The sequence below is a fragment of the Mixophyes fleayi genome, chromosome 12, assembly GCF_038048845.1.
Source record: "Mixophyes fleayi isolate aMixFle1 chromosome 12, aMixFle1.hap1, whole genome shotgun sequence".
Classification (NCBI taxonomy): Eukaryota; Metazoa; Chordata; class Amphibia; order Anura; family Limnodynastidae; genus Mixophyes; species Mixophyes fleayi.
This window is the reverse complement of record NC_134413.1, coordinates 15,400,480-15,544,658: the sequence shown is the minus strand read 5'-3', so window position 1 is coordinate 15,544,658 and position 144,179 is coordinate 15,400,480. Positions and strand designations below refer to the sequence as shown.

Here is a 144,179-nt window from a genome sequence, read left to right as displayed (position 1 = left end):
TAGACTGTAAGCTCCAATGTGGCAGGGACTGATGTGAGTGAGCTCTATGTACAGCGCTGCGGAATCAGTGGCGATATATAAATAGTGATGATGATGATGATATGATTTTTGTGCAACTTCAAATCGTGTCAGCAGATTTGCACATGGCTTAACTTTACATTTTATGTGAAAACAAGCACACAGTCCCCAGTGAATGAATAGGCTACATTCTCATCAATAATTGGTTCAGATTACAAAATGTAACCCTCCCCTGTGTATAGGCAGCCGGCAAACATTAAATTATTACTTACCTGTTTTTTTATTCATACAAGGATGCTTTATATTTTTAAAGAAACAAGAGGGCCGACTAGAAATACATAAAAATACAGGGCCTATTCATTAAGGCACACATACTGAGCGCAATGTGCATTTGTTTTTAAAACGCACGTAAATCGGGTATACGTATGCCGAAATAAAAAAGGACCGGATGTGAAAATACCTGTGGTGATGAATACGGGTCTCCGACTGATCGGTTCTACTAGACAAGACACTACAGGATACGTCCAATATGTATGTGGGATATACAATCTCAAAAGAACGCACAGAAAATAAAAAACACTATTCAATTAATATCACCTGTTAATAATATAGAAATTAATGATAAGCCACTTAAAAAATTTTTTATTTTTTTTTCACCTGAAATACATTTATTACTATGTTATGGATGTCAACTGTATATAAAAAATTTTTTTTGCAGTTGCTCCTGTTTGCAAACACATGTTGTAGCATGCAGACCCAGCTGTCATCACTAGTAATCAGCAGTTAGACTAGATCTGTTGCTGGAACAAGAGATACGGCTGAAAATCCTGTGCCTGAGAGATGCCCAGAGCTTGAATCGCCCGTACTACAAAAAACCTTCAGTTTCTATAATGGTTTTAGGGGTAGATTAATCAAACCTGCTAAAAAGGCAAAGTGGAGGTGTTGCCCATAGCAACCGATCAGATTCTAGCTATCATTTATTTAGTACATTCTAGAAAAGGATAGCTAGAATCTGATTGGTTCATTTTAGAAAGTGTAATAAATCTACCCCTTCTACCTAATTCCTAGTAAGGATATGACAGAACCTGCAAGTTTTTTGCATATATATATATATATGATCCTCTCACATCGCTGCGTACTATGTTGGCGCTTCAAAAACAAAAGATAATAACAATAATAATATTTTTTCAGAATGTTGAAATCAATTTATCACAAGTCCTACTGTCTAAATATAATTCTGCATACCGTGACAGTCTTCCTGGAGGAATAAGCTGGAGGCTGGATGGGGCTCTTTTCCCTAGATGAACTCAATACCAGGTTCTCTTGGCAGACAGCAGGTGCTTTCCAATCAATTAGGAGCACCTGCAAGCCAGAACATTTATAAAGGACACGTCCAAGGCACCAGGTAGTCATTCTCCGGGAGAAAGCTTCAATTCTCTTCTCCGACAAATCATTCTGCTTCAATGTAATTTACAGCAGAAACCTTTCAGGGACATGTTCAACACTCTTCTCCCGGATGCATTTCCAGGTTATATGGAAGCATTGAAATCATTGATATTTACAGCAACTATTAGAAAAGCGGCAATTTGAGGTTTAGAATAGAAGGATTTAGGTCGCCGTTATAAGTCACATTTTATAAAAGAAACGAACCACGGGCAACATCTTGTTGATCTTTTTTTTTTATTATTGCTTTGTATTCGGTAAAAGATACGAAAAGGATACATAAAATCTATAGACCATTGCAGGTGTTACCGCTGAAATCTGGCCTAGATACTGCATAGCCTGCTATTTGGTGAGCTGAGAGCTGTCTGCAGTGTAATGATTGTGCTCTGGTGGGAGAATGTTGCCTGCAATTTGAATTGTCAGTTCAGCAGCCTCCTTTAATTCTCTTATCATGGCAGCCTGTACAAAATAATAGGTCTAATATATATTTAAAATATATTAGAATGTATTTGCGTTGTGATGATCAGTTTTATTAATGAATGAATGTTGAAGTGGCTAGAGGAAAATGGAAAGGCAATTGCACACTTTTTAAACTTTGTCTCGTGGGTTCTATCCCTCTGTGCAGTTGGAATCCCTGATAAAATAAAATGTCCACCATCAACTATTTATATACTTATATAGCGCCACTTATTCTGCAACGCTGTACAGACAACTCACTCACATCAGTCCCTGCGCCATTGGAGCTTACAATCTAAATTATCTAACATACACACAGACTGGTAGAGACTAAGGTCAAATTGTTATTAGCAGCCAATTAACCTACTAGTATATTTTTTGCAGTGTGGGAGGAAACTGGAGTTTAGCAAGAACTTGTTCGTGGGCGTTCCAAAGAAAACATAACATTAGCAAACCGGTCTGAGGGCTGGATTTACTAAACTGCGGGTTTAAAAAAGTGGAGATGTTGCCTATAGCAACCAATCAGATAATGATCATTTTAGTACATTCTACAAAATAACAGCTAGAATCTGATTGGTTGCTATAGGCAACATCTCCACTTTTTCAAACCCTCAGTTTAGTAAATATACCCCTGAATGTCACGCAGTTGAGCGGTATTCACAGCGGTCAGCTGACATCAATGTCTACAGAAGTTTATAAACATATTTCCACTAAACACTCATTAACCACTTATCTGAATGAGTCTTAGATGTAATGTGTGTATTTCTACATTATAATATAGTGAATGTGTATACCGGACCTCACGTTTCAGAGATGTCACTAGTTCGAAGCGACTGTCTCCCCTGTGTGCTGATAAGTACACATTAAAACATTTTATTTTTTATGTTTTTTACTCTTCACTGCAATTTAGGTTTATTTTTTTTCTTCCACCCGGTTGTAATACAAGATGGAAGATAAGCAGAGTCGCCACAGTTCAGGTCTGTTCCACAGTCCTTTTTTTTTCCTTTATTCCGATCCTCAATCAGCTTAGACAAGTTTCATGTGACTTCAATCTTTGTCCATTGTAGTGTGAAACTTGTAACAAGTCAGTATTCCATGCCACTTGTCATAGTGTTTGACAAAATCATATTACATCTAATAATTCTTCATCTTCACAATAACAGAGCAAGCAGTGATTCCTTTCTTGTTCTAGACAGATGTCAAGTGTATCTCAGCTCAAAATTCCCAAATATTGTTTGAGTCAAGGGCTTTATCTTGTTTCAAAAGTGGTTTTTTTTGTGTTTTTAATAGATTTCAGTTTATTAGATCAGCTTTTTTTTCCCTACAGGTTTTTAATACATTGGGGCCTAATCTGCAAACCTTGCATCACAACAAGGTTTGTGAACAATAAAGGGGGTATATTCAGGAATAATGTACATCCTTTAGCTGCATTTGTGTCTATTTCTAAATGAGGCTCGTTAAGTGCAAACCAGTCATCCATGTAAACTGTAGATGCAATAAAGACATTGGATGCACTAATTACATTAAAACTAAAATCTATGTGTTTTGTTTTTCAATTTAACAAGTTGCTCATACTTGGCCAATCTCCTCCCATTCTGCAGAGCTTCTCTAAGAAGCTCTGCTGGGGAAACACTGTTTTATATTGCTTCCCCATGCTGGTTGTTTTTGTACTTAAAATTATCAATGATTTCGATCACGATAAAACTCATAGGCAGTGGATTAAAATAATAATACTTTAAATAGGATGTGTTAAATTTACTTCGATTGAATTGAATATTTGCTTTTTTCAGTTATGATGCAACATGTATGATCAAGAAGGAACTTCCACCATTACAAATTTGTGGAGAGTAGCAGGAGAGACAATGGCGATTCAACAAAAGCTAGCTCGCTTTAGAATGGACCTGTCACCTACACAACGGAAAGATCCGTCTTGTGTACTGTCAATGAAAACACAGCGTTTGAACTCACTGAGAATGCAGCCTATCCATTCACTAGGGACCAGTGACATCACTGAGAAGGCAGCATATGCATCCCTTAAGAGTCAGTGACATCACTGAGACTGCAGCCTATCCACTAACTAGGAGCCAGTGACATCACTGAGAAGGCAACCTATCCATTAACTAGTCTAGGAACCAGTGACATCACTAAGAATGCAGCCTATCTATTCACTAGGAAGTAGGAACCAATGACATCACTGAGAATGTAGCCTATCCCTTCACTAGGAACCAGTGACATCACTAAGAATGCAGCCTATCTATTCACTAGGAACCAATGACATCACTGAGAATGCAGCCTGTCCATTTACTAGGGACCAGTGACATCACTGAGAATGCAGCCCATCCATTCACTAGGAACCAGTGACATCACTAAGAATGCAGCCTATCCATTCACTAGGAACCAGAGACATCACTAAGAATGCAGCCTGTCTATTCACTAGGATCCAATGACATCACTGAGAATGCAGCCTATCCATTCACTAGGAAGCAATGACATCACTGAGAATGCAGCCTATCCATTTACTAGGGACCAGTGACATCACTGAGAATGCAGCCTATCCATTCACTAGGAACCAGAGACATCACTAAGAATGCAGCCCATCCATTCACTAGGATCCAATGACATCACTGAGAATGCAGCCTATCCATTCACTAGGAACCAGTGACATCACTGAGAATGCAGCCTGTCCATTCACTAGGAACCAGTGACATCACTGAGAATGCAGCCTGTCCCTTCACTAGAAACCAGTGACATCACTAAGAATGCAGCCTATCCATTCACTAGAAACCAGAGACATCACTAAGAATGCAGCCTATCCATTCACTAGGAGCCAGTGACATCACTGAGAATGCAGCCTATCCATTCACTAGAAACCAGAGACATCACTAAGAATGCAGCCTGTCCATTCACTAGGATCCAATGACATCACTGAGAATGCAGCCTGTCTATTCACTAGGATCCAATGACATCACTGAGAATGCAGCCTATCCATTCACTAGGAACCAATGACATCACTGAGAATGCAGCCTATCCATTCACTAGGATCCAATGACATCACTGAGAATGCAGCCTATCCATTCACTAGGAACCAATGACATCACTGAGAATGCAGCCTATCCATTCACTAGGAGCCAGTGACATCACTGAGAATGCAGCCTGTCCCTTCACTAGAAACCAGTGACATCACTGAGAAGGCAGCCTATTCATTCATTAGGTACCAGTGACATCACTGAGAAGGTAGCCTATCCATTTACTTGGAACCAGTGTCATCACTGACAATGCAGCCTATCCCTTCCCTAGGAACCAGTGACATCACTGAGAATGCAGCCTATCCATTCACTAGCAGCCAGTGACATCACTGAGAATGTAGCCTATCCATTCACTAGAAACCAGTGACATCACTGAGAATGCAGCCTATCCATTCACTAGGAACCAATGACATCACTGAGAATGCAGCCTATCCATTCACTAGGAGCCAGTGACATCACTGAGAATGCAGCCTATCCATTCACTAGGAACCAATGACATCACTGAGAATGCAGCCTATCCATTCACTAGGAGCCAGTGACATCACTGAGAATGCAGCCTGTCCCTTCACTAGAAACCAGTGACATCACTGAGAATGCAGCCTATCCATTCACTAGCAGCCAGTGACATCACTGAGAATGTAGCCTATCCGTTCACTAGGAGCCAGTGACATCACTGAAAATGCAGCCTCTCCCTTCACTAGGAGCCAGTGGCATCACTGAGAGTGCAGCCTATCTATTCACTAGGAGCCAGTGACATCACTGAGAATGCAGCCTATCCATTCACTAGCAGCCAGTGGCATCACTGAGAATGCAGCCTATCCATTCACTAGCAGCCAGTGACATCACTGAGAATGCAGCCTATCCATTCACTAGGAGCCAGTGACATCACTGAGAATGCAGCTTATCCATTCACTAGGAGCCAGTGACATCACTGAGAATGCAGCCTATCCATTCACTAGCAGCCAGTGACATCACTGAGAATGCAGCCTCTCCCTTCACTAGGAACCAGTGGCATCACTGAGAGTGCAGCCTATCTATTCACTAGGAGCCAGTGGCATCACTGAGAATGCAGCCTATCCATTCACTAGCAGCCAGTGACATCACTGAGAATGCAGCCTCTCCCTTCACTAGGAGCCAGTGACATCACTGAGAATGCAGCTTATCCATTCACTAGGAGCCAGTGACATCACTGAGGATGTTGCCTATCCATTCGCTAGGAACCAGTGACATCACTGACAATGTTGCCTATCCATTCCCTAAGAGTCAGTGGCATGCCATGAATGGCATGTTACTAGTTCCTAGTGAATTGATAAGTTGCTTTCTCATAAATATTGGCTTAGCCCAAAAAATGACTGCCTCCACTCTGTATGAAGATAATGTCAATGAGTAGAGACAGACACTGCAATGCATTATGGTAGGTGTAGTTTTCTTCCACAATCATTCCACACAATGCTGCGATAATCACTGCTGGCTGCCTTACACCCACCATATTGCATTAAAAAGATATAGAAAAATGTTAATGGGATTCCTAGAAGCTCTTGCAGAATATATTTCTAATATAATAATAAAAAGCCAACATTTGTCAGACAAATAATATCTATATTACAGATATGTTTAAAGTTGGAATTATCCTTTAACTGACCATAATCACTATGCAACATCTGTTGACATCATCTCTATGTCTAACTCTAAATTTCTTGTTGCGCATTACAGAAAGTACTTTCCAGCATTCTAATGAGCATTCTAATGGGTTTTATCTACTTTCCAATATTTCAACAACATCTAGTGCAGTGGCCCAGTAACAACAATGCAAAGCAAAGTCTTAAAAGCCTTATCTAAAGATGAGTAAAATTATAATTTTGGCTGATTTGATTTTGCCAAAATCGGACTGAGGAACGTTTTTTTATAAATGGAAAAGCCATCTTTTTTTTGTATGCCAAAATTTAACTTAAAATATTTATATTATAAACAATATTTTTCTACCCTTAAAACATTTTTAAAAAGTTTATTTAAACCATTAATAAAAGATTTGTGAATTGATCAGCTGGAAATCAAACTGCTGAGACAAAATCTGTGATTTATCCCATAAACTAAACCGCGGGAGTTGAAAATATTCTAAACTAAACCACTTAGCCAAAAATATTCACTGTAAGAACTAAGACTTAATTCACTGCACTGCAACGTATCTAATATTTCTCAGTGTTCCGCCAGCATACTGTTGTAGCATTCATGCTTCCTGTTTGTAATTCTATAATTGTAATAGAGCTTGCCTCCTGGGATCCTGGTAAACAAATAATGCCCTTACCAGTAAATCTAGTTGGGTGATTTATGGGCACTATTTATCAAAGAACTCACTGCGCAGCAGATCGGTGATATATTAGTGTGATGTGTCACAGACAAACCTACTTTTATGACTTTGGCTAGAATATGGTTGTATTAGGGAAGAAATTTGCTCAAACTATTACACTGGAAAAATGCATGTCCAAAATAATCATTCATAGTATAAACACTGTAAGATCTGGCACCTCTCGCTGCATAACTGTTGCCAACGGTGCAACGTCCCTGCTGAAAAAATCATTTAGATAGGCAATAGGTAATAAGTATTAAAGCTAATAATAATAATTATAGCATCTAAAAATTAGAGTTGTTCCCTGACCCCTGTGTTTTGGTTTTAATTTTGGTTTTGGATCTGTATTTTTTATTTTTTATTTTTTAAAACAACAAAATTGCTACAAGGTGCTAAAATCACATAATTTGGCTCTTTTTTTGTTCCTACATTATTATTAACATCAATAATGTTCATTTCTAGTCAATTTTTGCAAGTGACAAGAACACTGCTACCCCTCCTGTTGCTGTGTGAGCAATGGAACTGAGCAATGTCACTGGAGAATGGAGAGTGAAAAGAACACTGCTACCCCTCCTGTTTCTGTGTGAGCAATGGCACTGAAAAATGGCACTGGAGACTGGAGAGTGATAAGAACACTGCTACCCCTGTTTCTGTGTGAGCATGGCTCTGGACTTCCTGGTGAGGGAGGTACTTATGGAATCCAAAGCCCGCGACATCCAATGACAAATCGATGAGGTTTTGCCTGGATTCAGATCAGAGGAAGCGGGAAAGTACCGAGCCGTCTCAGCGCAGTACTCAGATCTGCGATTTTCGGGTTGGCTGGGTTTTCCGAAAACCGAGCCCGAGCATCTCTACTAAAAATATAGCCCTAATAATTTCATGTTTCAGTATGTAATACTGTATGTTTCCCAAAAGCTTAGAAAAGAATGATTGATGTATTAAATATAGCATTCATGACAAGCTAAAGTATCAAATCACACTGCGTAGAATGATAACTTCGAGTTTGGAATTGTACAAATTAGATGCCTGTAAGTGTTACCCACTATTTGAGAGAATGCTAGTGAAAGCGTAGGTCAAACATGATCGCATTTGGCATGTGGTATGTAACCAGTGCTTACATCTGTAGAGGGGGTAGAAAGAGGGGCAGCAGAAGACACTTGCGATGAATACGTGTGAATAGGGCAGGAAGCATCTAAAAGTTGGTTCTGCACCACCACCGATTCAAGACACAAGTGGCAGTGGGTATGGGGTTACTAGAACCAGCAGATTTGACCACCATGGGAACTGCTAGTAAAAGCATTGTTTTTAATGTCAATGAGCAACTGGCCTATGACAGATTGGCTCAGCTTGATTTAATTCATGAAACGGTGGCTAAGCATTTATGAATATATAAATATATATATATATATATATATATATATATATATATATATATATATATATATACATATACACATACATTCTGTCCCCTGGATGGGAATAAGACCTTTATGGGTCACATGATGAAATAATATTGTTGTGTGGGGCTTCTGTTTGTTGTATTGTGCTACAATTAGAGTTTCCGTGGGTGTCAGATAATTAACGAAAAGCAGTCTGACCGAGTGGAAAGCCAGACAGGAAATGTTGATTACGTTTAAGGATCGGATATATATACACATATATATAAATATATATATATGTTTAGAATACACTTTAACACTTAGAATACTGCTTCCTATAACTGTAGCCCTCCCCCAACACTCAGCAGAGCATCACCCCTGTCTCCATGAGACCCATCTATCAATAGATTCTTCCTAATGGTCTTAAGCTATTGGTTTCATTAACACTTCAATCAATCTCTTTCAGTGAGAAATTGCAGAGGTTAGTGACTGAACCAGCCTAAATTAAATTATACATTCATTAACATCATGGCTGGGGGCTGAGGGCTACTGGTGATGCACAGATAGACGTTATGTATATGGTGCCTGCTCTTGCTTTTTAATGCAAGCTCTGGGATTTTAGCCAGTACTATTTGCTAGGCAAATGTTTTACGAGTGTTCTATGCGTTGTGGATGTTGGAAAAAAAATCCTCAATAAGTTAATCGCGCTTTAAAACAAATGTTTTTTGATAGATATATGATGTACCCTCAAAACAATATATATCATATCATATCATCGTTTATTATCATGGTTTTCAATTGTCCTGGATTTCCAGAAACAGTCCCTATTTTAAAAAATTAAAGGTTATATTGTGAGATCTTCCCTCATTCCAAGGAGTAGTCAAGTCACATAGCACGGTTAGAGTCTGCCTTGCAGGAACCAATCGTTGACTTGGTACCCAGAGGACACTAAGGGATAAATTTATCAAGCTGCGGGTTTGAAAAAGTGGAGATGTTGCCTATAGCAACCAATCAGATTCTAGTTAACATTTATTTGGAACATTCTAAAACTAGACAGCTAGAATCTGATTGGTTGCTATAGGCAACATCTCCACTTTTTCAAACCCACAGCTTGATAAATGTACCCCTAAGAGCGGCCGAGGTGATGAAGATGATTAAAGACGTGTGAATCTAAAGCTAATGGCAAGTACAGGTCTGGCTGCATTTTGTATTTTGTACTGGTCAGTGTGTTGTAAAAATATATCCCGGTTTATACCATAATGCATTGGCTGAGTAAGTGTAGACCTGCTATATAGCTAATGACAAGTGCAGAAGCAAATGTTTCTGATGGAACCAAAGAAAAGGGGGAGTTCAAAATATTACACGGTGTTAATAGAGACGACAATTACTGTGACAGTTTCTGCAGTACCACTGACAATGACTGTGTGTATACCAGACTAACAGACCCCTCTCTGCAGCTAATAGGACTAGGACAAAAATAAAAATGTAGAGTTTTCATCATCATCATCATCATTTATTTATATAGCGCCACTAATTCCGCAGCGCTGTGCAGAGAACTCATTCACATCAGTCCCTGCCCCATTGGAGCTTACAGTCTAAATTCACTAACATACACACACAGAAAGACTAGGATCAATTTGTTAGCAGCCAATTAACCTACTAGTATGGTTTTGAAGTGTGGGAGGAAACCGGAGCACCCGGAGGAAACCCACGCAAACACGAGAAGAACAAACAAACTCCACATAGATAAGGCCATGGTCGGGAATTGAACTCATGACCCCAGTGCTGTGAGGCAGATGTGCTAACCACTGAGCCACAGTGCTGCCCCCAGTTTTCAAATCAAGAGTACCCAATAAGTTTAACTTAGATGAACAGGAAGTGGAAAACTGCTGATGGATAGGGGCAAGAAATGTCCTTTACAAGGTTCTTAAGATACAATGTAATAAAGAAAGCAGCTGTTGAAATCCTGACAACATACTTAATCTAAGTCTAATTTTCCTGCTTCCCCAACATCAGTGCGCCCTAAGGGAGAGGCTATGAGTGAAACCGATGTCCTTTCACTCCTCACTTTAGCCAAGGGGGTTAGTGAAGCTCATGTTAGCAAACACAATAGAATTTGCTCACATTTTTACATTATCATGAAGACTGGAGATTATATGAGAAGTGACTAATACGTCAAAGAAGCCACTTGGTTTGTTGTCGCTTGGATGAGTCATTAGGCATCATCACTGTACATAAATGGAACAAGTTAAGAGTTCTTGTATAAGTGTAATTATCTCTTTTGTTCAGTTGATTTCATTTATTAATGGAATATAAAAGAGAAGTTGTATGTTAGTGATGTTATAAACGGAAAAATAAAATACCTACTGTATTGTAATAGGTTATAAACGTAGAGAAGAGTTAGATGATCATAGGAAGGTAGCACGGGGCTGTAGGCTGAGTGCTATAATTCTAGAAATCTAATGTCACTCACAACGCAATCTTACTGAACCATGAAGAACGAAAGGGACATATCACAACCATCACTTGATCATACAAAAGTAACAGTCTGCAACATTACACTGCGTGTCCTGTCCTGTGTACTACAATTAGCGCATGAATCATGAGGCTATGGGGCATATTCAATTGACGGCGGGATCGCCGAAAATCCCGCGCTCGAAAAATATTATCATTATTACGGTAATCCTGTGCGGGAAAACCGTTAATACGGTAATTTACTCGCTGGATTGCAGCTCGCAGCTGAAATCCAGCGAGATATTACCGTATTAACGGTAATATTTTTAGAGCGCGGAATTTTCGGCGATCCCGCCGTCAATTGAATATGCCCCTAAGGGTGTTATCCACTAACAATGCAAATATACAACAGCTAAGAGTGATCAGCGTGCATTGTATAACTTGCACCTGCAAAGCTAATGCTGATGGACTGCCAGACATGGTAGGCTGAGGCCTAGCTATCGCACATGTGCACTCTTGCATAATAATAAGACATTATAATAGAGCTGTTTCCCTTTAACATCAATATAAGTTACAGCTGATGGCAAGTCCAGAACAAGTTTTCCACACTCTTTTTAAAAACAAAAAACAAAAAAAAGATGTTACAACTGAATTTATTTACGCTTTAGCTACGGCCATACAACTGTTAGCGGCGGAGCAGACAGTGATAGTGGCCCTCAGATTAATGCACTGCTTTCCTCATTAGACAAGGCTGCCATCTGCTTTTTCTCACTGTGCGCCCTCAGCCTCCTACATAGGAAGGAAAAACTGCTGCCTACTCTGAGAAAGCAAGGTCAGGAAGCAGAATTACTTGCTGCTTATTTGTATTCAACGCGTGTTCACTTGAAACAAGTGAGAACATGTGTTTCAGTACAACATTAGAATCACAGAAATAAGGTTCTCCTCATGAAGCGAAATGATAAATATAATAAATAATAATGAGGCCGAAAATACATGCAAGGTTAGTGCTGACACTTGCTGCAGTGTCACCGGGATCTAATAGCACCATATCGAATAATGTTAATGTGAAGGGGATATCTATCAGACTTAATAATCCATTACCACTAGGAGATAATTAGCTCCTTCTGGCTTCTGATTGGTCTTCTGATTGGTCCTCAACCCTGGCTTCTAATTGATCTTCTGATCGGTCTTCAACCCTGGCTTCTAATTGGTCCTCAATAAGAAGCCCCACTCCAGCAGGCTAATAATATTTAGCTCCTTCTGGTTTCTGATTGGTCTTCTGATTGGTCCTCAACCCTGGCTTGTAATTGGTCTTCTGATTGGTCCTCAAACCTGGCTTCTAATTGGTCCTCAATAAGAAGCCCCACTCCAGCAGGCTAATAATAATTAGCTCCTTCTGGCTTCTGATTGGTCTTCTGATTGGTTCTCAACCCTGCCTTCTACACATCCCTGCAGGCCGACTGAAGACCTATCAGAAGCCATAATCAAGGACATTGCAGTTTTTGATTGGTCCTCAGTCCCTCTTTCTGCAGTGGTTTAAAGAAAATGTTCACCACTTTAGGTGGTAATGTATCTTTAAATAGGGCCTCAAAAAACTAAGACTAAGGGCTAGATTTACTAAGCTGCGGGTTTGAAAAAGTGGGGATGTTGCCTATAGCAACCAATCAGATTCTAGCTGTCATTTTGTAGAAGGTACTAAATAAATGAAAGCTAGAATTTGATTGGTTGCTATAGGCAACATCCCCACTTTTTCAAACCCGCAGCTTAGTAAATATACCCCTAAGGCTTAATAAGAAGTTAAATCAAGATTTCAAAAAGTTTTGTATTAAAGAAGCATCTCCTTCTCTGCCTAACCCACGCACAAGCAGAACGGGACTACGTTAACATTTTTTGCGACAAGCGGGGGGTAAATGTATCAAGCTGTGAGTTTTCCAGCGGGTTTGAAAAACCAATCAGATTTTAGCTTTTATTTATTTAGTACATTCTACAAAATGATAGCTAGAATCTGATTGGTTGCTATAGGTAACATCTCCACTTTTTCAAACCCGCCGGAAAACTCTCAGCTTGATACATTTACCCCCTGATCAGCCAACTTCTCCCAGCAGAAGATATAAAAGACACCTCAGCAAATTTTTGGGGGTGCAAAATTGAGACAGTTAGAGGTATAAACTGAAATTAATTTTAAGATATAATAGAATAGTTGTTCTCCAACGGAAAAAGAAAAAAATTAAAGAAAAATGTAGTAAGGTTTTAATCTTGACGTATTCCCATGGTAAAGGATGAATACAATGAGCAATCCTTGGGTGGGCGATTGAGAAAATGTTGTGTAGGAGAGTCAAGGATGGAGCGGGTGTAACAGCCCCACCCCCCCCCCCCCCACCCTCTCCACCTTCACCTCTAGTAGCACTCGTTCACATCTCCATTCTGCTATACAGTTTAATGAAAACGAAATGAGTGACGAAGATTGCCGTGAACCTTTTAAAAAGCCAAGCAGAGCTGAGTTTCAATAACACAGGGACATAAACATTGATGAAGAAGGGGGGGAGAGGAGCTGGATTATAAATAAAGGATGCGTACGATGTTACTTACAGTGTATTAGCCTGGCGTGGAAGCTAAGCGGGCACTATGAGCTTATTAGCCTAGGGGGCACAAACCCTAATCAGGCCACGAGTTTCAGTTCACTGACACAGCCCCCTTTGTAGATGACGGCAGATATTTCTCTAGCATGGTCACTTGTCCCCCTCACAAAGCTGTGAAAGGTACACTAGTCATTTATTTTTAATTTTTTGTGAAAAGTTTATGGTCTATAGATCTCATTATGTAGAGTAAATGTGGGCAAACTCACGTCTGAGTAATACAATATAATACAAGTGTGATTTTTCATGATAATTTGGCCACTAGCTGGCGCTGTTCCATTGCAGATAGATAGATAAATAGTTATATGAGATAGACAGATAGAGATAGATAGATAGATATGAGATAGATATGAGATAGATAGATAGATAGATAGATAGATAGATAGATATGAGATAGGTAAATAGATAGATAGATAGATATGAGAGAGATAGATAGATAGATAGATAGATAGATAGATAGATAGATAGATATGAGAGAGATAGATAGATATGAGAGAGGTAAATAGATAGATATGAGAGATAGATAGATAGATATTTATGAGATGGATAGATAGATAGATAGATATTTATGAGATGGATAGATAGATAGATAGATAGATAGATAGATAGATAGATATGAGAGAGGTAAACAAATAGATAGATAGATAGATATGAGAGAGGTAAACAAATAGATAGATAGATAGATATGAGATAGATAGATAGATAGATAGATAGATAGATAGATAGATATGAGAGAGATAAATAGATAGATAGATATGAGAGAGATAAATAGATAGATAGATATGAGAGAGATAAATAGATAGATAGATATATTAGATATGAGAGAGATAAATAGATAGATAGATATATTAGATATGAGAGAGATAAATAGATAGATAGATAGATATGAGAGAGATAAATAGATAGATAGATATATTAGATATGAGAGAGATAAATAGATAGATAGATATGAGAAAGATAAATAGATAGATAGATAGATAGATAGATAGATAGATAGATAGATAGAACTACCATTTAAGATTTAATGAAAATAAATCATTTAATAGGTGATGATGCTATCTGTCGGTGCCAAATCAAGTGGTGGGTATATATTTACTAAGGTCTCTTTTTCCCACCATCATTTCAAGAACATTTTTCCAGTCAGGAGACTAAATTAGCTCTTTGTATTGGTAGGTTGAATTACTATAATAATACCCAAAGTCATTAATGAGCAACAATTAATAGGTAGCAAAAACAAAATGCTTAGCAAAATAATAAAGTCTTTGCTCCTTTCATAAATATATTTTGCTACTATTTTTCCTCCTTGCAGTTTAGCATCACCCTGTCTGTGCACCTGTCTACTAGATGAACGGAGATCATGGGTCAGACAGGGACTAGGGGCAGTCAATCAGAATGTCTTTGTTCAGCAGTATGAGAGAGTCCTTCTCATTATATTCAGGCCAGGTACTCCCTACCCTCCCTGACCCACTATAGAGTCACCGGAGGATTTTTGTAACCATGCCTGTCACTTAGAATGCAAATACATCTAATTATTGCAAAACCTTTAACCTGGTGGATCCACCACTTGACAATCTATTTCCATTGATTTTCTGTTTTCATATTTATTGAAATATTCAACAGTTGTAGCATTAGTGGAGGCATTGTAGATGCATTGCTAATGCCAGAGAACCAAAAGCTGAAAATAAACATACAAAGGGAAAATATATTTAATTATTCAATAAGTCAAGTGTAGCATTTATTATCATTCTATTCTATCAATGTGCCTAAGATTATGTACAATGGGGGACAGTTATAGAAATCTGGCACAAAGGTACTTTAAAATATTTTCATTCTTTATTTTTTCATTTTTTTTATTGAAACTTAGATCAGAAAAGCATTACATGGAACGTACAGTGTTGTACAAAACAAAGAAATTTCTGCAAACTGGTATATCCACATATCAATAAGAAAAAGCCTTGACGTCCACATGACGTTCCATAAGTAGGGTAAACAAGAACATAGGGAACATGTAGATCCAAACATTCAAGAGGACTGGCCCTGCCCAATCTTAAAATTTATTATCTTGGTTCTCAGCTTACACATTTGATCTCCTGGTTAGGCGATACACAGAACACCACTTTTGGACACTTCTTGGGCGAGTGGACGGACCTTCCCCTTGGAGCTTTGCAGGTTTTGTTAACTAAGCACAGACCTAGTAATGTGGCCCCTATAAGACGACAGGCATCAATTATTTAGGCAATATCACATGCTCTTATGGGAGGTGAAGGGTTAGACCCAGATACTCCCTTATGGATCAATACTGGTTTTAGGAAACTGGTTAGGTTGGAGCGTTCAGAGCTGTGGAAGGATGCGGGAATCCACCCTATTGGTCAAATATATATAGACAATCAATAAGCTACATATGAACAATTGAGAGCGAACTTCCCATTACCCAACAATCAGTTCTTCCGGTATCTACAGCTGAGACATGCACTGAATGCCCAGTATCCTGAGGGTTTTTCTTCATATGTCAGATGCTACAATTAAAAATATATCAAGATCTGTAGCGTCATATCATACAAGACTATTTCTGTGCTTGATGCCTTGTTATTGCCTCAGGTGTTGCCGAGAGGATTAGATCTGCTCAGAATATAATGAGAAGCCGATCTAGGGGTTCTTTCTGATGAGGAGTGGAATATGGTGGTGGGATGTACTAGACATGACACATCTTGTCTTAGGTTTCAGCAAATCCATTTTTACATTGTAGACAGAGTGTACTTAACACCAACCAAGGTGCACGCAGTGGGACTGCGCACCTCTTCGGAGTGCCCCAGGTGCGGTATTACTGAGGGCACATTTTGGCATCTTTTATGGTCATGTCCAGTTGTCCAGTCCTTCTGGGGCCAAATATGGGACTGCATTTTCTCCATACTACCTATGACCCCCTTGTTATGCCCTAAGATCTGTCTGTTTCGCACTACATTAGAAGAAAATTTAAGTAAACCACACTTCAAATATATATTTACCTTTATCTATGAATATCTGGCTGACTATAAAGGGTTAGAAATGAGCATATGTAGTGACGCAATTGTACGAACATGAAAAATTTGGTATTGGGAATAGCACATTTTTCCCGAAGCTGTTGGAAGCTATACATATTGATATTTATTCTTTTTAAGGCATATTTGAGAAGTCTTTGAGAATTTTTTTGTGATCATTATTCATCTCCTGCTCGTCCGCATGTAGCCTGTAGGCAGATCAGATAATTGTACAGCAGCACAAGTTATTTCAGGAGACGAGCGTGCAGATCTTGTGACCTCTTCGCTTCTGCAATTATGTTCATGAGAAAGGTAAGAAGGAAGCAAGCAAACTCACGCCCTTCAAAGGAAGTCGCTGATAGTTTTCTTATGGTGAATCAGTATCTTAATTAGCGTTGATAACAAAGTATCAGGGATAAAAACAGTTGGAGGTCTAACTGAGGCACTGTTCCATTTGTACAGTTTTGGCATGTGAAGACTAAGGGGTAGATATGTTAAATCTTCTAAACAGGAAAAGTGGAGGTGTTGCCCATAGCAACACCTCCACATTAGAGGGTTTAATAAATCTACCTCTAATGGTGGCTTTCTTTGAATCATGTGAGAGCTGTTTTATCAGAAATTAAACAGCCAATTTATAGTTTTGCAAACAATTCCTTATAGGAGCTCTGCAAGCACCTTTACTCACTGTTTAACCTTCCTTCAATCACTGGTACATACAAAATATCACAGTGGCCTAATTCCTGTAGGATTTGGCAGAGGAGCTGCCCAGTAATTCATATATGATCCCAGGGGCCATGTCTAGCACAAAGGCCCCCACGATACTCTTTGCTTCACTGAAAACACCTCTGTATGGCCACACACACACTCGTTGCAGACTCACGTGGCACCTAATCACATCTGCCTAGAGGCGTACGACGCAGGTGAGTTGGATACACCCCCCTATATTCCGGCTTCCGGGACTAAAATGCTCACTGTCAGGATGGCAGGATGGTCCCCTGTCTAAACAGTTGGGAGGTATGGATTTGTCACTCATTGCCTGCGTCTGTACCAGTCATCATTCTCAGAGGATCAATTTGAGACACATATGAAATTCACCGTCTTCTTAGGACATTAAATTAATATTCATTTCAACCATTTCAAGGTAGAATAAATGTTTGCAATGAGTAACTATGATAAGACCTGTCCTGTAACTTAGCAACTGATATAATTTAGTTATATATTTCGCATCCAAGACATCCTCTGTAATAGATTAAAATTTAGATGTTATTTAGGCATCTCCAAAATGAAGGAAGGCATAAGCTTTACCCATATTGTGTGTATACAGTAGAAATCTAGCTTCTGCTTGACTTTTTTTGTTTGATTAGAGGGGCAGCTTCGTTTCTTTTCAACAAAGAAATTTTTGGGCCAAGAAAACCGGGCCTAGGAAATCAAGCTATGACTTAGGGGGGTTCCAGTTGCCTGGAAACCCCCCATCTGAATCCCCACCTGAGCAATGAATCCTTCCTGGTGTCTGGCCCCTCCTCCAGCCAGCCACCTTACTCAAACACTCTGCGGAACATACTGATCCGGTCTTCCTTTCCCCTGCTGACATCATGTGATGTGGTTCGCGCACCACATGGCGAGTGCGTTATCCCACGTTTACAGGCAGCATGAGAGGCAAACAGAAGAGTCTGCCTCTCCAACACCGCAATGGGCAAAGTAGGTAAGTGGGCATGGGGGATGTGTCTCTTAATGTAAGGTGGGTGGAAGTTAATCATTTAAAGGTGGGTTGGAACTCTTAATATATTGGTGGTGTGATGGTGAGGCTTTTTATTGTATATAATATAATAGTGCCACCTTACTTTTAATTGCTTTAATGAAATTGTTTGATTTTATTTAATACATTATGTACATTATTATTAAATAATATATTATACTATATAAAGTATATTATATTATGAAATGCATTAATAAACATATATGTTTTTATTGGATTTATCTCTGCCATTTTTGTCAGTTTCCTTTATACATTTTTGCATGTTTCATTTATTGAGGATAATATAGAACTGCTTTTATCCTACCCTCTTTTTACTGGTAGTGTTTATATAAAAGTCGCAGAGTCTCTTTCTAGCAGAAGCCGATTATACTTTTTAGCAATTTTTAGTGCCTGTAAGGTATATTCTTTTTACTTTATTGTGTTGTCATTTTGGTGCCTATTAATTTAAGATGTGGTGATGGGATTGTTAATGTAGTGCTGGGTGACTACTATTAAGTTAATATCAGGGACTATTTATTAATTTAATGTTGTGGAAATAGGTCAATTTATTAAATGTGAATACTATTAATTTAATGTTGGGGCATTCATAAAATGTAAATGCCATTAATCTAATACCAAGGCTGTTTGCAGGGAGAGAAGCCTAATTATTAAACAGGGGTGCTATCGATTTAACGCTGGTGCTGGTTGGGGTCAGGGAGGCCTACAGTGTTGACTCATTGCTAGCCTTTCATATTTCATATACCTGTCCTTTTCCCAAACAGGGCCCCAACATTCCAGGATCTAGATATGGGAACTACTAAAATTAAGACATGACCAGAAACAGGTAGTGAAGGCTGGAAGAACATTAGGAGGAGCACGACAGTCTGCCAACTGTCCTGATGCTAGTGGGGCAATCCCAATTTTGGGTGACTGTCCTGCTCAGTCTTGACTTTGTTCCAATTGCAAGGATAGGCGGGAGGTATATCTCGCTTCACATTGTCACACTCATTCACAGCTCCTGATGGGGAAGCTACGTGCACCTAATAATAGTGCAAACGGCATTGCCCGTGTATGTGAAGGTTAGGTAAGCACTGTCTAAAATAATAGCCATGCCCCTTACATGCTTGTCATGACCACTCTAGTGGCGTAACATGGAAACCCCCACACTAGAAATACTACATTTGCCACTGGAAATACACAATGGAGAAATAGATTTAGAGTTAGGCACAGCCTGTGTCTAGAGCTGGCAGAGACTGAGAGACAGCCTTTACCTACACAGTTTGAATCATTTTACGCTCAGAACGTATGGGCAAAGGTTCTATTACCAGAAAAAAGTTAAGTGTGTGTGTATGTTGAAATGCACATATATCAAGATACGTCCAATTCAAAAAAAGCTGTATTTCTGCTGCACCAGGCGTATGTCAGGTATATAAATGTATATCGCCTAACGATAGCGTAGAGATGTGGTTTGACAGTGATAATAGTAAATGTGGAAGTCGCATTACCCTATTTGTAAGCAATATAGTGTCTTTTACACAAGAGAGGACAATTTCATGGCAGTGTTATTAATACAGGTGAACGTGCTCTGCAGTACAACTAGTGGAATGTTCTGTGCCATTTTGGGGGAATTTCATGAGGATTTAGAATACAATTCATTAGGGTCCCTTTCCTATACCAACAGTTTCCCATGTCCTCAATCTAACATCACATCTCTGTAAAAGAATCTAATCAATATAATTATCAATGATCAGTATTTTGTATGTTGAAAAATGTGTTTGCCCTGATATAAATGCTTCCTTGTTTACACCATAAGTCCTAATACCAATTATTTTAATAAACATGAAAGAAAATTACAAAAGAGTCATTGAGTTACAAACTACCAGCGGGGACTAAATAAAATATAGCAAACAAGTTGAATGTACTTAGTCCTCCACAACTGTGTTAGAGGCCATAGTGTTCCTGTTCCAGTTTGACAGCAGCCTCACATCTGTCTGTTCTGTTGCTGTTTGTCTATCCTCTTCTACTTCACACTTGCCTTCATATAGACATACATGCAATAGCCTGAGCTATTGTTAAAATTCAGACGTTCTGATTGGCTACAGCTTGTTCTATCCCCTCCCACTTCATCTTCTGCTCATCTGTACATAGCCAGTTTTTAAGAATAATTGCAATGGATGTTCCCGACCCCAGTCAAAAGCACCTAAAAAATATTTGGTAAGATGGTAAACCTAGGGGAAATTGATGGCAATGCCATTCTGGCAGCCTTGGTGATTTCTATCATAAATAATAAATTGACAATTATATTTTTGCTGCTTGACAATAAAGGTTAATCCATGGTGACAAGTATTTTTTAAAACACAGCCAATTTATTGACATGTTGTGCCTGATCCATTAAGACACGCAAACTGAATGTAAATTGACACACATAAATTGGGCATATACATGTCCATATTCAACTAGGAGTGGATCTGAAGATACGTCTGTTGTTGTATACAGGTCTAGCTATGCAAATTACGATACGTATCGGCAATTACATTCCTTAATGAATCAGGTATATAAAGTTAAGTTGTTCCTAAATTCTATCCCCCTCAAAAAACAGATGAGAATTTACTATAGTCCCAGGGTTAGAATATGAAAGATCTGCAACAGAGTACTTGTTTTCTATCAACTGTGTGTATTTCACGTCATCCATTAAATAAGTGGTTGACTAAAGACTTGTTAAGCATTGAGAAGATCTTACAATCCCCTAGAAATATATAGCACAGACAATAATGTCGAGCAATCCCGTGTATGGTGATTGTGTCATCTTATGCTTGTTAAAAGACAGAAACGCAGCTTGACATAGCCAGCAACACAGCAGGACTCCGTTATTCTTCATTACAATCTGAGACTTCAGTGTTATCAAGAACGCGGGATTGTGTATGTCCACGAGACTGTGAACACACAAGCTCCCACCACAATGATGGTAATTATCTTTAATTTTTTTCTAACGCCGACTCGGTAAAAGACACTGATACGAGACATAAAAGGATGTTTGTGGCTGCTATAGGGAATGGATCGGTGACTCTGGCAGCCGAGTATGTGGAAGACTTGTCTGCTTTATGCAGAACACTTCATGTGAATCTGGATAAGTCACTTTATCTCTGTACGCCTTGGGTACCCGCAATAGATTAGAAACTCTACAGGCGCACAGATTTAGTACGCCTGAGTTGTTGCACCTTGCATTTTACAATAAAAGAAAAAAACAACAACAAAAAAAACAACAACAACAAAAACCCCAAAGCAATAAAACAACACATTTGGTTTCAAGGATCATGGTACCGAAACTCATTACTATGAAAATGAACAAATGTGATATTTGGAAAGATTAGTAATGTGTAATTATTTATGTAAGCAAGCAAGACAAATTCCTCTCCGGCCAATGTTTTTTTGAATTTTGGACAATTTCCTACACTTAACGATATGCAGCAAATGGTCAACTGAAACAATAACTTTGGCAATCTCTTTAACTTTACAAATAATCATATTGAATAGATAAGGACATATTAGGTGATATTTGGAACAAGAAGAAAGACAATTTGAAAATATAAAGCTTCCTTCTCTTCAGGGGACCAGTATAGTCGGCGCACACTGAAAATTCTCAAAGGATAATCTGTTGTACGGACTAGGCTCTGATTGGTTAAATAATCCATTTGTTCTTGTTATTTCCTATTTAAGACTGTGCACATTTTCATCCAACTATGATGCGTTGAACAGATCTGTGTTCGCCTGGCGTTGAATGAAGCATAAACGGCTTTTTCACTAGGCTACCTTGATCTCTGACAGTCGGTGAGTACTCATGAGTGTTCAATGCAACAGAATGTGGACAAATGCCTGAAAACAGTGTATTTTATATAGCACAGTATTAACTGATTCAACAGTGGTTCAAACCATGGAAGGGTACACTTTTTTTTATTCTGTTTTTATAGATTTTTTTTATATGCAACTTTATTTTATTTTGTATAATCATTTTTAAAACACTTTCGGCACCAGTTGTATCTGAAATATCCACGGTGACACCCTGCACCAATGTTGTGGCTGGAATATCAACTCGTTTTTCATTGAACCCTGTAGAGGTTCTTCTGTAATTGCCGGAAATCACGGTGATGTCAACGCGCCACATAGCTGACAGTTGAATCTCCCGCTCGGGAGTACATTTTTCAGATCTTTTAAAAAAAGAAAAATGGAAGTGTTGCCCATAACAACCAATTGGATTGCAGCTATAATTTTTCTAATATATTCTAGAAAATGATAGCTAGAATCTGAATGGTTGCTATGGGTAATACCTTCCGTTTTCCCTTTAAGAAGATTTGATAAAGCTACCCCATACGTTACCCTGTGGATGTCATATATGATAGTTAAATGTACTTTTTGTTTGTGAAAGATTAATCGGTGTCATTTCCACAAAATTTGTAATCTGGAACCTAAACATTATTGTATATTTATATATATTGAAGAATTTATCCCAAGGTAGACTATGGACGATTGAGTCAATGCAGTATTTTATTTAATGTACTATGTTTGTTACTGCTCATGTTCCGGCTAATTATAGTAGATGTGTGTAGTCGCACAAATGTGTTGATGCCATTATTGGTGATAACAGTGCCAGAAAACTTTCTTATACTTATTTTGAAGGATTACAAACTAACATATTTAAAATTAACTTAATTACGTAAATAAGTGCATTTAAAACACTTATTTTGTTGCTGTTTATATTGCATTTAATGTTCTCATTGGCTATATTTTGGTCTACCCCTGTAAAGGTTCTAAGGATCTGATTGGCTACAGATTGATCTACCCCTGTGAAGGGTTTAATGCTCTGATTGGTTACAGTTCAGTCCAGTCCTGTGAATGTTCTATTGCTCTGATGACTCCAGATTGATCTACCCATGTGAAGTTTCTAATTCTTTGATTGGCCACAGGTCAGTCTAACCCTGTGAATGTTCTATTGCTCTGATAACTACAGACTGATCAACCCCTGTGAAGGTTCTAATGCTCTGATTGGCTACAGATCAGTCTAGACCTGTGAACGTTTTATTGGTCTGATGGTTACAGATTGGTCTATACCTGTAAAGGTTCTAATGCTTTGATGGTTACAGATTGGTCTAGACCTGTAAAGGTTCTAATGTTCTGATTGGCTAAAGGTCAGTCTAGTCATGTGAACAATCTAATGCCCTGATTGGCTAAAGGTCAGTTTAGACCTGTGAACGTTCTATTGCTCTGATGGTTACAGATTGGTCTACACCTGTAAAGGTTCTAATGCTCTTATTGGCTACAGGTCAGTCTACACCTGTGAACATTCTATTGCTCTGATGGTTACAGATTGATTTACCCCTGTGAAGGTTCTAATGCTTTGATTGGCTCCAGTACAGTCTAGTTCTATGAAAATTCTATTGCTATAATTGGCTACAGGTTGGTGCAAAATAAAAAGATAGCGTTTGCCATAACAAACAGTCAGATTGTGTGTTCAGTTCTTCTAGTTCAGCTTAGATGAAAGCAGTATGCTAATTATGGCCAATATTTGTTTCAGCAGTTTTATATATAAATGTTCCCAAATAGGTCCTCACGACCCAGTAAAATGTTTCTAAAATTGACGTTACTTTAAATGAAACGCACTGTAATAGCTTAATATTCAAACAAATCAGACCTTTGTGCTATCTTACATTTCCAGACAGTCTGTTTCAACTGTCTTGTACAGCGGTTCATCCAAGGCAAAAAGAATGATTTAAAGCATATAAAATGTCCCCACGGCATAATAAAATCTTTACTATCAACAGGTCACAGGAATTAAATCAATATACTCACACAAATACCTATAAAGATCTCATCACTTTCCTGTTGTTTCTCTCATTTGTTTACTGCTGAATAATTCCATCTATCATTATAGATCTGCTGATCAAGACAATCAGGATTACCCTGAATCTGATTAATCAGGTACAAATGATAAAATATACTAATAACTAATGATAATTTTTATCTGTCTTCATAAAGCAGAAATTTGTAACGTGCAGAGTTCCAACAAAAAATCATAAGCAACGTGGAACAACTCAAGACTGATATACATTGTAAACTGTGCATGCTAATATAATACAGTGTATACGTCAGACCTATTGAGGGAAACGGTGCATTGTAAATTAAGTTTCAGATCACAGGAGGGGAAATGTGTAGGGCTTTTAGGATACATTGTATACTTAGTTTCGGCTCCAATTAGGGACGTTGTTCAGCACTGCTATTAAACATTATATATTCAGTTTCAAATCAAATGAGGCACAAATGCTGGTCTGTTAATATACAAAACGAATTGCCCATTTTCCAGTTGTACTATTTTATCAAATACACTGGTTGATATCAAAGTGACATTTCTACACCTTGATAAGTAATGGTACTAATGACTGTATATTTAATTTCAGGTCATATAAGGGGAAGACTGGTATGATACATTATAGGCATTTCTAAATCTATTTAGGAAAACTACCCTACCTTTAATACAAGGTTCACTGATCCCAAGTCCTCTTAAACTTGACAAATAAATTATACGCACTGGAGAATCGGGCCAATCACAATGCACGAAATGCAAAGAACCAATCAGCAAGCATCAACAAATGTCTACAGCCCTATAAAGGAAGGATACAGTCCATTGGACACTCATTCTAACTATTCATCCTAACTAAACCACACTGACAGCTGCAAAACGCAGTTATTTTCTGCCCTTGTCATTAGTACCATTACTTATCAAGGTGTAGAAATGTCACTGTGATATCAACATGTGTATTTGATAAAATGGTCCAACTGGAAAATGGGTAATTCATTTTGTTGTATCTGAAAGGAAGTCAATGGTTGCACATTGCCAAGAAATGCACAACGTCTTTAGCCATTCACACAGCAAGAAAGAGATATATGTCACAGGAACATGTGTCGGTGGCAATCAATGTAATAATGAAAGTGAGCACATTGTTTTCAAAACTTCCTCCCAGGGAAGAGAAAATCCATTATCAAACAAAATAAAAATCTAATGCAAATGAGGCAGGCATTTTTTGGAAAGAGAGGATGAATAGTCACCTAATTGTGCAACTTATGGAAGAAAAGGGTGTAAGGATGCATGAATTTCCTTATAGTACTTCCAACTCGCCGCAGTATTGCTATATTGACAATAAATGCATGGCCACTGGACAGAATTACAGTAACAAAATGTGCCATTATCTACTTTATCTACTGTCCATTTTCTAGTGTATTGACTGTAAGGGTGATTCATTAAGGAAAGTAAAGCAAAAAAATTAGTAACTTTTGCACCCTGGCAAAACCATGATGCATTGGAGGGGGGGTAAATTTAAAATGTGGGGACAGATTATTAGTTTTTTTCAACTTTTTAATTTCAGTGTAAAAATAAAGCTATCAAATATTTGTGTGCTACATAAAAAACTAGCCAGTATTTAACTTATGTGCAAAGTAATAAACTAATTTGCACCCCTTGCATTATAACATAATTTGTCCCAAAAAAAGTCACTCCTTTTTTGCCTTACTTTCCTTAATGAATCTGGCCCAATGTGTCTGAGCGGAGTCAGATGGTCCCAAAAATGTGATGTTATGGAAAAATGGAAAAATGGACTTTATTGTGATAGGTGTAACATTAGATTCTTTTAGAATTAAGGAATATTCCGTGACATTTAAAAGCTGGAATTCATAAGATATTAACCTGTGAATAGAACTTTGTTATCATAACTGTATACATTTTCAGCATAACCCTCTGGCGTTAGGTTGACTTGAACACATAAGAGATCACTCCCAACACACAAAACTGCCGAGTCACAGTACAAAATCCTTGTTGCCTATGTCACGTGCCGCTATTTGTATGAGTGCACATAATTTTACATGATAATTGGGACAGGTTGTTAGTGTTTGCTCCAAACAATGGGAGTTGGGATAGACGGGGGGGCGTATTTGTTTTTTCTGACCGGAGAAAAATAAAATGTTATTTTGCAGTTATATTGTTAAAGTGGCAAAAAGCGTCTGGTTGTGTACATATTTAGAGGAGTTCCTTGCATTTATTAAATCGCGAATCAAAGATCTGACCTACCAAATAGAAGCATATTGTAAAATTCTGGAGTTCCATACATTTCTATTAACAATAGGCGCTTTAGATGACAGTTACCTTTGTATAAGATCAGGAATATTGCCTCTAACAGATACATTTTACCTATGTTTCCTACCTGTCATCCAGGAAGAGTACTGTGAAAAGAGGTTGGCATGACGTGATGAGGCACTTTGCATCATCAAATGGGCAAGGCAACCTGTATCTGTATTTTATTTCAGTTTTTATTTCATCCTTTTTGTGGTTTAGCAAGTTTGCCTGTTTGATTTTTAACTCTTTATTATTTGCTTGTTTACTAGTGTCTGTAGGCGGTATTAATCCAGTGGGTTTGATTGATGGTTCTGGCTCCTGGCCTTTTAAAGACTTTCCAAGTTTGAGAGTTTGAGAAACAGAAGAAATGGAACTTCACAAATATGTCTTCTATATTAGACCAGTTCCATAGCAGATTTATAACAGATCATTCTGGGTTTTCATTCTGATTCAAGATTCCACATCATGGAGCACCTACCTCCATAGAACAGTTGCATGGAGACTGTATTAGACAATGATAACAAAATAATCCTGCATCTCAAACATTTCTTAAAGGGGTTGCACTACCCCCTGCCTGAAAAAAGTAAATTGCCTTGTATGAGGTAATTGGTCATTAGAGATTGCAAACTATCTGAAGCAAACGGATGTACCTGGCCAGAGGGTGTATTGTAAATATATATGAGGTGATCATGTGATGCTCATATCCAATCAAATTGACCTTCGTCCACCCTCTTCAACCTGTGGGTCTCCAGGTGTTGTGAAACTACAAGTCCCATCATACCTTGCCAGCTATCGGCTGGCTATCTGCTGGCAAAGCATGCTGGATCTTGTAGTTTCACAACACCTGGAGAGCCACAAGTTGGTCAGGCCTTGTATCTGAGATCTCCCACAGCTTTACACTTCCAAAAATGGAGGCCATGGTCATGTGATAAAGACTAACCAATCATAAAATCTGTATCCAGGCTGCTAATCTCTTCCAGAATCGTACGAGATCACTGAACTGTTTTGTGTGGTAGAAATACTTGTTACTCTATTTAAGGCAGAAATTCAACCTGCAATTGATGTAATGTTTTCAGAATTACCATGGGCTTCCTAAGTTCATTGTGTAAAACCAGTTGTACACTTTTCACTCGTTGTTTTTTTTAATATCATTGTATAGAAAACTCCCACAGTCCTTCAACGTCTCCCATTTTGTTTACTGACATAAAGACAAATAATTTGTACAGTCCCACGGCACCTTTTCACTTCTGCACAGCGTTGTCACCCATGCAGACAAGCAAACCAAACAACAGGAGAATGACATTGGAACTGGTGATAATTAGACATAAACAATGTCAAGTACATACCCTTTAAATCGAGGCCAGACATGTATATAGCGGTACGGTATTGTGTTTCCCCACAGAATGACTGCTTGATAACATTGTAGCTCTCTCTGAGCAGTGAGTTGTAGAACACAGACTGCACCAAACTGTGAATTTCAGCTGAAGAAAGGAGATAATGACCCTGAATTTCAATCCACGTATTATCAGAAGCAGTTACCATTCATATCTGAAAGAAGAACGCAGCAGAGGGATACAGCGTTTTGCCACTTTCCCCTTCCATGCTTTGAATATAGATGAGGAAAGCACACTGAAGGTTTTATTGATTTTGAGGTTTGAATTAAGTATATGTGCAGTTCTATAATGGCAATGTGATTACTTGTCTACAATCAAAAATGTTTTTTTGGGTTTTTTTTTAAAATCATAAATTAGGGGTCAAAACCCTGGATTGATCAGAGATAAATTGGATACTTTGCTGTTACTTTACTAGTCTTAGGTCTCAGTCACGGAAATTATTCTGCCTGGGGCGTTGAAATGTTCCGTATAGCGAGAGGGGAATGAATTATCCCCCGTTATCCCTATATGCAACTTGCATTAGGAAATCCTTATGACAAACACGTTCGTATCAATATTCCCCTGAAAGAAACGTGAGTTTATAAAGCCTCAACCTGTTTAACGTTACCGGCTTGCATCGCTATTGATACGCCGCGGGATACCGTTGTAGGGTTGTACGGAAATGATTCTGAATCCAATCCGTCAATGATAGACAGCACAAACAGATTCTTCTCGCATCAAACTCCTCATTTGTTTCATTTCCCGGTATTTACAATAACGTGTGCATTGATGTGCGCATCTCATTTTCTGCATGTCAGTCCCAGCGCTCTACGCGGAGATATCATCTATATCACATATGAACGTCAGTGTGAAAATAAACATTCGGTAATACAATCTTCCAGCTTATTGGAAGATCTTTAAAGCAGCAGCTATTGATTGTCAGATGTTAATTCACAGGATACAACGAAACATCAGCCAAAGATATTTTTCCTCTTTCTGCAAACGCAATGTCACATGGACTTGCTTGACGAGATAAATTGATCAATAAGAAAAATATTGGAATGTTGTATGTTTAGGCAGCAGTGATAAGGCAAGACACATGGGCCGTAACTAGGGCTGTGCTATAAGGGTTGACCGCCCAGGACGCAACGCTGAAAGGGGGCTCAGTTTATGAATATTTTAGGTTTATTTGGTTAAAATTGAGGCTAGAGAGGGCAGCAATTTTCTTTCTCGCCACAGGCACTAAATTTTTTAGCTGCGGCTCTGTGCCACCCCCATGTGCAGAATTTGGCTTGCATCACACTATAAGGAAACTATGAAATAATGACATAGGACCCCACAGAACTACCCAATCACATTAGAAGGAAACTCAGAGCTCTGTCTCTCACAATGCCTGGTTAGAATATGACTAAGATCTACTGCCCTATTGAGATACTATGGATTACTGCACTAGACAAGTTTGCACCTAAAGAATATTAGTAATTAACCCTGAGAATTTGTTTACATAGTTTATAGCAGAATTACTAGACCTCAGCTTGATTCTGCTTGCGCCTACTTCATCTTGTTGCTGGTGTAGGAGGTGACGTTTGTCAACAATATATTTTGTCTACAAAATCATTAATATCATGGTGGCGGAACTGATTTTGGATGCTCACATTTTTTTAATGCATGCACAAAAAATTAGGAGATGGACAACAAAATAAATTTTGTAGCACAAACATCATTATGTCAAGCAAACATGATACACATTGGTCATTCCAAATTGTAACCACAAGCTAATGTAATAGCAATATTACAAAACACAAAATTTATTTTGTAACATGAAATAATGCGTTGTTTCACATTTACTGAAATAGCAGCACATACAATCAATATTAATTACTACTTTCTGCTATGAGCCATCACTTCATTTTTGCTTATTAAATGATTAGGTATTTTTAGATGATGGATTTAAATGACAGAATAGATAGAACATTTCACAAAATACATTATGTGCAAAGTATCTGTCAATCCATCCAATAAGTCATTTAAAAACTAAGTTCAGTTAATTTAGAAAGTGTCCCTCCTCTAGCTTTCTATTGGTTTCTGTAATCTGTCGCTCAAATACTTCTCCAGTCTCTCTTAAATGACATTAAGGGGCATATTCAATTAGCTTTGTGGTCCACGATTACGTGCGGCTGCGCATGTAAAGTGACAATACGGTACCGGAACATCGCAGATTTCCCTTCGCAACCCTATGGGGTGCGCATGAAAATCTGCTGTGTTGCGGTAACGGGACTTGTGCAGCCACGTGTAATCTCGGACCGCAAAGACAATTGAATATGCCTCTAAGAATTCAACAATAACTGGCTTTTTTTACTATGCAAACACACCGCTTGCACGTTAAGTAGTTGCAGCGCAACCATGCAGCCTGTAGACCTCATTTACAAAGGGAGCTGTATATTCAGCACCGAAAGCTGTGGTTTTCCACTAGTTCGGCTAGAAACCAGGCGAGACCCAGACAATTCTCCCAGAAGGCTGCTTACTAGCCTCTGAAGTGGGCGAGGATGTTCCGTAATCCTGTAAAATGCATCCTCAAGCCCTGCCTACATTCGTGTACACTGAGCGAGCAGGGTTGTGGTGACGTGATTTACGACATCATACGTCTTGCCCAGCCCAGTTATTGATGCAAATTATGTCCTCAAGCCTCACTCACTCATTCCTTTTATACCTTCTCCCAGAAGCTAGGTATGAAAATTAAGCATTATGCTTTATCTCATTTCAATAATCTTGCTCTGCAAAATTAAATGTTGTTTTTGAACTGCTTTGCACTCTGCAAAGAATATGGGTATAGTAACAAAATACACTATGAATTCAATCACTGCAAGATCCCTACATGGTGTCCTCTAATGGGTTTCTCCAAATGTCATTAGACTGCTCTTTGCTATTTCAAATGGCTCAGTGTACAAAAATCATATTTTGCATGTAAATAAATGACAGCGTAAACAGTTCTTATAAACTTGACACATCTGTTTATGCACTGTGCACTGTATCTCCCCCCTCTTGGCTCCCATAGACGTCCCCAGATTTTTCATTACCCACGCACACAGAGGACCCATTTAGCAGAATATCTTGGTATTTCAGCTGTAAGACATATGGGTACACACAGCACTTCATAGTACCAGCGTCAGTCGATGTTTCAGACGTTTAATCGTACAACCTATTTGCTACAGATGTGATTGAGCATTAAAATCTACGCAAGACAAGGAAGCTGTTTATATGTTAATTTCTTGAATACATTTTAATACTGCTGTAGTACGAAATAAAACTGCTCTGCACGGCCCCTTGGGGAGTTGGCTGCACTTTTAAATTGTATGCATAGATGCTGCATTTTATAAACCTTCAGTAAACTTTTTGTTGCTGTTCAGTGACTCATAATCCCAGAACATACAGTTATTAATCTTCGTTTAGAGAAAGCTTTTACAGTACAGGGTAAGGTCATTAATGTTAAATTGTTGTCAAAATATATTTTTCCATATTATTCCACATTATTCCTTATTATTATTATTATTATTATTACAAAGGCAATATATGCCTAGATTGGTAGTTGAAAGGAGACTACATATCCGATCATCCCCTGGATTGCAAAGTAGCTAAAGCAATAAACATACATGCAGGGCACAGACACATTACCAGGTATAGACACAGCAGGTGATGGCAAGATATGCCACACGGCAAATCCAACGTTCCCGATACCCTTCATCTGAGCCCCTGCCAGTCCTTAAAGGGATATCAATGTGAAGGGTAAACTGCAAAGAAGAGGCTCTTATGTGACTCAACAAGGTCTTGTCCTACAATTTACCGCTATATGAAGCGGGGAGGAGAGAACCAGGCCCCACAGCTCACTAGTTCTCCATGTAGCGGGCACCATTATGTCCAGGGGCCCCCGGTGCACGTCACCTGCTGCACCAGTGGTAGTTCCGCCACTGTATTGAACTAAGTGTAATATTATTACTATAGTCTAATCGGGTTATGTAAGTTCATCACCCAGCCAGTACTGTTGATAATAAGAATAATAAGGACCTGAAAGAACTGTAATTGGCCGACAATAAAACAGGACTGTTGTAGTAAATCCTATGGGCACCACCACAGCTGCAACGCTACCTTATTGACTGTGGGATGGAATTAGCGAGTAATTCAGAGTGGCAGTATATGGATGGTGTCATACTGCTGCCATCCATACAGTTTTCCATGGTGAGCTGTTATCAAAGGTCTTTATAGGGCAGAGGAGGGGTATTGCCAGCAGTCTAGAGCTGCAGAAGTGCTAGGCATGCCTGTGTTCTGATTGGACCTAGGCCAATGTTAATAAATACAATGTTCTAGTTTTCCCCATATAACCTGTGTTGTTACTTTGTGCCATGGATGAGACAGGCAGGAGTTCTCCCAGGTCGACCCTTGATGGACAAAGTGGGGTGGGCACTTTCACCCTCCCATATAATCATAAATCAGCCAGGATGTCACATTCCCGGGACACCAGAGTCTCCCTTCAGGAGAAAATGCAGAATTTCTGGAGCGGTGTTTCCAAGTGCTGGGTTTCAGAAAAACAAATAACAAAACACTGCTGCAATAATAATAAAAATAGAATGTATAGTATATATATATATATATATATTAATGTATGTTAAATTAAAAAAAATGAGGCATGAGGAAGCTGTACATTAAAAAACCCACATTAATTTTTATATCTTTAAGACAACTTATTATTAACCAACACAATGAATACTAAGCTCCCCTCACATACAATTATATTTAAACACAAATATTATAATTAGTGTAAGAGTTAAGTAACTAGTGCTTCACATCGCACCCAGTAGACAGAAAATCACAAGTTACTTCATTTTACTTTTCTCTAAAGTCACAGAAACACTAGAGCCAGAAGTGAGAACAATAAGGGCAGCCATTTTGTTGAAGCTAAAGTTCATTAAAAAAACTTAGGCAGATCCCAACAAAATGGGTCTTGCACTGTGGACTGTTATAGTTTTCTTTAATGCAGACATGAGGTGGGGGCTCTTAGAAGCCATTTCCTACTTCTAAGCCACAGAACTGTCCTGATTCAAGTGTAGGGGAGTTTCTTGGAAACTGGAATCCCCCCTGCTTATATCCATAATACTATGAAAACGGTGCTCTCAGGTCTTATGTGCCAGGTGAAAAACTCCAAGAGAAATATATATCAAGCTGCGAGTTTGAAAAAGTAGAGTTGTTGCTTATGGCAACCAATCAGATTCTAGCTGTCATTTTGGAATGTACTAAATGAATGATAACTAGAATCTGATTGGTTGCTATAGGCAACTTTTCCAAGTGTTTTATTAATTCATTGATGTTTCGGTCCTGTGTTGGACCTTTAGTTAAGAGTGAAATGTTGTACCCTAGTAGAGATACTAATTAGCAATGTTAACATCATTAGACCATTTAATTAAAACCAATCAGAATTATCATTAACACCACCGGTGCCTCCAGTCACATGGTTACTGCAGAACCAATAGAGCAGCACCTACTGCATGTGTTATAATAGCTGAAAACAAGATATACTATTATGAATTGATTGCAATGAATCATCCCTTCATAAATATAAAACCACCAAAATGAGGAAAGATGCATAAAATGTTGGTTAATTACCAAAACCTTATGGCGTAATAACCTCACAAAGTCTCTGATCATGTAGCTTTCTCTTAATAGAAAGCCAATGAAGTAACAATCAATATTCTCTTAAATTAAATGTATATTTGGGGGATTGCTCATCCCATTTCATTAGGGTGAGCACCCAGCATTTACCCATCAATCATTAACCCCTCATCTCCCATCATTAACTATTTTTTTTTTCTGTTTTTTTAAAAGGCTATTGAGAATGTTGAATATATTGTTACTGATTCAAATACATTGATAAAATAAATACAGAGAATGATGAACGTTTGGAACATTTATGAACATGATGAAGAGAGACGGAGAAGAGGAAAGTGAGGGGGTGGTGGGGGGGTTACATCGCTGGCGGCAGCGACTAAACAGCTCTCACCAGTCTGAAGCTGGTTCTGTCACTCACCTTCCTGGTTCCTTCTAGCACCACTGAACATCACGACATACAAGTAAATAATAACGGGAAGGCAAGGTCAAAGCTGCGTCAGCAAACTGTCCTTCAATATCAAAAAATAAACTTTGAATTATTAATGATCATGAATAAAGCTGCACAATAGCCTGGAACATAGGTTATTCTCCTAGTATACTCTCTTAAATTAAATGTATAGCATAAGACTGCTCGTCACATTTCATTAGGGTGTGCACATTTTTTTTAAAGACAAATATTCAACAATCAATCATTAACCATTAATCCTCCATCACTGATAATTCACCCTTAACCCCTCATCTTCCATCATTAACCCCTCATCTTCTATCATTAACCCCTCATCTTCCATCATTTACCCTTCATTCTCCATCATTAAGCCTCGTTTGTCACTATGCTCTATTAACCCCTCAGCCTTCATCAATCATTAACTCTTCATCATTACAGCCCATCACTCATCATTATACCCTTATTGTCAATCATTAACCCCTCATCCTCCGTAATTATCCAGCAACACGGTGGCTTAGTGGTTAACAATTCTGCCTCACAGCGCTGGGGTCATGAGTTCAATTCCCGACCATGTCCTTATCTGTGTGGAGTTTTTATGTTCTCCCCGTGTTTGCGTGGGTTTCCTCCAGGTGCTCCGGTTTCCTCCCACACTCCAACAACATACTAGTGGGTTAATTGGCTGCTATCAAATCGACTCTAGTCTCTTTCTGTGTGTGTGTTAGGAAGTTTAGACTGTAAGCTCCAATGGGGCAGGGACTGATGTGAGTTCTCTGTACAGCACTGCAGAATTAGTGGTGCTATATAAATAGCTGATTATGATGATTAACCCCTTTCATTAACCCTTCATCCTCCATCATCACCCCTTTTTCATCGTTGGCCTTCATTAACACTCACTCCTAATTATTTTTCATTAACCCTTCATACTTCATCAATCATTAACCCCTCATCTACTATTATTAACCCCATTTCAACATCATCCTTCTCTGTTAGCCCCAATTTTATCATCATCATCATTCTAAATCAGTGTTGGCTAACCTGTGACACTCCAGGTGTTGTGAAACTACAAGTCCCAGCATGCTTTGCCAATATATAGCAGCTTATTGCTGGAAGAGTATACTAGGACTTGTTTCACAACACCTGGAGTGTCAGAGATTAGCCAACACTGTTCTAAATTAACTCTTTCTCCAGAGCCCCTGCCCAGCTCCAGAGGTGAACTGATCACACATCATCCCCACTAAGTACAGTCCGCGTTGAGTATCTGCAGAGAGAACTGATCAGATTCTCTATGAGCAAGTTCAAATTTAGCTCCTGAGTAAGACGTGCTGTGCGCACAGCATTACGGGTGGCAATTAGCTGCTGGTGTCGGAGCAAAGAGCACATTATAACCCAGTTTAAATAAAAAATAAAAAATAAAAGTTAGGAGAAAGGTGCTGGGCCCGACATTGGGGTGTGTGTGTGAGCACACCTGGCATACCCTGTGTATATGCCTATTATGTGTATCTGTCCATTGTATGACTAAATAGATATAAATGCCCACAGGTTTCCTTAATAATATGTACAAAGATGACACACAACTGGAATTACAGGCACATGATAATGTTAACATTTTCTCTTATCCATTAACCATGGAGGCAGCCATTTTGTGCCCTAAACCAGTATTCATTAGAATGCAGCATGTAAATTCCATAGGAATATTGGTCCAGCCCATACAATGGCTGAATGACTGTAAATATGTGATTTGGGCTCAGTGGTTCGCACTTCTGCCTTACAGCACTGGAGGTCATGAGTTCAATTCCCGACCATGACCTTATCTGTGTGGAGTTTGTATGTTCTCCCCGTGTTTGCGTGGGTTTCCTCCGGGTGCTCCGGTTTCCTCCCACACTCCAAAAACATACTAGTAGGTTAATTGGCTGCATTCAAAATTGACCCTAGTCTGTCTCGGTCTGTGAGTGTATGTTAGAGAATTTAGACTGTAAGCTCCAATGGGGCAGGGACTGATGTGAGTGAGTTCTCTGTACAGCGCTGCGGAATAAGTGGCGCTATATAAATAAATGGTGATGATGATGATGATTAGTGCACCAAATGTTTGTTTTTAGTATCTTAAACTTGCTCTTTGCTGTTTACAGAGGTGATTAGTTGTTTTTTTCGGTTCATATACTGGGGCTATATGTACCATGTTATTGAGTGAGCTTTTTTATGTTTAAATATCACTATATATGAATTGTACTCAATGATACTCAATGATGCAACAAGTTGTATACAGCATCCCTGCTCGGAAATGCTAATATACAAAATGACAGAAATCTTGCAAACTATAATATTAAATTTCAAAAGAAATAAATCATTTTGCTCGTCCATAATCAGAATTTACCCAAGAACAAGCTATTTGTCAGGATCTTCCAACTGATCTATTAAATCAACATTCAACAAGTAGGGAAAATATGTAATTAATGGTGACAGACATTTAACTTGCTGGATATCGCCATCAAAAGGTCACATTTTAAGAAAGAACAAGTGATTTTCCGCAGACATTGCATCCTGATATTTATCATAACTTTTGGATTAAAAAATAAAATGGCAAAAACATCAGTCAGAATCAATTTTAACCTTGTGGTTATATAACCATTAAACTCTCATTCTGCGCCATTATAGGCCTTGTATTCACTGGCGCTATTACAAAGTGTTTAACATGAATTCTCAAAGCCTATTAAACGCTCATTGACAGTAATAGTCCAAAAAAATAACGTTAGCGAGTAGACCTGCCCACACACCCATGCGCTTTCTGACAAGTGTTCACTTGGATTGGCGTCAAATTTGACTGAGCCTGTGGGCTTCAGAAGAGTTAACACTAGGTTAAAAATAATGGCGTTCTATGGGTAAACTAATTATGTGCATAGTACACTAGGCTTCAGATACGAGATGTGTTAATGAACGTGCTTTGAACAATCTGTTAAAAGCCAGGACAGAGTACAAATTTTTTTTTTTTACCATTCGTTAATTAGCACTGTTTTTCAACAACGTTATGAAGGAGGCTCTCAGGGATATCCTCAGATCACTAGAGATGAGGCCTAGCCAGATGTGGCCCGCCAAAGCTTTTTTCGCTGCCCACCTTCCTGTGACTTCCTCATAAGCGCCACTATATGACATCATTTTTTCAATTGTCTTTGGCCCATGAATATGGCATTCCAACCTTTATGAGGTCCTCTCAATGGCAACAGAAATTATATAGAAACTCCAGCAATATTTATACTTAAACGTCACCTAACCTTGGAAAACATTTAATTAGTCAAAGCAGAAAGCAACCCCTCTCAACCTTTATCTTTGGGAAACTGCACCGTAATTGTGCAAAATCCAAGTCCGGTAACCAAAGAAATATAGTCGTTTTCAACAGTACGATTGTGATATATGTACGATCATTCATAAAGCATCATTAATTCACTTTAGGCGTGTAAGTGGATATCGTTTCTAAAGTACATTTGTCCAGGGTCTGGGCAACTTATTGTATTTGCTCTTCAACTTCTACTGGTCTGAGAAGTCCTTGGTTTTCAAGTGGGCGGAGATAGAACAACCTGTAACCAATCAGAGCATCAGAATGGTCACAGCGGCAGGAGATGAGTGCGCTGATAATGATGGAGACAATGGCCTGTCCATCTGTGTGATTGTGTTAGTGAGGACAGGGCTTCCTGTGACAGTGGTAGTGTCATGATGTGAGGAGGGGAACAGAGGCAATCAATAAGCCACAGACTGAGAGTTAGATAATGAAAGGACCAAAGTACCCAACAGCAGAGATTTGTGATATTTGTTGAATTTGGCGATCCAGTCATACAGTACATAAACAATGTTGGTCTGCATCCTGGACACTAAAGACCACGGCCCCTCCTGAGTTACATACATGCTAATAAAGATAATTTGTGTTTGAATTTGGTCTTGTCCGGAAATAATTATTAAATACGAGTACGTTTTGAGATACAAAAAAAAATGTTATAGGGATTTACATAATTTAATATTTAGTATTAGCACAGAATTGTGCCAACTTAGTATAAAGTCTTGGCTTCACTGTTGTCCCTAATATTACACTACTATAATATTATACAGCTATATTTTAAATATGTATATATTAATACGACTGAAATGGTGCTATATGCAATGTACTCACTTACTGATAGTAGTATCTCCTAAAATATTAATTAGTCACTGCTAGCAATGTAAATGCCAATTTTTATAACAAACAGAAGGGAATATCCTAAGGGGAAGGAAGGGGGAATTCCAATATTGCAGATCCCTTTTGTTCAAGCTGTTTGCATTACAGTATTTATACACATTAGGAACATTTTTAAGAAATAATTCTGAAACCATCCACATTTTGATAGGTTTCTAACTTAAGAAGAGTCTGGTGAAAACTTTGCTGAGACAAAGATTTTAATACATATATATATATATATATATATATATATATATATATATATATATATATATATATATATATATATAAATATATTGTTTTTGGATTTTTTAGAAAAAATCCTAAAATATGCTAAATTTTGCTCTTCAGTCTCAGAGAGACAGCTATCACTGCTGGAAGTATTGAATGGAACGGGGGAAAGTACAGCAGGATGCATCCTAGAGCACTCACCCTAAACCCATACTTGGCAAAAATGATAGCTTTAAAAATGGTTCCTGTTAAAGTTTGTTGTGTCTGCAATGTTTTGGAAACTGATTGCTTGTGTAGTAGCAAGAGGCAAGGTCCTAGTTGTTATGATTTTCAAATAAAGGTGTACCTGCTTTATAGGCAGACACTAGACCCTCATCCTTAAATTGAACTTTTTGCTTTATCTTGCCGTGCTAAACTGCCGGCTGCTCCCACAGGGATTGCAGGTGGTTGGGTGAATCGGACCTGGCTTCCCACAAATCGATGCAAATAGTAATTTGCGAGCAAAATTAGAAAATTAAATTCCCCATAAATTTGCGAGTTTTAATCCAAACTTTATCCGAATCACGTCATATGGACTTCCTGGGGCTCCATTCATTCATATCTATCTGATGACAAATGTGGTATAATGGAATGGCATGATGTGTTGAAATGTCAAGTGTGTCTTCTTGTCAGTGTAACCAATATTCCACTAATCAATGGCAGAGGTTGTTGACAGAACAGCAATTGTACTCGTCTACAAGTTGTAACTAGATCAGACAGTTTTCTGGTTAAAGAACGCGTGCCCGGAATGTTATTAGCACTGTTTAGAGCTGAAACAATGTATAAGACTCTGGGCTGTAATATAAATGAGTAAAATTGTAGCTAAATAGTCTTTAATTATAGTAGTCATGATATCCTATTTAATATATTGTCATTTTCTTCTAGCTATGTCTATGAACTTTTTGCTTATCAATGTTATAGTATATGATACTATCCAAAGTTACACAATACTATCTCCGAAAATGTTAACTTGTGGGCACTGACCCAAATATTAGGTCCCTTTGCTATTTAAGGTGGATGCCCATAATTATGTTTGGAAAACTAGTTTTTAGTCAACAAATATGTTATTGACATTTAATACAGGTAAATTCACAAAATCACAAAAGTAAAAATTGATGCTTTTTAAAGTTGACCACCTACATTATTTTTTGTTTTACTATGGTGATAATATTTGGTAACGTTTTTTCTAAGGAGGCCCCTCCAAGGGTTATTGTGAGAGGAGGATGGGGGGGGGGGGAGTGTGAAGCGGAAAGACCAATCACAAGCCACAGAGAGATTGAGGGTTGTGATTGATCCCTCCGTCCCAACTGTACAGTGCTGCTGTGCTCTCTGCTAAAAAGGTGGGCTTGACATCGTTGTTGCCAATGCCCCAATCTGTGAACCGTTTACATGGATGGAAAGTTCACAGAGGATTGGTACTGATAACCCAGCCGCCAGTTAGTGGATGAGCAATAGTAGGAGGGAGGAGAGTCTTCAGGGAGACTCACTGGATCTGAGGAACAGCTGATCCCAGTTAAATAGAACAGTTTATTTATCATAACTTAGAAACCTTAAACGAAATCCAAACTGAAATATTAAACAGGAATATTCCAGGGCTAATAGGATAAGTGGGCAACATGTGTCAATATGTATGGGCTCTATATGTTAACATACCTCTGTTGCTCTGGCTTAGGAGGGCAGCCATACCTCCCAACCGTCCAGCAGCAGGACAGTCCCGATTTTATGGATCTGTCCCGCTCTCCCGTCTAGGGACATGTTTGTCCCGCAGGTGGGGACATTGGGGGAAGAGAGATTTCTAATGGTCAGCCAAACACTTTAAAGCGCAGCCATCATGATGTGACCAGGCCCCCTGTACCTCTGCACTTTCATGTTGGGAGGTATGGGACAGCGGCTCTCTATGTAAGAGTTGTTTCTTGAATGCAATGCAGCACTGCTCTAAATTGTAGCAGAACTGACCTCCGCCACCTCCGATGTGACAGAAGATTTCGAGTGGAGGGAGCACTTTTTTTTGGAGAGGGGGTTGATTTTACATAACCACACCCCTTATACACTGATTGGCTAGTCCCGGTTGGCCCCACCCCTTTCCCCGATGATCGGACCTCTCCACCGCAATTTAATGGGATAAAGATTGCTGCTAGAGTGGGCGATAGCCCTGATCGGTCCCCTCTGGATCCGCCAGTGGCTCCACCAGACTTCACCTCTGGGCAGTCTCCCTACCAATGGCCGCCCAAAGCACCAGTGAGAAGGCAAATACTGTAGGGAGGAAAGAGGGTCAATGCCTTATTCCCTCCATATTTGCCTTAGTACATAGAGCCATGTGTGTTTATTCCAGGATGCAAAAAAATATTTTCAAGTTATTATTAACATTTATATATTAGGTCAACTCTAAAAGGCCATTAAAAAGTAAATTACGGTAAATTATTTTTTCCAGGCCTAGAAAAAACTAAACTGATGTACAGAATATTATATTAAACCATGAAATTACATGTTCAGACAGTTTACTTCTTTATGAATAAATATGTCCAAAATGAGCATGTACCCAGCCCAATACTTCATGTACCAATAATATAAAATTAATTCTACGTTGTTACCGCTACACAAGCAGTATCTTGCATGGTAGACACAGCTCTGGGACAGGTATACAAAAAACCCCTCTTAAATGATTTAACAATCAGATACACACATCCGTCATATTTGCATCAAACCCTGAGCTCGTTCCAAGTTAACTTTTGCCTGTTGACCCCAGTGGTTAAATGTATTAACTTGTTATTTTTGCAAGTCGCCGCTGTTCGGCGAGTTTGCAGTGAAAATTTAAGGCGGCAATGGCTTTAAAGGCAAAACCATTTAAGCCTTTAAATTTTTACTGCAAACTCGCCGAAGAGCGGCGACTTGCAAAAATTGGAAAGTAATACATTTACCCCCAGAACCAGGGCCACCTTAACTACATCATGGGCCCCACGGGCAATGCAGTGCCCCTAAACATATATATTATTTATATATATATATATATATATATATATATATATGAGCCCCCTTAAGTCCGATCCCCTTCTCTTCTTTTTTCTGCGCTGAGTCTCTTCTGCGCTCCTCCGTGCTGTGCTTGCAGTGAATGTTGGGGGTGACATCACACCCAACATTCACTGCGAGCACAGCACGGAAGAGGGGACCAGGGAGAGAGCCGGATCACCAGCTGACGTGACCACAGGGTTTTTTGTTTTTTTTGCAGGATTTTTTTCTCCAGAGCTGCCTCTGATAGGCCCCCTTGACCGCAGGGCCCCCGGGCACCTGCCCATTGTGCCCAATGGAAGAGACGGCCCTGCCCAGAACTGGCTATTATTCAGTCTGTGGATCATATTCACTGGCCAAGACATTCAGTTTATGACAAATGTTGTCAAGATGACAAATGGTTAATTTAAAGCATGACGTCATTCTTTATTCTTTCTGTCGTTCTTCAGTCATGTGAGTAGTTTGAATACTACACATAAGGACTCTGTCGGATCCTCAGTATTATGGAACAAGATTAAAAAACAAATGCAAACACTTATTTATTTGTGTCTTTTCTCAGTTATGAGAAGTCAGTACATATATAGAATTGCTGTATAAAACATTCACTGGAGGACGATAGCTGGAGATGGAGGGTTTAATAAACGTCACCTCAGGTCCACTAGTGTGCTGATAATGGAAGAATATCACAGCTTTATGTAGCGCTTTAGAGAGATGCATTATGGGATATCATATACTGTATTTAGCATTTGGTAATGCCAGACTGCTACGTTTGTGTGTCTCCTATAAACAGTCCTCTAAATGCAACAGACAAGACACAGCAAAAAAATACGCTCATGATAGCGATGATTTAATTTACAAAACGATTCTATTTCAGAACTTGCTTTGTTGCAGGATTATGTAAAAAATGGTTCAGACTGGTAAATAAAATGTAACGGGCTGGTAAAAAAAAATAATTTAAATCTGTCACCTGTATAGAGGCTTAAGCAAATTGTTGTCTCAAGCTGTTGTGGAACTACAAGTTCCAGCACATCTTGTCAGCCCAAAGCATGTACATCTAAATAATATCCTTTACAATTAAGATAAGGTAAAACACTAAAATCCGTCCAATGGATTTTGTCACAGATACAAGACAAGATTAGAAATACCCTATCAAATGTGACCTGGTTAATGCCTGAAACACAGTTACAGTTGTAAAAGTTTATACAAGTTTGTCTACCTCTGCCAACTAAACAATGCTCCTGATTGGTTGACTGTTATTACAGCTAATCACAGTAGAGCAATTGAAATGCTGGATTAATACATTTTTACTTAAAGGGATTGCCTACATTTTGGGTTCTCCAGTGCCCAGAGCCATAGTGAGAGCAGGGGGTTTATTTACTAAACTGCGGGTTTGAAAAAGTGGAGATTTTGCCTATAGCAACCAATCAGATTCTAGCTGTCATTTTGTAGAATGTACTAAATAAATGATAACTATAATCTGATTGGTTGCTATAGGCAACATCTCCACTTCAAACCCGCAGTTTAGTAAGTATACCCCCAGGTATCTTTATATTGGGGAAGTAGGACCGATCAAGGAAGAGTTATCCAATGTGCCAACCTTCCAACATTCTCAAATGCAAAATTGGGATTGGTCATCATTGAAAGCTACCCCAACCTCATTTATTGTTCCATTTTCCTATTTTTGAAGCACAAAACAGCCACCATGGTTTTTAATTCTCACTAAGTAAAATTGATCTTCATTTATGAAGAAATGTTCTGGGTTATATAATTGTCATTTTATAGTTCAGAATGAGAGGGCATAAGAAATGCATTTAGATTATAGAACCTTTCGCTGTTCTGATTTTCCCTGGATGTCTCTAGACTGTAAATTACATTTGGGCTGATAAGTGTATTACATAAGCAGTTTCCATCTTGTAGCTTGGCAGGCAACGTCGCTGGGCTGCCTCTGTCGAACAAAAATATTGTATTTCAATTAAGTTATAATTAGACCATGAGGCAAGTTCTACCTGTGGTGAATATAACAAGCGTGATCAAAACGTTATTTGATCATCTAATGATAAATATAAATATATACAGTTATCCGTATTTGCCATAAATACCAGAAAGAGCTATAGCAGTTTTTCAAACACGCAAGGAGAATCTCCAACCACCTCTATGGCCACATGGCAGTATAGACAACTGCATCACTTCATAGAGAACATTTATTCAGCAACAAAATCCCCCCAGCTAATCTATTTGGTGCAGAACATGATTCAGGGATCAAATCAATCCCAGCTTCCAGCTTTCACTAAGATGTGGGAAGGAGAACTAGGTAGGGATCTATCAGAGAAACATCATCATCATCATCACCATTTATTTATATAGCGCCACTAATTCCGCAGCACTGTACAGAGAACTCACTCACATCAGTCCCTGCCCCATTGGAGCTTACAGCCTAAATTCCCTAACACACACACATACACACACACACACACACACACACACACACAGACAGAGAGACAGACTAGGGTCAATTTGTTAGCAGCCAATTAACCTGCCAGTATGTTTTTGGAGTGTGGGAGGAAACCGGAGCACCCGGAGGAAACCCACGCAAACACGGGGAGAACATACAAACTCCTCACAGACAAGGCCATGGTTGGGAATCGAACTCATGACCCCAGTGCTGTAAGGCAGAAGTGCTAACCATGCAGCTCTTTAACATGTAAATAAAAAAACAAAACAAATTACAAGCTCCTCACTACACACCTTATAATTTATGATGGATAAATCCAGCTACCCAGCATAGTGTTTGCAAAATGGAGAACTGCCCCTTAATTTGCCTATGTTGGTCATGCTTGACAATTAAACTATTTTGGTCTGAGGTACAGAAATATTTAACTAAGCTTGCAAACTTTGAAAAAGCTCACTTACCCGTCTTCTATGGTTTGCTATGTACCAGTCTCTACTTAAAAATTTGGTTAACTTTGCTATTGTTGTGAAACCAAATGGCTTCTATAGTGGTAGGTTGGTTTCAATGCATAGACAATCTAGAAGGCTGAAAGAGAATGACCACTTGTGGTCATGCACAGGTGATACAATTTGCTTGATATGTCATAAACGGATACTTTCATCAGCCTCGTACAGAGAGAAATCCTGCTACAATACCTCCCCTACCCCCATCCCTTTCCCTTCTCTATTGTCTTGTACTGTATGTCCCCAGAAGTGTTTAAGGTATTTTAATGGCATTAACAGCATGAAATCTGAGTAAGGACAAAAGACTGAAGATGGTATAATAAAACATAGTTCTATTGATTGGAACGTTATTGGAATATGGCTCGGTAAAATCAATTTCTATGTTCTTATTGATGTCACTCTTGTTAAATGCCTGTTATATCTATGTGGCGCCAGTTTCTGTACGTTTAACTCAAATAAAAATAGGACGTAAATGAAGAGTTCCATGGCCATGTAAAGGAATGAGGATACCAGCAGAGTGGTTTTATACCAGTAACGAAAGCTAAATGTGAGTTTAAATGACCATCATCATCATCATCAGCTATTTATATAGCGCCACTAATTCCGCAGCGCTGTACAGAGAACTCACTCACATCAGTCCCTGCCCCATTGGAGCTTACAGTCTAAATTCCTTAATACATACAGAGAGAGAGACTAGGGTCAATTTGATAGCAGCCAATTAACCTACTAGTATGTATTTCAAGTGTGGAAGGAAATTGGAGCACCCAGCGGAATCCCATGCAAACAAGGGAAGAACATACAAACTACACACAGATAAGGCCATGAGTGGGAATCAAACTCAGGACCCCAGTGCTGTGAAGCAGAAGTGCTAACCACTGAGCCACCATCACTGCATTATAATAACTGTTAATTCTTAAACTGTTACTAATAACTACACTATGAATGCTACAACAACAATACTGCCATTACCAATATTATATTTAATTATCCCTGTTCTTTCAAGACTATGTTATATAGATCAAAGAAGGATTACAAGGAAGCTGCAACTACACCAAAAACCTATCAATAAGATAAATAGCATGCTACAATACGAGGAGAGCGGTAATACAATAGAAAAAGGAAAGGAGCATACAGTACGTAGAAGTTCAATGGAAACCATTATTTGACAAATGATGGATAAACACATTGGTGTCCAGGATTGTTAGCTAGATAAGATGTGTAAAAGTGTAAAAGTTGCTTAAATGTTTAGATAAAGTAAGGACATCAAAACTGTTTTGATTTCCCTCTGCTGCCAGCCTAGGTCTAAAGAAGTCTGAATTTACCAGCAGTGGTATTTCAAGCATTGTTTCACTCTTAATGGACCACTCATTCATACTATCATAGACAATGTGAACACACACCGGTGTTACGAGCAGCGGCGGCACTCACAACCGCCGCGACTCGCTTCCAGGCTCCTCCAGCGTCCCGGCCGCCAAGGCAACGGTCGACGCTAGAATACCTTCAGCGCCGCGTCCCGGCAAGGCAGGAAGCCGGGCGCGCGCGCAATACATATACCAACCTGTGGGCTAATTAATCTATATTCTGGAGGGTAATCACCAGGGGCGGTGACTGCTCCAGAGCAGGAGCTGATTGGCTGTCCCTTGTATTTAAGGCAGGGAGGGCTTAGCCTCCCTGCCGGTTATAGCGTCTGAGTTGTGCACTTGTGCTGACCTGCTCTCATTTTCTGTTGGATTGCGGTTGTGACCTTTTTGCCTGCTTACTGGATTTTGCCTTCTTGCCTGTGACCCTGATCTTTTGTCCTGTACCTTGGATTCTGCTGACCTGCTCATGAGCCTGACCCTTTGGCGCGTTTCTGACTATTCTACTCTGCAAGTGACCCCTGACCTCGGCTTGTTCTCTGGATACGTTGTCTACTGCCGGCCCTCGACCCTTGCCTGGACTTCACTCTGCTGTCTGCTATAACTCTCTATTCCTGGGTTCTCCCCAGCTGGTACACATCTCACGACCCTCCGTTTGTCTGCAGCCAAGTCTGTCCCCACCACTAGGGGCAACAGTGAACACCAGACTTTCGGAGCAGACTCCCGGGTTTTGTTGTACCGGCTGGAGGGGTTCCTAACAACCGGTCATGAGCTTTTGTACAACTCAACCATTTCTTATTTTATTGTTAGTTTTAGTGTAAAAATCAATTCAATATAAAATGAATTGGATGAAAATTAAAACTTAGTCAATTAACTTGGAAAGCCTATATAAAATTCAGCGTGAAATATATGCTGTTGTTGATATGTAAATCGCCGCTATTGTATTTAAATTCCATATTTTTCATTTGGATAATGTTTTGAGCCACAGGATAAAATTACTGATTCAACAAGTGTGGCTACATAGTTACTGGGTCTATCAGCAGACAAGCTATTTGTTGGCCTCTCTCCTAATTCTAATGTATCAAGCAGCACTATAAGGGATCGTATTAAGTATGGGTATCCTTGTTATGCCAAACACATTACTCTATACATTCTTGTGTATTAGTGTTTAAAGCACGAAATCTAACAACTATACATACTGCTTTGTAAAACTAGCTGTCCACCTTGCACTTTTGTAGGCATTTAGATGGTGGCCCCATTGTGTCAGATCAAAATCCAATCCAGTTGCGTCAGCAGTCATTTATCAAGTCTAGTTACTTGGCACCCAAACAATCACATTGTACGATTTAGCAGCAAACATGTGCTCAAACTACCTACAGATCCGGCAGTTCGGGGATTGGGTCTGGATAGCACCGTGTCTGACCAACGTAAGAGATAACCACAGAATATCCGGTCAGAGAAAAGATTACAATGTAATATCTAACAAAATGACTTTGTTAGTCAGGGGAAATTTCAAGAAGGAGCTGATCTGGTCATCAGATGGCTGTTAACTGTCATCACAAAGAGAAAGGATTAACCTAGGTGTTCTACGTGACGCTTTGGAGTAAAAAAATGATGGTTCTTTGGAGTTTACAGGTATGGGAATAAATATAAACAACAACTAATAAACTAGACTCCCTTTGTATTAGTCCGAGTGCACAGGAAATTAAAACGATTAATAAACGACAATCAAAACTACTCTTAAATGGTTAGTAAATATCACATCCTACAACACTCTCCCTTACTTACAGGGGATGGAAACCCTGCCCGCATAGCAATATTTATTGTGATTGGCCGGAGGACTCGTAATCACTATAAATATTTTGAACTGAATGTGGGGTTCCACCACCCCTTTAACCAATGTATTATTAGTCAGTTGCTCAGGATTAGTTTGATGGAACTCTGGCTAATTGTAAATTGGAGTGATGCATAATTTAATGAATATTAGCCGTTTAGAAGTAGTTTTGATAACATACAACAGTTTACCATACTAAAGGTGCCAAAACAATTCATTTTAATGTCTACTACTAGGTCATGGTTGTAGGACAAGGGGCCTGATTCATTAAGGATCTTAACTTGAGAAACTTCGTATTTCAGTCTCCTGGACAAAACCATGTTACAATGCAAGGGGTGCAAATTAATATTCTGTTTTGCACATAAGTTAAATACTGACTGTTTTTTCATGTAGCACACAAATACTTGATAGCTTATTTGTACACTGAAATTTAAAGTTGATATTTGTGTGCTACATTAAAAAACAGTCAGTATTTAACTTATGTGCAAAACAGAATACTAATTTGCACCCCTTGCATTGGAACATGGTTTTGTCCAGGAGACTGAAATAAGAAGTTTCTCAAGTTAAGATCCTTAATGAATCAGGCCCAAAGTTCTTATTGTTTTTCCTCTGTGCTATAAAAATATATTAATCTGAATGTTTATCTATGAAATGGGATGGATATATGTAACTAATAGTATAAAGGAAGGTGAACAATCTTTCAGCTTTCAACTATGCGGCGATGAAAGTATGTGAATATAAGAACATGCAAATATCTCCATCTAATCTACTAATCAGGGCTTCCTTAAAGTGGTATTTTGAACCCATTTGAACAGCGGTGGCTTTTTCTGAGCTAAAGGTTAAATACATTATTCCATGTGAGGCTGCTCACTCAGACATTTGTTCTCATGTATCACAAATGCCAATGCACAAAAACATTTCCTAAAGCACTCAATTGCTTGACAGTCAAAAGGAAACAACAATGAAAGCAGAGGCCGTAGTTGTACAGTGTATACAAAGGGTTCACAGGCTGCACAACAATTTTATGGCGTCTTTCATAAGTTTGTCCTGATTAGAAAACAACGCGACACTTTGGCTTGGGTGCATATTCATAAATTGCCTCTTTTGTCTAAAAGAATAGACTACATACAGAAAAAAAGTATTAGGAGCGGTTCAAGAAATTTAACGAGCACTTATGAGTGTGGCAAGTCATTACAAATGAATTAAAAAAACAAACAAAACCTCTCCATCACTTTGCATTTTGCAGAAAGAAAGTTAAAAGCTTAAACCTGCAATTTAAAAAATAATAAAAGCAGGCAGCAGAGGTGTGTTTGAACTATTTCTATGACTTTACGGATACCATGATTACATAACATGAAGCGATCCAGTATCATTTTGGTATCTACAGATAATGTGGAATTCTTAATATGTAGTGTTCCGTAATTACATTGAATCAGATTTAAGGAACAATGTAAATTATTAGGTTGCTAATATTGTGTACACACTACAGTATTTTCAGCAGATTATTGACCAATCAGACAAAAAAACGACTGATTGGCCCGATATCATGGTAATGTGTACCCTGCAACAAGGAATGATGATCGTTCCAAAACATATAACATCGCTAAACAAGATTGTTAAACTGAACTAAAATCTTGTTCAATGATGGAACAATGTCGTTCCAGTACTGCAGGGTGTATGTACTCTGCAGAATTGGAATGACAATTTAGTATGTATCATCCCCAGCTTCTTCTGCTCCCTGCCCACTGCCTCCTACTCTCCATTAATTGTACTGCAAAATTAGATACATTATTATCTGTTTATCCGATGCTCTTGGATCTGGTGAAGAGCACAGATCTGAAGGCAAATCGTGTATAGTCTGCACACATGAATCAGCATGCTAATCAGGATTTTTTTTTTACCCCTGTCATTGATAAAATTACTTCAATTATCGTATCATTAGAATTTTCCAGTAGGCTGCACCCAGCCTTAATGTAGGCCCAATTTGCCTGAACAACACCAAACTGGTTGACCAAATTGGCACAAGTCAATCATACAGGTTCTGTAACAACTTAGTAAACTATTGTCTTAATTTATGTCTTTGTCCAGATAATTTCTTAGTATAAGTAGAATCTGAGATAGCCCTAAATCCAATACTTGGATTTCCGAGTAGGAATTCATTGTAGATTATTGAGAATCAGTACTGAGCTGAGAAAATCGTTGCCGTTATGTCTCTGAAGAAGTTAATGGTCATTTGGAGCTAATGTAAAAACCCTAATCCAGTATTGTATAAATAACAATAGTATGGTACATTCAGGAAAATAATTCCATATGTGACATTTCATATATTAACTCATTCAGATTATTTTTTTCTGGTACAGTTAGGAAAATGAAAACAATCATCTTATTGCCTTGATCAGCACTGAAATAATTGATGGCGATGTACCATTTCAATGAGTTAATTCAGAAGAGGTCATTGCGATAGGAAAATGAATGGGAAATTCGGAGTGGAATATTTTGCACTTAGCGGAAGTGATCGTCTTTCGAAGATCTGATTATTGTGACATAATAGGTGAATAATTTGAAGCATGAACTTACACCATCGAAAGTGATCCAAGAAGATATAAAACAAAACCGTAGCAAGACACAAATGATTATTAGACTATCCCATATCCATGATAGACAAACTTTGGTTCCATTAAAATGCCTTGCCACTTACACTGGTCCTGTATTTGACTTTCAAACACTACATCATCCAGTTGTTCAGAGAAGGGTCTACACTTTATTTATCTGCAATGTATTACATGTTTATTCAGCACAAACGGATGAGCACTGAAGGAATCTGCATAAACAAACATGAAACCTGAAAATAAAAAAGGTCCAGTATTAACTAATGGAGATTATTCATCTCATAATAAATGATCATTTTACATTCAGAGTGTTTTATAAGCACCATTGAACCTGATAAATAGGATACAATAAAATATATTGTGACAAGATTTCCGTTTGCAGTGTTCCTGGGTACCAATGAAATTCTTGCCAAATTATAGACCAAGATTAAGGCTGGCAAATGCTTACGTTCAGATTATTTAACCTTATTTATGAAGGACAATGCGGACCAAAAAAACATGCACACGTGTGAAACGAGACAACATCTCTATTCCCAGCTTTCAGTTTTCTAAACCAGATTTCTAAACAATTTTCTGCCAGCGAAATAATTAAAATACAATTCAAATATCTTCAATAAATAATAACACTGACAGGTTTGATGTAAGGCATTTGGTAAAGCGTGCGGCACATTTTGCTCCTGACTAGAGATGAGCAAATTTTTCAAAACTGCTCCGCAGAATATTCACCGCAACTGTTGCAAAATTTTGCAAGTTTTAGTAGCAGAACTTGTCCTTAAGTGCTCAATGCCATTTCCCCAGCTCTATTCATAGACAAATTTAGACATTTTGTGATATGCAAATTCTTAATACGGTGCAGAATGGCACTCAGTAAAATGCCAAAAAAGAAGTGTAATGTAAAAATAAATGGTAAACCATGAGTCAATCGTATTTTAGATACATTTGTAACAAAGTTATATCTACCATAAGTAGGTAAAAGATTAACCTTCCGTGAACCAGGTAGAATAAATCAACACGGCGAAACGCGTGGGAACTCATGCCCCATGCTATATTTCGCAATAAGTATACTAATTTAGTACGACAGTAAATTTGATTCCTGTACCTTAAGGTATAACAATAAAACAAAATAATAAAAAGGTAACAGACTCTTTAATCTCTTAAATCAAGAAAACTTCATTATGTTAAAAAATCCAAGCATTGAACAAATATAGAAACATTTACCATCATAATTATGAAACAAATGCAAAATCACATTTTTCTAGAATTTTGCAATATGACACAAAACTTTATTTTGGCTAAATAGCTAGAATTTGATAGATTTATTTTGACCCACAATGGTGAGCCGTAAATTTTTGCAAGTTAGTTGTGGCCTAGTGAATAAGAGTACAAACCACATTTATTTGGCCGTTGTACAACTTCGCTTGAAAATATTTGGGAATTGTACTTTGCATGACAGTTACAGGAATAATATTGATGACTAATTCAAAATATAAATCCAGATGAGGAGGTTCTTTGAATGAATAAATTGAGACTCTAAAGTGTCAATCACATGCAGTTTCTGTATCGGTGTAAAGAGGTAACATGTTTTTATAAACATAAAGACGTAGCTAGAATTATTCCAAAATTATATTTAAGTAATGGGCAAAACCAGGTTGCTTATGATGTCTGCCACTCAACTGATTCAAAAAAGGGTAGTGTCACAAATTGTTGGCTGCATACATTTGTCCACCCAACGCGTTTCAAGGTGCATGCTCACTTTCTGGTCCTTTGAACCGCCCCCGTAAAAGATGGATGAACCCACTATTGTGGGTTCACTTAAAAATGTCAATGATGGAAACACTAAAAATGTCACTTTAAAGTCCAGGCTACCAGCATTGTAGAACCACCCCCTCGTCCGTTTATCTTACTTTATGTCTAAATGAATAATGAGAGTGAAGGACACCAAACTGTTGTTATTGTAGTTGTCATTATTGTACATTCTAATGCTTTCATTAAATTGGTTGGGATCTGGCTAAAAATGTGCATTCCTGTATGAAGTGTGCATGGAAGGTACGAAGGATATCTGATTAAAAGCAAAGGTGTGATTAGGCTTGACATGTCCACCTCCAAAAACAAGGAAAAAAAATAAGTTGTTCATAAATGTTGTGCACCCTCCCAGAAAATCGGAAATATTCCCCTAAAGGAACCCTCCACACACCTTAAATCTCCATTTAAATAACCCCATCACATCTCGTTTTATCATGTTGATCATAACAAGGCATATAGGGGCAGCACGGTGGCGTAGTGATTAGCAAATAGTGGTGCTATATAAATAAATGGTGATGATGATATACCAAGCCTATCATGCACTCAACAAGGCACAAGCCAAACCACCCAGCTTCTCCCATCAGTAGCTGCTAAAAGTTGCACCAGCACAGACTCCAAAATTTACACATTTAACAATGCACGCTGCTTACAATTTGGGCGCATTTGCACTGTTGAACCAGCGCTTTTCCACTTTTGTAAATGACCCTTAGGCATTGTTAGAAGTTGCTACCCAAAGGTTATTAGTCAATCTGAAGGAAGGGCGATAGAACACCGCAGGTAAACAATATCGTAAACAACACTTCAAATTACATTTTCTTTTGTGCTTGCCTTTCTTATTTAAGGATACTCCTAAAAAAAAGTATAGATACGTTAATGTCTATGCCAGCTAATTTTACTGAGCCACTTGCAAATTAAAGCAAGCTGAAGTAAATAATAAAATATAAATTAGAAATTAATTTGACCAATCGTACATTATTTCTAAGTCGCAGATTGTTAAGAAAAAGGTTTTGTACCAGCCAAAGCAAAACAGTTAGAGGGCATTGGTTAGTTATCATGCATAATCTAAAATTATGCATAACGTTCTTTTTATTCAGTATATGCACAGAACGAGGTTCCAGAGGCTTCGAGACTAAGTGACCTTACAAGAGTTTGCAGAGGAGAAAGTTTAGTATAGAAAAAAAATCTACTGTATAGTTCATGAGCAAGGTCAGAAAATAATTGTAATGACTTGGGAAATGGAGAGAAGTTTTATATCCTTGCCTAGTTGGTGACATTGGAATAGAAAAAGACACATTCGGCAAGTTATAGCAGAATAAAATGCATTAAAAACTGAGTCAGTCCAAGAGGAACTATTCATTTTGTTTGTCACCGAGAAAGAAAATATTCTTTTGTGAACCTGAGATGACAGCTGGTCTCCCACCTCAATCAACTTTCCTTAGATTAATTGGCATCACCCTAGTGTCCTATTTTTTTTTTAAACTGGCTAACCCCTCGTTGAAGATTGCGACAATCTCTGCCACCTTTGGTAATCATTTCCAGGTCTACATCGCTCTTACTCAGAAGACCTACTTTCAATGTTAAAGGTGAAAGCTCCTCTACTGTAATCTCAAGGGAAGTCCTCGTGTCATGTGACCTCAGCCATGAGCTGAAAAGACTCTATTGCAAAATCGCTGTAAAGAGAAATGATTTTTGAAGACAGGCATGTCTGGCTGGTGCGATTATAATGAAAGGGCTATAACATATCTCAAAGTCAGTCTTAGAGAGAAAACCAGCTAGATCCTTCAGAACCTCTTTGGTGACAGAGCAACCCACTATCTATCCCGTAAATGAATACATCCATGCACTACATACTTGCCAACTTTTCCTCTTTGGCTTCAGGGAGATCCCGGGGGAGGTGGGTGTGCGAGGGCGGGGCTTGACTAATCGCATCATTTTGGCACCACCCCCTAAATGATTGTCACAATTTGGGCCAATTACAGCAGGGGGCGGGGCTAAGATAATACGATATTTGCATCATTAAACCCCGGCCCCCGGAACTAATCTATTGCAGGGGCGAGAACCGGGAGGTTGCCCTGCTCTCCCGGGAGCCCGGGAGGTCTCCCAGACATTCTGGGAGCAGAGGCAACTATGCGTTAAAGAAAAGCAGCTAATGAATCTCTAGAGACTGAAGTGTCTTTTACATTTCTGTCTCCACTACTGAAGTCATATTGTCTTACCTGTCAGTCTTTGATTAAATCTTGGTCTCCATGAAAATGGCCTCCTCCATAGGCATCAATACATGGACATAGGACACAATTTCTGAGCTGTGTCATCATGCCACAGATGGCGAAGCCAACCACGTCTTGTACTGGCTCAGTATCAGGGAGAATGCCAGACTCTTCAGGGAGTGAGGGAGATCACCCCTATTTCAGGGAGTCTCCCTGACATTCAGGGAGAGCTGGCAAGTATGATGTACTGTATCAACATTACATCGCCATTTGATTTAAGCTAAATGAGAAGGCACTTGTCTGCTTTCTGCTGGAAAATTGAAAAGCCTAAGTTTTTAAATGGCCATTGATCGAAAATGCTGATTAATGACTCACTGTGCTTTCCTTGAAACAAAATGACCTCATATTTACCCTAAAATGCTTGTATAATCTGATACTTACATAAAAGTAATATCTAGAGCTATATTCATGTAACCAGAACATTGTTGGTAAGTATACATTTTTTACTTTCCCCACCAATCTCAATTGCTCTATGACTACGTGCTCTATAAGAATGTAATACATAGCTGTACAGTATAACATATGGACATAGATTAATCAAACCTTCTAAAAAGGAAACGTTGAGGTGTTGCCCATAGCAACCAATCAGATTCTAGCTCTCATTTATCTAGAGTGTACTAGATAGATAATAGAATCTGATTGGTTGCTACGGGAAACATCTCAATGTTTCCTTTTTAGAAGGTACAATGATCCATGATGGCAAAGAACAGTATTTAATTGTCCAAAATATAACATCTATAGCCATCGCCACCTCCAAAAAACATATGTTTTATGATTATTTGTTTATTCGCTCTCCCAAATTTGCTTCTGGATCTTCTCCAGTTGACCATAGCTCTCCTTGACAAGATTTGGGTATGGTACCTTCCATATAGATGTGTGAATGTTGCTATATGGAGACATGATTAATAGTTAGAAATATGTGTCCATTAGCCAAATATTAAATATTAAAAGGACAATAGTACATACTGCTTAGTGCCAGCAGTAGCCGAAAACTTTCTTGAAAGCCCTGCCGGTGACGCCAGATGATCACAGAAGAAACTGTAATGGTCCCAAATTTAAAGACTTAGGAGTGAATTACTTTTATTTTTTTATTAACAGTATATGTGGTTGCAAAATGGAGTCACGCCTATTTATATCTTCTTTCTCGTTGAGCAGATGTTATATATTTAATTATTCCCTCGTAAAACAACAAGCATGTCATAAAAGAGATTATGTCACTGATTGTCGATCATGCCAACGTAAAACATGCAAAAGTAACCCCATAAATTGTCTCCTACAAGTTCTGAAGATTCTTTCGGCAACTGCCATTAAACTGTGAGATTACCAATCTTATAAAAACGCTTGTCGGTTTATAGGAAAACAATACTGCTTTTACTGCAACGTTTTTACTAGTACAATAACACTAATTATTTCACACAACGCGCCGTAAAGTCCTTTGGGGCTAAGCCAACAGCGAAGACCAATATGATTTTTAAAAATGTATATATAACTGCATCTGCTTATACTAGTATATTGATCCAATAAAAAGCACATTATAGAGCCTGCGGTGCGTACACTGCCTGGGTCACTGGCTTTATACTAACAGATGTTTCGCTATGGAACAACACCGTCATTATTCACTGGCTATCCATTCTGTACACCTGTCAGGATAGGAATGGATTTAAAGGTCCTGGTGACCATTATTTTGAGCTGTTGTCGATTTGCAGGCCAGAAGCTTTATATACTCAACTTTATACACTTTATATACTTCAAACGGGCCTTAAAAACCCACCTCTTCCTTATAGCCTTCCAGTCCCCCACTTAACTGCCCTCCTTCCAGTCTCCCACCTACCCCACTCCCTCTCCTGCCCTCCTTCCTGTCCCACTCCTACCTCCCTCCTCGTTGATCTCCTCTCCCCCCCCTCCCCATCTCCGCTCTCCCCCTTTCCTCCTCCTACCCTTGCGTCTCTGTCCGTCCTACCCTCCCCTTAGATTGTACGCTCCTTCGAGCAGGGCCTCCTCTCCTCCTGTTCTCCACCACCTTAACTCTGCTCTCCAGCTCCTTGTCTCTTCTGTGAGGCCCTTCTACCCCTCTCTCTACCCCCAGGGGCTCTCACCTCTCATCTAGCTGTACTTTGAGCTTCCGAGTTACTGTGCTTTTTGTTAACTGTTCCGTGCTGTCTCACTCTGTACCGTGTTTCTGTCTGTCCCTGTACGGCGCTACGGATACCTAGTGGCGCCCTATAAATAAATATTAATAATATTAATAATAATAACTTGTAGTCACAAAAAAACTCTTGTTTTTCTTATGCACTGTTACTAATATAACGCTAGCATATTCTACCACATTGTACAATTAGATATCTTTATCAAAGCTCATTATTCACTGTTTCAGCGGAGCTTACAATCTAACCTTCCTATCACGGGCACATAGACACCAATGCACCAGGGTCAATTCTAATTAGAAGTCAATGATTCCACCCAAATGCCTTAGAAGCATTGATTGCAACCTGCATGAATACCGGAAGTACAAACAAACGCCACACAGATAGCGTCTTGGTTGGATATTAACCTGAGACCAAAGTATTGTGAAGCCACAATATTATCAATGGGAGTAAATAGTTGCCAACTGTGTAAATGCTTTGTAACAATATAATTTAGAGTACAGCAAATTGCCATGGCAGCAGCCTTTGTCATTACGAACATTGAGAATCTGTGAACCTCTGAAGATAACTTGAATGTAGAACGGATACTATAAAGGGAGAAGATATCTCAACAATGATCACTGTCTGCTTGTTGACAAACACAGCTCACTACAATCTGCTGGCAAATGAGATACATGTGAATTATGAAATATGAAGAATATTCTTCAAAATTAATTAAACAGTTATCACATTGCCCATTACCAATCCTTCTTCATATCTAAAACAATGGGCAGAGCTTGCTACATTTCTCATCTAGATGATTATTCATATCCATATGTTGTTAATCCCACAGGCAATACCTGAAGACATCTATAGTGTCTGGTGTCAGAAAAACTGTAATGTATCTCATCTACATTATAAACTTCTTGCCCTTACACTGAAAACGCAAGTTGGGTATCATGTACGAAGGACATTCACAGTGCAAAACTGAATGTCAAATATCTGCACTCAGGATTCCTGATGATCTGTGATCATATTGTATTAAGATCTTTTATGTGTCTACATATATAAAGCAAGCACCACCATACGTCCAGTCAGCTCCTCTTTTCATTTAAATATCAGGCTCAAACCTCCCTATTAATAGTTTTTTACGTGTCTGCAGACGCAAAGCTGTAAAGTTATAAAACTTACTGACCAACCCAATCGACCCATTTCCCAGACAATGTATGCATGTATTTGCATATATTTGCATCTTGGTTATATCATAGACATTTGCAAGTGCACAGTCATGTAGAAATAGTGCACTTGGAGATTTGTGCTGTACAATATGTCATGAAAGTATCCCTTTATCTCTCTTTTTTCGCTTGCCCTTTCTTTCTATCCTCTCTTCCTTTTCTCTCTCTCTCATTATATATGCCTATATACACATATCCGTACACCTGTACACATGTATGCAGATGGGTGATGTGTGTGTGTGTGTATGTGTATGTATATATATATATATATATATAGATATATATATATATATATATATATATATATATATATATATATAGTGAAAAGAGCTACATTTCTACAGCAATAGCAACAACCATTTGAAATGTCCTGGACAAGCAGGTTTGGGACAAGAGTGCCTTTCTCTCTACATATACGTGTGTGTGTGTGTGTGTGTGTGTGTGTGTATAATATATATATATATATATATATATATATATATATATATATATATATTTCTATATGTATTTTGTGTTTTTGTACTCCACTACCTGCCAAATTTGTCAATTTAAAGAACAGTACATGTGTTGAATATTCAACACACACATATGACATACACGTGTGGATTACATGTGTGTGATTTATAATGAGTTTAAACTGCGCATAGTATTGAGTTGTGTAAAACAATTGTGCTTACAAAGTGTGTGCTGTGCAGGTTTTTAGGGCACATAGGGAATCCTCTGTCATATACAGGTGTACAGGGAATATTTCTGCATGGTACATATGTGTGGAACACATTTTTCTTTAGCCTACATGCATGTGGATTACATGTGCAGTGCCTAAGCTATGCCATGCAGACCCATTGGTAAATTCTATCACCATCTGCCAGTGACTTTTTGCTGACCTAGATTCCATGTGAAAACACTGGGGTTTGCTGGGCAATTCCTAATGCACACAACGTGCACACTATACCCTGCTTATCTGGCCAGTGGTTCAGTGTCTGATTTCCCATTTGCTGTTTATTGATCTGTATTTAGGAAACACATGAATACTCTACACTACCCAATTACCATGGCATGAAATCTCATCATCCCGAACAAGATGTATTTCATTTTGGTTGAAAAATAATAATCTGCTGGGCTTTGAAGCTTGCAGCTTGCTCACCATGGAGATCCTACCCATCCATCCATCCATCCATGCATTCTGTGCATGGGTTCTGCAAATAAGTGTGTAGGTGTCAGAATAAAAAACCGACCTAACATATTGTATTTCCTGCAAAGGACAGAGAAGCTGCTGACTGAGAACACTGAGAGGTCTGTTGGGATTTGGACACGCCCCCTATCGACTAGCCCCCTCCAGACACCATGTAAACCACGCCCACATGCTCCTTCATACACTGCTGCTGGTTGCATGATCTGATCCTGATTATCTCAGCACTAAACACAATTAAATGAGTATTTTTCATCTTTATAGGGGTTTGCATCAAATTTCAGTAAAAAGCAATATTGGCAACTACTGCTGCATACTGGGGATTAGATGTGTTTTTGCAAACACCATCTGTCTCCCCCATTAGTCTATTTATAATATAAAAAAAGTAAATAATTAAATCACAGTTGATATCAGAATGTGCACTAATAGATTACTGATAAACACAGCATTAAGTGACAGCTACATATAGTCATATGTGGCATATAAATTGGCTATATCATTATATGGTGGTTAAAGTGGTAGCATGCCATACCACACAATGTTACATTCTTGAAATACCAGCACATTTATTAATGACTCTCATGTCTGCACAGTGACTCCAATCGCTCAGCTGAACCCTCTTCACTGTACAACTTCAGCAGTCACTACTTTTTTTCAGTGTCTAATCGTCCTCAGGTTCATATCTAATTGCCAGAACTGGGGTTGCCAGTATATTATATGATGCAGGGATGACTGACTGATATCACTCTTTTTGCCTGGTCTGTTGCAAAAGCAATATAATATATCAGAAGCCCAATATGACATTTGTTGAGCGTTTAAATGACAAAAAAAAAAAGCATTTTTCTACCTCAAAAGCATTCAACTGTTTTGTCAATGGAAAATTGGATGATTGGAGCAGATTTGCAAGCTCACACTACAGTATCTGCAACAACTGAAGCAATACAGGTAATGTGAAATAACACACACTTTTAGACTGGCAGGCATTGCATTGAGGTTTTGCTGTGATTAAACTAATAGCATCTCTATAGCTCAGCTTGTTCCGTGTGTCCCTCTAAACGGATCATCAAATCTCAATGTTAAAATCATCCATGTAGATGATACAGTTTTCAGACATGTGGAGGGTGCAAAGATCGTGATGAAGTTGTTTTGTAGATTGACTTCACATGACATGAAGCAAATAAACCTGGTAAGAGTACATGGTATAAATCTCAGTGAATATAAGAGATGTACCTAAATGCAAATTAAGATATTTAAAGTATGGATGGTTGCATTGGGTTTTTGCAAGGAGCACAGTTGAAGCATACCGCCCAAGTTGTTAATTACGTCTATAAAAGGACACAACCTTAAATATAGGCAGCACCTTCTGAACATAGACATACCACCTACATACAGAACACAAGTGACACTTTAATACACCCAAAACACAACATACTGCGGTCAATGTTTACTTTTTAAGAGCATAATGTAAAATACAAGGTCATGGAAATAGTTGGAGAAGAAATGCGATCAGGAATTTTGGGTCAAGAGGTTAAAGAACTCACCATAGACCCCTTGACTAGTGATGCCTTCGATGAGAACTGTCAATACCCACAACACAACGAAACTTAAATCCATCTTCACGTTAACATGGACATATCCAGCTCAGGGGGCTCAACAAGACCTTCCACAGGCCAGTGACTCACAAACTACCCTCTGGACTCAGTTTAAATTCCAACTCACAGGTGGCCACTGGTTATAGTGGACCCGGCAGGTACAGGTTACAGTGGACCCGGCAGGTACAAAATGAAATGAATTACAGTATTGCTCTTAGTATTTTTTGGAAAAGGGGGTAATATAGGATGTTTTCTGTGTTAGGACAGAGGGAAATCCTTAGCAATCAGGTGAGAAGATGCTTAGACGTTCCTTAAGAGCCTTGGTCAATCGCAGGCAAGCGCTTCCTTAGAGTGGGGGGGCTTTAAAAAGTAACTCGTAGTGGTCCCTGGAGAACAATTAAGAGAGCAGACTGATCGCTGTCCAGTAGAGCCCCTCTGGATTTTTCTCCCCCCATTCCATGAGTTGCCATTGCAAATGCAAGAAAAAAAAAAATCCAGATACAGCCTGGCAACCGGAGCAAAAACAGGGGGTGCCTGTGAGAAGGATCTTGTTGGGGGGTGTAGTGGAGAGACCAGCGTGTGAGATCCCTCATCCGATCCAAGCCAATGACATTAAAGCGCATACATGTCCTGGGCACAGGCAGAAGCCCCCCATATGAATGAATGGGTAGCACAGGACCAACCCCAGCTGCAGGAAATGCAAATGAAGCTAAACCTGGCAGGGAGGGATTGCAGCATATATTAATATTCTTGTCATTTTGTGGCGGAATCCAGGGACTGCTGCGTGCAGCTGACTCTGCTTGTGCCTCTGGTGCGCAGGGTGCTGGGGGGGGGGGGTGCTCCTGCACCTTTATCCACTATTCCCCGGGACCTGTGTGTGTGTGTGTCAGTGTGTGTGTCAGTGTGTGTGTATGTGTGTGTGCAGCCAGAGCAGGAAGGAGAGAAGCTGTGTGTGTGGTCACGTTGGGATCTACGTGGAGATGGAGCTGGAGCTTGGTAGCCGCAGCCAGGCGACGTCAAAGCTGCGTGTCTCTCTCTCTCTCCTCTCTCCCCCCACACTCTACACCCCCACTCTGCTCCCTCTCCCTCCCTCCCTCATCCCTCTTCCACCACATCTCATCAGTATGGGGAGCACAGAGGATGAGGAGCCAGGCAGAGAGCAGACAAGGGGGTGTCATGTGCAGCCAGGGGGGGTATCACAGACAAGGAGACTGGATGCTGAAATCTGCCATTCACATCAGACACTCCAAAAGCGCACACTCCCCCACCCCCAGCAATTAATCCCTATATTATACAGCCAGCAGTATCAAATCGTTTAGAGCGTGGGAACTAGGCTTTGTGAATGAAACCGGGGACCCCCCCACTCCCCCACACCCTATATAGACCCTCGCCCCCTTTGCGGCAGATGGGCAGAGCAAGCTACACCAGGCTGCAAGGCAGATGCATGGTTAAAGATCGGTGTCAACTGTCTAGAGACCTGTCTGTCCGGTGGAGCCGCTCCAGCACCTTGGACAGGTCCCTCTCTCCAATCCACACTTCTATAGTGCTGGACCGACAGCTCTTTCCTCCGGGGTTTGTGGTTGGCTTTGCAATGATCGGAATTACTAGGTACAGCAGTAAAGGATTCAGGATTTACCGAGTGCAACCCTTTGATTCATCCTTATCTTATCCCTAGAGGAGGCTGCCTGCTTGTGTCCATCCCATCATCCCATACAGTGTGTTGTACTGTACTTTGCTTTGTTGCAAACACCTGTAGTATAAGTTGACTTTATACCATTCCTAAATTATATGATGCAGAGATGACTGACTGATATCACTCTTTTTGCCTGGGCTGTTGCAAAATGCAATATATCTCAGAATCCCAATATGACATTTGTTGAAAGTTTAAATCATCATCATCATCATCATCATCATCACCTATTTATATAGCGCCACTAATTCCGCAGCGCTGTACAGAGAACTCATTCACATCAGTCCCTGCCCCATTGGAGCTTACAATCTAAATAACATACATACACGCAGACAGACAGATGACCCAAAAAAAAAATATTTCTACCTCAAAAGCTTTCATCTGTTTTGTCAATGGAAAACTGGATGATTGGAGTAGATTTGCAAGCTCACACTACAGTATCTGCATCTTATTTATAAGCACACTGGTTTTCATAGATTGTTAGATGCGTGCATGTGCCATGGATACAAGCAGAATCTGTGGTTGTAGACCAGGCTTAGCTAATCTGTGCTGTGGATCTACTTTCTTACCTGGTCATGCTGTAACTTGTAGTTCTACAGCATCCGGAGAGCCACATTATACAGAAACTCTTGGAAGTAGTGATAATTAAGTCAGTGCTGTGGTTCAATGAAGGTTGTTTAGTTAACACACATACACTTATTGAAAAAATGACCAACAATAGTTACTTTCAAAACTCACCCTAGGGTAATAAGATACTATTATAGTCTATTATTATTATTATTATTATTATTATTATTATTATTATTATTATTATTATTATGATTATTATGATTATTATTATTAATTTTGGGGTAAGGTCAACATTTCATTCATTTTATAAGAGGAAGGCTGGAATGGAAAGAGATTTTTCCATTGGGAGAGTTTGCAGGGATTCAGGACGGAATTGAACGCACAGTCTGTTACTGTAATGTTAAACACAGGTCACTTTTTATAGTATTTGCGTAGAAAGTTTAATTTTTAATTTTGTGAGAGCTAAGTGAATTGAAGCCAGGGCACACCGTAGAGTAATGTGTTAATTGATTAGCACATCATTAAAAGGTTCATTCTGTTGCTAGTTAATCCTCTCCTTCCTCAATGTAATGTGATCTTCCTGTTCTCTCCTTTGCTTTTGTAGGAAACAAGATGTCTTCTGAAGTAATTAAGTGAAGGGAATACCTTGTGTGCGCACCAAGGGACAAATTCATACATCTGTTGGTTAATAACATGGAGGTGTGTATATTACATGGCATTGTATAGATGGTAAGCTGGTGAGCAGGGCTCTCTTATCGCGTTGTCTGGTAATACTCAGTCTTGTTTTATTATTGTGTTGTGTCTCAAATTGGCTCTATCTAAATAAATGTTAATAATATTTCCTTCGGGGGATGGAACGTTATAGAAATATTAGAGTGAAGGAACGAGGGGGCCAGCTATGGGCAGCCATAAGTATGCCCAAATATAGCATACAATTACTGCTTCATACAGATTCATCATTAGCGTCAACTGAAGTCCGCTGGTCAACTGTTCTCTTGTCTATATTTCTCTGGGATTGACTGGCTCTTCCTCTGGGCCTACTCAAAACACTGTTTTCATACACTGGATTTAAAACTGCAGAGGGTAAATTTAGCAAGCTGCAGGTTTGAAAAGTGGAGGTGGTGCCTATAGCAACCAATCAGATTCTAGCTATCATTTATTTAGTACATTCTACAAAATGACAGCTAGAATCTGATTGGTTGCTATAGGCAACATCTCCACTTTTTGAAACCCACAGCCTGATAATTTTACCCCCAGCTGTCTATTGTTACCAAAATTGTCTTGGGTAAAATTATGTGGGTAAAATGTATTTTCTGTTCCAATATTTTAAATATCTCAACTACGTTTCATCCTTAATAAAACCCCCATACAGATTGAGGGAATGAGCTAGAGAGCATGGGCTTGATTCACCAAGTACATATCTGCAGATTTTGGGCATATTATTCACAAAATCACTCAGTGCATTCCCAGAACCGGGAGATACGGCCATAAACGTAGCCCTGTCTACCGCTTCTTCATACGCAAAGGATACTTAATACAGCCTGCGATTTTGAGGGGTGAACTGGATGGGGAAAAGGCATTTTGTTGTTGTGATTTTACACTGAGGGCGTCCCAAACTCAAACGCACACAGTCATGTCCAAATCCAGCTTTGGGCATCTCAAAGTCACGTGTTTTTCTGCCGTATCTCTTGCTCCAGCTGTGAGGCTGGTCTAGGTCTTGATCAGTAGTGATGACAGTCTTGTATGCATGCTATAACATGTGTTTGCAATCATGAGGAACTGTAAAAATGTATTTTATTTTCAGTAGACATTAATAACATTCTAGTAAATATATTTCATGGGAAAAAAAGTTTTAAAAAACTATACTTTTTTTAAAACTGTTTTATCATGAATGCATTTATTATTAACAGATGACATTAAGTCAAGAACCTTTTTATTTTTCTTGCGTTCTTTTGCGAATTTATAATCCACATAGGTATTGGATGTACCCTGCAGCATCTTGTGTAGTAAAGCACAGTGGACCGGCCCTCGATTTCAAAAGCGCACGAACCTTGGGATCCGTGCCTTGATGAATTTGGGAGTGCGCAAATAGTAAATGCGTGCGTATAATACTGAACGTGGGTTGCGCTCAGAAACCGTACCTTGATGAATCAGACCCCATGGGGTAAATGTATCAAGCTGAGAGTTTTCCGGCGGGTTTGAAAAGTGGAGATGTTGCCTATAGCAACCAATCGGATTCTAGCTATCATTTTGTAGAATGCACTGAATAAATGATAGCTATAATCTGATTGGTTTTTCAAACCCGCCGGAAAACTCTCAGTTTGATACATTTACCCCCATGTGTCAAACAGTTACCAAATGAGAGATATCTTGTAAATAGCAGAATTTCAGAGCAAACCACACACCAGACCACAATTTGTATACATACTGCTCCCTCACTGCCACACAGACCATGTAACCAGGAAACCCTGATTTACTGCCTTATAAACTGGTGAAGATTATAGTATTGGGACTATCAATCCCAATACTTGATACCATTCAGTGGTATAACATTGAAATAAAGAGAAGTTAACAAGTGAGAGGAGTTATACTGATTACTGTCTAAGTTTAACAGGCTTGACTTTTCATCATCATCATGACCTCACTCACATCAGTCCCTGCCCCATTGGAGCTTACAGTCTAAATTCTCTAACATACACACACACACACAGACAAAGACTAAGGTCAATTTAATAGCAGCCCATTAACATACTAGTATATTTTTTCACATACCTCTAGTGTTTTCAATACATATCTTTACTAATGTTTGCTTAACCGATATCTTTATATATTATATAATCCAGGGTGGAGTGGTAGTTGACTGGTTCCAGAGAGTGAGGTCATCTACCACTTCACCCTGGAATTGAGATCAAATAGATCTTAAAACGTGTAACAAAGTCCACCCAGTACTTCTTGGGTAGCAAATAGCTAAGTAGCCCTTTCTTTAGTTCTATTAGGATTACTTGTTTATAGAGCACATTGCATCTGCACACTAGCTTAGGTGTACTCATTAGCATGGTGTAGAACATCCTGTAGCCAATCAGAGCATTTGAATATTCACAGCAGCACAAAGTATTCTGAGTGTTCTGATCATGTGGGAGGAAGTGACCTGTCCAATCATGTAACTTACAAAGGCAGTGCTGCATGTGATAGGTTTAGAGGGAGCTGGAATTGGGACTCCACAGACTGGTTGTAAACTAATTGTTTAAGACTTTGGTGTCAAAAGCACCTCTATAGAGCAGGCTTCAGACCCCATGGGCTCTATGCAACACACTAGTTTGGTCCCCCTTCCCCTTCCATTTGTCAAAAAAAACTATAAAACGAATTGAATGAGACCATATATTGAAGAATGTCCATCACAGGAGCATAGTGACTTTAACTGTACATGCTGTAAGGTAATGCTGCAGTCAGAATATATTTTCATGTATGTTCTCAAGAAAGTATTAGGCCATAGACTGTATTACTTTGCTTGGAAGTGGGGTTTGGAGGTAATCCGGTGTACATTGGACTGTTAGTTGAAAAGCAAAAAAAAACCTTTAGAGTATATGTTGGCTTGGCAGTGAAAGAGTGTGGTTTCACTGGTTGTAGATTTTGTAAAATCTGGACAGGGCTCCCTTGATTAAGCAGCTGTATATAGATATATAGAGAAGGACCATTCTTATATCATATTAATTCGTCACTTCAAGCGTCAGAGTCTGTAGGCTGTGATACAACAATGTGGTCGCTGGAATTCAGGTGACTCTAACCTGTGCAAACAGAATATGTAAGAAGTTATCCTATTATTACATAACTAAGCAACACGGTGGTTTAGTGGTTAACATTTCTGCCTCACAGCACTGGGGTCATGAGTTCAATTCCCGACCATGGTCTTATCTGTGCAGAGTTTGTATGTTCTCTCCATGTTTGTGTGGGTTTCCTCCGGATTCCTCCCACACTCCACAAACATACTAGTAGGTTAATTGGCTACTATTAAATTCATCCTAGTGTGTGTGTATGTTAGGGAATTTAAACTGTAAGCTCCAATGGAGCAGGGACTGATGTGAGTGAGTCCTCTGTACAGCGCTGCGGAATTAGTGGCGCTATATAAATAGATAATGGTGATCATATTACATAAGGTTACCCATTTATACGTTTGAAAGTAATTTACATTGCATCATTTTTCTTTTCCATTTCCTTTTTGTTTCTTTGAGAGTCATTGCAGCTCTTCCTTTTACAGAATATTAAGTTTGGTCAATAATATACATATCTCAAATGCCACTATATGCAAGGGTCGGATGTGATCTTATACTGCGGTAGACAGAGGACCCTGTCTCAGGTAGCAAAATCCGGGGTAGCAAAATGCAAACAATTAATTAAAAATGTCTTGCTGACAAAATGACTGTCTTTCACAAGATAGATTGATTAAAATTACAATATTTATTTTTACACACCTGAGAGGTCATAGAACTAATGAAGTCGGTTTTGTTCCCAATTTAATCAGACCAACATTCATATTTTTTTTTTCTTTTGAAGAGCTATCTGTAAAGTCCAGTGGCTAAAATAAATACTCACACCCCTTAGGGAATTAGAAGGGATTTTTGCAGGAATTCTTCCCACCAATCTACAAAAAATACTATTTAATATCGTATTTAGAAAAAAACTAGAGTTTTACTTAGTTTAGTAATGAAAATAAACCAGAAAATAAAGTATTGCAAAAGTATTCACCCCTGTTCCCAAAATACATTTAAAAAAAAAATCCTGGAATAATTGTCTTTAGAGGTCACATGATTAATTGAGTGTAATCCACCACTGTACAATTACAGTGTTTCAATTGATTTTAAAATAAATACACCTGTCGGTGACAGGTCCCACTGTTGGCTATTGCATTTCTAAATGAGAGTTTCACCACAAAGATCAAAGAGCATTCAAAGCAATCTGAGAAAAAGTTATTGAAAAGCACCAGCCAGGCAAAGATATAAGAAGATTTCAAAGACTTTTATCATCCCCCAGTACACTGTGAGGTCTATCATACAGATGTGGAGTCAATATGACACAATGTGTGATCTTCTCTAGCACATGCCGTCCTCCAAAATTGAGCAAGAGTACTTATTAGTGAGGCCACAAATATGCTTATGTCAACAGAGATACACTCTTCCGCGGCAGAGGTGAGAAAAACTGCCCATGTGACAACAGCTGGGGCACTTAACAAATCTGCTCTTTAATAGAGAGAAGCTAAAAGAAAACCATTATTCAAGAAAATTTCTTCTGCAGTTTCCCTAAAGCATGTGGGATTCCCTCAGTCCAAGTCTGATGATACCAAATGATATATTTACTAAACTGCGGGTTGGAAAAAGTGGATATGTTGCCTATAGCAACCAATCAGATTCTAGTTTTCATTTTTTTAGTACAGTCTGCAAGATGACAGCTATAATCTGATTGGTTGCTATAGGCAATATCTCCACTCTTTCAAAACCACAGTTTAGTTAATATGCCCCCAAGTGTAATTTTTTTTGGCCACAAGGTTAGGTGCTATGTTTGGTGCAAGCTTAACACTGAGCATCATTTAAAAAAAACGGGAAACATAGCGATGGGAGCATTATATGGGTAAAGTGGTTGAAGCAAGATATACAAATCAGGATGAAAACCAACTGAAGTTTTCAATACATTTATATTCCTACTGGACAATGACAGAAAAATTAGTAACTGGACAAAACCATGTTACAATGCAAGGGGTGCAAATTAATTTATTATTTTGCACATAAGATAAATACTGGCTGTTTTTTCGTGTAGCAAATACCTGGCAGCTTTTTTGTACACTGAAATTTAAAGTTGATCTAGAACATGCCCTGCCCCAACCATAAATCTGCCATCACATTTTAATTTTGCCTCCCCCTCTAATAACAACGTGGTTTTGCCAAGATGTAAAGTTACTGTTTTGGTTTTTTTGGCATTACTTTCCTTAGTAAATCATGCCCATAGAGTGTAGATAATGGTAGCTAATTTAGTGTGTGTTGGGCTATTCTATATATTATATATCCTGGATACACAGTTGATGACTGGAAATCTGCTTGTATGTGCAATTATTCATCAAACACAATAACAGGATTACAATGATCCAGTCGTTAGTTCTGAGTTCTGGATGTACAGAGAGGGACAAAGACAAACAACAGGATTTCACACTATATAGGCTAAACAAAATACCCAATCACATAAATAATATTTCAAATACTTACTTACTAATAGCTGTTAATTAGATTAAGGCTAACAAATACAACTAACTTTTAAGGGATCCATAATTACAGTCTTGAATTTATTGGGAACCATTTTTTAATTACATTTATGCTGTAAATTCTATACCAAGGAAGCCGGCAACATTGTTTTGCAATTTACAATAGCCAGGGAAGAAGTAGCAATAAGAAATACAATACCCACAATTTAGCTTCTTCCAAGTACCATTAATATGTGTAGGTTATATATTAACCTGCACTTTATATTTAGGATAAATGTCCCCAATATAACCACATTCCCTTTCTATTCCATTATTCCAATCATGTTATATACACACACAATCTATTTTATTACCTCTATTTTGTTGTTACCTTATTTTCCACTCTAGAATCGGGAGGAAGGATTTACAAGAGACAATATAATATGGGAATGGAGTCGAATATCTTTTGTAGAGTCAAATTAATGGCGCCGCTACACATTGGTTCTAAGTTGCCCGGACAAAATATATTTTCTGAAAGATTAGTGTTGTTTCTTTTATTTAAACTAATTGCTATGGTTGGGTTTTATTCACAATCGGCTTTTGTGAAAATCATACTGCTTTATTACATGTTAAAACAATAACCTTACTAAACAACAGATCACCCTGTTTCCCAGGATATGGATGAATAAAATTGAATTTTAAGGAATATTAGCTCATTATTTTTTGTGCCTTGAGATTGTAAATTGGTATTTTTGGAATGGTTTCCAGTTACATGGAGACACATTTTGTATTCAAGGTTTACTTGAATACAAAACACAATGAAGGAATGGTCTTGAGAGACACAATTATATAATGTCTAACACCGCAGTTTTGGGCTGAAATGTAGCTTTACTCTTTATTGTTATTATTTTTTGTTGTCCTGGGCAGGATCAATGTATCTTATTATTTCTAAAAGGTCTGGGGCACCGGGGAGACTGTCATTTTGTGAGCTAATCTAATACTCATGAGAATAAAACCAAAATACTAGGAATAAATGATGTCACCAGTTCCTAGGGAATTGATAGGCTGCATTCTCAGTCTACAAACAAGTTGACACAATGGCATTGTGAAATCAAATATTAAATGTGTACATTATTATAACACATGAGCAGTGTTAATACATTATTGGAGTAAACAGCTGTAAATTATATGTTTGTCACTCTCTGACACGTAAAGGTAATAGGCCTGATTTATTAAGGAAAGTAAGGCAAAAAAATGAGTAAGTTATCTCCTGGACAAAACCATGTTACAATGCAAGGGGTGCAAATTAGTTTATTATTTTGCACATAAGTTAAATACTGGCTGTTTTTTCATGTAGCACAAAAATACTTAAAAGCTTTATTTTTACATTGAAATTTATAGTTGATCTAGGACATGCCTTAACCCAACTATAAATCTGTCCCCCAAATTTTAAATTTACCTTCCCCTCCAGTGCAACATGGTTTTGCCCAGGTGCAAAGTTACTCATTTTTTTTGCTTTACTTTTCTTAATGAATCAGGCCCAATATCTTTCACCATGTCGACCATATTAGGACACACCTCATCCATGCTAGAGAATGACAAATGTAATTTATTTCACATTTGATCCTACATTGTTACAGTACTTACAGTTTCTCTCCTTCATTCCTCAAATTAAATTTCCTTCATTAAATTTACTTCAGGCAGACATCAATACAATACCTTAGTCAGACATTATACTACATATCCGGCACCCCATGCATCAACAAGTCACAGGCAGGAAGGTTGAATACTTTATGTTATCTCAATAAAAAAAAAGTAGAAAATGTTTGTTTAAGTATATAAACGGTTATGCATAATTTAATACTATGGTAATGAAAACCACTACAATTGTCTAATTTTTTTTTATAGTGAAATGTTTATTATATGTGGGTTAACACATGCCCTATTATAATATTTAAGTTACTGTGGAGTACCGAGACCTGTATTAAAGAAATTGACCTGTTACCTTATGCTTTTCTATGGTCATGGGGCGCCTTAGTGACTTCTAAAATCCTTTTTTTAACAGACGGGGTGCATATTCCAACATTTACTATGTATTCTTATTTTTCATTGGCCTTTTATTGGTTAATTTATTTATCTTTTATTTGCCTTTAAAATTGCTTTTCTACTGGTTTTTTACTTGTTCATATTTGCCTTCTCCATGTTCAACTTCACTAACATCATTAGAACCCACTGAGGAAGCCAGGAGGCGAAACGCGTTTATCTTACTTCTTCACATCTTAGAGTTTCTCCCATTTAATCATCTATTTTTTATTACCTTACATTGTTTATTCATTGTATACTAATTTTATTATTTTATTATGTTCAATTTTTATTTTACTATTGGTATTTTAATATTGTATTACTATCTTACTATTATTATGTATCTATCATTAATATTATCTTTGTCTTTCTTAAATACTCTCATATCTTTCTACCATTATTATTATTACTAATATATTCTTTTTCTTTATTACTTTTTTAAACCATTCTATTCTTTAAATGCTCTAGTTTTTCTAATCACTCCGCTGTACTACTTAATCTATACTATTGTAGACATATGTGCAAATCACTGCATTCCTCATCTCTTATTTTACTCTTAATTCTATTATTATTTTAAAAAAAAAAACATTTATTTTGATAGTATATTCATGTATATTTCCTTAGACTACAAATCTTCATCCCTTTCCCATTTTGTATCTATTACAATCTCCCCCCTATTATACTTCCGGCTTCCAATCTTCCTTCCTGTCTCCCGACTCCCATATTTTCACTCAGCCAAATAGGCAGTTATACTCTTTCCCCTTGTTTTTGATGCATCAGCATTCATAGTCATAAATCCGATTATTCCACTACTCATGTTATTATCTATTGCATCCATTAAGACTCCATGGGCCTGAGTCATTAAGGAAAGTAAGGCAAAAAAAAAAGAGTAAATCTTTTCTGGGACAAACCATGTTACAGTGCGAGGGGTGCAACTTAGTTAATTATTTTGCACATAAGTTAAATACTGGCTGTTTTTTCATGTAGCACACAAATACTTGATAGCTTTAATTTTTTTACTGAAATTTAAAATTGATCTTGTACATGCCCTACCCCAACTATAGATCTGTCCCCACATTTGAAATTTACCTCCTCCTCCAATGCAGCATGGTTTTGCCCAGGTGCAAAGTTACTCATTTTTTTGCTTTACTTTTCTTAATGAATCAGGCCCTATATCTTTCACTATGTCGACCATATTAGGACACACCTCATCCATGCTAGAGAATGACAAATATAATCTATTTCACATTTGATCCTACATTGTTACACTACTTACAGTTTCTCTCCTTCATTCCTCAATTGAAATTTCCTTCAGGCAGACATCAATACAATACTTAAGTCAGACATTATACTACACATCCGGTTCCTTTTTTATGCTTTACTCTCCTTAATGACTCTGGCCCCATATGTGGAAGTGCTTACTACCACCCTTTGCTCTCATCATCGGTGTACCCCGGTTGCATCACCCACATCTACAACGCTGACTCCTATACAAAGCTATTATGACAACAATCTGCATGCATCGCTCCATGGCTAGATAAGTATTATTTCCCCACATATTTTACAGAAGTTTTGTGAATGCTTGGATAAACAACTATGGAAAATATCCTTATATAATGCAAAATATAAGCCATCAAATACCATTAGGCTTATAGGTGTCTTCCAAAATGGCTCCACTATCGTTCTGCTTAGGTGCCGCCCACCAGTGTGAGCCCCAGTTCTTCATATTTGTGCAGTACGTCATGTTCGTGTCTGCTGACCTCAGCAGGTTCCAGCTTCAATAATTATCTAAGTGCGCAGCTCTTCGCTTCAGCAACAGGTTATTTTCGGCTTGTCTGTATAGTTGCTTTGATCTCCTGTACCTTACCCAACTGGACTCCTGACCATAACTATTTGCTAGTGAGCCTGACCAGTTTTTCTGGTCCTGTTCAACTAATGCCTATCTGGGCAAACCTGGGGGCCTCATCTTGTGGGTGTCCCGCTGCAAAGTCCCTGGTGAAGACTAGACACTTGTTTAGACTTCAAGCCCCAGTTGAGCCAGTGCTAACGACTAGCGACATAGTCGAACCACACCAATAGCCATTTACCTTTGCGACTGTCCTTGACTTAAAAGTCACTTCCTTGACCCAAGTCTTTTCCTTGACCTGTTTAAAGGCATCCTACCTTTCATCCTGTGCTTTTATATGGCCACAAATTATCAAAATGACTTCCAATATCCTGATATTTCCCAGTAGGGAGCACATTATTTCATATCAAAAATGTTTGTTAGTTTTTATTATATTTCGTCTTTTCTTGTAATGCTCCTCCTCTTTAGTATGTTGCTAACTGTGGCAAGAATCAAATGTTGTTTTAAACTATTATACACAATTATTTTTTTAGATTACTTTATGTTTTCTCATTTTTACAATAGCACAGACGGATGAGAACCTGTCTTGTGTGTCCAGGTCTACAGATCCGCACTGAGTGTCATCCACTTGTTCTTAGGAGATTCTGAACCTAAGGAACTAGAATCTGACAAATGTTAGTCTTTTTAAAGGCAAAAGTCTTTGTTCTGCACTTATCAAAATAAAACATTCACAGACATCTATTTGTATATTTTATTAATAAATATGAGACAAAATCCTTAGTTCGACATTACTTCCGTGGCACATTAATGGATCACTTAAATAAAGTACAAGTTCCTTTTTATAAAAGAGCACCTAGTGACATTTGAAAATGTTTCTCGGAGTTAAATATATATGGATCAAGGCTGAAATCAAAGGGAAAGCTGGTTTTTCAAATGTGCACCAATCTTCCCAAATGTCATTTTATTTTTTGGAAATAGCGAAGGGGTAGATTTATTAAAAACTTCTAAAAGTGGAGGTGTTGTCCGCAACAACCAATCAGATTCTAGCTATCACTTTCTAGAATGTACAACTTAAATGATAGAATCTGATTGGTTGCTATGGGCAACACTTCTCTTTTTTTTAGAAGTTTTAGAAAAGAGTCTTTCATAGATGAATAGACAACACCAGTGGTTTCCTTTCAACTAGATAGCGAAACACGTTAAATACTATTATTGTATTGGAACTATTACTAATATACTTGTGAATGTTGCTAGATGCCTTTTTAGGTAAAATTTAATTTAGCAACCCAGCAATGCATAACCTGAACCTAAATGCATACCATATATAAATATATTATATTAAGCTGGGTTTTTGTGAGTTACCCCCTACCCCCCATATCTAAATTGTACCCAGATTCCAATTTAAATTATATAAGTCTACTACATCTCCTTTTCAATATTTCAATGTTGTGTTATTACACTGTTTCGCTACACTTCTAGAATACTGATAAAGTGCACTGCAGTATAACACTTGTTTCATTCCGGAACGTGAAGCGCTATTTGCTACGATTTTATACTCATATTATAATGATATATTAGACCTAACAGTTAAATAGAACACTTTATATCTATATTTGTCACATACAGTTAAGCACATTTAAGCATATTCATTACTAGCAATGCTAACCCATTCCTTGCCCGTATAATTTAGAGGATTGCTGTGATTGATAACTGATTTATATAAGGACTAAACCTTCTGGTCCATTCTGCCCTGTAATCTCGCTGTCAACATTGATGAAGTTACCATTCAAATATAGTGTTGGTCGGTACACGAGCACAGTGCTTGATTTAATATCAGTCCCGAAGCATTGCCTGATTGTATACTGACACAATATTATGCAGCTGAGTAAGGCAGATGTATTGGTGTAATGCACAGTACCCTGGAACTCTATGTAATAGCTGTTTCTTTTATAGGCTGTTGGTGATAACATGTATCTTAAAACATACACTCACCAGATAGTGTAAGTCACTAAGTGACCACTGGCTCATTCCAGGGGGTAAATGTATCAAGCTGAGAGTTTTCCGGCGGGTTTGAAAAACCAATCAGATTCTAGCTATCATTTATTTAGTACAATCTACAAAATGACAGCTAGAATCTGATTGGTTGCTATAGGCAACATCCCCACTTTTCAAACCCGCCAGGAAACTCTCAGCTTGATACATTTAGCCCCTCGGAGTGAGGCGATGCACCATCTGGGCAGTTGTATACTGGAGAAATGCTCCCAGAGACACTGGAGACAGTATGCCAACCGTGTGGGACCAAGGTAGGCAGCTAAAGCAACAGTGAACCTGATTCATCAATACACATATTCTGAGCGCAACCCGCATTTAGTATTATACGCACGTATTTAGGCTTTGCGGACTTCCGAACTCATCAGGGCGTGGATCTCAAGATACGCATGCTATTGAAATTGGGGGCGGGTCTGCTGTGCTCTACCACACCAGACTCTGCAGCCCAATACTTATGTGGATTATAAATTCGAAGAACGTACAGGAAAAGAAAGTACATTACTGAATTAAAGTCACTTGTTATTAACAAAAGCATTAATGATAAAGCAGTTAAAAAAAAGTTCCTATGAAATACATTTATTAGAATGTTGCTAATGTCTGCTGAACATAAAATGCATTTTTACAGTTGCTCGTGATGGCAAACACATGTTATAGCATGCCGTCGACACTGTCATCACTACTGATTGGGACTTAGATTAGCCCTGTGCCTGGTGCAAGAGATACGGCAGAAAAACAAGTAACTTTGAGATGCTCGGAGCTTGATTCGGAGGTGGCTGCGTGCGTTTGAGTTTGGCTCACCCACTTCACTGCCGGAAATCGTAGGTTGTAGTAAGAGTCCTTTGTGTACGAAGACGCAGCAAAGAACAACTCCCCATCTCATGTGCAAATTTTCTTTTGTGTGTTTAATAATGTACACAACAGCATAGTATATACCTGAGGGGTGAAGAAAGCACCTACTAGTGACGGTGTTGTAATAGCCAACAGCCAGTCACACGAGGTTTGTTATTGTCCGTCATCAGAATGCCCCTGTCCCATCTCTCAAGTCGCAGGCTGGCATAAGTGGCAGAATCAGAACAATGGCACACAAGATACGCTACACAAACTGGCATAGTTCACATTCTCACAGCAGGACAAGCGGTAATGAACGTTTTGAGCAAGGCTGGGTGCCTTTAACGATTTACGCAATGGCCCTGTACTAATACTAATACTATGGCAACAGTTGTTTATCGCTGTTTGGCATTATAACATTACCTCCTGAATTGCCCGCTGGTGTTCTCCTCCTCTCTCTGTTGGCCAACAAAAGGGGCCATTTAAAACACATAGCTCAGGCCCAAGGTTATCAGATTTTTACATCACTGCAAATAGCTTTAATGTGTTTGCAACCTGTCAGGAGACCACAGCGTCATCACTGAGAGCAATTAAGGCTGCATTTGTGAATACGAACGAGAGATGGGCTTTATATTCTGCTCTTCCTTTTAACAATATAGATCTGCCCTTGTATAGCCAATTCCATTAGTCATTTGCAACTGCTGCCATCCTTGTTTTCAAAGACCCACACAGGTGAGCTAAGCAGGCACAAAACTTTTACTCTTTAACACAGCACTGGAATTGGACACTTTGGGCCTCATTCATCTGCCAAATTTTGAGCGCACTGTACGAAAAATCATTTTGTGCATGCCCAGAATCAGCAGACACTTCTGTGAACGCAGTCCTGTTCTGTGAGCCTGTGAGTGCAACGGACACTTACTACAGCATACAATTTCGGGGAGTGAACCTGGCAGGAAGGGGCGTTTTGCCGTAGTGAATTTATAGAGTAAAGAAGTGCCAAACTCAAGCGCACGCAGCCACGTCCGAATCAAGTTCTGTGCCCCTCAAAGTTACTTGTTTTTCTGCCGTATGTCTTGCTCCAGCTAAAGGACAAGTTTAAGTCCTGACCTGTAGTGATGGCAGTCTTATATGCATGCTATAACATGTGTTTGCAATCACTAGCAACTGTATAAATGTATTTTATGCTCAGCAGACATTAACAGCATAATAATAAATGTATTTATGTTTAATATTAATGGCTTTATTATTATCAATAATGCAAGTTTTTTTTCCCTGGGCATTCTGTTGCGAATTTATAATCCACATAAGTATTGGACTCATCTGGCTGCATCCAGGGTAGTAGAGCACAGCAGACCTGCCCCCGATTTCAAGAGCACACGCGTCTTTAGATCCGTGTCTTGCTGAATCCAGGCAGGCGCAAAGCCTAAATATGTGTATATATATATATATATATATATATATATATATACAGAGAGAGAAAGAGAGAGAGACATAGATAGATAGATAATCTATACAGTCTTAACATCAGATTGAACTAATTTTTGTTATGTAAATTATTGATTGTGGGACCAATTTCACAAGTCCCAGTGGGGAGCAGATTCTTTGCATTTATTCAACCATCATTTATTGGCAATCAGCTAGAAGAAGATTACAATTAATGCAATAATGACAGTGTCTAAAACCATTTCAGAATGACTCACCAATTAAACGCAAGGTGCATGATATGAATAAACATGAGGCTCTGGGAAGGTAAATTATACATGATTCAACCTTTCAAATGCTCACTCCCAGGTGATCACTGCTTGCTTTGCGTGTACAATTTGAAATTTCTGTGTACGTTCATAACATAGAGCCCTGTGAATAATTAAGACATGCAGAAAAAGCTGATATTTTGTCAGTTCTCCTAAACTGCAATGTAGTGAAGATCAATATTTGGAAATAAGAGCTATCTTTTGGGTTTTTCCAGTAAGGTGATGAAAAGTGTCATAGAGCAACAGTAGAGGATTTTTTGGCGTAGTCGTTGGGTATCGGAAAATGTCATTATAGGACACAGAGTAGGATTAGTTGATGTATGTAACAGTCCTTGAGAGAGATTCAATTCCATATGATGTTCCACCGGAGCCTTCCTAGATGTCCAACCTGAAATCTTTTCCGTACCATATTTACAGGAAGTAAATACAGGAACACATCTCGCAAGATACTTCACTTGGAATTGAATCTTGCCCTTCTGTCTAAAATGTTTTATTTCCCTTTGGAATGTCATAATCACCGTGATATCATAATCAAGTCTTTCTATACAGCTCACATCGCTTTCACAGAGAGGCATTGGAGTTACCCATATAATAGAGACAGAGTTATGGGACTTTCTACAGAGAGGTTTTCGATTCCAGCTGGAGACCGCAAGAGACACTGAAAGACATTTCAAGTTTCTTCAATCATAGTGACTAATAACCAAGTGGACCTGTCGTGAACATAGAGAACTTATAGTTATTTATCAGGGATAAACCATCACCTAATTGTGGAGAATAAGGGATAAATCAGAACTGCAATGTAAATATGTTATATCAAATGAATCCATTGATAAGTTCAGCTACTAAAGTGTAAAATGTGAAGACAGACAGTCTGTTGTATGCGTATTTGCACATTCTAGTGTGAGAAGATAGCAGTGTCACCTATGACAGCTTCAAAGAACTCTTGCTGTAAGATATATCCTGACACAAGTTAGTTTTTGGACACCTGAATAGACTTTGTGGCAACGGTCACAGCTGGACATCCTTGCAGCCCAAGGCAGCATTTTAAAGGCCTATACAGGTATATAGAAATATGAGCTTCAAAGGAAAATGTCTTCATAGTTCATATTTTAGGAAATCCGGGTGCCACTCCATATTGAGGAGCAGAAATGAATGAATGACAGGTACAGGTGGTATCCGGGAACAGCTAAAATCACATATCTTTGGAATAGGTATGTCACATTGTCAACATTTCATCTTGTTTGGTATCAAAAGATGGACAAAGTCATAAGGGATTTAGTAATAATAAAATTGGGTCTGTGTGACGCTCCACAGAAAAGTTAGGTCACATAGTAGAATTGAGTAGTAAATCAGACAACATGCAAATGGTGATTGAAAAAGTGTCACAGGCCAACACCACCCGGGGGTAGGAAGAGGTGTGGAAGTGTCTTTAAAAAGCTGAATCCAGTTAAAGCAAATTGTCAGACTTTTTGTGAAATCAATTCACATTGATAAGCTGTCCATCTTCCAAGCCAATTTCCCTTGGCTAGAAAAGGCAATTCACGTTAGTGCTACTCTGAATGTAACCCCTTTTATTTTCAACTGTTTTGCTTGTTATGTCAATCTATTAATTGTTTATTCATTATTTTTTTGTATCTGTATGCCCTGTACTTTTGTATATTGGATCTAGAATTTAATATGTTGCGTCCTTGATACTCTAACAAATCCATTAGCCTGTTAAGAAGAATATATCTCGGCCAAGGTAACCCTTTGAATACCAGTGTGTGATTTGTTGATACATTTGATTAGCAAGCTGTGTGTGCTTGTGTTTACATTTGTTTAACAGTCTGGAGGTGTGAAGAGTTAACCCTTTGTTCGCTGATGTGGGTCTTGCTAGTCTGTGAGCAGCTCGAAGCCTTGTGTGCTAGTTTAAAACAGTAAATTGGGGTCCTATTGCCCGTATTCAATAGGTGGTGGCAAACCTGAAGTGTGTGGGGGTGTCAGAGCGCTGTTTGGGGGCGATTCAGTAGGTCTATAACCTGTGTGATAGGTAAATAGAGACTGTGGGCTAGAATCGTGTGATCTCATACAGCAAACACCCCAAAGTAACGGCAGCTGGGAGCGTGTTAGTGACAGGACCCATAAAACATTATATGGATTTGGCATGTTTGTCATAGGAGCAGTCTTTCTTCAACATGACCTACAGAAGATGAAGAGGGGGACGACAAACAGGTAGATAACTGAAGCGTGGGATATTAAAGGAAAAGGAGGAAACAATGAATCAGGGCATAGTACTCAACAAACTGGGAGAGGCAGGAAAGATGGGATAAATGACTGAAGACGATATAGGTGTGTTCTTTGTGTGTCAGATATGAATTAGGTGTAATAAAGGATTAAGAGTTGGATAATGCAGTGGACAAGAGATCCGAGCTCAGACTTTGCACCAGAACATGCCTCTACCCCTTCATTGTCCAAACCTATCTCCTAACACAACTAAGTATATACCTGCCACCCAGTTCCACTCCTTCTATGAGGCAAGGTGACAACCAGGGCATACTGAGTACCATTCAGCTTCTCCTCCTTAATAATTCATATATATATATATATATATATATATATATATATATATATATATATACTACCCTTTAACCCAACAGAGTGGGTGGCATAGACTATTTTTGTACATATATATTGTTTAAATATTCTTGTTTAGCTTGTAAAGTCTAGAAGATAAGACTTGCTAATTAGAACTATATTTAAATTAAACAATAAAATGAATTGTAATGCTCAGTTGGTCAAAGCAGGACACTTGGCAACTATTCATTCTAGCAGCAAGTATATAACAAGGCTGAATTCAGTCGGCCACAGAACATGTATAATTTATGTGTTCGTAATTAAAGGGATTAGTCGACAAATGTGGTATACAAAACAAAGCCCATTCTGGTGGCCAGTTCAATATAGTTCCTGCATCTGTCCGACAATACCCAGCCAAGTGGCGATCCAACACATGGAGCCGGCCTCTGGCACTTGTAGCAATGACAGCACCAAACTGCAGTTTTGAGGATCGTACCTCTCGTCTCGTCTATTAATGAATACGGGTTTAGGTCCACTCTACTTTACCAGACAATATACTACAGTATATTCATATATACATAAACATATGTCCAATACATATGTGGAATATAAAATCACAAAACAACGTACAGAACAAAAAAACATTCAATCATTGTCGCCTGTTAATAATATAATGACAAAACATTAAAAAAATAAGAAAAGTGTTTTTTTCTTTTTTTGCACATAAAAAAACATTTATTAGGCTGCTAGGCATGTCTACTGTAATAAAATACATTTTTACAGTTTCTTGTGATTGCAAACACATGTTGTAGCATGCATACAAGACTGTCATCACTACTGATCAGGACTTAGACTAGTCCTGCAGCTGGAGCAAGAGATATGACAGAAAATCAAGTACCGTATTTTTCGCTCCATAAGACGCACTTTTCCCCCCCAAAAAAGTGGGGGGAAAAGTGTGTGCGTCTTATGGAGCGAATACTACATTGCTGACCACCTGAGTATTCTCTGAATCAGTGCGCGGCTGCGTGTCTAAACCGGAAGTCTGTTCTATTGGTCTTCTGACCGCTTCCTATTCCTCTTTTATCCTCATCTTGCCATGTGGTGCCCTGTGTCCTCCCAGCCTCGTCTTGCCATATTGATTATCAGTCGATTGTGCGGAGGTCTCCCGAACACCAGCTTTTCCTTCCAGTGAGTAACACCAGTCCGAAATTTTCTAATAATAAAATGCTGTGACAGAAATGTCCTGCGCGCTGTTTATTTCTTCTTTGTCTGTATGAACAGGACATTTCTCACACACTTATGATGTTGGTGAAATAAGTCTTCAGCCTCTTATGGAATCTCTGAGCGGCTGTGTGCAGTATTCAGTCTAAGCGGGCTACATGCCGACTGATCTTTGTTAGCGTGTTGCCCCAAGAGCTGAAAACATTTTTGGGGTTGTTTGTACAGCCGGATGTTGTGCGGTCAGCAGATGGACCAAGCACCATCCAGTGTGGACAGATTGAGCAGTAATTGTACTGGCACTTAGCAGAGTGTCCGGATTGGGTTGTGTGTGGCCTGGGGACTATATTGTCTCTTCACATGTAGTTACACAACACAGGAAGAAGTTTATGCTGTAGAGTCGGCACTGTACTGTGACAACCAGGACACAGCATATGTATAGCATATTTTTTTTCCTGTTTTCCTCCTCTAAAAACTAGGTGCTTCTTATGGTCAGGTGCGTCTTATGAAGCGAAAAATACGGTAACTTTGTGATTTGAGACGCACAGAATTTGAATTGGACGTGGCTGTGTGCGCTTGATTGTGGCATGTCCTTCCTGTAAATTCATTATGCCAAAACGCCTCTTCCCCGCCCAGTTAACTCCCTGAAATCACAGAGTGTAGTAAGTGTGCTTTGTGCTCGCAGACGCACGGAACAGGACTTGCATTCACAGATGTTTCTGTCGATTCTGGGCATGTAGTTCATGCAAGATATTCAACAGAAAAACATGTTCCTTTGATATGTCCAAAGCTTGAATCATTGCGCACAAGCTTGGCGCGCCCTTACGGTACATTGACTACGTGCATTCATCCAGTCTCCTCTCTGTTCCAACCTATAAATTATAGACTGTAATAAGTCTCCTTTGTGTTTGAACATGAATTGGATGTTGCTGTGTTCTCTGGTGTTTGTGTCAGTTCTGGGGATGCGTAGAGCAATTTTACGAAAAATACAGCAGGTATCAGCATTTATGCTCTTTAATCAATCAGGCCCGGAGTGTTTAACATACCCAAGGACAATTTCTCACCCAACTTTACTCATGTCTGGGCTAGTAATTCTTTCCTACTTATTTCTTTAGGAAGTCCTGGTTGCACCAGGCAGCTACTTGGCAAGTCATTTTGGCTACCAAAGTTGCCAGACGTTACTAACTAATTGTAGTGTCAGGTCCTATAGTGTAGTTGATGACGTCAGCACCAGCTTTTCCATTAGAAATAGGACCCAATGTTCATGAAACAATTAAATATATAATTTTTAAAAAAAGAGAAAACCTAAGACAAGATAATTGGGGACTTCATGGGAGTAATGCTCCTGGAATTGCCTTGTTGGCCTCTATGACCATGTTTAAAGCTGCTCAAGCCATGATGCCTGGTTCAGGCAATTAGTCCAATTAATACAAAACATTGTAGCATCTAAGAACTGGATAAAAAAAGCTTCTGACTGCTTGAGAAAACTCATTAATGAAGATGTAGATACTCAGGAATCTTTTGAAGCAGGTAAAAAAACACAAGTGTTTGAAGATCAACTGAAACACGTAGGAAGCCTTCCAATCGTCTTACACGTTCTAGACAATAAGTCATGGATACCAAATGAAACTTAAATTTTTACCTTTCTAGTGTATTCAGGTGTATGCCTGAATCTGGTCTACATATTCATCAACAATTATTTGTCCTTATGCTCTTTCTCTGGCCTTGGATATAACTGTCATCGATAGCCAGGGGATGGGGTTTACAAACCATATTAGTACCAACAAGACTAGGATTTGCTTTACATAACTGGGTGGCTTATCAAACTGAGACAGCGGTAGGAGAGTACCAGAAGATGAAAGAATAGTATAATGCCAATACCAATTTAGAGCATCAAGGATATTCAAGAGGCTGTTGGGTTATGTCATGATGTTAGCAAACAGCTACTCAGTACACAAGTTTTGTTACAATAATAAAAGGAAGTATGCACTACAAGTAGGTGTGTTACATTATATCAACTGTGTTACTTGCTATGTTGTATTAATGCTAAATGTATCTTAAACAAATATAATATCATAAAGTAGCCGCTGTAGGTTACAAACATGTCACTTTGTCGTTTGGTTTGGAGAGGGAGATTATAGCTGGAATCTCGGCTCGTTACTGGAATCCATCAGATTCCTCAATGCCTGACTTTCTGTACCATTTTGATTTGTGAAATGATGTGTTGTCCTCTTTCACCTCTCATTATCTCCCTTATAATGGAACCCCTGGCTGCCAGAATTCCACACAGACCTCATATAGCTGATATTAAGGTCGGTCGTCGTAAAATAGCTTTGTAAATGGATGACGTTTACTAAAATCCATCCATTTAGAACGTCCTCTGATCATAAAATAAACCCTGTTAAAACTGAAACCTTACATTTCTTTTTGCCCTCCACCACTACTAGAAATTAATTTTCAATTTAAGTGGCAATCAAATTAAACCAAATATTTAACGCTAAGAACCTGAAATCCCTCTTTAAGGCTAATTATACTCCTCTTGTAGGAGCTTTCAAAACAGACTTCATAGCATGGAACAAATTATTCATTACGTAGATTGGCCAAATTACATCATTTAAAATTAATTTTCTCCAAGACTTATATATTTATTCCAGGCATTACCCATAAACAACCCATAAATAATCTTTCTCGCCCTCTCAACAAATGATCACATTGTTCATTTGGTCTGATTAACAAATACAACAAGGTTTAGACTACATATTCTCCAACATTTGTGGCTTGCTGGTGGCATGGGTGTCCCAAATTGGAAGAAATATTTTTATGCTGCACAACGAGCACAATGTATTCTGTGGCATTCTCCTTATGGGTCTCCAGTCTAGGTCGGCATTGAGTCTACCGCCTTCATCAACGACTTCAGCTGTCAAGGGGATGACACGTTCTAGTTGGCCTCCAGAAACTAACACAACCACAGTTGAACTGGTATAGGGATTTAGGTGAGCTCCTGGATGCAGGGGATTGGTCAGCTTATGGACAGGTGTAACCAAATATTCCATCAGTGTGTATATTAAGGAAAATACATATAGGCTTTTATACTGCTGGTACCTGCTTCCAACCAGGTTGCATAACATTTATCCTAGTGTTTCATTTTTCCTGTTGAGTGGCTGTCACGGGACAGGCTCTTCCCTCTATATATGGTTGCCTGGCCCGGTCATACAGAAGTTTTGGTTTGAGGTTCAAAATTTTATTAAGATTATAACAGCTACAGATATCCAACCGAAACACACGTCACTCCCTACTTTTTCCCGATCTTCCAAATATTTAAACAAATTTATTACACACATCTTAAGTTTGGCTACCTGTCCAATAGCCAACTCTTCGTCATTTCACTGTCTGATTCGTTACTCCCCCTTCTTAAATCCATCCATCTTTCCCTTCGCTCTTTCCTTTTCTCCCCCTTTCATTTTTCCGCCAATCAAAATAAACAACAGGCGTCAAAATATTGTTATTTTCTTTTAATTCATTTTTATACAATCTATACATTTGTTTTTATTTATAGATGCTGAGCAAATTGCACTTTGACTGCATTTATGTTTGCAGTAGGTTGATTATCTGTTTGATTTATTGTTTCTGTCTGTTAAATGCTGTTAATAAAACGTGTTTTAAAGGGAAAAATAAATAAAAGCTCTCGTTAAATATAGATCAGTTGTGTTATAAAAATCAGGTCTATTCGAAAGTCATTTGTCATGAAATAGTATAATTTCTCCTTGTATTTAATAATATTAAAATTATTAGATAAAAGTCGGGGTTCTCTTACCAAACACTAAACTCGCCTTTTAGATCGTAGGTTCGTTTGGGCAGAACCATCTTTGCCTTCTGTATTCATGTAATTTTATGTCATTTGCTTGTATTATGATGATCCTCTCTATATACAGTGCTGTGGAATGTTTTGGTGCTTTATAAATTAAAGATAATCATAATAATAATAATAAAAATAATAATAATAAATTATTATAATTTAGATTAACAATTTTCTATTAAGCTTAGCCAACTAAGTTTTTTGGTAGGTCAGAATGATCTAGGATTTAAAAACCCAACGCGTTTCAAGGACTGCAGTCCTTTTCCTCGGCAAAATAGCTTTTCACACACTTGATCAAACAAGGGAGTAGTTATTAATCATATGTGCTGTTGTCAGGGTAACTATGGAGAGGTAATTTTATCTAAGACTTAGGGGCATGTATGAAATTGTGATGTGAGCGTTGTTGTGGGTCTTTGCTAAAATACAATTTTGGCAATTTGCCGTAGGAAATCATTATTTCTCTTTCTTTTTGTAACTCTTTTGACTTGGGCATTCCAAAGTTTTAACATGAGTCAAAATTGTCTATTTTACAATTTATCAAAGCTCCTATTTAATAACCCATTTCAATTTACATGTATTCTCCAAGGATAAATTCTACCACCTCCGAGCAGGTGAAATGACATTATGTAGGTTTCCTTGTCCTGAGCACTGGTCCAACAATTAATAATAGGACCGGTCTTGTTAAAATAAAGTAAATAAATAATTTTAAAAACTGGCGATGATACCTCGCCTACAAATAACCCAACCAGGAGCGGTTGTGGCAGCGGATTGTCATATAACCAAGGAAACCACAAGTGTTGACTCCCGGTCATAGCGAAACTCAGCTCCCAGATTGGTCAGCACATGCTGATGCCTTTATTATAGGGAGCAATAACACAGACATGATTAATACTGAAATTGGGCCATGTCCCGATGGCTTCACTGGTTTAATAATACAGAATGGGAGTCTGCGAGACTCCCTGCAACATTTATTGAGCATGAGAAGCAGCCAATCACAAGTGCTAGTAAATTGTTATGAGTGGGTGGGTATTTTTTAATGAGGATTTTTCAGGCATTTGACATTATTCTTCCTTGTGTCTATGACACGTCATTGCATTATGTTGTATATGAATAGAGCAATGTGATGTTTGCATTTATAACTAACACTTAAGCTGCATCTCTATGCTGTTTTGGGGTGTGAGTATATGCATTCATACGACTGGTGTAGAAGTACTGCTGTGTTATATAAATGACATATTTTGAGATACGTACAACTCAACATACAAAATTCTATAAATTTTGTGACTGTATCTTTATGCATTCCGAGTGCAAAATGCGTTAAACTCTAAGGGCCTGATTCCTTACGGACACTAGTTTGAATCACCCACGATCTCTACAATCAGATGGATGGACTTCTTGGACCTTTTCTAATCGTGAAGCAAAGCTTTTTGGGACTACATACTTTTTTGTTTCGGACATTGTTTGATTAAAACAACAGCTCTCTCTTTTGCTTCGAACTGTCTGCTTTTTGGTTTTAAACTTTTCTTGGACTATTTTTATGTTTAGATATCATCATTTCTATGTACATTTTTGCCCTTGCAGGTAGTTTTTATTCACTAATTTTGCAATATACCAATAGTTGGTGTTCATTTTATATGAAATTTGTATACTATACATTATATATCCTTAGGTCCGGACCTGGATATTTTAGCCCCTTGTAGGCAGTTTGAATAAATGTTTTGACTTTGAACATCTAATATACTGTACTAATTTATCTTTGCGCCTGGGAGTGTATGTTTTTTGTTTTTGTTTTTTTTGTTGTTGAAACTGAAACCTGAAAACTGTCCTTATATCTTGAGAGGTGGAAAGAGGGGAGGGAGGTGGCAGACTGATGTAGGCCATGTACTGTAATCTATTCACCAATTCAAGTCCTGCATCTGCCATGACAGTGTTTGATAACCGTCATGGCATAGTGTTTGTATCAAAAATTACACGTATGTGTGTCATTAGCTATCAAAGAACAACTGTGCTACTAAAATATACGTGTTGTATGTACTGTACACATTGAAGTAGCCTTTATTTAAATATTGTAAAAACATTTTTTTTTGTAAGTTTTTTTACATTCTTATACTGATGACAGTTGTTATTGAAATTTCTGATAAAATTACATTTTTATGTGTTCTGAATTTTTACTATATATTATTATTGTTTATTATTATCGTTTATTTGTAAGGCGCCACATGGTTTCCGCAGCGCCGTACACAGTACAAACAGTAGACCATATAGGGCAACAGTACAGAACATTAAACATAAAATACCAATACTTCGTAAACTCCGGGCAGGCAAATACAGTAGAGACGGAGTGGAAGAACAGGTAAGGAGACAGGAGGAAAGAGGGCCCTGCTCATACGAGCTTACATCCTAAGGGAGGGTGGACAGAATCAGGCACAGAAGAGAGCCAGTGAGGCAAAGGGGAGAACCGAAGAGATGAGAGGTTAAGTGGATGGTTGGTAAGCCTTAAGAAACAGGTGAGTTTTAAGTGCCCGTTTGAAGGAGCACAGGTTGGGTGAGAGACGGATGGAGCGAGGGAGGTCGTTCCAGTGAAGGGGGGCAGCGCAGGAGAAGTCTTGGATTCTAGAGTGGGAAGAGGTGATCAGAGTGGAGGAGAGTCGGCGATCATTGGCTGAGCGCAGGGAGCGGACAGGAGTGTGAATGGAGAGGTTAGAGATATAAGGGGCAGTAGACTGGGAGAGAGCCTTGTAAGTGGTGGTGAGGAGTTTGAAAAGGATTCTATAGGGGAAGGGGAGCCAGTGTAAGGAAAGACATAGAGGGGAGGCAGAGGAGGAGCGGCGTGAGAGGAAGATAAGTCTCGCAGCCGCATTGAGTATAGAGCGGAGGGGGGCGAGGTGGGAGCAGGGGAGGCCAGTTAGGAGGAGGTTGCAGTAGTCGAGGCGGGAGATGATATGCACATATATATGCACATGTGTGTATTCTTCAGTCTGTCTGTGTGTGTACATATATCACTCACTGTTTAGGCAGATGGAAACGTATCTTGAGATACACTTGGGGGTAAATGTATCAAGCTGTGAGTTTCCGGCGGGTTTGAAAAGTGGAGATGTTGCCTATAGCAACCAATCAGATTCTATGTATCATTTATTTAGTACATTCGACAAAATGACAGCTAGAATCTGATTGGTTGCTATGGGCAACATCTACACTTTTCAAGTTCACCAGAAACTCGCAGTTTGATACATTTACCCCTTGGACTTTAATATGGGCCGAATTGCGCACAAGTTGTATGGTCATTATAGACATGGAACTTATGTCCAAGTTGCCTTCGGATATGAGTCAGCTACTAAATGACTCCTATAGTGTCTAGTTCATCTCTAAATACAACTATGCTGTTAGTAAATGCTCCATTGTCACTTTTCTCTAATTATGTTCTCCAAAGCAAATAAATTACAATGTCCAGAATTATTGTGTCTTTCTCAGCCTTTCACCCCTTTAGTCAAGTACAGGATTAGTTTCATTATTTGCAAAGCACTTTCCAGTTCACATCGATAAATAAATAATAATTTCCTCCGAGTGTTTCATCTGTCTGATCTGTTGTGTTTCTACTTGTCTGTGTCCTCTTCAACTTATCCTGACAGATTTCCCATTTGCCTGTGATACTTAAAGCTCCACTGGCTACTCTGTTGAGCAATTGTCATTTGTCGTCATGGAAACCTCTTCCTCTCAGAAACGTTTAGTAATGTGCTCCCTGTTTTGGCTCGTCAGGCTGCAGCCGTCGCTGCTTTCCACCTCTTCCATTACTTCCAGGCCGCTTACTACACTGTATTTTTATCATGAGTCACAGCTACCATATAAGGGACTCTGTGCTAAGCCCCCGCATTCCCTGGTACAGCTTTCATTTCTGCATTGTTACGTTCACATTCCACAGCAGAACTCTGTGGGAATGCTGGGCCAGTGCGGGTTTGTGGAATAGAATCATGTATGTGAAACAAATTGGTTGAATTCCGAAAGACACAACACAATACCCCCGGATTATCCTGTGTGCTAGTTACTTCTTTTAGTGGTACCTTTATATAACAACAGTCCAAACTACCCACTTAGATTAATGTTTTATGGACAGCAAGAATTGCAGTTTTGACAGAGCTCCCTGGCAGATCTTTGAGAACAAGATAAAGAAACTATAACTGTAGCCAAACAGGTCCATTTATAATTAGCGACAGCCCCTGCACACACTATTCATGTTGTTCAAACACTCCCTCAAAACTCACCTGTTCAATAAAGCATATCAAATGGCTGTCTAATCCATCCCTACCACCCCTCTCCGTCTTCCCCTCTCCATGTCACCTCCTTGTCCTTCCACTCCAACTCCTCCAGTTTAGATTGTAAGCTCCCAAGTCCACCCATCCTAATGCTTCTTCCCTAACACTTTTTCCCCACTTGCGCCTTACCCCATCCTGGCCACCCTTGTAAGTGCCCAGGACTTGCCCTTTGTAATATGATGTGATTTATGTGACCCTTCTTCTATAAGTTATAGCATTTAGCAGGTCTTCTTGTGACATGTCCATTTTTGTGATCTTTTATTTGCTTATGTAACCTATGTCTACCTTGTTTGTATTACCAATATGTATCGCACTGCGGAACTTTGTGACACCCTATAAATAAATGTTAATAAGTTATATATTAATAGCATAAGAACGACTTTTGTGAGTGATTTATTTTGACAATGCCTTTGTCACATCATATACCAATTAAAGGACTTGGTCTGAAGATTTTTAGAAAAATATTGGAGTTGTCATCGGTTTTATTGTTCCGGAGTTATTTTGCATTATGTCCACTCGCTAATGCATTACCATTGTTCTCTGGAAAATATGACAATTGGCAACACACCTGTGTACCTGCTGGTTGCTCTGGAAACTGTGACAGTTAGTGAACTCTCCCTGTGCACCTGCTGGGAAACCTGGAACATTTGATCTGCTGGGTGGTCTGGAAGCTGTGACAGTTATTTGCAGCCCTGCTGGGTGACCTGGAACATGTGACTTGCTGGGTGTTCTGGAAACTGTGACAGTAATTTGCAGCCCTGCTGGGTGACCTAGAACATGTGACCTGCTGGGTGGTCTGGAAACTGTGACAATTATTTGCAGCCACTTATATCAGCATGTCTTGCGGGGACCATGCCCAGCAATGTAACTTCGATGAAAGAAGTTATAAATATATTGTAGTGTATAAAGAAATTCTTTAGTTCCTTTAATATAGTGATTGATAGTATAGTTATTTATTCATTATGCTCCCATTGTTAAAATCTCTACATGTAATGTAGTGTATAAAAAGTTATTGAATTATGTTAATAAACTAATTTTGTCATTATATTTCAGTTTAATTTAAGGTGGCTACCGATAGGTTTCTCTAGTAATAATAATAATAAACAAATGATTATTCAAGAACATTATCCAATTCTTTATAACTTCTTTCCAACTTAAATTGAGAAATTTGTAGTTTCTTAGTTTATTAATTTCTGATCATAATCATCCATAAATGAAGGCACCCATAGCTGTACAAACTTGACCTCGGTCACAAATCTGTTGCATCAATACACAAATTCTAAGGATGATTGCTATAGCGGAGATTGGTCTAATGATAAGCCAGAAAACGCAAGTGAACCGCTCAATCGTTTCTGCCAATGTCTCTTCATAAGAATATACTCTCAAGAACAAGGATGTTTCTAATCATTCCTCTGCCTGGGGCGGCAACTTAAACATCACCCTTCTCATCCAAACTAATAAACATTTATATTAGTGGATTGTAGCACTATAAAAGGAATTGTGTTACTTTTACCTACCAACAGGGTAGAAACACTTACGTAGATTTTGTCAGCAAGAAAAGCAATGTTTAGAATTGATTCCCTACACTTTGCTTCCCCAGAGCCAACACTATTACACAGTCTGCCCAGAAGAAAAGGAATGTATATACCTTTCTATGGAATGTTTTCTGCTTTTCCTGTAGATATGATAGTTGATATATTTATCTTGTCGTCTTTTATTTTTTCGCCTCTGTAATAAAAGCATATGATAAGCACATGTCAGCAAAGTGCTTTTTGTCTTGAAGTGCACAAATAGTGACTTGCTTACTGCATTGCGGGGAGAAGGGTAAATTTAAAATGTGCAAACAGATATAGGGTTATTTTTACTATACCGCCGATCCCCGGCGCTTTCAAGTCATTTTTTAAAATTGCACTTTTATTAAAGACAAAGCCCATCGGGTGTTGTCTTTAATAAAATTGTCGTTTAAAGAAAATGACTTCAAAGCACAGAGAATAGTAGATATTCCCCATAGAGATGGGAGAGGGCATGTCCTAGCTCAACTTTAAATCATACTTGCAACTTTAAAAACCTTCCCTCCAGAGAGAGATCCTAGAGGGAAGGTAAAGTGACAAGTGCAAGGGGGGCGTGGTGCCGTGAAGTGCGTCATTTTGGCCCCACCCCACTCTGTGGCAAAATGCCGATATCGCGTCATTGCTCCATGGTGGGTGGAGCCAAAATGTTGCAGTTTGCTTTCAAACACCTTATGAATGCACACGTCCCACCCATTTCACTAGGAAGTGGGCGTGATCATCATCATCATCACCATTTATTTATATAGCGCCACTGATTCCGCAGCGCTGTACAGAGATCTCAATCACATCAGTCCCTGCCCCATTGGAGCTTACAGTCTAAATTCCCTAACACACATACAGACACACACACACAGACAGAGAGAGAGAGACTAGGGTCAATTTTGATAGCCGCCAATTCACCTACCAGTATGGTTTTTGGAGTGTGGGAGGAAACCCGCGCAAACACGGGGAGAACAGACAAACTCCACAAAGATAAAGCCATGGTCGGGAAATTAACTCATGACACCAGTGCTGTGTGGCAGAAGTGCTAACCACTACGCCACCGTGCTGCCAGGGCGTGATCCGTGAGAATGGCCTGCTCGCCCCGGAGGTGCGTGAGAACTACCCGAAATTGAGCAGTAGGCAAGTATGCTCTAAATGTCAATGTGAGAACAAGCTGTCCAGCTGTTTGTATTCCACATGCAAAAACAGGCAGTATTTTTCCTGCATGCACAAAAAAAATTAAATAAATGCATTTGCACCTCTTCCTTTACCACCTGGTTTGTCCAGGAGCACATTTGTTCCATTTTTTGCTTAACTCTGAACTCTAAATGAGGTACATAACGGATAAATGATAACTTACCTTCCCCCTGCATTTGGCCTGCAAAGGGTTCCAGCTGTAGCATGACTAATGTGCTAGACTTGAGCTAATAGCGGCTGAGTTATATTCTCCTCTCTCAGGACCCTTTCACCTTTCACACACCTGGGGCTACGTGTCCTGAACCCTGCACATGCTCACAGTACTCTCAGAAGGTGATAAAAAAGATGTTATGCATATATACTGCAGAATAACAGTTATGTACAGCAGTGTTATGATTCTGCTACTTGCATTTATTCATGAAGATAATCTTAATTGATTCACATCATTGGATGTGCAAATACTTGTTATTTCTGTGGTGCAGGCTCCAGGTCAATGCCTTCTCAATTATTTACCTTTATGTATATAGTGCCTGCATATTATGCGGCTCTATACAGAGAATATTTAATCATTCGCATTAGCTCCTGCCCCAGTGGAGCTTACACTCTATATTCCCTGCCACGCAAACACACACAAGGTTCATTTTGTCAGAAGCCTATTAACCTACCAGGATGGTTTATTTTGGAGGGTGGGAGGAAACCCAGGCAAACACGGAGAGATCATACAAACTCCACACAGATAGTGCCCTGGTCCGAATAGGACCCACGGCCCCGGCGCTGTGTGGCAGTAACGCTAACCACTGCGCCACCCTGCCGACCATAAATGACTGGCTTTAATATTATCATTTGCAGTTTCTTGTACTTTGAATTAATGTTTCTACCCATAGTTAGTATCATAGACATTTGTCTAATATTTAGCATTTGTTTAATACAATATATCCGTTAATAAAATAGTTTTATTTATTGGAGTAGTCTGCTAGATGCTTAGACTACTCCAATATAAATTATATATAACCTTACTAATATACCATCCAACACAGCCACACAACCATCCAACGTTCGCAGCAGTCGGAACAGATGTCCTGGCTGTCGGGACAGTCTCCCAGAATCAGAACATTCTCCCCTTAATCGGGACAGTTGCACAAGTGCATATTCTAATTGCAGTATCACTTACTGCCCTAAGCAAAAGAGCTGCTATCTGTAGACATAAAAAATGTTCATGGGTTCATGGATTTCCAGCCGGATTTAAAAGAAGTAGAAAAAAAAGCCCCAGCTACTTTAAACTCTTTCTATAATAACCGCTACAGATATATTACAAATAGATGCACATAACAAAAGTATTAATATAACTGTATATTAATTCATAAAACCAAGAGTTGGAGAGAGTGAGAACAATCTTTTCATAATGCTTATTTAGATTTCATTGTTTGAGTCCTTTTTATTCCAGGGTAGTGTGGAAATAACTGTAATGTGACCTAGGGCCTGATTCATTACAGCATGCAAAATGAACGTAATGTGCGTTTCTTACGTTAGAAGATACGTGTGGTGATGAATACGGGTGTAGTTCTGCTCAACTCTACTAGATAAGAGACTGCAGGAAATGTCCAATAAATATGTGCAATATAAACTCACAAAATACGGGAAAAAAAACCCTATTCAATTAATGTTACTAATAATAGTAAAATTTAATTAGCTTCAATTGGTCGTTTAATTTGCTTGCCTTATTTAACACATGCTATTTTTGTAAGTAATACTCGTCAATAATTTAGAGTACATAATTTAATGAAGTTTTTCTAATAACAGATTATTAATGTCGGCGAAATATCCCATCAACTTTCTACGGGGATCATTGAAATAATGACAAATTAACTAATGGATTATATTTTATAATGCTGTACAATAATAACTAGCTATATTCTTATCTTTTGGTTTAATTAACTAAGTTTGATGGTGACCTTGACTAAAATCATTCATACAGCACTGTGAAGCAACAAGACTAGCTAATATTTGTTTGAATCTTGATTTGAATAAATAATTTCCCTCATCTACAGAAATGATGCTTAAACTTTACTCACGACTTAATTTTTGCTGATTGGTTGATTCGGGGTAGATTTACTAAAGTTCCTGAAACTAAAAGGTGGAGGTGTTGCCCATAGCAACCAATCAGATTCTAGGTATCGTCTTCCAAGTCCATTCTAGAAGATGAGAGATGGAATCTGATTGGTTACTATGGGCAACACCTCCCCTTTTCATGTTTAGAAGCTTTAGTAAATCCACCCCTTGGTCTTCTCTACCAGGAGTGGTCAGCTACAGAGTTATATGAAGATGTAGCTTCAGGCCCACCTCACAAACAGTACTCAAAGGACCTTGTGTATAATTGGTCTTCTGCAAAACACTAGAGTAGTGTATAGAAAATACTAAATCCAGACAGCAACTTGGACTACAGTAAATAAACAGAAAAATGAATGTATTAGTTTTTTACTCTTTTTTTTATGGAGATGGTAGATCAATTAAAATTAATTTAAATTACAATAAAATAAAAATGATTGTTGAGCTGGTGAACTATCACTAATACGTTCACTATTCACAAATTTTGCCACCTAAAGATGAGCTAAGTTTTCAAACTCCTCCTCGTAATAATCGTCTCGTTAAGCAGTTGACTGCAAAAATTTCTCTTGTTTCGCTGACAGAATTTGGCCAGAAATGTAACCAGTCATCCCCAAGCACGCCAAAGCACAATTAATTATCTTTGTCCTCGCTTTATTCAGAGAAATGTGAATTTACAAGTACAGAGTGGAACGGCAGAGAAGTATAGACAAATGAAGAAGATTCAGCGAGGTTTCTCCTCCCATAGAACAAAGACGAATGAATGTAAAACAAGTTACGGTCATGTGACGTTGGCTGTCACTTTGTGATTGGTCCCTTTTCTTTATATTGACTGCAATTGGTCTGATTCTACTTTTGTCAGATTCTATCCTCGGAATATTGAGTTAGATCAGGGCCAACTCACAGATTATTCCACTGGTTCTGAGAAAGTTCTACAAATTTCAGATTTGCCTAATTCGATTCTAATTTGATTCTCTTCACCATTTTTCAGCATTCACTAGATATTTAATATGGTTTTCTTTTGTGACGAGTGCAATATTCCCATGTTCTTTGGACATATTGGACCTCATTTAGAGTCGGACGTAAAGTCTGTTTTAGGTGCAAGTGTCCAAGATGCAGGCGGATTTGGTGCTTTCTGCACATGCATGATAGAGTTTTCTTGTTGGATACGCCTAAAACGGACTTTTGGTCCGACTCTAAATGAGGTCCATTATGCACAAGACGATTGTAGTGGGATGGGGGTATCAAACATCTCTAATAACCACTAAGGTGTGGGATGCACTCTGCTTCTACCAATTGGTACCGTAAATACTGGGTGGGAAACACCATTCCTCACGCAAAGCAGTGGACATGGATCTATGAGCAGTCTATGAGCAGTGTGTTTCCTAGATGGTAGGAGTGGGTGCTAGCAGCAATCCCTCTCTAAACCAACTGTTGTAAGGCTACTTCAACTATCTGCTATAATCTCAGACACCCTTTAGAGGTTTGGGACTACAGATGGACTGGCAGTAGTGACAAACGAAAAATGGCCGCTACGACATGGTGTCTTTTGTCCTGCACAAGCTGCCAGGAAGGGGAGGAGCTGGTCAGCCCAGCAGAGGAGGCTATAAAAGACCATGCAACACAGAGAGCCAGAGAGTCCAGATTGAGTCAGGTCTGGCAAAGTGAGTCTGTTCCTCATTGCCTGCAGAAAGGAAAAAGACTGAGTATATGAGCAGCTCTTCTCCCTACCTAGTAGTAGTCTTCAAATGGGCTCCCAGGGTTGCTACAAGGTGGATTTTTGAGGGAACTGTTTGAGTATCCATAATAGCTTAATAAGTGTTTTGAGACATCTATGTCATGTTATGTTGGCAGTCTCAAATAAATCCTGTTAAGTTTTTAAATGGTATACCTGGCTAGGTGTTAAAATTTGCCTCACATACCCTATGAAAAACCCGGATCTCACTGTTCGGACTGGAGGCTACCCAGGTGGGACCCGGGAATAACCCTCCAAAAGACCCGGGTCTAATTCCTGGGCTCATCCGACCCGGGAATTAGCAGATGACCCGTTCACACTCAGCTTCAACCCAGGTCTTGCCTATTGTTTTCCCAAGTCCCATAATACAGCTCCAATGGCTCCCCTACCCGTAGGGGTCCACTCTCCCTCTGGCTTAACATACCCTTCCCTCCCTCGCTGTCCTACACCCCCTTAATTTCCCTAGCTTGATCTACCCCTCTTTTCATTGTTACCTTGTTTTACTGCAAATTGTACTTTTACTATGGAAAGTGACACAGGTCCCAGACATAAGGAGGCTAGTCAGGCCATACCAGAATTGCCAGTTAGCCCAAAGTTTGGGAAGCTGGAAAAGGAAAAAAACAGATTAATTCATAAAAAGCACAATGGCTGTCTACAATTATTAGTGATTATGGCCATTACTTCCTCGTGATCTAGAGCCATTGTGCGAACACCATATTTACAGATTATATAGAGCTACAATCAGCAAAGAGTCCAGGTTTAATGGTGGCACAGTCTCTTACTTAACCAGCCCCTCTAAGATAAGATCCATCAATTGGGGTGAACAGAGAAGCTGAACCTAGGTGTTATGTTCTTGCCCTTAGATTTGCCCTCATTCAAGATGGCCGTGATTGCCTCCTGAAGTTTCCATCTTGGATCTCTGATATGAACTTGCCCTTACAATAGTCCTTATCCAAGATGGCCAGAACTGTCTCAGGAAGATTCCATCTTGGATCTCATTTCCTGTTTGGGCCTAGAAAAGGCACTTCCTGTTATGCAGCCTTTGCTCGAGTATTGTGTTTGTGTCTGACCCAGCTGCTTCCACAGAACCTTGCTCCCTTGTGATTTGGAATACAAATCCTTGATACGTCTACAAGACATTTATCTTGTTGATACTTTGGACTTGCTTGCTGGATATTTGAGATTTATTTCTGTATCAAAATAAATCCTGTTTACTACAGTACTACCTGGCTATTGGGTTCCATTTGTAATACCAGAAGTGTGACACTAGGACGTGAGAACTGGAGGCGGTATAAGTGAGGGGATTGACAGAGAATTTGGCTAACAGGATTATCTGGGGATTAAGTTCCCATTGGACTGTCAAGGATCGAGGGATCAGAACCAATATCACGTGGATCATAAATAGTCCTCTTCAAATCCCGATCTTGGAGGGTCCTTGCCAACAGTGAGAAAATACCATGGCTGGACCGCTGCCTTGCCGACAGGAAGAAGTAGGCAACCCTTTACCCGTCGGCGTGTTCCTGGCGAACATTTTCAAGAATATTAATTCAGTCCATAAACTTGGAGGCTATAAAAGGCCAAGAAACAAAGTGAGCCGGAGAGTTTGGTGAGGGTCAGTAGTGGTATAGAGAGTCTTGGTTGTGTGTAGGTGAGAGGTTCACTTTAAAAGCAACATGTTTAAATACCATTTTAAGTTTATTTACTGTGCTCCTTTAATTTACTTTCTTAACTGTACATTGAGCACATTTACATTGAGAATAAATATTCCACTAAATGTCATGGCCCTATACAGTCGTAAATATGCAGCCTTATCCATCATACACATTCCACAATAACTTCTATTACCTGGGATCAGAGTTATTACTCCGTGACCTTCTGATGCTCTTTGATGTCTTCACACCTAATGTTTGCTAGCAGTGATGCTTTATACAAACATACATTAAATAAACATACCTAGATACAGCATGAATATTTTATATTGCAGTTATTGGCTTCATGTGCTATTACTTGGAAGTACATCCTATAGAGATTGCCTGGATTGCTATTGCTGCAGGAGATGTATGAACCAGACTGGTGGCTCAAAGATCAAAGCCAAATTTTCCTAGCAACAAATGTACTCTGTGAAATTGCCCTGGATAAAGCGCAGTCCTGGCCAACTACAATGGAGGAGAAGTGGAGTGAAATTAATGATCTTTCTCATATTGCTGAACCAGTCTACGATTACAGCTGATTCCTTAACATTGCAGAAAGATATCGAAACTCTTCTAAAATTATTGAAGCAAGCACTTTGTTGTTTAGATTGTTAAGATGATGATGATGATGATGATGATTATTATTACTAATATTATTATTAATAATAATAATAATAAAGTAATATCAATATGCTTTATTTGTATAGCACCAACATGCTCTTCAGTGTTGTACAATAAAAGAGACAATATGAATATACATTAAGTGCTAGATTTACTAAACTGTGGGTTTGAAAAAGTGGAGATGTTGCCTGTAGCAACCAATCAGATTCTAGTTATCATTTCTTTAGTACATTCTACAAAATGACAGCTAGAATCTGATTGGTTGCTATAGGCAACATTTCCACTTTCTCAAACCTGCAGTTTAGTAAATATAACCCTAAGAGGCATATTCAATTCTTTTTTTTCAGCGCCGCGGAAAAACTATTACCGTTAATACGGTAATAGATAGCTGGATTTCAGCTCGCGGCTCAGGGAGCTGCGAGCTGAAATCCAGCGAGTAAATTACCGTATTAACAGTTTTTCCGTGCACGATTACCGTAATAACGGTAATCGTGCGCGGACAGCGAGATTCTCAGCGTTTCCGCCGAGAATTGAATATGCCCCTAAGTGTCATAAAAGTAACACTAGGGGGTAAATGTATCAAGCAGAGATTTTTCCGGCGGGTTTGAAAAACCAATCAGATTCTAGCTATCATTTATTTAGTACATTCTAGAATCTGATTGGTTGCTATAGGCAACATTCACTTTTCAAACCCGCCGAAAAACTCTCAGCTTGATAAATTTACCCCCAGGTTTGTACATGTGGTTTAAAAAAATGTTTTAACAACTTGATCTTAAAGCTGCAGTTCAGTCAATTCATGAAATGTGTTGCTGACATGAAACTAGATTTCATTTGTTTTTTTTGTTTTTTCCCAATTAAGGTACATGTTACATATAGAATAAAGCTCAACATTCGCACAATACAAGAATATAAGAATTCAGCACAGATAGGCATTATTTACATCATAATCTGACACTTGTAAACATTTGAAAAATGTAAAAATGTATCAACAAATTTGATTAAATATTAAATAGGAAACAGGTTATATTTCTAGAAAGCAGAACAGATATTATCCATAACCCTAGAAAAAGGAAAGGAGAATTGAGAGCATTCATTTTAATATTAATTAATTCTTTATTTCTTCCAAAATGAAAAGTTGCTAAATGCTTTGTTTGTTCGAAAAAGTGGTTTAAGAAATTACTCTATTTATAGAGCACTAACATAATACACAGTTTATTTATGTTACCTTGTTTTTAAAACTTGGCTCCACTTGGATTTTTAAAAGAGTCACAGCAATCGTTGTCACTCATTTTGTATTCATTCAAATCATGTAAAGCAGAACGGAGGTATGACCGAGCCCTACTGAGGGTGTTGGAGACATGTCCGAGCACTACTGAGGGTGTTAGAGACATGTCCGAGCACTACTGAGGGTGTTAGAGACATGACTGAGCACTACTGAGGGTGTTGGAGGCATGACCGAGCACTACTGAAGGTGTTGGAGACATGACAGAGCACTACTGAGGGTGATGGAGGCATGACCGAGCACTACTGAGGGTGTTGGAGACATGACCGAGCACTACTGAGGGGGTTGGAGACATGACCGAGCACTACTGAGGGTGTTGGAGACATGACCGAGCACTACTGAGGGTGTTGGAGACATGACCGAGCACTTCTGAGGGTGTTGGAGACATGACCGAGCACTACTGAGGGTGTTGGAGACATGACCGAGCACTACTGAGGGTGTTGGAGACATAACCGAGCACTACTGAGGGTGTTGGAGGCATGACCGAGCACTACTGAGGGTGTTGGAGATATGAAGAGCACTACTGAGGGTGTTGGAGATATGAAGAGCACTACTGAAGGTGTTGGAGACATGACCGAGCACTACTGAGGGTGTTGGAGGCATGACGAGCAGTACTGAGGGTGTTGGAGACATGACCGATCACTTCTGAGGGTGTTGGAGACATGTCCGAGCACTACTGAGGGTGTTGGAGACATGACCGAGCACTACTGAGGGTGTTGGAGACATGAAGAGCACTTCTGAGGGTGTTGGAGATATGAAGAGCACTACTGAAGGTGTTGGAGACATGACCGAGCACTACTGAAGGTGTTGGAGATATGACCGAGCACTACTGAGGGTGTTGGAGACATGACCGAGCACTACTGAGGGTGTTGGAGACATGAAGAGCACTACTGAGGGTGTTGGAGATATGAAGAGCACTACTGAGGGTGTTGGAGACATGACCGAGCACTACTGAGGTTGTTGGAGACATGACCGAGCACTTCTGGGGGCCCGCTGCATGGCAGATGCAGAGGCTCAGAGGCCCCGGTTCCCTCCTCTCCGCATCCCTGCACCGGAGCCTCTGGGTTTGCTGATCATTGGAGCTCTATAACATGCAGGGCCTGAGTCATTAATGAGAGCAAAGAAAAAAAAGGAGTAACTTTGCTCCTGGACAAACCATGCTACAATGCAAGGGGTGCAAATTAGTTTATTATTTTGCACATAAGTTAAATACTGGCTGTTTTATCATCTAGCACACAAATACTTGATAGCTTTATTTTTACACTGAAGTTTAAATTGGATCTAGGACATGCCCTCCACCAACTATAAATCTGTCCTCACATTTTAAATTACTTCCCCCCTCCAATTCAACATGGTTTTGCCAAGGTGCAAATTTACTCCTTTTTTCAGCTTTGCTCCCCTTAACGTGTCTCCATGCTGGTGTTCCTCAGCCTTAGTTGTCCGAACGTGCCCTTACTGTACTCGGTTTACGCTAGACTGCCCCTCCCCCTCCTCCGATCCGCCTCTCCAGTTGTCAGGAGGAGCAAGTGTTACATGTGCACAACTCTGCACGCTCTCATATACATATATTTATGCTACGCAAACGGGCATACGTCCAACTCGGCACCAGGTCCAAAGAGTACATCCTGCATTGCCTATATAGCTGCCCCAGCCCAAGAGCAAAGTCTATATTCAATCTGCATTTACCAGTTGGCAACTATGTATTAGAGAAGGATACTTTTAGAAAAATCTGTTTTCCTTTCTTGTTTTTGATAATATGTAACCACGAATCTGGAAAATTAAAATTGGAGTCGTCATGATTTTATAAATAAAAAATGAGCTTCTATTTTCATTGAGCTGCCTGTTCGGCAATAATGATGGAGCGGGATCAGCAGAAATAAAAGTAAATACCAACAAAGTTATATAAAAATTATAATATACAAAAGTGTTTTGATCAACTGGCGTCTGTGGTACTGCAGAATTGTCCAGGAGGGATTATTTAAAGCAGTGCAATAAATGTGATTTTTTTTTCCCCCCTTATATAAAAGAAATTACATTTGTGTACATCTATTACTCTTCATAATGCAGAATGGAATAATTAAGTTTCAGCAGCTAACAGCGCCAATTAAATTGTATTTATTCAGTGCATAGGAAATTTCAGTGCTTGGGTGACATTGTAGAAAAACAGAGGAGCATTACACAGCGCCCTCTACTGGTCAAAAGAGTTTAAAGATATTAATTCTTAAGTTAAATTCCATTTAATGTACTTTTCGGTTATGTTTAATGCAAAGGCAGATCATACATATATTTTTTGCAATAATATGTTTGAGTGTAGCAATAAAAGTGATGAAAATCTGTATTTATGTTTAAAACAGCAAGGAAATGCATAGATTCATCCACAGTAAAAACATTTATAATAATTGCAGTATATCTTGTAATTGGACCTTCTAAATGTGGAGAATAATTAAATGTGGAAAAGGATAGCTCAGAGATTGGTATTATAAGAAGTAACTGTCTTCTGTATGCAGTAAGGGTATTAAGATTCAACTTTGAGTTAATGCTTTGTGCAAAAGTACAATGTACTTCATTGTGTCTATGTAAGGAATGCATCTGTTAATTTTTAATGCCTATATGATCTCATTCTGAGTGACTGTATTTTTGGATTCTGAATTAAAGGACTGTTTTGCTTGCCATTCACTGTCATTCTCTTAAAATAGAACTAAATCCAAAAAACTAAATAGATAACAGTCATAACGAACTGGAGCCAATAAGATTAAATTTTTACCCCTTTCCTTTTGATGCTCCTAAAATTATGAAATCTTGCCCCCACTCATAGTTACTGACAAGCTAAAACTTGAGTGGACCAAACATTTCTCATACAATATACCTGAGACCTGCTCTCCTGTGTGCATGTCTCCAACCAATCACATTCAAGCATCTCTGTAACTTTTAGATTAATTGTGTTTTATCACAGATGTAGTGCAAGTTTTAAGAAAAAAACCTTGTAAGAAAATTAGAGATGGGCGGGCTCGGTTCCCCGAGAACCGAACCCACCCGAACTTTGCCTATCCGAGTACCGAGCCGAGCAGGCTCGGTACTCTCCCGCCCGCTCGGATTCCAAATCGAGGCCAAACGTCATCGTGACGTCGTCGGATCTCGGGGCTCGGTTCTCGCGATATTTGAAAATTATAAATACACGCCTCCACAGCAATCCATCGCCATTTGACAGAGGGAGGGAGCAGGGTGTAGTCACAGGCTGATTAGAGCAGGGACAGAGAATACAATTCTGATTGATTACAATTATGATTACAATTCTGATAACAATTGATAGAGAAGAGAGGAGGATAGAGGAGTCTTTTTTTTTAATATTTGGCACTTTTGGGGTGTCCTCCATTCTTTTGCATTAATATTTCTGGCTGTCAAAAGTACTGTTTGTCAGCAGTATCTAAAACAATTTGTAGCAAGTGCTTTGGGCTCAGAATGGATTCAAAGCAGTCCACATATGAGCAGAATGAGCAACCAGGTTCTGTCACCAGTCCTGATGGTAGTGTTCCCAGTACGTCATCTGGGCAAGGCGATGTCAAACTACACAGTGTTTTGAAATCAGTCAAAAAAACACACCCCAAAATTGTTTTTACTGTGTTGAAGCGAAAAAGAAGTGTAACTGAGGAAAAGTTAAGTGCCAATAAAAAAAAAATTGCCAACATGCCATTCTACACACGCAGTGGCAAAGAGAGAATGAGGCCTTCACCTTTCTCTATTAGTGGCAGATCCAAAAATGTTACCAAGCCTACAAGTGGTGCACAACTACTGTTACGCGTCAAAGCCGAGCTGCAAGATAACAGTAAGGCATTAGAGGATAATGTTTGCTCTGAATCACAAATGACACCAATCCCTGTGGAGAGTCCATCCAACAGTGGGATGGCTAATCGTGAGCATTCTGTTAGTGTACCCATAAAGAGTGACCCTTTCAGCAGTTCTGCTGATGAGTGCCTGAACAGCCCGAGTGTAGCCGGTGATACACAATTTGAGGATGCCACTTTGGAATTAGAAGAGAATGAGGGGAAGATTTGTGTAGGCGACGAGGGCGCTATTGAGGATGTTGATGATTATGATGCAGACAGATACCAAATTGCCTTTCTCAATTTCTATTTATGTTCTAGATTGTATAACGGCTGAATAGTTTTCTATTTTACTCCTAGTGGAGAGGGGATCTGATGCAGACAGATACCAAACTGCCTTTGTCCATTTATTTTTATGTTGTAATTCTACAGTCTATGCAGGCTGCTTTTTTTCTATTCTACTACAAGTGGAGGGGGGGGGGGGGGTTCATACACAGCCACCAAACTACCTTGGTCCATTTATTTTTTATATTGTTCAGTCTATCCAGGCTGCTTTTTTTCTATTCAACTACAAGTGGAGGGGGAAGGGGGGCTTGCTATAGAGACAGAAACCAAACTGCCTTTGTCCATTTCTTTAGATATTTAACTATAAGTGTAGGGTGTAATATACACTGAAAGACGATGGCTGCATTGTCAATATGCATAGATGGTGAGGAAGACAATTTTGTTTGTGTGTAGAATTAATGAAGACCTACCTACCAGGAATTAAACTATTTATTTGATAATTTATTGGCTTAACAATTACATTACTTATCCAAGAAACAGGTGGAGCACTAAATTTGGTTATTTTATGCCCAAAAACATTGATTTTTCAACAAAATAGCAAAACAAAACCAAACAAAACCAAAACCAAAACACGCAATTACGGTTTTCCAAAACCAAAACACGACGGTAATCCAGATCCAAAACCAAAACACGGGGGTCAGTGCATTAAAGAAAACAGAAGGGACAGGTGAGCACTACGAGTTTACTGGCCATAGGCAAACCGAGAGGGGGGGGGGGGTCTGTAGTGCCAGGAAACCCCCTCCAAGCCTGGGGCACTGTATAATTGAGATGGCTGGACCCTGCTCCCGCTTCACACAGCTCTGCTTGAGAAGGGGGAGCTGCACCCAACAGTAGTGCACACAGCATTGCCCATGTATATTATGGGGATAGGAATAGTTGGAGAGCAGCCAAGCACTGTCTAAAGTTATAGCCACGCCCCTATGCATGCTGGTTACGCCCACTGGTGGCGTGGTGTGGAAACCCCTCTCTACAAATCCTGCTTTTGGCCTTGCTGGCTATCATACAGAATCCTCATCATTTTAATTTAGTTGTTTGGCACCACAGAATCCACAACCCCACACAATCAACAAAAAATAAACCGGAAAAAAATACAGATAATTAAGGGACTAGAGAAACAATAGAATCAGTAACAATTAATGCAAGAGACTATAGAAGAGGCAACGACATAAGAAGACACAACTAGAAGAAACAAAACATTACAAAGAGGATGAGGCAAGTGTGAGGGAGCGTTTGAAAGATTCCAGGTTGGGAACAAGTCTGATTGGGCAGGGAGTTCCAAATGTGGGGGGGAAGGGGGCAGCATAGGCAAAGTCCTCAGTCCAACTGAAAACCAAAGAATGTTTATGCATTCAAGTCTAGATGTAATCCAATCGATAAAAGTAGCCCCAAGTACTATCTAGTATTAAATAAGATACATTGATTATTTCTCCAAGTCCTTTAAGAGTCATTTATTTATGCAGTCGTGCAAATTATTCACACAATAACATAAAATCCAGAGTTTTGTGGAGAGATTCTCCTGCAGTGACCATAGGCGGCACATTAGTAGATAATTCACAATACTTCAAGCTGCACTCTGTAATAATAGGGAGTGTTAGTTCCACATGTTGAAATATATGTTAAACTCATGCCATCATCTTCCCCTTCTTCCCAGTGCTACACTAAATATAACCATTAATTAATTCTGTCTAAATACCCCTGTCTCAATAAACATTATCTACAAACATGGTTTAAAACTGATTTATTTATTTTTTGTTTTACTTAAAACCATTGAAAAATATTGATTCATAGGCTATTTGCAAGGTCAATAGTGATTATATGAAATATTGCAATACTGTAGTGTAATCCAGTGACACAGGCATTACGTCTGCATTGGCTATTTTAATGAAAGGACAACTAATAACTAATATATAATAATAATAATATAATATAATAATATAAGATTTATATTATGTATTGCTTTGGCATTTTTACGTGTTTATTATGTGAGTTTACTTAATTTAGTTGATGTCTCCAGCATAAGGAAGGTGATCCATTTTTATATCTTTTTGATTTGTTTAAAATGGTTACTATGACTACATTCAAACAGCTTTATTTGTATACTGCTACAAACTATATGAACAATTGGAATCACTATTTGATTGGCCAGATGTTGTCACATGACTTCCGGCTTGGTTTTAAATAGTATCTTTGCTAATAAGCAGTACTATTCCTCTGATGAAACCGTGACTGACATGGAGAAACGCGTCAGGTCTCGATTTACATTGGCACAGTGAATTACTGGACCCTTCAATGCTAGTACCCCGGGGTATCTATATGTTTATAGATTAGGTGGATCACAACTGGGACATCAACTTACTACCTTTCCAGCCTCCATTGGCTTTCAAGTGAGTTAAGCAATTTATTTGACTTTACAGCACCATTGCTGTAGTATATCTCTGCACGCTAATACTGACCTGCTTGGTTGGTAGTTATCTTTGGCAGCCAGGAGAGTGTTCGTTTGTATGAAGTATAGTGATCCATTATTCTTGTGTATTCTTTCCATGGAATCCACATCATTACTGTGTCTATTATGTGCATAATTGTTGTTCATTATATGTAACTGCTGTTCAGTCGGATATTATTTTAGTAATTCATTTATTTAATCTATATTAGAATAAATATTATTAATTGATGGATTCAACGCTCTCCTATTTTTATATATTAGATGCATTAGTTTAGTAGGTAACCCCATCCTCTATCACCTACTCTCCTCTTAACAATAGTTGCAAAACTTAATACTATACCCTGCTGTGCCTGTGCTCCACCAATACAAAGATCACTTTTATGGTGTTTTTAGTTTTGTTGTTTTTTATTTTATTTTTGCAAGGTGAAGAAAACATAACTGGCATTGAGGGTATACATGTACATAAAGGAGAAGTAAACAATATCTAAAACCAGCGTAATAGAGTAATGCCTCAATGCGGTGGTGATATAAAATAAGTTGCTTTAAGTGACCAAGAGTCTTTTAAAGATGGAGAAGGGGGGAAAGAAGAGAAGAAAAGAGAGGGGGAAAGAAGGGTGGAGTGGTTAATTTGACATAAGGTTAAGTGAGTAGCTAAGAGGAAAAAGTAAAGAAGGGGAGAGGTAATAGCTTCAGAAATCAGGGATACCAGGCCCTCCTCCCTGCGAGGACCTCTGAAGAACTTTGAGGCGAACACGGGGGGCCTTTACCAGACCATAAGAATCTAGACACGTGGAACTGAAGGAACTTAAATACGAGGGGGGGCACGGATTGGCAAGGTCTGGAAGTGGTAAAGCAGTCTGGGGAGGGTAGTCATCTTGACAGCGTTAATATGGCTGATCCAACAGATATTAAGGAGCAACCATACGGTGAGATCTAGTTTTATTTGGGCGAGGATGCAAGGGAAATTAGCTTGGGAAAGGTGGTGGTAGTGTTAAGTAATATATACCCCAAGGTATTTAATGTTCTGGAGGCGCCAGTTGAATGGGAATGATTGCTCAAGCACCGACTTGTCTGGTGCGGGAACATAAAGGTCCAGGAACTCTGTCTAGTCCGCACTGACCTTGCAGCCTGAAAAGTGTCCATAGGGGTCCAACTTAGCCAAGAGGGGGGGTAGAGAGAGACAGTCCGGATTGTAATAGTCCTCAGGACATCATCTGCATAGAGCACAATTTTGTGAGCACAGGGGCCCACCGGTAAACCAGCTATCTCCTGGTTGGCCTGGATCCTGGCAGCCAAAGGTTCTATCAAAAGGTCGAATATGAGCAGTGAGAGGGGGCAACCCTGACGCGTGCCATAGGAGATAGTAAGAGAAGCTGAGGTCAGGCTATTCTCGGAGATTGTAGCTGATGTGCCAGAGAACCTCATTGCTCCGAACACTCCATCCATGAAAGACCAGGAAATGCGGTCAAACATGTTGAGCGCCATAAGTAGAGAGTGTGTTTTGCCCGAAAGTGTTTTTAAGGCTGGTTGCATTGCACAAAACAAGCATTTTGCTTTATGTATTATTTGTAACATAGATGTATTCAGTTTATCTCCATGATTTCATTGCATAATTAAATATGTTTGAACTATTTAATTCTGCAATGCCACCACAGTAGCAGGGGTTGCAGTTGCTATGGGCCCCATGGAAGGGAGGGGTCACGGTCGATATAATTCCATCTATTCCCAAGGCCCTCAATCTCTGCTTTTCTAAACCTGCCCGTGGTCTGGTACATGCTTTAAAAAACCTCATTTGGGATTTCAGTTCCAGAACAGCTGCTCAAATGAACTTCACTGCGTATGCGGGAACCCACCTGCATGCTCAGAAGAGCAAAGCAAGAGCCTCAAGGCTGTAGCAACATCACAGCACTCTTCCCTCTCCCCAATTTTACAATGAGACTCGAACTGTAGTGTTACCCTTCTGCCAGCCCCAAAGTTAAAAATATTAATAATCTTTTAAATACTGGTAGAATACATTTATTTATTGTATACAGATGATAAGTAAGAGATTTTGGAGCTAGGAAGCTCTGGAGCCAATGGGAGAAGCAGTAACACCCGCAAAGTGAGAACATTTTTTTAAATCTAGTCCTGGATGAGCTATTAAAATGGATAATTCTTGTAGATTCCAAACACAGCCAATATAACTTATTGTTCCTGCTCTATCTAACAAATCACAAGCTACATAATCTCATAACTGTTGGCTTCATAATTCATCATCATCATCTATTTATATAGCGCCACTAATTCCGCAGCGCTGTACAGAGAATTCCTTCATATCAGTCCCTGCCTCATTGGAGCTTACAATCTAAATCCCCTAAGATACACACACAGACTGAGAGAGACTAAGGGCAATTTAATGGCAGCCAATTAACCTATCAATATGTTTTTGGAGTGTGGGAGGAAACTGGAGCACCCTAAGGATACCCACGCAAATACAGGGAGAACATACAAACTCTACACAGGTAAGACAATGGTCGGGAATCGAAATTTATGACCCCAGTAATGTGAGGCAGAAGTGCTAACCACTGAGCCACCGTGCTGCCCACAGATCGCAGATGTGTGTAAGTGACTGATGTGTATAACTGGCAATTCAGATTAAATATCATCATAATTAAGCAACTATCAAACACAGATAAATATAAATGTACTTATATTTTCTAAAGATTGGTGTTTAAAAAGTTTTTGTGATATATTAAATATATAAAACTTAAAAATATAAAATGATTAAACTGTTCTTTTAACCTTTCTGTTTTACAATGAATGTGCCCCAGCTACATAATTACTTAATGATGCATTCTGTTACTCAGTCTGGAACAAACATAAAAGGATTACAATGGGCGCTTCTAAAAGAAAATTAAGAACAACTTTCATATGTAGTTTTCAGAGATTTGAATAGGTACAATGTAACACAAGAGCTAACCTGCTGAAATTGGTTGATTGTAGATTTTATAACGTTATATTTTAGAATAGAAAACATTAGTTATTTTTTTTATCCTGCAATCCTGCCATTGTCTTTTTTCAGGGTATACTTTGTAATTTTATCCTTTTTCTAAATTAATAAATATAATTTAAATATAATAATAAAATGGACTAAGTAAAAATACAAACATATCACATTTATGGCAGTATGTTATAAGTGAAATGTGTCACGACTGAATTGAAGAAAACATATCAGAGATCATTTGACCCACAAATATATTAAAGTGAACAAATTAACAGAATGCAACAATACTTTTATTATAAATGTGTTTTTTTTCTTTTTTTTTAGAGTGTAATCTATGGAAGAAAATTAATTTGCTTTAATTAATCAGCACAATGAAAGGACAAATTATGTGAGTTTTTGCAAGGATTTGAAAATTAAACCACGTGAGAAACTACATACTGTAGTAAGTGCTTTGAATTTTTTTTTTTCAAAGGAGGATAACTGTTTACTAATTTTGAATATAGAAACATTCTATGTGTTAAATGTATCAAGTTGAGAGTTTCCAATGGATTTGGAAAGAGGAGATGTTGCCTATAGCAACCAATCAGATTCTAGTTATTTTGTAGAATGTACTAAATAAATGATAACTAAAATCTGATTGGTTGCTATAGTCAACATCTCCACTTTTCAAAACAGCTGGAAACTATCAGCTTGATACATTTACCCCTAAGTTTTTCTGAGCTCTGATGGGCCCCCCACAAAGGTTTTGAGAACGGTAGTAGATTTTATCAGTTATTTTTACGAATGCTGAAGACCATTATGGAATATGTTATCTCAATTCATCATCATCATCATCAACATTTATTTATATAGCGCCAGCAAATTCCGTAGCGCTTTACAATTGGGAACAAACATTAATAAGACAATACTGGGTAATACATACAGACAGAGAGGTAAGAGAACCCTGCTCGAAAGCTTACAATCTATAGGACAATGGGAGTTAGAAACACAAGGGCATGTGCTACATCATATTGCACAATGGACCAGCCAGACTGCAAAGGTAAAAGTACTGAGTGGGCTGTGTGTGTTGCAATGTTGGTCAGAAGGTTGTTGTCTTGCGTTAGCTGTGTAGAGGGTGGTAATAGGGTAATCTAGGGAAATTAAGATGATGGTTGAGGAATATCATAACCTTGTCTGAAGAGGTGGGTTTTCAGTGAACGCTTGAAGGTTTGAAGACTAGAGGAAAGTCTTACTGTGCGAGGGAGGGAATTCCACAAAGTAGGTGCAGCCCGGAAAAAATCCTGTAACCGAGAATGGGAGGATGTGATGAGAGTGGAGGAGAGACGTAGATCTTGTGCAGAATGGAGGTGTCGAGTAGGGAGATATTTCGAGACAAGTGAGGAAATGTATGTCGGTGCAATTTTGTTGATGGCCTTGTATGTTAGTAGAAGAATTTTATATTGGATTCGTTGAAATACAGGCAGCCAATGTAGAGACTGACAGAGTGGCTCAGCAGAGGAATAACGTAAGGAAAATCAGTCTAGCCGCTGTGTGCAAAATAGATTGTAGGGGTTCAAGTCTGCCTTTTGGAAGACCAGTAAGGAGGGAATTGCAATAGTCGATGCGGGAGATGATGAGTGCATGAATTAATGTTTTTGCGGTGTCTTGTGTCAGATATGTGCGTATTCTGGAAATGTTCTTTAGTTGTATGTAACATGATTTAGATATAGAGTTGATGTGGGGAATAAACGACAGTTGTGAATCAAGGATTACACCTAGGCAACGAGCTTGCGGGGTGGGATTTATGGTCATGTTATCGACAGAAATAGAAATGTCAGGCAGGAAGCTTCTGTTCTTGGGTGGGAATATTATTAATTCAGTTTTTGAAAGATTGAGTTTGAGTTGGCGAGAAGACATCCAAGATGAAATGGCAGAAAGACAGTCAGTAACGCGAGACAACACAGATGGTGAAAGATCAGGAGAGGATAGATAAATTTGTGTATCATCCGCATAGAGATGATACTGAAATCCAAAGGAGCTTATTAGTTTTCCAAGAGAAGTGGTGTAGATAGAGAATAGCAGAGGACCTAGGACTGAGCCTTGTGGAACTCCAACTGATAAAGGAAGCGGAGCAGAGGTGGATCCAGAGAAATTAACACTGAAAGATCGATTAGATAGGTAGGATGAGAACCAGGATAGGACAGTGCCTTCAGGACCTAGGGATTGTAGCGTTTGTATGAGGAGAGAGTGGTCAACAGTGTCAATTAATTAATTAATTAATTAAAGGTAATACACTAGTAAATTGTTATATGTTAAAAATAAATTTTGCGTGGACAGCACGGTGGGTTAGTGGTTAGCACTTCTGCCTCACAGCACTGGGGTCATGAGTTTGATTCCCGACCATGGCCTTATCTGTGAGGAGTTTGTATGTTCTCCCTGTGTTTGCGTGAGTTTTCCTCCGGGTGCTCCGGTTTCCTCCCACACTCCAAAAACATACTGGTAGGTTAAGTGGCAGCTATTTAATTGTCCTTAGTCTCTCTCGGTCTGTGTGTGTGTGTGTATGTTAGGGAATTTAGATTGTAAGCTCTAATGGGGCAGAGACTGATGTGAGTGAGTTCTCTGTACAGCGCTGCGGAGTTAGTGGTGCTATATAAATAGATAGATGATGATATTGCAAATTCAATCATTCGTCCTGACTTACGTCAATCTTTCAGCCTTATTGTGTGTCTTTTCTTGCCCTAGGAAACCGGTAGACAAGATACTAACACAGATGGCAAAATGTTATACATCTGGCCGTAAACCTCTCTGCACATCAGCTTTTCTTTTTTCAACCGATCGACCAAATGGAAAGAGTGAGCTCGCTGCTTTGTAGCCGGGATCAAGAACTCGTCACACAGCTCTAGTTTCCAAAGTGATTTTTGACAGTGTCTTAAGAGAAGGCTTTGTGTACAGCCTGTGGAGTGAGGAGAGGCACAGACTGTGTCTTTAAAGGGAAGCCGAGTTCTCACCTTGCCATCGACAGAACCGTGAACTGGGATAGGAGCAGTTGCATGTGATTAAGTAGAACGGAACAAGTCACTGAAAACCAACAGCCGCGCCGTGTGTTAGATAATAGGCTTTTATATGTCACCGGGACGGGCAGTGTTCCGTAAGCTGGATAATGTTTAGGAGCAGAGACAAGAACTTAAAATAACACCTGTCGAATCTATATCAGATTGTTCACCTGTAAGTGTCAGTCTATCAGTTATGAGCTCGTCAGCTGGAGAGAATTGAATACACTGCATGGTTTAAGTGTACAATAAACTCTGCTTTATTAGTTACAAGTCCCTATCTATGTAGCAAAAATCACGTATTACAGAAAACTACGCCCCAAAAGGTTTTAACCACTCATGCTCCCTTTACACAGATGTTAATACGTTCTCTCATTATCACACAGGAAAACTCCCCAGGGGGGAGGAGGAGGGCTTATCTCCTGTCTGCTATGTCCAAGGTTATAAGCATATCCTTGCAAATAATAACTTACTCCTACAAAACAGGTGCATCTAATCTGTATTTTAGCTATAACAGAACAAAATTGCTATAAGGCAACAAGATGGCGTCAGCTTAGCAAAATCACATTTCTCACACCCGGTACATGTAGGTCTGTATATGTTTAAAATGCTTTCTCTGACAAATAAGTTTACGTTAAGGGTTACATCTACTAAACTGCGGGTTTGAAAAAGTGGCGATGTTGCCTATAGCAACCAATCAGATTCTAGTTATCTTTTATTTAGTACATTCTACAAAATGATAACTAGAATCTGATTGGTTGCTATAGGCAACATCTCCACTTTTTCAAACCCGGAGTTTAGTAAATATACCCCTAAAGGTTCAAGAATCATTATGTAATCCGCATAGTTTCTTATGTCGTCTCTCTTTTTGGCAGGCCATTACGGGCCTAAATTGTTCCAATGCTGGATCTACGCTGATTGGAGACACACGAAAAAAAAGGAGATTCTGTAAGTTTAGGGAATATTTAGGAAAACTGATGCAAAGGCATCACAAATAAATATAGCCTTTTATATGTGCATGGCTTAATGTTTGAATCTTAGAATTTGCGAATCAGGGGTATTGACATGAAGTCCACAAGTTGCATTTTAATTCAGTTTATTGTTCTAGCAAGCACATCTCTCAGTAGAACTCAGTGGGCCTGATTCATCAAGGTACACATACTAAGCGCAACGTGCGTTGGTTTTAAGAAGCGCGTAAATCGGCTCTGCGTGCTCCCAAATTCAACAAGGAAGGGATCTGAAGATACGTGCGCTGATGAATTCCGGTTCAGGTCTGCTGCACAGTGCAGAGTCCAAAACGTATGTGGATTATAAATTCGCAGAGAACACACAGAAAAATAAATAAATATTGAATTGATGTTACCTGTTAATAATATAGACATCGTGGATCTGTTCTGGTGGGCCTGCTGGAGCAGGGACACTGGGGTTCTCGGTAGAGAGCTTTTGGACCGAGCAGCCGGAACCAACAAGGAAGAAGAGGATCGCTAGGACAGTTTTGCCAGCAGAGTGTTTTGGAAGGTCAGGACGATATGAAACAATTCGTTGCTTCAGCATCATCTTCAGCACCCAGCCGCTGGACTACAACTTGTCCTGAGAACAGCATAGCGCAAATGAGTTTATGTACAATAAAGACTATTCATCTTAATAACAGTTTTGCTTTTAAAACACTGGGGAGTATAGGAAGTGTTGTCTGGTGTCCGGTGATCACGTTTAGCTATTGATTGCAATTTAAGTTCATCCTTTGTATTAAAGGTACTGTTGTTTACTTTCGTTCTCTCTTGTGTGATTCCGAACCCCTAGATACCAGGACTTCCCTCTGGGTCCATATCCTAATGTCCTGGTATTATCTCATATATGTTGAGCATTAAGAGTTGTTAAAAGTTCCAGGGGTAGATGTATCAAGCTGTGGGTTTGAAAAAGTGTATATGCTGCCTATAGCAACCAATCAAATTCTAATTATCATTTATTTAGTACATTCTACAAAATGATAGCTAGAATCTGATTGGTTGCTATAGGCAACATCTCCACTTTTTCGAACCCACAGCTTGATACATTTACAATGGCCTATTTAAACCAGGAGTCCCTTGTTAGAGGCTGTGCTACCCAGGCAGTGTTCGCAAGGGGGGTGTCTAGTTACTGCAGAGGGGTTTCTACATTGTTCATTTACCCTGTATGTTTATTTAGCGATTCAGGGTTATAGACAGAGCCAATGCATTCAGCTATGTAATGGATTTATTCCATGTGTGTGTCCCACCAACAGACCAGCAGTACCTGATACACGTGCCATTATTTAGAAGTGTTGTTAATCTGCAGTGTGAGATTCATTTATAAATTATTCATACTGCAAATCAACTTTAAGAAACCTCAAGTGGAGTATTTCATAGTGATCAGCTACCTACTGTATACCAGTGAGATACTGCCCTATAGCATCTGAGTTTAATAGTGATTGTGTTATTAGAGTTAATTGCCTGCTGCTGTGATTTATATTGTGTCTTTCTATTGCAATCACCAACTGCAGTGATCTGAGTGTTTGTTGTACAAGGCTTTGCTATCCAAGTCTGTTTACCCGTTCATTTAACACAGCTATTTTATCCATGCAAGTGAAGTGATGTGAATTCGCTTGATGAGCCAGACAGGGGGATTCTGAGGTAACCCCTAGTAGGAAGAACTGATTCCTAGTACCTGAAGAGAGCCAATAAGAGGAATCTGGTGGACGCATTGAGCCATCACCAGAGAAATTTCAGCCTTACATGTTACATACAAAATATGTATTTAAAAAAAGTGCAGTGTTCTTCTGGTTTGTAATTAGAGACCCGAACATACCCGAACTTAGCAGATTCGAGAGCTGAGTCGGCTTGGTACTTTGGGGCGCCCCGGATTTGAAAACGAGGCAAAACGTCATTGTTACGTCGTCGGATCTCGCAAGTTTTGGATTCCTTTTTAACATCCAACATAACGGTGGGTGGAAGGGAGGGCAGTCCCAAGGACAATTCCATCTTGCACCATTTTTCTTTTCTGCCACTGCTGTGTGCCAATGTGTCCTAGATGTGCTAGGAACTGCCGTGTATTTGTGTCTTTGCTCTGTCGCTTACCATCCAGCCAGGTCACTGCAATCTTTGGTTGAAAGTGTATGAAAATAATATTGTCACCTGTGAGGTGGTCAAAACTGACTGCAAATGACTTGAAATTAGTGTTATTGAGGTTAATAATAATGTAAGAACAAAAAAAGAGCAAAGTTATGTGATTTTAGCATATTTTAGAATTTTTTCTAAAAAATACAAAAACAAAACACACGAGGGCAGTTTTCCCAAAACTAAAACCAAATCAAGAAGCTAATCCAGATCCAAAACCAAAACCAGTTCACGGGGGTCAGTGAGCATCTCTATTTGTAATAAATTTCTCGGATCATTTTTGTTCCAGTAAATTCCATCCGAGCAGTGGTAATTTTTAGGTATAGCGCCAGAGTGATGGATCTGCCCCAAATGTTCTTCTGTTAAAATAATTCAGTTGTTGGAGCTTCGTGCTCGCCCGCCAGTCTGACAAGTAAGTTTATTTTTTTTTTCAATCACATTTTACTACTTTTTATTCCAGACGTACTGTAGAACATTAAGGTAAGAGTTGAAGTGTAGTGCATTAGTACCTTACAAGGTTTCAAATGGAATCCTTTTAAAATAAATGTTTCTTATTAATGGATTATTCATTGAAATAAACAGTTTTATTGTGCTGTGATGGATATAAATGTGCCTGTCTCTTTCAGTAGTTTATTTTCATTCTTTTGAAGTACCATAGATAGAGAAGTTTGTTGCACTGAATAAACCCAGAACATAAAGTCATCTGAACTCATCACTAACTCATCACTTCTACAGCCTATGTTCTACTAATAAATTCATATCTAAGCATAGTCTATGGGGTAGATTTATCAAACATTCGAAAAAGCAAAAGTGGAGGTATTGCCCATAGCAACCAATCAGATTTTAGCTATCATTTATCCAGTACAGTCTAGAAAATTATAGCTAAAATCCAATTGGTTGCTATGGGCAACACCTCAATTTTTTCTTTTTAGGTTTGCTAAATATGCCTGTGTCCTGTGTTTCTTTGGGGAGTTCCCATTAGAACAGTGGTCAGGGAACAGGGGTAAATGGGGTAAAAATGAAATTCCTGGGGGTAATGCTGCCGATTCACATGCTGTCAGTTGGATTGTAGACCACTTTAAATGTGAAATTGCTGTTGTATCAGAAGAGCCTCACGGGTTGGCAGAGGCACTTCTTGAGCTTCGATGCAATAATGAAGCACGTGTTGCATTTGAAAACAAAGCAGATCTGTCATATTTTTGGATGTCAACAGCTACAAGGGCATTCAAAATTGCACATGAGGAGGCAGTCAAAAAGTTGCTGCCTTTGCAACAACCTACCTTTGCGAACAAGGATTTTCCACTCTAACGAACATAAAAACAAAGCAGAGAAATTGATTGGACGCTGAAGACTGTATCCAAATTGCTCTGACATCAAAATGCCCCAATATTGATGCTCTCATATCAAAAATGAAGCAACATCATTTCTCCAAAACCTGAAGTTTTGAAGTTGAAGCTTCCAAAGAAATTTTGAATAGGTTCAATAAAATTTTGAATTCCAATAATTAATAATATATGATTTCCTTCCTTTCAAATCAAGGGGGTAACGTCGGCGTATCTAAATATATTTTGGGGTAAAAGTTAAAAAAGTTCCCTGACCCCTGCATTAGAACAACACCCAATGATAATTACTGCCTTTGCTCTATCAAGCAATTTGCCAGTGGTGACCAATATTGCCACATAATTATCACCAATTCTCACCACTTTGATCGCTAGAAGGACTCAAGAGTCAGAAATGAAAGGATGAATTACACACAACATTGAAATACGTTTTCTCCAGCTAAAATTCACAAGTCAGTTGTGTACTGTTGTCAACTAGAGGCCTCTGGGCACAATATGTGCTGGGCTTTACCAGCACCTACCTGACGCTAAAATAATAAATGCAAGAAACACAGCAATATTGGCTCGGGAAATGTACTAATTACTTGTAATCCTTAAACGTCAGTCTTTTATTGAAGCTTCTACTTTCACGTTTACAAAACATTAGTAGCTCATAGCGATGGGTCGGTAAACTTTTCCCTTTGATTAGATCATGGTGATTAGAGCTGTCACCTATTCCAGGGAGGTTACTATGTCATTAACTTTGCCCAGCCAATAAAAGTCGCACTATGCTCCCTTAAGCACAGCAGTCCTAGATGTATATTTCCACCACGCTGGTTCATTTGGATGTATCAGGAAAGTCCTTTTTACACCTTATATTAACAATCTGCGAGAATATAACAATTGTGCGATGGTTGTGATGCTACTTATAATATAATATAGCAAAGGTTGACTATTTAATTATTATGGACTGGATTTGGGCTGCACGTGAGTGCAAATGCAGGACGTAAAAATTGGTGCAAAATTAACTCAATGTGCTTGTGCAGAACTCACACCCATGATTATAGTTTTATGTACTTTATTTTTAAAAATTTGGTTTAATGGCAGTAATGTACAAGTGCTGTACAGTGAGGGTCTGCAGACGCACCCCCTCTGAAATGCCTCTTATTATGGTTTACACGGATCCTGAAATTCTTAAGCTATGAGATATAACGCTGCGTCTACATAATCCAGGTGCACGTTTTGGACTGCTTGATGCATATTTACTCTGAATTCTTACGGATGTGGAAATGTAAGTGTACAGATGCATTTTTGCTCAGGCGCAAACGGTGCATCTTATGTTCCCTATGGGCCTGAATCAAGTCTGAACGCAAATTGCGCGCAACTTGCCGTTAATAAACAAAAAGGAGTACAGAATTTGAGCATAATTCTTCTCATATTCAAATCCAAGTGGATCTCGAGATGCTTTTTGTTATGAATCTGGGTGTAAGTACACTTTATCTAAACATTACTTGCTGTATGTTAACAGACACAACAGAGTGCAAATTACTCACCTGAATATGTGCAATATAAAGTCATGCCAACTCATAAAACTATAATCATTAATAAAAAACATTAAATACAAAAATGAAGGTGTTCTTAATACGTACTGTACATGCACAATGTGTTTTTCAAGTTTCTCTTACATGCTCTTTGCTATCTAGTGGGATGCATCATCATCATCATCGATTTATTTATATAGCGCCACTAATTCCACAGCGCTGTACAGTCCCTGCCCCATTGGAGCTTACAATCTAAATCCCCTAACATACACACACACACACAGACCGAGAGAGACTAAGGGCAATTTAATAGCAGCCAATTAACCTAACAGTATGTTTTTGGACCGTGGGAGGAAACCGGAGCACCCGGAGGAAACCCACACAAACACGGGGAGAACATACAAACTCCACACAGATAAGGCCATGGTTGAGTATCAAACTCATGACCGCAGTGCTGTGAGGCTGAAGTGCTACCCACTGAGCCACCGTGCTGCCCAAACAGGTAGTTTTTTTAATACAAAGAAGAAGCCCTGAGAGTCATCACTAACAGTCGGCACTAACACCTGCCCTGTAGCTGATGCAAATGATACCACTAAAACAAAAGTACTTACGAGAAACCCATGACATAAATTGTCTGTATCTACCTTGAAATGCCCTCAGCACACCCTTTCTACGCATTGCCTACGTTCATCCTCACCTTCCCACCTCCCGTTCAGTCCTTTTAGTCGTAGGCAGCCGTAAGTGTGCGTTTGAATAGGAATTACATGTGATTGTGTCCATTGGCGTAAGTTCCATTTCAGAGCACGTGATACATACATGATAGAGCACGCAAATGAGCTGACATCCGACAATAAATCAGGGCCTGTATGTGGTTCATGAAGGCAGTTGGAGATTTAAATATATCTTTTTTTATGGGAGTTGGCAATACATTTCGTCACATCAATTGGGGTTGAAACATAACGGTCATTTCATGTTAATGACGAGCGCCATTGGCAAGATTTTAAATTAATTTCTTGTGGTACATTGCTGTTGAGCACATGTTCTACGTTCATAGCGTACTGTGTGTACTTGGATCTGTGCGCATTACAGTCCCCACTTTAATGCATTTATTAAACATGGCTATGATGTCGCTGTTTGCATTTTAAATGCTCACCTTCAATAAATATTATCTTAGAGACTCAGAACAAAAGGATAGATTCGTCATTGCATTAAATATTACAGAGTGAGAGGAGTTCTACTGAGCAATTGGAATATTTACTGGTGAAATAAATGTACAGGGACAAATCTTCAAAACCCGTAAGTGGAAATTAGAAGCTGTTGTTGACTATGGAAGAAGCACTTCTTTATTAAATGTCCATAGCTTGCCTCCTAAGTGAGATATATAATCTCACGCAGGACTGGCGTAGGCAGTGCTCTTCCGCATATTGTGGGCTAGCTTCTGCAATTCTAACCCTACAGCCTATTCCAATGACAGTCATTCACGTCCTTCCTTTGTTCTATTCAGTCTATACTGACAGCACTCTCTGCAGCTTTAGGTTCGGTGCCTGTCACTGCTCTGCATCCAGTTCTTAAGCTGAATCGTATGCTGGCAGCAGTGTTCGCTGCTATAGGAAGGGGGGCTTGTGTGCCTTATCCTCCTGTGGGCTCTGTCAGCTGATCGGAGCTCTCCACTAAGTGATCCCATTCACAACCTGCTGCTACGGCGACAGGTACAATGGGAGCTCTGATTGTGCAATTAAATAAAGTAATACACATTATTATGACTTATCCTGCTTAGAGCACATTAGAGTGGACCAAAAGTGAACAGCTAATTTAATCGATCATTTCATCCTGATTTCTATGCGAAACGAGTTGGGGAAGTAATAGGCGAAAGTAAATATGTTTCAATCAAGCGTCAGGTGTTTCTCTTTTAATCTTTTACCGTCATTTATGTTCAACGCGCTTGACTGCTAGCCAAGAGCATTGTGTGGACTGTAAACAGCTCCCCATTGAAATGAGAGTTTTATATCACATCAGGGTCAGTAATAAAAATATATACCATCCTTGCAGACAATGGAGATGTGTCCGAGGTTGTCTTGTCGCCTCTTCCAGGTAATTAAAGATCTCCGATTTGCTTTTTTCTCTTTAGCAGGGAGCCACGTGTAATACTGGAGCAATAAATGCACCAAGTTAGTCACACTTAGGGACCGTCTGATTGTACCCATCTCACCATCATGTTTTGCACTCCTAAACATTCATTGTAATGCGCCATACAATTTTTCGAAAAGTCGAGTCAAACAGAAAATTCACTTTACCCTGATTCAGACAAGATTTGGAGAATAACAATCATCCCCAGTAAGATCAGATCAATCATATCACTGTCAAATATATGAAAAGGAACTGATCACAACGCACTATCCGGTATCACATGACCATAACTTTATAAACGTTATATGTAGCCTTTTAATTACGGGCAGCACAGTGGCCTAGTGGTTAGCACTTCTGCCTCACAGCACTGGGGTCATGAGTTCGATGCCCAACCATGGTCTTATCTGTGTGGAGTTTGTATGTTCTCCCCATATTTGCGTGGGTTTCCTCCGGGTGCTCCGGTTTCCTCCCACACTCCAAAAAAATACTGTTAGGTTAATTGTCTGCTATCAAAATTGACCCTAGTCTCTCCCTGTCTGTGTGTGTGTGTGTGTGTGTGTGTGTCTATATTAGGGAATTTACACTGTAAGTTCCAATGGGGCAGGGACTGATGTGAATGAGTTCTCTGTACAGCGCTGCGGTATTAGTGGCGCTATATAAATAGATGATGATGATGATGATGATATTTTGCATTGTATTCTTCCGGGTTGTATGAAAGTAGTTTGGTATTAGGAATTGCCATCGGAAAATCATTCTGTGCCACCTTTTGTGGGACTGCATGTTTAGCTGGAAATGTGCGCAATGGAAAGAGTATATTTAAGGTTGTGCCTATTGCCTTTTTAGGACCACCGACCTACATCAATTTCAACTTTTCAATTTTTCTACAAAAATATTGTTTGGTTGAGATCCTTAAATTCTTCATGAGAGTGAGGAGACACCAGGGGATAAATGTATCAAGCTGAGAGTTTTCCGGTGGCTTTGAAAAACCAATCAGATTCTAGTTATCATTAATTTAGTGCATTCTAAAAAATGACAGCTAGAATCTGATTGGTTGCTATAGGCAACATCTCCACTTTTCAAACCCGACGGAAAACTCTCAGCTTGATACATTTACCCCCAAGACTTCTTTCCCTTACATGCTTTTTATTACATTGGTAGAACTGCTCCTACAAGTGTATGGGAGATGCAAATGGTATTCAAGTAAAACCATCCAGCTGAAAGTAGGGACTAATAGGTTTTGCAGCTCCCCAAAAAAAACAGAGAACTCACTTGTAAATGTACTTTCTCCAATTAAATTTTGTTTTTGCATGTGTGCACAATCCCAAGGATTTGAGTGACCTGCAGTCCAAGCTGCAGCACAGTTTTGGCAAAAGCCTGTGCTGCTAGCACAACTTAGGGGGGGGGGGGGGTTAAAAGCAGAGATCCATGCTAGACTGCACACACATCTTCAGCAGAACCGGTGCTACAAGTGGAGCCTAGTGATGTGTGATGTTCATAGCTGCAGACGTTACCATATTAACAAACCAATCCATACAGTTTCAATAAAATGGGAACACTTGAACAAGAATAGGTCACAAAACACCAGTGTGCTGGGGCTCACAATATTGTAGCTTTGTAAGTGAACTTTTATGTCCCCTAAATGAATCTTGTGTTCTACTTAGCTCTGCTAATCAAACAGGCTCACTGCTACACTCAAATAAGTGCTGTCTACACTGCTCAGGCGTTAGTTACACTGCAAAAATGTCATTTTTCGCATCCATTTTATGTAACTTGTCGTCGAAAATCTGTCTTTAATAAATGTATTGCAAGGAATAGCTTTACAGCTGTAACTTAAGTGATAAAAGTAGAGATGTTCACTGACCCCCGTGCTCTGGTTTTGGTTTTGGTTTTGGTTTTGGATCCCAATTTGTTTCTAAAATCCCAATTATTTTTTTTCTAAAATCACATATTGTTGCTTTATTTTCCCCCTACATTATTATTAACCTCAGTAACACTAATTTCAAGTCATTTACAGCCAATTTTGACCACCTCACAACATTATTTTCATACACTTTCAAACAAAGACTGCAGCGACCTGGCTGGATGGTAAGCGACAGAGCAAAGACTCAAACACACGACAGTTCCTAGCACATTTAGGAAACTTTGGCACCCAGCAGTGTCAGTAAAGAAAAGTGGTGCAATGTGATTGCAGATTTTGAAGACAAACCCTGCCAGATCTATTATTTGTATTTCAGCAATGACAATTAGCAATGGAGCAATGGAGCTCTCCTCTTTGTATGTTACCTATATAACACAGTACAATGTGACTGCAGATTTAGAAGACCAAGCCTGCCAGACCTATTATTTGTATTTCAGCAATGACAATTAGCAATGGAGCAATGGAACTGTACCTCTTACCCCTTCTGTGTCCCTCTGTGAAATGGCGCTGGATCGGCGTGGAGGACGGTACTTATATAATCCAAATCTCGCGAGATCCGACGATGTAACAATGACGTTTTGCCTCGTTTTTAATTCCGAGGGCGCGCGAAAGTACCGAACTAAGTTCGGGTGTGTCCGGTTCTCGGGGAACCGAGCCTGAGCATCTCTAGATAAAAGTAGAAATTTTTTTTGAGTTTTCTCTATAATTTACTTGCACTTTAAGCTAATTGTGAGAGAAACGTATCTGTTTTATAAACAGCTCTTTTTCACTCTCTGTAGCTGTGATTAAAGTTATGACTGTAATCAATATACTCAATAAAACCAAATTTAAATAAAATTGTAAACACAAAAAAAGGCATATTTAAACAGTAGAAGGTGAACACAAAACTGGCACACACTCTCCATATCTATCATTCACATTAGTAATATCTTAGAGAAATATATAGGGGTATATTTACTAAACTGCGGGTTTGAAAAAGTGATGATGTTGCCTATAGCAGCCAATCAGATTGCAGTTATCATTTATTTAGTACATTCTACAAAATGACAGCTAGAATCTGATTGGTTTTTATCTCCACTTTTCAAACCTGCAGCTTAGTAACTATATCCCATAAACTTTCTGTAACAAATGCTGACTTAACCGGTGCATGAACAAATTGACTTGTGGATTTCCAAATATTATGACCAAAATTGGTGAATAGGTTGCTATATCTTTTTTACTCAATTCTGCAATAAAGTATGCTATCAAACCACACTGTGTCCTGTCACTGCCTATACCCAGAAACCAACTTATTCTACAAATAATAATTAAAAAGAAAAAAAAAAAAATCTCCCAAGTTGTCTAGCAGTTTTCTTACCATTATAACATTAACTCCCAGTGGCCCAGATAGATGTTTTAACGGAAATAATTTGTTTTGTACTGACATGTAATTATCTTTATTTCAGATGGATTGTTTCCTGCAGCTGTGTGAAATAGCGATAGGGACCAAGTGTTCTCTTATATGCAAATTTGTTAATGGGCTATTTGGTGAATTGTTTTGTTTAGAATAACAATTACTTTTTTTCCTGCTTTCAATGTTGCAGAGGCTGATGTTTGTTTGGTCATAATGTTTATATACATATTTTACTTCTTTAAAAAATGTTTTTCAAATAAACAGTATTATTAAAAATAACTAAAGTTTAAAAGTCCCAGCTGCAGCATCCAAAGCTGTCTATGTATCTCGCTTCTATCCCCTGTAGGTTCCGTCTACTTTCAGCTCAGCTCCTTATTCTTGAAAGCCATCTCCTCTGATACGGTGTAGTGTTTGGAAGTGTCCAGACAAAAATCCAGCTTTGGATGCAGCAGCAAGATCCTTTACACATATCTGGCAGAATGAAAATAATGGTAATATGCAAAATGTTTTGACTGTGGTTTTAAATGTTTAGTGAAAATGTATTTGAGGATGGTAGTGCTTCTACTAGACCGCCCACCGGGAGATCATGCCATTGTACAGCAGGAACGAGGTCACCATGAGATACTGAGTCATCAGAGCCTTCGCCCACCCTCTTCACTAGGAAATGGGTGGGATACAAGACTGTGCCCTTCTCTTCTGAGAGTCCGGGAGAGCTCCTCAAAATGTGGGAGTGCACAAGTATGAATAACTAGTTGTTATTTTGTGTAGCACTGACCAGAAGGGGACTTTGGTTCAAGTTGGGCAGCTTAACATTTATTGCACATATTGCAATGTGTAGAACATTCACTGTTTATAATATAAAGTACTGCTTGAAGTATTTGTAATACAAAGTCCAGAATGAAGTAGCTATAATAGGATTAATGATGTCTTTGTGCAGAGGATCAATGTTGTTTTGCCCCCTTTTTGAACCCCAATCTGCACTTCATTTTACTTATTTCCGTTCCATTAAATACTTGTGGTACAGCCCTTCTATTGCACATCTACATAACTCACAAGAAATCAAAAGTGTGAAACTATTTGTTTGTAGGTGAATTTTTCACTAAATGTTCTGTGCCACTGTTCTGATATACTCATGCTTTTATTACTATTAATATGAATTTGAAAAAATGCCTTCAAAGTGGGCTGCAGTCTGTGAATGTAAGTGAAAGTAAGTGAAAGGTACACACTCAGTGAAGCTAACATTCTATAGTTTCTTTGCAGTCTACTGCTAATAATTAAAAAAATTAAATAGGAAATAACCACCCATACATTTGTGCATGGGTAAAACAAAAGTATTACATCAGAAGAGAGTACAGTGTCCTTATATTCTGATCTGTAGCAGTGAAGCTAGAGAAGGCTATGTGTGAAAGAGCTGTGGTTAAGTTAAGGGGTAGGAGTTTAGGCATCAATAGTTGTGTACAGAAGTGGAAGTTGCTCAATCAATTTATAGGCTCATAGCAGGTGCTTGAAAGGGCGGGGTTATCCTATAAAGAACAAACACAGAGAAAAATCCCCCAGCACACTGCTATAGCCAGCAAAGGACCTGCCATTTCTACTTGTACACATTTGCAAATGTATGTTTAAGCCACCCGCCACTCCAATAGTTGTGTGCCTACAGGCTTTCCTGCGGAAAAGCGGATTTACAAAAAATGTATATTTTACATTTTCATACATTATATTATAGCTAGCTATTTGTATGACGACAATAATATATTTAGCTGTACGCGCTCTACAGAACTATACTAGGAACATGAAATACTTTTTAACAGGCAAAGGGGGTGATTCAATTCAACGTCTTCTGGACACACATTGTGCCGAAGTTATGGCAGGAATCTCCGCTCATTTTTGCTCGCACCCCGTAGAGTTGCGCAGAAAATTTAGCAGAGATTCCTACCGTAATTCTTTCAATGTGCACAACCAGACATAGCGGCACATCACCAGCAAATTAATCTCCCAAAAAGGCTGAAACAGTAATTATAGCCCTCCTTCATGTTCCCCATGGACCCTGGATACTGGATACTGTATAATGTGTGTAAACATATAAGATATGGAAGTTTTCAGAATATCCACATTTTATCTTTTAAAATATATATATATACCTGTAGTGTACAGGCAACGGGAGATTCCTCTTTGCTTATGTACCCGTTTAAAATATAATCTGTTTAACAATGCAATCAAAAAGTTTTTATGAACTTGTATGTTAAAGTAATGTAAAAAAAAATGTAGTAAACAACAGCAATAATATATAGCATTAAAACGGCAAACGGCAGCAAAATATTTGACTAAACTGCGCTAGAAGAAATGAAATCTAGAATCTGATTGGCTGCTGTGGGTGACGTCATAATTGGAAGCATAGCTCCTTTTTATTGAATAACCCATGTAGTGTTAGCTGAGCTTGTTTGTCTCTGGTAGCACGTATAACTCCTCTCCCCCAGGAATGTATTAATAATACAGTGTAGGATGTAAGGTGATTTAAGGGATTAGCCCTAATTTACTAAAGCCCAGGAATAGACGTTAAAGGACACTTTATGAGCTTTTATTCTTTATGAAAATGAATGAGACTATAAAAAGATCGAACTTTGCAGTAAATCCTCTCTTTTTTTTGTGTAATAAAATCAATGCTTCCAATTTTAAGACAACAAACAAACTGCAGCTTCCAGTGTATTTCAAGGAGATGGCTCCGGGGGGATATAAAATAGTTCCTTGCCGTCGTTTTTAACGCCACTCTTTTTTTTTTTTATATATATTTCTTTCATATTCACCTTGTGTATTCAACAGACTGCCTTTGTATTCTTTATGTGCTTAGTATACTCTTTGCCAAACACGGGAACTTCAAAGGAATGTGTCTTACTTAACAGGGTACTTTCTGTAAAATTATGTCTATTTTACATTTATCCTTTTAACAAAGACCTACTTGCCAATATATTTGCATAATTTCACATTTTTTTACTGTTTTAATGCTGGAACAATTCAGTTTTTACTTTTCTACTACAAATTGTTACACACCATGTACAACAGCGGTGGTCAACAGTTGACCCGCCGAGCCAACTGTTGACCACCCGCTCTTACGACCCCCATTCATCTGTTCCCGATCTTATTTCAATGGCGGCAGCTGACTTATGCGTCATATGATCTCCTGTGCATAGTCAGCGTGGCAGAGGATGGCAAATATACAGTAGCACTACCGCCAGGAGACCACTAACACAACCTGTAGAGAGGTTCAGGGTTGTGTTTGTTCTTGGTCATGCTGCGAGTTTGGTAATTTAGTATTATATATTGTAAGAAATAATGCTCTTTTACCTTCAACAATAACTTCACCAAAACGATACTCCTCATATTTCTGAAACACCTCGTCAATAAGATAGACTGCGTCAAAGAAAGGTCAAAAAAAAGGTCGAGAACTAAGACTTTGTGTAGGCTTGTCACACTTCACCCTGACAGTAAACAAACATGTAACATTCAGCCCTCCAGAGTGCGATAATGTTAATAACATCATAAAATCCACAATATACTTTCATGAGCGCTGCTATGAATATCAATTTATGAGTCTTTAGTCTCTTGTGTACCTTGCCCTTTAAGCTTTAAAGGTTCTAATCTGTTTTGGGCAAGATTGCAGCTTCTCCCCTTATGTGCATGTATCATTTTTCATATAACCTCATACATCCACAGGCTGCGTTCTTCGTACCACTCGATGATGAGCAATCTGTCATGTGCTCTGCATAAACTAGACAATATAATATGTGGTACAAAGTCTCAGTGAATTCAATTTTCCCCAAAGATATTCCTTCTGCTGGTAGATGTTCAGAGACATGAAAATACCTGTAAGACACACTAGATCCCGCAATCATTTTCTTTATCTACTTCATGGAATTTAAAGAGGATCACCGTTGTTTGAAATGTTTCAACATAAATTTAAAGGATCATTCACTTGAAATAAAACCCCATCATTGTAAAGGATAATACCTTGTTAGTGGACCTCTCCTTAATTGAATGAGCCCTCTTGTATAGCAAGAAGGGGGATCCCCCTATTACCTGATGGCTTGTAGTCTATTCATAGTCTTACCATAGAGCTCTATGGAAGCTCGTCAATTGGGTTTTGTTGAGGTGCTAAGGATTACATTGCAGAAATCTTTTATGCGAACATCATTATGTTGAAGGGGTTTTTGGGGTCACTTATGCGGTGTTTATTATTACAAAGAGGTCCACTAAAGGGTGAGCTATCCTTTAAAAATTGAGAACATAAATACTAGAGAACTTTCATATTCTGCTAGGCAACAGGGTTACAATTTTTGAAATGAGGCTTAATGTGGGCTTAATTCTTTGTCAAGGCTATCAACTTAACAGCATTTAAAAGCCCAAGTGGATAACCTTTGAAGCTGGGGCGTTCAATGCTCATAATATCAACTGACTGAATCAACAGAATTGATGGACAATGGAAGTTGACCTGCCAACACTCTGCTTCGGCAAGCTCTGCCTATCAGGTTATCCTTAGTCAACGTCTCTTCATTGTAGAGGATGTAAGTTTCAGGGGAGGAACTCTCATTATTGAGGTGCATTGGAATTATTTTTTCTTAAAAGGATTTTAATTATATCTATTTACTGAAGAAAACAAAGACTACATGTTCACATTTATTGTTTGTATAATAATCCCTGCCTCTTAGAATTCAGTTATCTACGTGCTGAAAAACAGTAGGTATCGTATTTACTAATTACCCCTAATTCCCTGCTAAAGATGTACATATATCGTAGAATGTGTAGTTCATCCTTTGAGTGAATGAATATGAGAGGGTAATTTGCTAGTTGTGAATATGTAGACGTGTAACACGTGTATCTTTCTGCAAATGCACCTATTTGACTACGTCTTTGTTCAACTTTCATTCCTGTCTAAAACATAATAATAGCAAGGGAGACATTAGAAATGTATTAATTTCATGTCACACATTTACTCATTGAGAGTTTTAGTAAGGAAGCATGGTGCCATAGAGGAAACCAAAATCCCCCCTTCCCCCATTTCAGGTGTTAATAAAAAATTCAAAAAAATCTATTTTATTTTTGAACTATGATTTTTATTTTCACTTTTGTTGGAAGGACAATTTTGAAAGCAACAGGGGGAAAGAGATATGAGTACAACAAAGGGACATTATGTGCCAAACAAGAAAACACACAGCATGGGAATGAAACATGGAAAACAAACTGTGCATCAATATATTCTAGGACCTAGAATGTTGTTTTTAGATGATTTCTGTGTTGCTTGTTGTATGCTCCCCAGCGAGAGGCAAGTAGGAAGAATAACTTGGATGTTGTTGACTTTCATTGAAAAAGTAATACGGATTCCAAAACGCGTTGGCGTGAAAGCCTTCTAGTTGCTAAACAAGAGCATTACAAGTGTTCATAGTTTATAGTTTTGATGAAAATGTATCGAATCTGCAATTTATATAATGTATAAAATGTTTCTGTCTTCTAGACCTGATTTGTCATGGGGAGGCCAGAAATTCTGGGCACATAAAACCTATATCAATCACATCCAAGCTATGCAAGCTGTATATCTTTCTACACTGAGTCTGATGGATTGAAATCCTCTTAAAGTGGAGGTCCAGAGTTTTGTTTTATAAGTGTAGCCCACATTTGTATTTCAAATACAGACTTGAAAAATTTGTGGAAATATCTCTTGGCTATTTCTGAAGCACCACCGAGCTTCCAAAGGTTGTGACGAGATCTTGACGAGATCATTAGAAACCGTTGGTGAACGTTTCTTTCCACCCTTCGCTGGTGATGTACATCTCCTAGTTATCGTGCTACATTGCAACAGAGCTGGTCACATCAGCACCCAGCTGCAAATCTTTCTGCAAAGCACATGCGCTGGGTTGCGCTGTCAGGACCATGTGACGGTCATTGCGGCTGTCTGAAAGATGTGCTAATCTCGTTACTCACAAAACCTCTATCTTTGCTACAAAATCTGTCTGAACTGGCAGTGTTCTCCCTCTTCCTGGCACCCAAGGCCTTCACTCCACTTGCCATCTCTTTCTTAAGGACCTGTTGTTGTTACATTAGCAAAATTACACCTATAAATGTCCTTCCCTATACAAACTGTTCCTGGTTGGTGCAAACGCTATCCTTTTGCGGTGGTAATCGTTAACACGATTTCCACAATTACAACACCCACAAGACCTACAAATAAAAAACGAATGCATTAAAAACCGATATAAATATTAATAGACTTACCTGAAAAACGACTGTGCAGATCACCGATGGAGCAGCATAATGACCGCAAGTGATTTCGAATGAAGTCGGTATTTAGCTATTAATATTTATATCGGTTTTTAATACATTTATTTTTTATTTGTAGGTCTCGTGGGTGTCGGATTTTTCGCAATCGAAAAACCGTAGCCAACCCATCCTTTTGAACGTATAGGTCAACACATAATTAGTGGCTACTGTGAATAAAAACAGGTGGCGCTGTGGGGGAAAGTGGATCTGCGGTTAACTGCAGGGAATGGGAAATCTTCCACCAAAAAGCGCACCCCCCCCCCCCTCCCCTCTGATTCCATCTCATTCCACAGCTTGAAAGCTCATCTTCCATGTGCGATATCCTCATGCACTTACCCATCTAAACTGACACAGATGCAAAAAATTGGGCCTGATTCAAAGAATAAGGCAATTTGTGTTTTTTTAAAAGGGAAGGAAATTGCGCACACGAACTCCCATATTCAAGTATAAGTGGATCTCCAGAAACATTTCCAGTTGAACATGGGTATAAGTACTCCGGCTATATGCAGCACTTGCCATATGCAGACAGACACAATACACTGCAGGTTACACACAATGCATATATGCAATATAAAGTCCCATCAGAAAGCATAGAAAACATTTTTATTAAATACATTAACACCTGTTAATACTATTAAAATTAATAAAAATGCAGTTACAACTATTTTTTTTTAGATTTATTTTTTTTACATGAATTACATATATCAGGATATTATTAATGCCTACTGTACATAACATTTAGATTTCTACAGTTGCTCTTAATTGCAAACACATGATCTTGCGTTCACTATCATAAAGTCTATTTCTGAGCATGTGCAGAACAATTTCAGGCAAAATACGACACTCACCAGGACTTACATTCCTCAATGAATCAACATCATAATGTCACCTCGTGGCATTGCACCTGCCAATTTGCAGGTTTGTAAATGACTCCTATTGACTATAATAGTAAACAGTGTTTGGTAAACAACCAAATACTTTCATTTCCTTTAAAGGTAATTTTCAACAAGATAAGCTCTTCCGTAAAATACCTTTCGATTACAAAACGCGTGCAGCATTGACGGCACATTAATATTTGAATTACAATTAAACGCCCGTGGACTGCCCTATTTTTTAATCTGCCTATTAATTTTGAGGATGGGGTTTGAACATGAATCCTGACAAAAGTTCATTATGGTAGTTTAGAACATCTAAATTAATGAGATTAGTTAATCTCAGTCTTCCATAAAGAACACTATTTAAATGAAATGATGAGGATTGTAATGACATAATTACCGCACGAAGGATTGCAAGATAAAATCAAAGTGATTGTACTGAGCCATGGAACAGTTTTTTTTCTTCCTCTCTCACAATCTTATAAAATTATCTTTGTGCCCATTTCAAAATGTTTTGTCATTTTAAGCTATATTTCATTTTCACAAACTAATGAGAGTCTAGAGAACATATTGGGAAACTAGGAAAGCTTGGGGTGCATTTACTTTAAATGAAATTAAGCTTTATGGAATGTTTGCAAGGCATTGTAAAGTTATCAGTACTTTAAAAAATAGCTTGTTTCTGCATTTATATTAACAGTGTAACAATGGCAGGATTTAAAGGATGTGAAGACCATAATGAGCCCATATTTGAAATATTTAATTTCCAAGCCCAATAGAGTCATCCAAATGTCAAATTAGTTTTCTTCATGATAATGGCCAATTTCTGGGGGGTTATAATGCAGTAAGCAGTTCCTGATAGGCAGTCTATGACTATCCAGCTATTGTGACACTATAAGTTTTGGTACAGACGACATTCTTTTTGTACCCCAAACCATAAGAACAACAAATTACGCATGTCTATATTTCCTGACTGGTGAACTGTATATGTACAAGGGAAAGGTACAACTCAATGTAGATTTTGGTCTTTTTCTGACTTTCGAGTATTCTATGCGAGTGGGTTACTTTGGGCTACTTTACACTTTAATTTTTTTACCTTTAAAATGTTCCTAATAGGCTGTTGAACCGAGTCTAGCCCCCCTGGGATAATATTTGCCAGCCGGTCCATGCCTACTATTGTAGGGAGTGGTCAAATCCAAATGTGGCCCTCTCATGGCACTCTCTCTTATATCTATATATTCTGCATATCATAGAATCTATAGCCCGTCCTTTGAGTGAATGTATATAAAATGTAGTTTACTTGCTGCAAAATATGCAGATGAACAGTGCATTTAGCTGCACAAATTAGACCATCTGCTGCTCCTGCCATATCTTTACAACAGCCCTAAGGGACCTGCAATACTCCTAAGAGACATATCTAAACATGTATTCCATTTCAAATAGACCACATCCTCATGGGGCGTGCTACACCTCCATGTGTGCGGCCTTATGCACCGCACTTACACCTAGCTGCCTCTACAGGCACAGGGGGCGTGCTACACTTCCATGTGTGCAACCTTACTGTACTGCACTTACACCTAGCTGCCTCTACAGGCACAGGGGGCGTGCTACACCTCCATGTGTGCAGCCTTATGTACTGCACTTACACCTAGCTGCCTCTACAGGCACAGGGGGCGTGCTACACCTCCATGTGTGCGGCCTTATGTACTGCACTTACACCTAGCTGCCTCTACAGGCACAGGGGGCGTGCTACACCTCCATGTGTGCAACCATACTGTACTCACTTACACCTAGCTGCCTCTACAGGCACAGGGGGCGTGCTACACCTCCATGTGTGCAGCCTTATGTACTGCACTTACACCTAGCTGCCTCTACAGGCACAGGGGGCGTGCTACACTTCCATGTGTGCAACCATACTGTACTGCACTTACACCTAGCTGCCTCTACAGGCACAGGGGGCGTTCTACACCTCCATGTGTGCAACCATACTGTACTGCACTTATAGCTAGCTGCCTCTACAGGCACAGGGGGCGTGCTACACCTCCATGTGTGCAACCATACTGTACTGCACTTACACCTAGCTGCCTCTACAGGCACAGGGGGCGTGCTACACTTCCATGTGTGCAGCCTTATGTACTGCACTTACACCTAGCTGCCTCTACAGTCACAGGGGGCGTGCTACACTTCCATGTGTGCAACCATACTGTACTGCACTTATACCTAGCTGCCTCTACAGGCACAGGGGGCGTGCTACACCTCCATGTGTGCAACCATACTGTACTGCACTTACACCTAGCTGCCTCTACAGGCACAGGGGGCGTGCTACACTTCCATGTGTGCAACCATACTGTACTGCACTTACACCTAGCTGCCTCTACAGGCACAGGGGGCGTGCTACACCTCCATGTGTGCAACCATACTGTACTGCACTTACACCTAGCTGCCTCTACAGGCACAGGGGGCGTGCTACACTTCCATGTGTGCAACCATACTGTACTGCACTTATACCTAGCTGCCTCTACAGGCACATGGGGCATGCTACACCTCCATGTGTGCAGCCTTATGTACTGCACTTACACCTAGCTGCCTCTACAGGCACAGGGGGCGTGCTACACTTCCATGTGTGCAACCATACTGTACTGCACTTATACCTAGCTGCCTCTACAGGCACAGGGGGCGTGCTACACCTCCATGTGTGCAGCCTTATGTACTGCACTTACACCTAGTTGCCTCTATAGGCACAGGGGGCGTGCTACACTTCCATGTGTGCAACCATACTGTACTGCACTTATACCTAGCTTCCTCTACAGGCACAGGGGGCATGCTACACTTACATGCATACAACCTTATGTGCTGCACTTACACCTAGCTGCCTCTACAGGCACAGGGGGCGTTGTACACTTACATGTGTGCAACCTTACTGTACTGCATTTACACTGATCTGCCTCTACTGGCACAGGGGGCGTACTACACTTACAAGTGTGCAACCTTATGTACTGCACTTACACCTAGCTGCCTCTACAGGCACATGGGGCATGCTACACCTCCATGTGTGCAGCCTTATGTACTGCACTTACACCTAGCTGCCTCTACAGGCACAGGGGGCGTGCTACACTTCCATGTGTACAACCATACTGTACTGCACTTATACCTAGCTGCCTCTACAGGCACAGGGGGCGTGCTACACCTCCATGTGTGCAGCCTTATGTACTGCACTTACACCTAGTTGCCTCTATAGGCACAGGGGGCGTGCTACACTTCCATGTGTGCAACCATACTGTACTGCACTTATACCTAGCTTCCTCTACAGGCACAGGGGGCATGCTACACTTACATGCATACAACCTTATGTGCTGCACTTACACCTAGCTGCCTCTACAGGCACAGGGGGCGTTGTACACTTACATGTGTGCAACCTTACTGTACTGCATTTACATGGATCTGTCTCTACTGGCACACGGGGCGTCGTACACTTACATGTGTGCAACCTTATTACTGCACTTACACCTAGCTGCCTCTACTGGCACAGGGGGAGTCATACACTTACATGTGTGCAACCTTATTACTGCACTTACACCTAGCTGCCTCTACTGGCACAGGGGGAGTCATACACTTACATGTGTACAACCTTATTACTGCACTTACACCTAGCTGCCTCTACTGGCACAGGGGGAGTCATACACTTACATGTGTACAACCTTATTACTGCACTTACACCTAGCTGCCTCTACAGGCACAGGGGGGCACAACTGCATTTTAAGTTCAGGTTCATATTTTATGCTTCAAATATTTTCTACAATAAATCAGCCCTAATACTAGAGATGCTCACTGACCCCCGTGTTTTGGTTTTGGTTTTGGATTTGGATTACCTTCGGGTGTTGGTTTTGTCTTTTGCCAAAACCACCCTTGTGTGTTTTGGTTTTGGTTTTGTTTAGCTATTTTTTCCAAAGTTCCATTTTTTGTGCTAAAATCACATAATTTAGGTATTATTTTGTACCTACATTATTATTAACCTCACTAACACTAAATTTTAGTGATTTCCATTAAATTTTTACTTGTATATTAAGAAAAATGACCAACGCAGCTCTTCGCTTTGGGTGTATATTAGACCCTACACTTATTAGTGCAAATTCAGAAAAAAAGCCTGCAAGAACTTGTAGATTAGTATTTCAGCAATGGAGCTCTTCTCTTTGCCACTCTATCCTACCCATTTTGTATCCCTCTCTCAAATGGCACTAGATCGCCGTGGAGGGCAGTATTTATAGATTGAAAAAATCGCGAAATCCGAGATCCGACGACGTCACAATGACGTTTTGCCTTGTTTTGGAATCCGAATTAGCGCGAAAGTATCGAGCCAACTCGGCTCAGTGCTCGGAACCCCGAAGTTTGGGTGGGTTCGGTTTTCAAGAAACCGAGCCCGCCAATCTCCACCTAATACAAACAGTTGCAAAATATCCAGCTAAATAAAACAGAAGCTTTATTGTCACGTCAAGCATAAAGTCAATCAGACTCACCTACGAATTGTCATTAGAAATTAAAATATCTTCTTTATTTTTCACTGTTAAGTCTAATGCAGGGCAGGACAAGGGCAAAGAATGAGTATAAAGGCCAATTCCAACCTGGACATTTACCCTTAAAAAGCTGTAAGCCATACCAGTTAGATTTTGTCTTGTTATGTCCCTGAGTTGGTGGATTTTAAATCGAGAACTAAAAAAAAAAAGACATTTTAATTCATAATGACATTTGCTGATGGATTCTGATTGGTTCTACATTTGGAGTCATAGTAAGTTTTTGTTTCAATCGCCTGGCGATCGGGCAGGTGTTCATATTGTCTGAATCATTATTCTGCACTTCTCCTCTTTGCATGAAATATGTAGAGTAGTTCAGGCTGCTGTTTACACATCCAATATTTCACTGAGAGAATTAAACATCCCAAGGTAGTTAGCAGCAAACACAGTTTGGAAATTTATAGCTATTTGCAATCCAGGCTAATCCGTGACTGTGTCATTACAGACGTATAGTATTTACCCCTTATGTGCTGATAGAACTACCTAAGCGTGTTTTGAAGACCAAGTAAACTCACTAATGGACAGTGCTATAGATTAAACATATGGGGCCTGATTCAATAAGGAATGTATCAGCCGATTTTGAGCGTATTATATGCAAAATCACTCTGCGCGTGTCTGGAAACGGGAGATACTTCCGTGAACGCAGCTCTGTCTGCTTTGTCTTTGAGCGCAAAGGTCACATACCACAGCCTACGATTTCAGGGAGTGAACGGGGTGTTTTACTGTAGTCATCATCACCATTTATTTATATAGCGCCACTGATTCCGCAGCGCTGTACAGAGAACTCATTCACATCAGTCTCTGCCCCATTGGAGTTTACAGTTTAAATTCCCTAACACACACACACACACACACACACAGACAGAGAGACAGACTAGGGTCAATTTTGATAGCAGCCAATTAACCTACTTGTATGTTTTTGGAGTGTGGGAGGAAACCGGAGCACCCAGAGGAAACCCACGCAAAAACGGGGAGAACATACAAACTCCACACAGATAAGGCCATGGTCGGGAATTGAGCTCATGACCCCAGCGCTGTGAGGCAGAAGTGCTAACCACTAGGCCACCGTGCTGCCCATGATGATGATGATATATTTTTTTATTTCTGTGCGTTCTTTGGCGAATTTAGATTCTACATAGGTACTGTACAAATCCTGCAGCCTCTTGTGCAGTGGAGCACAGCAGACCTACACCCGAATTCAACAGCACACGTATCTTGAGATCTGTTCCTTGATGAATTTGAGAGTGCGCAAAGCCAAAATACGTGCGTTTAATACCAAACGCAGGTTGCGCTCACTGTGAATCAGGCTCAGGTGGTTTTCAGCTGAAATATGCTTTAACTGCTGGGTTTTTCGCTCTTTGAATCTGTGTACACTTCTGTTTTGGCTCGTAAGTTTTTGTAATTTTGGGAAAAATGTAAAAACAACAACAACTGATCGGCGGGATGGTAGCAAATATGGATCCAAAAGCTTGTCCAAGATGACACCTTTAGTAAATCATTTACTGAATCTGCACAGAATTAGATCTGTCCCATCCCCTTGTAGAAACAATAAGGAGCATATTTATCAAAACTTCTAAAAAGGAAGCATGGAGGTGTTACCCATAGCAACCAGTCAGATTCTAAATTTATCTAGTACATTCTAGAACACGATAGCTAGAATCTGACTTTTCCTTTTTAGATCTTTTGCTAAATATACCCCTAAATGTTTAATACATAGGGCAGCAAAAGAATCTTTATTTTCCATAGTCATTTATCCAACCTCTACTAACTGACATGTGTCTTTGCCGTCTATGCTGGTAATTGGAGGACGGGCTCCATCGCTCTTCTAATAAAGTTGTAGTAGAATGTCAAGAAAAGTGGAGGTGTTGCCCATGGCAACCAATCAGCTTTTAGCTATCATCTATCCAGTGCATTCTAGAACACGACAGCTAGAATCTGATTGGTTGCTACGGGCAACATCTCCACTTTTCCATATAGAAATATGGATAAATCTACCACCTTAAATTAGCATTTACATTTGTTGGGTTAGTCGTCCTTTTAGATTTTCTAAGTCTTTCAAATACAGGAAAGAGTTTGTCCAGTAATATAAAGAATCACTTCATCAGTTGTCTGGATTGCTTTCCTGGCAGTTTCCACAGGTATGCAGATAAAGCAGATATGCAGATCTGCTTCCACACAGAACCATTTTTATTAGTTAGTAGATACTTGGACATAAATAAACTGCAGAAGGAAAAAAAAAAAGAGATTTCACTTTCTACTCACATAGTCATCTGTCTCACTTTCAAATTGATTATTTCCTCATAGAATGTAGGTGTATAAATAATGTTCTAGGGAACAAAGCTCAAGAAATAAATCATTAAAGAGAACTTGTCATCAAGTTGTACTCTGGCTTTTTATTTGCTTATTGCAGAGTTCTTTGTGCACTATGCAATAGGCAGAAAACTAGAGATGTTCACTGAGCCCCGTGTTTTGGTTTTGGTTTTGGATCTGGATTAACTTTGTGTTTTGGTTTTGGCTTTGGTTTCGGATGCCTATTTTTTTCTAAAATCACATAATTTGACTCTTTTTTTGTTCCTACATTATTATTAACCTCAATAGCATTAATTTCCAGTCAATTTTTGTCAAGTGACAAGAACACTGCTACCCCTCCTGTTTCTGTATGAGCAATGGCACTGAGCAATGTCACTGGAGAGTGACAAGAACACTGCTACCCCTGTTTCTGTGTGACCAATGGTGCTGAGCAATGTTACTGGAGACTGGAGAGTGACAAGAACACTGCTACCCCTGTTTCTGTGTGACCAATGGCACTGGGCAATGTCACTGGAGACTGGAGAGTGACAAGAACACTGCTACCCCTGTTTCTGTGTGACCAATGGTGCTGAGCAATGTTACTGGAGACTGGAGAGTGACAAGAACACTGCTACCCCTGTTTCTGTGTGAGCAATGGCACTGGGCAATGTTACTGGAGACTGGAGAGTGACAAGAACACTGGCGCTGGTTCTCCTGGGGAGGCACTTATGGAATCCAAAACCCGCGAGATCCGACAACGTAACAATGACGTTTTGCCTCGATTCAGATCTGAGTACGCACAAAAGTACCGAGCAGGCTCGCGAGCTTACTTGCATCCCCTAAGTTCGGGTGGATTCGGTTATCAGAAAATCAAGCCCGAGCATCTCTACAGCAAATAAAAACAAAGTTCCTACGTGATACCGCTTGGGGAGAGAGCACAAAGTGTAGCCATTTTCTGGCAGATCATGTGACTTTTGATTCCAAAAAGGACTGTTTTTGAAAATCGGGACTTATGGGAGGTATATACTGCGTGTCAGTAAATCAGTACGGTAAATATGGCCCCTGCTATGAAGTGCTGAGATGCATTTAGAGTGCAGTCCACTATTTTATTTTTGTAATGTCTTTTTGACAATTTGGAAGAACCATACAGTGGATTTTCCAGCTGCATAGTAGTAAGAGCTAGATATGGTCTCCTACCTTTGGCAACACACCCAAAAAGATAAATGTATAGATACAATTCATATATTTTTCTTCAACATGTCCTCAGCATCTGCAAATGTTTAATTATTCTCACTCAACCATTTTTTTTAATTACAAATGAGAGAAACATAGAACGCTTACAGCTTATGATTAAAAAGCAATAATTCTGTAGACAATGGGAGCTCTCTTCTGTGACCAATGGGCACAGAGGGACTCAGATTACCCTGTTTTTTTGAGTGGTTCTTTTGACAAACAGATTGGAGAAAGCGGGAATCTCGCCTTAGGGTCACAGGATTTTAGTCAAGCTCTGCTGCAAAGGTTTGGAATTCAGAACTACTGATAACAGTTCAATGATCATCTCAGACCTGGACATAAAACCTCATATTGACAACTATCCCTGATCTTGAGGAACAACCCAGGTCTTAAAAATTTGTCCCTGGAACTGGCCCTTATAGTCAAAATTGACCAATTCTACAATATTCCTCATCTATTTTTTGCAATTGAGAATTGTAAAATAAAAAAAAAAAAATCACATTGAAATGAAGTTCAATAAGCAAGCCAGGATGGGGAATGTAGTGTCATGATCCGATACTGAACATCGTTGATCTGCAGAGTGTCCCTGGACATTATTTTAAAATATTGGCAACTATGCAGAAACTAATCATAATTTTTTTTTTTTTTTTGTAAAGCACCATAAGTATACACATCGTTGGACAGTGGAGGAAAACAACAGTGACATTCTGGGTACCACATGACTGACTATAGGAACCATCTTTATTTTAAGCGCCGGAGCATTTGGTGCCCAATGGTCTTATCTGTATTAAGTGCTCCACTTCAATTTGTGCGCTTAATACAGATAAGACTATTGGGCACTATTGGACACTATTAATGTAGCAGTGTCCTATGACAAGGATTAACAAGTATTTATATTTAAAGAGGGGCTATATAGCCCATTTATCTGGTGCTGCTGCTGTGGGGGATATACAGATTTTGCTCAGCGCTTAATAATGCCTGTAATCCACTGCACTGCAAAATAATACAAAGCATGTAAAATATTAATGGGATTAACATCATGCCATACAAAAGGTATTTCTGGAGTCACAATATAAATAATAAAAAAAACATATTTTTTAGACAACTATTAGCTATATTACATCTTTATTGCAGCTATAATTCTAAAATGGAATCACCCGTCAACACTTTTCACTTTCTACCCATCCTTCCTCCATCCAACTAAGAAGTGAGATTTTAGGTCCAACACAAATGGCTGGATTTGACATAGTTTTTCCCTAGCTCTTTTATACTTACCGTTCCCCATGAATTTAGAGTACTATGACCCCAAATCCACAACCCCGTCTGTAGTAATCATATAAATCTATTCTGTCATAACTAGAAATAATTATTTTTATGCTGGCATATATACATAAGGAAAAAAACAAAATGTGATGAAACAGTAAGCTGCCTGATGCATAGGCAAACTGAGGGGGGTCCTAGTACCTGGAAACCCCCCTCCAAGCCTAGGGAACTGTAAAACTGAGGTGGCTGGATGCTGCCCCCGCTTCACAGGCTCTGCTTGAAAAGGGAGACCTGCGTGCACCTAACAGTAGTGCACACAGCATTGTCCATGTATATTATGGGGATAGGAAGAGTTGGAGAGCAGCCAAGCACTGTCTAAAATTACAGCCAGGCCCCCATGCTTGCTGGTCATGCCCACTGGTGGCGTGGTGTGGAAACCCCCTCTACAAATCCTGCGTTTGGCCCTGTGATGCCCTCACAAGTTTGCTGCCCTAGGCCCGAACCTGTGTGGCCACAAATCTGCACTGGTATATAAATGACTAATATAATGTTACAGGTGAGATTATTTTATCCTGAAATAAGGCAGCAACTTGCATTGAATTATAATACATCTAGCTAAGAAAGCAAATACATTTGTGAACCTTTATTCAGTTGAGCTAACGAGGTTTGGTCATACATGTATTATACAGGAACCCAGGAGGACTGTGTGTATAAGAAGAAGCCTCTTGTGCTTGAACAATGGGATCTAGAAATGAAGTAACAGATTTCAGCCTAGTGGCATGAATAAAAATGAAATACAAATAGCAGCTGGCTAAAAAAATGGTAATGCCAGTTATTGTTCCTATAGCATATGTCTTTATGAATTGCACCAATCATTTGGTCTTCAGTCTGAGAAAAGGGAAAAGAATAAAAAAAGGAACAGATAAATACATTGTGAATTGCTGAAATATAATTTTAAGTGCATGTATTTATTTATTTATTTATTTATTTTGTAGCTCTCTGGGGGAGATTGGAAATCTGAACTCAGTCAAATTAAATTGAAAACAGCTTCGCTTTCTCTGCTTTAACACAAACACGGTGTCATTTTTGCTGAATGTTACATTATCGGCCATTGTCTTCCTGAAAAGGGAAGACAGCGTTTGGCAGAGTTGTGGGGGACGCCGGGGACTTGAATGAAAGATTCCCCTCGGAGGTTCAATTACGAAACGTTGCATGCACTTATAAAACAGGCTTTATATGCAGTGATGGATTTATTTTCCTGTCACACCATTGTTGATTCTCTTTTAAATTGCACCTGTCACCGACAGAATGTGTGGGGCAGCCATTTTGCAGTCCGGATTAATATACATGAGAATACATTGTCATTCACTATTTCAGGCAGAACAAATACTAAAGAGAATGCATTCTATTAATACACTAGGAAAAGGTGACATCCCTGTGTAGTGATAGCCTACATATTCATCAGTAGTGCTTGGCGTCACAAAATGGCTGCCTCCACAGTGTGTAGATGATGGCTTCTTCTCCTTGTGGTTTTACCCAGGTAACCCCAGTCATTCTAAATCATTAGCTTAGAAGCTTAATTGTATTAAATCACATACGTATAATTATCGTTTTTTCTGAACTTGGTACCCAAAGAAAGCATTGGACAACTTATATAGATCAGCAGTGAACAGTTTTGCATTGTCCACACCATTATTTGATCAGTAAAAATCTGATTGGTACAATTATTACATATCTTTGTAGCTCCTTTCCATGAGTCAGTCATGTGGGTGCCATTACAGGTGCATCACAACAGTTCACATCACAATTGATTAATTAATGGACGTCAGACTATCTCTCTGCAAAATCCACCCCTCTATCCAGCACCTACAGCCCAAGCTTAGCAGTTGCAATGAAATATGACAGTGTTACACAAAAACTGACAATCCACACCTCAGGGACAACCCCTCACACTCATGTCCTATGCACTGTCCTCTGCAGCAGCCCCCCACCCATGCTGATTCCCCTGCATTAGGTTTTCTATACACCAATTCAATCTCTCTTGTCCTTCCTCTCTCTATTTATGGATATTGTACAAGTTACAGGTCCCAGGCTTTCTTATCCCTGTGTCGAAGTCAGCTAATTGGATATGGCCATTTCAAATTAATATCTAACAATCGGATTGTCTATGTCTGAAGTTATGCGAATAGCACGCTACGGCGTGGAGTAGCGTAACTAACCACAACACATGCAAACTCTTATACACGCATTTACACAAATGCATACACATGTAATTAGCTCATATTAAAATTAGTTGCAACACATAGTTATTTGTAATGAAATATAGCAGAGTTTATGGTGAAATATTATAATGTCATATACACGTTCGTGAGATCTAAGGTTGAGGTCACAGGAAACATATCATGTCTGGTATTATTCTAATCCCCTATTTATCCGCAGATGTCTGTTTTAATCGCCTAAGAGATTGCACCTTGCGTATGCTAGGTATGAATTATAGGGCATAAATGATCAAGATGGTATTGTCTGTGTAATGTAAATAGACCAGTTTGAACTAGTTCTTGGCGGCAAGATTAGTATGCATCTTCTGGAGAGCTGACCCCCACCCTTGGATGGCATCGTTTCAACTGGCCAATGACCTGCATTACACTGGACCTTCCTGAAGCCTGAACCTATGGAAAGATGCCAAATCATCTGTATATAAGCAGGGGCTCTGGGACCAGTAGTCAGTCACATTGACCACAGACTTCAGGACTGAATGACTGTATGCTAGATCCAGGGCACCTGCAATAGTAACAGCTGTACTTATTTTATTTGAATTGTTACTCTGCTGCTTTTTGCTATTAAATGACATTGTGCTTTAGAACCATATCACTGGAAGTGGACAAACGTTATTGGATAGCGACTAGACATACATAACACCTGCCTTCACAACTCCATTCACTGTATGGGCCGGTCTAACAGTTTCGGCCTTGGCACCATCGGTTCCACTATAGAAGTGCACCCAATGTTTCTGTAAGTCCGCTTGGCACCGACAAGTCTTCCATTTGGAACTCCATCCAAAACTTCCCTCAACCACATGCATCTCACCTGTCAGCGCACCTCTCTGTCTCTGTATACCTCTGGTTGACTACCTGACAATGTCGAAACTAACTCAATGGGCTAAAACTAGAACTCAACTTGAACACTGCTCACAGTGTAAATGGCTCCACAGAACTCAGTCAACGGAAGGCGATTAAACCACTCAACTTGGATCTTTGCACTTCCATCTCTACCTCCTTCAGCAAGGATGAATATTTTCTCAGAATACCCGAACCACAAGCCGTGGCCACCAGCCACTCTGCTCTTCCTGTATTTGAGGTTACACCTGCACACCAACAGCACATCTCCATCATGAGCCTGGATGGAGCCATTTTTAAATCATTCAATATCTCCACTCACCCGGGACAAAACCAGCAGTCACGTACATTATAGATACAACCAGAGCTTCGTCAAAAACAACATTTCAAATTACACAGTTCTAGGTATAATATAAAAATGACACAGATGTTTATAATACACAAGCATTGCACGGACTTAATCAAATAGGGTTTGTTCATCCTTGATGTGGACAGAATAAATAGCATATCAGAGCGGCATCCTGGATTTCTGTTTCAGAAGTCTTTCAAACTGCCAAATAAGAATAATGGCAGTCTTCACAAAATAAAACATTTTCTATGCCAGTTACATGTCAGACATATATAGTATTAATGAAGAGCATGCAAAAAAACAATCAATATGAGACCACTGTCTCGACGTGTACAGTGAGCAGTCAGGTGTCCAGAAAGAGAAGTGATAGATTTCTGCATGTGAGCTG

The 144,179-nt window shown here is 39.1% G+C and overlaps 1 long non-coding RNA gene across 1 annotated transcript; it reads left to right on the top strand.

Annotated features, from left to right (window-relative positions):
- Window positions 1–61,312: 61,312 nt before the first annotated feature.
- On the top strand, window positions 61,313–113,130 carry LOC142108478 (uncharacterized). The gene is made up of 4 exons (XR_012680158.1): window positions 61,313–62,192; window positions 63,449–63,543; window positions 109,662–109,779; window positions 112,059–113,130. It is a non-coding gene; the product is annotated as an uncharacterized LOC142108478 (long non-coding RNA).
- The last annotated feature ends 31,049 nt before the right edge of the window (window positions 113,131–144,179 follow it).